Raw genomic sequence first — 144,179 nt, forward strand, 5'->3', positions numbered from 1 at the left:
ATAAACATTCTTTGGATATGAACTTGTATTTTTATGCAATGTACCCTAGCAGGAATATGGTTTTTTTAAATGAACTCCGTGCCCAATCATTCATGATTTGGAAAAATATGCAATGTTGGATCCATGAGATGCAACCCATCAATCAATGTTTCACACAAAAATAATGTATGCATTTGAAGAATTGTGCCTAGCCTATCTAGATGTGATCGTGCATCATGCAAAATGCAAACAAAATTTCTTGATTAATTTAAAATTCCTTATCCTCACCTCTCAACTCTCATAAAAAAGATATGATATACTCCGCTCCACCCATCCAAAATCTCACAATCACTCTAGAAAATTATGGTCCTCAAGATGTTGACCAGATAAGAACAACCCTTCTCACAATTGGTGGCGTCCTTCACGACCCTCGAACTCTCCCAACCACCTTACACTCTCAACCAAAGGTTTCTAGCTTTGTGATGAACATCCCAAATGGTGTGTGCAAGAATTGTGCGTGCTCAATGATAGGTGCTCTCTCATGTGCGAGTGCATCTAAAACTTACTCTATATAGCTGCAGCGGACCTCATGCCGTGGTAGTGCTCAATGATGGTGCAAAATGTGCATAATCCCAACCCATGGCATGGAAGTATTTAATAAGAACAGGAGACAACCCCCGAGTGCAGTGCATCAACAAGTGCAACGTGAAGTGCTCATTAACCCATTATCCCTGTGATGTGTAAGAGTCTCGATGAGAAAACATACCTAGCTCTACAATGTTCGGTAGCTACTACCAAACTCTAGTTCCTACCTGTCCAAAAAAATACCAAGCTTGACCAAGGCTATCAAGTTTCACACTCAACAAATCAAACAAAATGAAAAAAACAAATCCTAAGCTAGATAGACACAAGAAATCCAACTACGAAACAACAAAACAAATTGTCACGCAAACAACTAAGCTAGCAGAAATCAAACCTAACTACAATTTGACTAGGGGTTTTCTATTTTCACAAAAATGCTTGACACCGGTAGGGACATCCTCTTGGCAGCAAGCAATGGATTTGTGGAGGCTACACAAGCTGCTCAAACTCTCTTTCTTTCTCTCAATCTCTATGTGACATAAACAGAAGCACACCCCTTTCTGTTGGGGTAAAGGCGCCTCCGCCGTGTCACCCCGTGTATTACTACACTGACAGTACCCGCCACTACACACTGTAGGTGGCGGGCGCTCGTCACGTCACTTTATTCTTTACATTCATTTTAGTGACTAGTAAATAAAGGAAGGCCCGGTCACACATTGTGACTGTTGGAGTTCCCATTTCTTGTCTCTCTCTTTCTTGCTCTTGCTCTCCCGCCATAGCTCGTGTGCAAGCTTCGATCCTTCTCACCTTTCAACTGGTATCAGAGCTTGGCTTCCTCTTGCTTGATCTTTTCTTGATGCTTTCTTAGCTTTGCATTGACTCTCTTCTTGCATTGGATCTCCATCCCGGCAGCCATATCCAATCTCCCCGAGCTCCCGTCACTCCCCGGCTTCCCGAGCGAGCACCTTCCCGGCCTATTGAGGCATCTTCAAGGCATTGGTACTGAAGTATTTGATCATTCTTTCAAGGTTTTATTTCAGTCTACAGGTTGCAAATAGCAAGGGCAGCCATGGCTTCAAACCCTTGAAGCTTATTCCCCTCATATTGTGCCTTACACCTATCAAGGCTCAAAGAGGCTTGTCATAGGCCTTTGATAGGCCCTTCTTGAGCTCCCCATTACCCCCTTTCAGCCCACGTGGAGTAGCAGCAAGTTCAGCACCAATAGGATAGATTGCGCCATTTTTCCAGGTTGTTAGCACTCGTCTACTTTAGCTCCACACTTGGCCATTGCTTGTTGCTCTCTACCTTGATCAAGAGGGCTATTAGACTTCATGTTTGATGTCATTCAAGCTGTGGGCATTGGTCTTGATCATTCGGGGCTGATTTCTTCAGATTTGGGACTGTCATAAACTGTCATAATAGGCTGAAAACAGGGTAGCAATATTGGCATTAGCATTTGTTGCTTACACTCCATTCCTGTTGTGCTATTTGATGCCCGTATGCGGCCTACATGATGCCTAGTGCCTTGGGAATGTATGCACATGATTATGCCATGATTTTGGCCTGAAATATTGGCTGATTTGGGACTGCCATTTACTGTTATACAGTGCTAGAAATAGGGCAGCCACACTTGGCATTGGCATTTGATGCTTATACTCTACTCCGGTTACCTTGTTTGATGCCCATATGCAGCCTACATGATGCCTAGTGCCTTGGGAATGTATGCACATGATTATGCCATGATTTTGGCCTGAAATATTGGCCAAAATTTCTCAGTTTTGACACTCAAACTTGGCTGTAATAATAGTAGGCTGAAGGTACTTTGGATGCTTTGTCACTTATCTATTGCTACCGGATGTATGCTTTGGGATTTGCCATCATGTATCTGACATTTGGGGACGACTTTGAGCTCATGTTTGAATCTATGGAATGTATTTGAGCTATGCATAAGCTCCGTCTTGGTTGGTATTCACTGGCATTTGGACCGACTTGGCATGCTCTTGGACCGCTTATGCCTCATGTCTATGCTTGACAGTTAGGCTTCATACATTACATGCTTTGGTTCGTGATATATGCCGCTTGGTTCATCTATGCTTTACCGACATTGGGAGCTTTGCCTTGGATGTATTTGAGCATTTCCGACTCAGTTTGATCATTTACTTGGTTGCTATCGGATGTCATTGAGTTGACAGAGATCTTATTTTGGGATTATGTATTGCTCCTTGGTTGCTTCCATCAGTTGCTTCATGTATGTCATGCTCTTGGGATGTGTATGACGCATTGACTTGGTCACTTGTCATTGGTACTTTGTCTTGGGTTGCTTGAGCCCTTAACTCGTTTGTATGCCTTTTGTGCCAGTGGGAGCATCTTGCATGCTTACTTGACCTTGAGCAGGGATTACATGCTATTGGAGCAGTCTATGTCATTGAGCAGCTACAGATGTATTGAGACTTTGGGATTATACTCCGACAATTGGACGTTGCATTGAGTATATGTCTTACTTCACAGGATGCTTATGAGCTGAGTCTCAGTTTTGGATCCGCTTTCTTTTGAGCAGACACCTATTTGTGTCAGGTTTTGACAGTTGGTTCTACATTTTGCCTAGATTGTCTAGGGGTGTGCCTCTTATTGGCAGATGCTATTTGACATCTCTTGGTGTTATGCTCATGTATTTTCACTGTCATTTGGCTTTGCTTTGTCCTCTTTATGCCGGCTTTGGACCTAGCATTGTTTAGTTGACATTAGATCCAGTTTTGGGACAGTTTGCTCTCATTATTGCAATTCTGAAATTTATTACAGCAAGCATTTATTGGTGGATTGAGAAGTATTTTTTATGCTAAAATATCTTGATTTCGTATACCGCACCTAGTACTAAGTGGGCAGCATTTTTTGGCACACTTTTCTCGCCATTTGGAGCTCATTTCAGTGGATTTTGGGCACTTTTTGCAGTAAAACAGCAAGCAGTTTTAGACTGTCTATGCATTTCCAGCATGCATTGTGGTGTCCTCTTCGACTGATAATGCCATATTTAACATCACAAGGTTGGATGGTACCAACTAATCTTATTGGAAGAGTCAAATTTGGCAGGTCTTGGTGCAGAAATCTCAGATAAAGCCACTTCGGTTGAGCGGGGAGCAACCTGAAACTATGAACAATGACGAGTGGCTTGAACTTGATGAGCTATGCAAGTCCATGATTGTATTGTCTCTCACTGAACAGGTACATTATAATGCATTTGAGGAAGCACAGAGTGCATGGGATCTATGGAATAAGATCAAGAATCTTTATGATAAGAAAAGTCCAGCGAGTCAGATGTACTGGTTGAAGCAGCTTATGGATATGTGCATGAAGGATAATGCGACTATGTCTGCTCACTTGAGCCAGTTCCATGCTATACTGAAGAACCTGACTTCGCAGGATATCACCTTTGGAGAGGAAGTAACTCCTCTTTTCTTGCTTGGGACTCTAAATGAGTCATGGGATGTATTCCGCACTGTCCTATGTGTCTCTAGTGCTACTCTGAAATTGAATGATGTTGAGAGTGCTCTTCTGCAGGAAGAGGTTAATCACAAAAACTTGGATGCCTCTCGTGTTTCACATGCTTTGACAGTTAGAGGCAGGAATGACAGGAATGAACGTGGGAATGGCCGTGGCCATGACTCTTCAGAAGGGTCGGTCTAAATCTCGTGGAAAGTCGCGTGGGCGCAACGCTAATGTCACTTGTCATCATTGTGGGAAAAAGGGCCATATCAGACCACAGTGTCATGAGTTGCGTAATGAGAAGCACAAGGATAAGGGGAAAGAGAAAGTGCAGGAGAAGTCCTCTGATTGCAGCATAGTACCTGCGAAGTCCAGCGTCAAGATTGAGGAAATTAATGTCACGCAGACCGAGGATTCCGATGGTGGTGATGAGTTCATACTTGCAGCTAGTTCTTCTGATGCCTCATACTTGACTAAGACACCTAGTATGTATGCACAGTGCTGGTTATTGGATTCAGGTGCGTCCTTCCATGTGACGCCTTACCGTGAGTGGTTTCACTCTTATCGTACTGTATCTGGATCAATCAGACTTGGAGATGACAGGTCTCTTGATATTGTGGGCTGTGGAGACATTCAGTTGCAGTTTTCCACTGGCAGTTCCTTTTTGATCAGGGATGTACGTCATGCACATGCGCTTATGCGCAGTCTTATGTCTGTAGGACAGTTGAATGATGCAGGGTTTCATGTCTGTTTTGGGGATTCTGCCTAGAAGATTACCAGAGGCAGACTTGTGCTTGCTAGAGGCGCCAAGGTTGGCAGCCTCTATCCTCTTGTTGTATCTGGGTCTTCTGTAGACCATGTTTTGGCAGTGGGCTCTATACCACATGTATCACTTTGGCATGCCCGTTTGGGCATATGTCTTTGAAGGGAATGAAAATGTTATCTAGTTTGCAGTATCTTCCGCCTTTGGACTATGCACGTTTTGACTCGTGTGATCATTGTCTTTATGGTAAGCAGAATAGGTCTACACATAAGAAATCGGGTAGGCCATGAATGAGTGAGCCCTTGGCTTTGGTGCATTCAGATGTTTGTGGGCCCATGCCGTGCATATCTATGGGTGGCGCGAAGTACTTTGTACCTTCATTGATGATTTTTCTAGGAAAGTGTGGGCTTATCCCATAAAGCAAAAGTCCGATGTCTTGGCAGTCTTTCAGCGTTGGCTTGCTCTTGTTGAGAACCAGACTAGGTATAGGCTGAAATGCCTTAGGACTAACAATGGGGGAGAATATGTCTCACGTGCTTTTGAGCAGTTTTGTGATGACAGGGGTATTAAGCGTCAGTTGACCGCCCCTTACACCCCCGCCCAGAATGGTTTGGCTGAGCGCATGAACAGGACTATTCAGGAGCGTGTCCATTCTATGCTTAGCCATGCAGGCCTACCACAGAGCTTTTGGGCTGAGGCAGTTAGTACGGCAGTGCATGTCATAAACCGATCACCTTCTACTGGATTGGATTTCCAGGTTGTAGAGGAAGTTTGGGCTGGTAAGCCACCCTCTTATGCGCATCTCTGTGTCTTTGGATGTGAGGCATTCTGCCATGTGCCCAAGGACAAGAGGAGTAAGTTGGATCCAAAGAGCATTAAATGCATCTTTCTTGGTTATGGTGATTCAGGAGAGATGGGCTATTGCCTATGGGATCCGTAGGCGTGGAAAATAGTACGCAGCCATGATGTAGTCTTCCATGAAGACAAGATGCACAGACAGCCTGAGAAGGTGGTTGAGATCCACAGAGTGATCTTTTAGGAGGAGCCTAGAGCTCCTGCACAGCCAGTTGGACAGCCTACAACTGCAGCAGATGCTCATGGTCAAGGTGTTGGACAGGCAGCTGGGCAGGCAACAAAGCCTGCAGTGAGACGGTCTGCTAGAGACAAACGTCCACCTGATAGATTTCAGCCCTCTATGCATTATGTTTTGGTTACAGATGCAGGAGAGCCTTTCACTTATGATGAGGCTATGCGCAGGGGTGACAGTCACTCCTGGGAGAGGGCTATGCAGTCTGAGATCGACTCCTTGCATAAAAATGAGACTAGGATTTGGTTGCCTTGCCTAAGGGCAAGAAGGCTTTGCCATGCAAGTGGGTGTACAAGCTAAAAAGTACCCATGGATACCCCAAGCCGGCATACAAGGCTAGATTGGTAGCAAAGGGTTTTAAGCAGGAGCATGGTGTAGACTTTGATGAGATCTTTTCTCCTGTGGTTAAGATGATCACCCTGCGCTTAGTCTTGGCTTTGGTTGCTCAGCTTGACTTAGATCTATATCAGATGGATGTCAAGACGGCTTTCTTACATGGGGACTTGCATTATGAGATCTATATGGAGCAGCCTAAGGGCTTTGCAGAACCTGGCAGGGAGCACCTAGTGTGCAAGTTGAAGAAAAGTCTTTATGGCTTGAAGCAGGCACCTAGGGATTGGTATCATAAGTTTGATGCCTTTATGCAGTCACAGGGCTACAACAGGAGTGCTATGGATCCGTGTCTTTACACAAGAAAGCCCATGATGGTTCATTGCTTATTTTGGTACTCTATGTGGATGATATGCTGATAGCAGGGAAAGCTCATGATGAGCTAGATGCTCTTAAATCTCAGCTGAAGAAGAGCTTTGAGATGAAGGATTTGGGACAGGCCTCTCACATACTTGGTATGCGCATTAGACGCGACAGGCATCAGGACTCCTCTACTTGTCATAGAGGGAGTATATTCATAAAGTCCTTGAGTGCTTCCGCATGCAGGACATAAAGCCTATTGGCTGTCCATTGCCTTCTTATGTGAAGGTATCACAGGCCGATTGTCCGCAGACAGATGAGCAGAGGGCCGAGATGGCCCAGATCCCTTATGCTTCAGCCGTGGGCAGTTTGATGTATGCCATGATAGCCATTCGTCCAGATATTGCCTTTGCAGTTGGTGTTGTGGCACGCTATATGGCTACACCTGGCAGGAAACATTGTGATGCTGTGAAGGGTATCATGAGGTACCTGAAGGGCAAAACAGATATGTGTATTTGCTATGGCAGTCAGGATACAGGGGTCGTGGGATACACTGACTCCGATTATGCAGGACATGCAGATAGTAGGAAGTCCACTTCTGGCTATGTATTCACCTATGCTGGAGGTGCTGTCTCTTGGATGTCCAAGGTTCAGAAGTGTACGGCTTTGTCTACCACTAAGGCCGAGTATGTTACAGCCACTGAGGCTTGCAAGGAGGCCATATGGCTAGGCCATCTAGTTGCTAACCTTGGGATTGATGCTATACCTACACTGCATTCGGATTCTATGAGTGCCATTCAGTTGGCTAAGAATCTGGTCTTCCATGCGAAGACGAAACACATTGAGTGAGGTATCACTTCATACGTGGTGTCATGGAGGACAAGTCTGTTGACCTTGTCAAGATCTCCACTGACGAGAATCCTGCAGATCTGCTCACGAAAAGCCTCACTACTGAGTGCTTTGCCTTCCTTAGGAGATTAATGGGCGTTGGATGAGATGTTGCCTTTCCTCATCCCTTGTACCTATGTACAGTTGTACTGTCTTTTTCTTTCCTTTTCTCTCTCACTAGGGTAGATTCGCCTTTAAGTGGGAGGTTGTTGGGGTAAAGGCGCCTCCGCCGTGTCGCCCCGTGTATTACTACACTGACAGTACCCGCCATTGCACACTGCAGGTGGCGGGCGCCCGTCACGTCACTTTATTCTTTACATTCATTTAGTGACTAGTAAATAAAGGAAGGCCCGGTCACACATTGTGACTGTTGGAGTTCCCATTTCTTGTCTCTCTCTTTCTTGCTCTTGCTCTCCCGCCATAGCTCGCATGCAAGCTTCGATCCTTCTCACCTTTCACTTTCTTAGCACCTCCAATATGGGTTTGAACCAAGCTTCTTGATTGAACTAGGAATCACCACATGTAGCTTGGGAGATTGAGATGGGGAGTAGATGGTTTGATGAGTTGAGTAGAGAAGAGGATAAGAAAGGAAATAGTTGAGAGAGTATGCCCACTAGCTACCTAACTCAGCCAGCTCTCATAACATATTAAGAAATATGAATCAAGAGTTAGATTGGCTATGGTGGACGCAAGTCATAAACGTGATACATGATTGAAATTAGAGATTGTAACTCAAGTGAATTAGGTTCCAAGTTTGATTAGCTTGGACTCATAAACATAGTCTTGAGTTGACACAAAAGCAAAGTACTATATATTGCATTGAAATGAGAGCCAAGTAAATATTTTTATAGCCTTTAGATAGTTCCACTTTCCTCATTGTGCTTGTGGGATTTTGAACCTTTCTCCTAGAGCATACATCATTTGTTATATCTTGCAATATAACATTAGGCTGTAATATGATCTATTTTGCCAAACAATATCAGAATTGCTAGAGCCTTTGTTCTACCATCCACCTCTTCCTCTAGAGCTTCCCCTACCTCTAAAGTTGCCATGGCCTCCTGAAACTTACATATCACAAAACTGTTGATTTAACCTATTTTGCTGGTTGTCACCAGTATTGTATTGACTAAAAACATATTTTCAAATATTATCCAAGCTACATGTGAAGTTTTTGTATTTTTAATATGCCCCAGCATAGTATTATCAATGACTGCAAATAGCCAATATATTGTCTTCTTATCTTTTACATTCCATTCTTTGCATGCCTTTAATTCTTCTAAAATCATAGGATTACTTAGCTCGTTCCTTTTCTTCACTTGACATAAACTTGAAGAGGCTTTTTCCAATAAGGAAGCTCGTGACATGAAACTTTCATGATGGGTAGTTGTTCTTGTTCGACTTGTCAATGATGGGGTTTCCATTGTTCTTTGCCATTATTATAAAATTGATACAAAATACCAAGTGAGTCTTCTGTAGACTTTTATAACAAGTGCACAATAACACACCAAGTAGTCTTTTTCATTACTTGCTCAACAATACATGTAATCAGCAACCTATTTGCAAATAAAACTTGTGTTTGCTTCTTGGTAGAAACCTCAAAACTTATAGATGCAAAATCTATAACATGTGTATCCACTTTCGGTGGACACAATCGAAATCTTAATATACCGTGAAATTATATCGGCAACCTTGTGGGTCTAAAATGGGGCCCAAAAAAAAGTAGTGGAAAAACCCCTAAGGGTCTTACTTGCAGAACATAGTGCTTTGCTCACACAACAAATCTCATAGCAACACTAGGTGTATGAACAACCAAAATACCAAACTCCTTATCCATAAATATCAAACTCCTCATTAATACTCTAATATGAGCCATCAAACTCACCATTTACATGTGAATAGCTTGTAGAGACATCTGGCACACCAAGTGGCTCAACCACTTTTTTTGTTCTCTTCTGTGATACATTTTCTGCACTTGTAGGAGTATTATTTGCACACAACCCGCCACTCCATGGTCTCTCATCAGTAGACCTACTAAAAGAGGACTCTTTTGGCCCACTTAATGTTTATGAATGTGGATTCATATTTCTATAATCACTTTTCTTTTACATTATATGCAACGATTTATTTCTCAATAGCATACCAATTGTTTATCTAATCAAATACAACATCTCTACTCATCCATATCTTGCATGTAGCTAGATTATAACACATGCAACCCTTTTGATCAAGGGAATACCCAACAAATACACACTTTTTAGATTTTGAATCCAACTTATTTCTTAGCCCATTAAGAATATGCATGTATGCAATGCATCCAAATACTTTAGCATGTGACAATTTTTGGTTTCTTGCAAGTAAACTTCTCCTCTAGTAGCACATCATGCACTATAGTAGTGGGAGTCCTATTCATAATATACACAGTTGTAGAGATAGCTTTATCCCAATAATATAATGAGGCATGTTTTTTTTCGCCATTAAGGCTCGTGCAATTTCTACAATGAACATGTTCTTCCTTTTAATAACACCAATTTGTTGCGGAGTATACATATATGTAAACTACCTCTAAATTCTATGTTATTTTAGAAAATCACTAAATTCATTGGGGAGGTATTCTTCCCCTCCATTTGACCTCAAGTACCTACTCGACACATCTCTTTGTTTCTCAACTAGATTTTTTATAAAAAAAATCCTAAAAGTAAGAGAACACATTACTTTTCTCCTTCATGTAATACACCCATACTTTCCTTGCATGATCATTAATAAAGGTTATATAATACTTACATCCAACCATTGATGTATCATTTTGTACAATCCCACACATTTGAATATACAACATCAATGAAATACCTGCTTACATGTTTATCATAAGAAAATGCATACCTTGTCTATTTTCCATGTTGGCATGCTTCATACACTTTCTGTATATTAAGCACTTTGAACTTATGCAAGCCCCTCATAATTTCATGTGAGTGTATATTCTTCAATTGTGACATATTTACATGTGCAAAACATTTATGCCAAATGTCAATATTAGCCACAACTCTTGCACCTTGTGCAAACATAACAGTCTTCAGTTCAACATTTATATCCAAAGTAAACATCCTTCCTACAGCTTGCTTTTTGCAACTAGTTCACATCCATTCATGAAATCCTCTACAAAGCAGTCACTTTGATTGAACTTTACTTGGAATTCCTATTCAACCATTTTCCCCAACAGAAACCAAGTTCATTGTGACATTAGCCACATGCAATACATCAATCAAACACTTAACTTTTCCATCTTGCATAAACAATGGGACATCTAAGATGAGCAATAGTATGTCTGATATTGTCATTTCTTTCTATAAAACCAAGCATTTTAAGGTTTTTCATTTCTCTAAACCATTCTCCATGAGATATCATATAGTTAGAGGCACCTGAATCCACATACCATACATCATTAGTCATTATTGCTAATGCATTTGCATTCACTGCATTCATCATATACTACATAACAAATAACTTCTCATTATATCAACTTGGTTATTGGCAGATGCATAATTTTTATGATGCCTTCTCCCATTTTCCTAGTTTTTTCTCTTCTAATATCAACATAGATATTAGATTTTCATTATTAAGGATGGTGTCGCTTGTGTTGATGGAGGTTCAAAAATTGCTAAGTCTCCTCACCTAAACCATCCAAACATGCAACCATTATATCATCATCATCATTAGCCTATACTTTAATAGATCCAAGCGCTTTAACAATGCTCTTAATTTTCAATGCGTAGTCATTGATAAAGATAGATTTCCATGCTTGATATTGTTAAATTCAATCTTCAACTGCAACTTTCTAGCTTTGGTATTTATACCAAATAGCTTGAACAGATTATTCCATGTTTTTGTAGGGCTATTTGTATCCTATATATGCCCAACATGTTGTTTAAAACACTAATGGAAGGTCAATACATTACTTTTTGAGTACCCTAGTTTCATTCCTTAAATGCCTTGGCCTACTCAAACGTGGCCAAGGCATTTTCCTCTTGTAACTCTAGAGCCTAGACATTATCTCGTTCAATGTAGTCCCAATAACATTTATCAATAAGAAAATTGGTTAATCTCAACTTCCAAGCATGGAAGTTATGCATATCAAGCTTCTCCACTGTCAATCTAATTAAATCCATCAAACACTATGCAAAAAAATCCAAACATTTGCAATTATTAATAACTTGCTAATTTAAGCATATATTGAACAACTCCTGTTATGTTTGACAATCTTCATATATTGTCTAAGACACCCAACACATGCAAACTGTTTGTGTAATGCCAAGATTTGCAAAGTTCACGAACCTTATCGGATTCGCATACAAACAATCTCTAACTCTCGAACGAGGACCGAAAGGTACTTGGAATGTGAAACCAATTCCCCAAATCAGACCAAACGTAGACCCAAAGGTTTGCTACACTCCTTGAGTACTCCAATCTTACGAAGATGGCTCATTAATCGGAGATCACATGAAAGATATTTCCACATGTGCACTCCACAGCAAGGCTTTCTTGTAAACTCTTGTGCTTGCAACTCACAACTCCTTGCCTAGATGCTGCTCTAATACCATGAAAAGACGAGGGGAGAGAGAGGGAGCTTAAGCTCTTGCAAGACACATAACACACAAAGAATGCACATAAAATAGGAACTTGAAAGGTCCTAGTCTTTCTTCTTCTTCTTCTTCTTCTTCTTCACTATAACAATCTACCAAGAATAAATAGAGAGTATAGTATTCATAATACCCAAGTGGTCCATACTGTGAACATGCTAACTAGAAAGATAACTAGATAGATATATTATAACTTGAGTAGATGGACTAACTGATGTCTAGGTGTAAAGTATCACTAGAAGGATATGCTAATGCAAGTACTAACCATGTCAGTGATATGAATGCGAAAACGGTCATCTAGGTACGTGAGTGTTAGCTCATGTTGAGCTTAACATCTCAACATTTTGGAGGCAGTAGATATTGCTTCTAGGCACTTCTTTATCCTTTGAAAGGGTGAAGCTATGCTTGATAATGCTTGCTTCAATGCAATCTTTACTTGCCTTAAATACGCCTCTTTCTTTTAAGAACGAATTGTTGAGCTTGAACAATGATGGGCCATTATTTATCCCCTCCACTTGAAGTATTCAAAACATCATCTCTATTGGGACATGATCAAAGGTAGTGATCTTTGTCAACAATGATGGGCCATTATTTATCCCCTCCACCTGAAGCATTCGAAACATCATCTCTATTGGGGCATGATCAAAGGTAGTGATCTTTGTCAACAATTGCAATTTGGGCTTAGGGACAACTTTACAAGAGCCATGATTGGTGTAAGCATGATCTAGCCTTGTAGATCTCCAAGCATCTCCTTTTAGATGTTTGTGCCACATGTAGAGTTGCTTATCTAAGCTAACCGATATGTGCTGCATGTTAACAAGATCATGAGCTAGACATATAGAACCCCATGCAAACTTCTCCTCCACTAATATGATCCACGATGTGTGTGATTTGGTTTCTTGTCATATTGAAGTCCTTTATAATCAAGTAGGGAGTTGTGAGATATTGGTTTCTAGCATGCACCACTTCTTTGCTTTGAAAGATGACATGTTAGGTATATACACAGACACTATGTTCAACACCTCATGTCCAACTTGCATTACAATTGCTAACATATACCCTTGCTTGTCTTTCTACATGACTTAGGGTGTCTAGGTCTCTTTGATCAAAAGAATCATGCCACCCTTTCTCTGTAGTATATGATGAGGAGTCCTTCTCACTCACATCTCCTTGTTGCATTTTGATTTCTCATAGTGCCAATATCTTGGGTTTCTCTTCTTCAAATGCTATAACACACCATCTTTTCCTTGTCCATGCAAAGCTTGTGGATGTTCCATTAAATGCACGAATGTGTTCTATATTACTCATAAAACTAGGCTATTAGAATCATCAAAATCCTCCTCTCCATACACAGTTGCATATATGTTGTAGTCCACAAGAGGTAATTGGGCTATTCTTTTAAGATAAATTTTCTTCTTACCTCTTGACACCTCGGAGTTAGCTTTCTTACTTGGATAGTCATTTTCTTATTGTCTCAATACCATGGATGTGGGGGGCTTTGCTTCCATCTCCCTAGTATTTGTCAAGATTGTGGGAGAGAAGGAAGGAGTCTCACTTGTAGCTTTCTTGCTTGCACAATGGGGGAATACACACAAAGGTGGAGGCTAAAAACAGTTTTCCCATTCTTAGTTGTGTAAGCCAAAAAGAACTCTCATACAAAGAAATAGAAGAACCCTATATATGGGTCTCAAACCAAACTCAACTAACTAAGGTGGCATACTAAACTGAGCCACGAACTAGAGTAGATAAGGATAGCTGTCATGTAGCTATTATTCATGGGCGGTGTACCAACCGCATCTGCAACTGACACGTCGGTGATATAAATGCACAACAGTCACCCTGGCATATCACGAGTGGAGCTCGATATCTCAACAGTATTTACCTTTGGCATCCTCCTTTCTACTTGCATGCTGAGGTGCTTCTTGTTTGCCACCCTTATTAGTAGGCACTTTCATTTTCTCAAAGGGATGCATGTCTTTTTTTGGCACATTCTTTTCTACTTCTCTTGTCGCATGTTGTTGTGTTTCTTTTGCCTTTTACATTTGGTTGTTTGGGGTAGTCTTGAGTAAGTTTCTGACTTCATGGCACAAGTAGTAGGAGTTAGGGAAGAAGGAGAACTTGACATCATGATTTCAAGCTCATGTGAGTCAAAAAGTTCCAAGAACTCTTGGGGCTTCACACACACCCTCCTTTCAGACTTGTAATCGGGATGTACAATACTTTGCCTAAGGATTTAACTAGGACACTAAGCTTGCTATCCATCCAATTGGTGAACCTAGGGAAAAAGATCCACGCAAGGCACTCTTGTGCCAAGGTATCATCCAATACCTAGGTGACCAAGCTACAATATAAATGTAGCTACCTCTACATCCAACTGAAGAAGCTAGTTTCGGTCATGTTCTTGGATGAGCGCCACTAGTGTGAAGAATAGCCCTTGTCCCACAAATCTGTATTGGAGCAAAGAGGCTCTTGCATTGTAAGTTGATAGGAACCACCTTTTGAATTCATCCTTTGATGGGATCCTCCCCATGAAGTGAATGACTACCCCATTGATGAAAAAGCCAATATATGCATAGAGAATGTAACAGGAGCTTGAGAGGCCTTCTTCTTGTCCTAAATCGGGCCCTTCTTTCTCTTAGAGAATGCCTTGAGTTCTCACACTTGCTTTTCCATTTCCATCATATCCACCTCATCATGTCGAGCATGAGTGAGGAAGTCTATATGCATTGCTTCACCATGTTGGCTTACCTTGGCAGTTTGCATGCTTTAGGGTAAGGGGGACCAATAAAGTGATGGCCCCCTTTACAACAATGTGCCATGAGAGAAATCATGGAGTAATCTAATGTTGCCATGAAGCCTGTTTCTCCATTGACCCAAGGTTGCAACTATTTAACATGCTTTTTTTAAATTGCAATTTAAAAATTCCTAGGCTTCGATCTTGTTGTGTGGTGTAGTGTAGAGCATCAAATTTATTTTCTCCCCGTAAGGGCCTTGCTCTGTCCTACCTTTGTATAAAAGGATTTCTCCAAATCTTTGCTACATCAAACTCTCGACGGAGGCCAATTAGCTACCACTATACTGCCCCCTTTACCCCAGTGCGTTTCATGATGATCATCATGTTTGCTTGTCATTATGAAGGTCTGCATTTGCTGGAGATGCCATGTGTGCACACGAGCCGCCCAGATGTAACATTAATCGGCCTTTGGTGTCCTTAAGAATATCCCTTAACAGCCACTTGCCGTCTTGTTCTACTAACGTTTCAGAGGTACCGCTGGGACATGAGTGTCATACAGTTGGGAACGCGACTCGTAGTTGCTGAAGGACGATGGCACAAGATGACGAGGACGACTATTTGGGCGACCTCTCTCGCTTCCTTCAGCCGCAGGACCTCCTTCCAACGGCCTCAGGCTCCTCACCCTCCTCTGTACGTTCCGTCCTCATATTAATCTCAGGCACAGCTGCTTGCGTGATTGTTGATGCAGTAGACAAAGTCTGACATGCAGTGACAAAATTTTGCAGGCCTCCTCTGCCCCTGTCAGAGAGAAGCTCAGCCGACAACAGAGGAAGAAACTGAAGCGTGAAGAAGATCAGAAAGCAGAGGACCTTCATCGATCCGCGAGCCTCAACGTGGCCATCTCTTCTTCTAATAAAGGCTTCAAGATGTTGCAGCAAATGGGGTATAGCCCAGGAGCTGCCCTGGGCAAACATGGTCAAGGGAGCACCGAACCTATTGGGTTGGATGTCAAACGGTCAAGAACCGGGCTTGGCAGAGATGAAATGGAGATGATGCAAGAGAAGATAAAGGCCAGGCTTGCCAATTTGCAACGAGACCATAGAAGTAAAAAGGAGGAAGAACTTAAGTCAGGGTTTCAGCTCAGGGGTAAGAGCTTTTGGCAAAACAAGAAACTGGCAGAAGACTATAGGAAGGCTTGCAACACACTATACCAGTTGGGAGGGATTGATTTGAGAAAAAAGGAGGATAAGAAACCCAAAGAGGATGAAGATATGACCTCTGAAGAAATCCGTGGCCATTTGAGAGTCAAGGAGTTGAAAAGAGGAGTAGAAGAGGATGATTCTGATGATTCTGATGAGGAGATCACTGAAGAGGTTAGTAATTCACTTTTTGTTCTTTCGGTGATTGTAGAAGTAATGAGGAGATCGATTGGAGGCTAGTAATCAAGTTTTTCCCTCTTATAAGTAGTTTACATGTTTATCATAGCTGTATCTACTTGTACACGTCTTAGCTAAGAAAGCACAAATAGGTACCATGAGTGATACTTCTAGAATAGCATTATGACTTTTTGAGACGGAGAAAACAAAAAATGAAAGATGCTGTAGTGTCTAGAAAAGAATGATAGGATGAAATCAAGTGATTACGATTGTTTCATGGGACTAGAGAGGCTTATGAATGTCCTTTTGAATAGGCTAAACGCAATTGGAGATATAGTAGCCGTAGAGTCCTTCCTAAATCTGATTATTTGTATATTGAGTGTGATTCAAACTTTAGAGGTTGTTTGAGAGACTCTATTGGTATGCACGGTGAAACATCCCCCTAGGATCTAACCTGCGCATGAGACATGATACAAGCCACATTTGTGAATATAGGGGACTGGACATTAAACTCATCTTCTAGCCATAGAGCCAAACAAGCAAATAGCACTTTGGGTCATGACCACATCCCAAGGGTTGGCATTCCATACCACCAACCCACACCACCTTGGTGTACATATGGAACCAACCTTCCTTCCGTGGATGGGTGGTAATTCCCTAATTACAACTTAGTTACACTAGGAACATTTATTACGAAATTGAGAAATGCAAAGTAACTTACAAACTTGGACAATGGACATCCTGTTGGTCCCAAAACTGTCACCCCTTTCGGTATTTATTTAACTTAATTGAAGAAGAAGTTGATGTATGATGGGATTCTCCCAATTCCTTTCGGTATTACAAATCCCCCTGCCATCCAAAATGACTAGCAAGTCTTCAATCTAATTTGCTCCTTGATTTGGGCAGTCAATTATCTTCACTCGCTTTGATGGAGATGAAAAATGCCCCAAATTCATTGATTTATTGGTCCCTCCACTTGAATTTGACTAAAAATAGCTTCAGCCCTATTAAATCGAAGTCTTGGACCTTTCAAATTTTGGCTTGCTTCTCGAGGTTGTTGCTAGACTCTAAATTTTGCTGCAGATTAGGGTTTATAGTAGAGAAATCTGAGATTTCTCAGTCTTTGGTGATTTCAATACTGTAATCTTTGGAGCAAGGCTATAGAAAGGCTGGGAGATGAGAGAGAATGCTTAGGAGAGAGAAAATTCAGACAAACTGAAGAAAATCTATCATTTACTGCTACTGCCCTATCTCAACAGCTTGTAGATGCAAAGAATAGAAGAAAATCAGTCATTTATTGTTGCTGCCCTGTCTCAGCAGCCTATAGATGCTGTCACCTGCTATTGATTGGTCTTCTCCTACCCTTGATTGCCTCAGAAGTTTCTCCAATGGTTGCAAATTAGACTAGTAGTATCTTCTCTGTTACCAGGTAGTGATACTTTTTGCAGTTGCTTTCCTTATTTTTCTTTTTTAGTTGCTGTTGCTTTTTACCCCCAGAGTTCTCTTGGATTAAGCCAGGATCTTTGCATGGCCAGAAGAGGTAGCCATTGGGACAAATTGGACTAATGGTTTGTTTGAGCCTTGGGACCGGATTGAATGGGCACTAAAAAATAAAATGCCAGTGGTTTGGGACTGTGTACTTAGCCATTGGAGATGGTGTAGGACAATGAGTTTGGCCAAGACAGAAGATGCACATGTAAGAATGCTCACGGAATAAAAGTCACTGTAACTGAGCCACATTGCACTTTTTGATGTGGTTACAATGATAAAAGTTGCTTAAAATAACTTGAGGAATGCAGATGTTATCATTCCTAAAATTTAGGGAGTTACTATTTTTGGACCCCTGAATCTGTTCACATCATTGTCTCTATTTTTGCATGAGGATTAATTCTCTGGTTTGTGCCGAGGTCAAATTTTGCACCGATCATGGAGAATTTTAGACCGTAAGGTTTAAACGGGAAAATTGTTACATGTATGCCATATGCCACAATTTGGGCACAAATTCCCAAAAGAGAGAGAGAGCATTAGAAAAAACGTAATAGGCAGGAGGGGCAGATCTAAGAGTGAAGTTTTGAGAAGCTAGGGCAGATTGCTGCAAGTACATTAGCTATGGAGAGTACTTCTTCGTCTCTGACTCATGTACGGACGCAGAGCTTGCTCCCTTTGGTCAACTCTCTCTCTCTCTCTCTATTCTCTTGCATGATGGGGTGATTCCATTGAAGGTACAGTTCTGTGTTTTCTTTGCACTTCTGCTGAGGCAAGAGCCTGACTGTCCAGGTTCAGGAGCAGCTGTTGGCTTCTCCAATGCAGGAACTAAAAAAAGGATGACCATGCCACACAGGAACAGGGTTTTTCGGCTCTGATTTAGTGCTGTTTGTGGGACTGTTTTACTGTTGGAATGATGCCAGGGTAAAAGGGATGTTGTTTTGGATATGCTGGACAGTAAGAATAGTAAATACAGAGTTTTGCAGACTGCAATTCTGCACATGAATCATTGAGTTATGGTCACAGATAATGCTTTTCTAAAAAGGGAAGCTGTTCTGGATATGTTGGATAGTAAGAACAGGAAATACAGAGTTTTGCAGACTGCAATTCTGCACATGAATCGAGTTATGGTCACAGAAAATGCTTTCCTAAAATGGATGTTTTCTGGTCATACTGTACTGTCACGAGGACATGAAAATTGGATGCTTTGCTTATGTTTAATTTACATTTGATTAAAGGATTAATCAAACGTGCAATTAAAAGATACACGTGTTGCACATGTGAGGTGCAAGCTACTTTTTCACAGTTGAAGGCCGAAGGACCCTGTGAAAAAGATGGGTGTCAAAGGCAAAAGTTGTAATAAGTTACACTTGTTAGATTCTAGGTGAATTCCGGTGTCAGTTTGTCCCTAGGACCATTAATTGGCCATTAAGTGTCAGTGGTGACACTAGGGACTAGGCATTAATTAATGGATTAATGCTTGTCCAAGGGTCAATAAATGCATGGAACCACTTTGGGTTGCAAATGGCCTAGGCAATTAATTTTTGGATTTGCAAGGTCAATTTTTTGGGCATGGATTAAGGGTTGAGAAAATTAATTAAATAGCTGAAAATAGATTAAGAAAGCTGCCACTTGGCAAAACTTTCCCATGCAAGTGGGGGAAGGGCTGAAGGGAGAGGGAAATCTCGTTTTTTCATTTTGGAGCTGTTGGAAAGAGGTGTTGGATTGTTGCTGCCAGCTTTTGGGGCCATTTCCCAGCCATTGGAGACCCATTTGGTGATGGAGATTGCATATTCTTGACCTTGGGAAGCTGACAATTGCTGCTGATGCACTTTCTCCTGAAGATCACAGTCTCTGATGCTCCTATTTTTGTTGGTGCATTCGTTTGGGGCAGGTACAGCAGGGCAGCAGCTGATTTTGATCAGTTCTTCGAGACAAATCTCAGAATTTTCTCTTTCTACAGCATTCTCTCATCTCCTTCAGCCTATGCTCAGCCATTCTCAGCAATTCTTAGCCATTCGGAGGAGATCTCAGCCATTTTTGGTGGGCTGATCTGTAATTTCTGCAGTAAACCCTAATTTACAGCAGAAATTAGGGTTTAGCAGCCACCTTGGGATCCGTGCCAGAGATTGAAGGCTCAAGGGACTGAAATCAGCAGCTGATAATTGAGGATTATCAAGGGATTTTAGGGGCTAACCCATCCTGAATTGATTTGGGACAGCATTTGGCCAACCAAGGGTTAAATTGGAGAAGAAGTCTTGGGTGAATAAAGGGGCAAATGACCCAAAAGGCTTGCTAGTCATTGATGACAGCAAGAGCAATTGGTTAGCAGGAGGAGATTGAAGAATCTCAAGTTGTACTCCTTCCAATTGAATGAGGCTAAAGAAATACCGCAAGGGGCGCCAGTTTTGGGGCCAACAGGGAGTCTACTGTCCTCGAATGTTATGGTAAAGTGTGTATTTCATGTTATGTGCATTTATTTGTTACTGTAATTAAGCGCTTAATCAGGTTATCACCACCCATTCCAAGAAGGAAGGCTGGTTTCATGTACTATCCTTATGCAGCTGGAATTTGCTCAGAAAAGATGAAACCCAATTGTTCATAGGTTTTGTTCTTTGGAATATTTTATTTTTGTAACTTTCCATCTTTTAATTGATAAAGAAATAGCGAGAGGGGCACTAGTCTTCGGGCCCAATCTGGTGTTGAGGGAGGGAGTGAGGTCTCTGTTTGTTTGTGTGTGTGAAAAGACCAAGTATTAATTGAAGGAACTACCGCTTTATATGAGTCACAGACCAATTTCATCCTCCCTCTCTCTTGCAAGCTGAATATACTAAAATGCCTCTCTCAAACCTCTAAAGACGTTTTTCAATCCTCTATGTCTTACATACGGAGGAGCATGATTTTTAGTGATAACTCTAGACCTTAACTACTTTGTGACACACAGTCATCCATGCATCATCAGAAATCCATCTTTTAGCACTAAGTGTTCATGCCTTTGTCCATTGCAAAGCTGATCATAAACATTAGCAAAGTCCGAATCAGCAATATATTGCTCTTTCATGGCATCCAACTCAGTGTGATAAATCGTGTTAATGGCTGAAATTTGTGGCTTACATGACAATGCATCAGCCATAACATTCTTTTTCCCATTAATATGTACAATCTGAAAATGAAACATAGAGAGAAAATTTGCCCATCTCATATGCTTATCTAACTACTTTGTTTGTGTCAGAAAGTACCTCAAAGTTTGATAGTCTGTCTACACTGTAAAATCAGCCCCTAACAAATAAGGTTTCCACATAGACAGTGCATGAATTATAGCCAAGAGCTCTTTCTCATAGACTTGCAAATTCTTTTTTGCACCGTGGAGAATTCGGCTCTCGTAAGCCACAACTTGGCCGTCCTGTATAAGAACAGCCCCAATGCTGTTACCACATGCATCACATTGAACTATGAATGACTTCCTTAGATCAAGCAACACAAGCACAGGAACTGAAGTCATCTTTTTCTTCAACTTTTTAAATGCTGAAATTTCCATTGTTGTCCATCTAAATGGCACATCCTTTTTCTACAAGGCATGCAATGGAGATGCAATTTCAGCAAACTTGTGTACACACTTCTTGTAGTAAGAACATAAACCCAAGAAGCTGCGGATCTCATGCGCATTCCTCAAAGGTGGCCTTGATTGTATTGCCTCAACCTTTGCAGGGTCCATGTGAATACGATCAATCGATACAATATGCCCCAAAAAGTGGATTTCATGTAAGAAGAATTCACTTTTCTTTTCATTGATAACTAGCCTATGCTCACGCAGTTCATTGAACACAATGTTCAAGTGTTTTCTATGCTCTGCCTTGTTCTTTGAATAGACAATCATGTCATCAAAGAAAGTGCCCACAAATCCTCTATGTGGCCTAAAGATACAATCCTTCATTTGATTAAAAGTGACAGGAGCATTCGTAAGTCCAAAAGCCATAACAAGAAACTCATACAATCCAAAAGATGTCCTAAAAGTTGTCATAGGCACATCTTCCGGTCTAATGTGTATCTGATGATACCCACTTTTCGAATCTATACGGCTAAATGTGGCTGCTCCTTGCAATCTATCCATAACATCATCAATTTGAGGATTCGGAAAGCGATTCTTTATTGTGATCTTGTTTAGAGCATGATAATCAATGCACATACGCCATGAATCATCATTTTTCTGCACCAAAAGCATTGGAGAACAAAAAGGAGATGAGCTAGGCTGAATTAGCCCTTTTTCTAACAACTCATTTACCTAACTCATAATCTCCTCCTGTTGGGTTGTAGTGACTTTGTAGGGTGGTTTATTAGGTGGGCTACTTCTAGGGATAAGATCTACGCCATGATCTTCTGGCCTTTCAGATAGTAGCTGCCCTGGAAGTGACTGAGAGAAGGAATCAATATACATTTTCAGAAATGACATGCGATCCTTCTCTAACTTAGACATGTTTCCAACATTCTCATTATCATCTTTATTCTTAGTAAAAACCAAGTACGTTGAAAGATGATTTTTCATTACTTTAGAAATGGCAGTTCCAGATACAATAGGGACAAATTCACCTTTCAACTTTACATCAAGTGTAAGTACCTTTCCCTTATGTTGAGTAGTTATCTTTTTTGTACGAGAATCAATCACTGTATGCATACGGTGACACCATGGCATACCAAGCAATACATCACAACCCTCAAGTGGAGTAATGAAGAACTCTTTGCTGTGTGAATGGCCTTTACATGCCTTTCCAACTTCCCCCATGGGTCCATCTCATCCTCTTTGATGCCTAGACAGGTGGCCATGTCAACAGAGATGAAGTTGGCTCATGTACCATTATCAAAGAAAATCAATGTATGCTGATCTCTAATTTGCCCCATGCTCTACACAACTCAATAGCATCATCATTGGGCTGATCACTAACAACATTGGGCATCAATCCCATTGATGTTTTGGGCTTCTTTCCTTTAGAATCCCCTTGATTTTCTGATTTTCCAGCTTGCTGCCTATTGGAACGGTCCCTTGCAATGTGACCCTCCTGTTCACAAATAAAACATTTATTTGCAGCTATCAGTTGCTTATGTTGTGCCAATGTTTTTGAGCCCTTTCTTTGCTGTTTTGGCTGGTTTTCAGGCTGTTTTTCAGATCTGCCCCTTTTCTCAGCCTTAAATAACTTTTTATTCGGCTTCTCCCCTCTCTCTATTCATGATTCCTTTGGTAGGCCACAAACATATGTTTCCACTTGCTCATGAAGGGGTACGGGGCGATAATAAGTAATAGGCAACAATGCATCCCAAAACTTCTTATTATATTGCTCCGAATTTTTACATTCCTTAGCATTCGGCTTATTTCAAGTTTTCATGATGTCCACCTCAAAGGTACTTGTTAACCAATTCGATGCAAACTTTTGCTTGAATTGTAACCCACGTTGACGGTGCTCTACCTTGCATCAAAAGAGTGGACTACCACTGCAATGCATTTTCTTTCGAGAAAGTGGTTGCCTTTCAAATCTTTGAGGATCTCGTGAAGTTCCTCTCTGAATAGGCTGCATCAAACTGCTGAATGAAAGTCAAAGCTTTCAGCCTTGTACACCACTAAAGGACTCAAACTTCACTGCTTTTCCATCCTCATCATAGTCTTTTGCTACCTCTTTGGGTATCAAATTGTCATACATTGGCTGCTACAAAAAGGGTGCATTTGCTGAATTTACATCAAAATCAACACCAAACGGAGCATTTGCATGACCAGCATTTATTTCTTGACCATTGGGTAAATTGAGGATCCTTTGCCAATTCAACAAAGAGATTTGCTACTGTCCTCATCTGATTCTTGAACTGGACATCAAATTCCTCTTCACATTGCTGGTCATTAGTCTTCTTATGTCCTGAAAGCCGTGCATCTTGCCCAACATCAACATTTTCAGCTTATTGTCCATGGTTTGAGCCTTGTCCAAGGTCAGGTATTGCATTTCTTTCATTCCCATGTGTATGTTCATACTGAGAGGCATCATCACTGCTTGAGTCCATCTCACTGTATGAAACATATTGTTGTAATTTCTCTGTTGAGAGTAAAAATAAGCACTAGCACAAAGCTTTGGCTTGCAATCAGGTGCCTTGGGCCCACCAGATCAAGGGATTGAGTGGTAATCCTAGCGATGGAACCACGAAACCAGCCTTTCTTCCGTGGATGGGTGGTAATTCCCTAATTACAACTTAGTTACACCAGTAACATTTATTACAAAATTGAGAAATGCAAATTAACTTACAATCTTGGACAATGGACACCCTATTGGTTTCAAAACTGCCGCCTCTTTTGGTATTTATTTAACTTAATTGAAGAAGAATTTGATGTACAATGGGATTCTCCCAATCCCTCTCGGTATTTCAACTCCCCTTGCTATCCAAAATGACTAGCAAGTCTTCAATCTGATTTTCCCTTTGATTCGGTTAGTCGATTGGCCTTCACCTGCTTTGATGGAGATGGAAAATGCCCCAAATTCATTGATTTGCTAGTCTCTCCACTTGAATTTGACTAAAAACAGCTTCATTTTTGTTGAATCCAAGTCTTGGAGCTTCCAATTTTCGGCACGCTTCCTGAGGTTGCTGGTAAACCCTAATTTTTGTTGCAGATTAGGGTTTACAGTAGAGAAAATTGAAATTTCTCAGCCTCTGAGACTTTGTTCGCAAGGAATTGAAGAAAATCTATCATTTATTGCTGCTGCCCTGTCTCAATAGCTCGTAGATGCAAAGAACTAAAGAAAATCAATCATTTACTACTATTGCCCTGTCTCAACAGCTTGTAGATGCTGTCACTTGTTGTCGACTAGTTTTCTTTTACCCTTGGTTGTCTCAAAAGGTCCTCCAATGGCTGCAAATTAGACTAACAACATCTCCTCCCTCTCTCTTGCAAGCTGAATACACTAAAATGCCTCTCTAGCCTCTAAAGACGTTTTTCAGTCTTGCATGGGTATTTTTGACAAGTGATAGCCTTTCCAAATGGTTTTTCCAGCGTTATCCATAATTAAATATTAATTTTCAGTCTTTAAATATTGAAAATTAATTTAATAATTATTTCCGTGCCCTGAAAAATAATATGACTAGCCAATAATTAAATTGGCTAGGCAACTTCCATTCTAGAGTGTCTTTGTGCTACCTTTGACCATCAGATTGGTGTTAGGTATCATTAAACGCCACTTCTCTAGTGTTACCAACTGACACTTATGGCCGAATGAATGACATAGGCCAACAAAATTGGCACCAGAAACCACCAAGTACCTATGCGGCATAACTTATAGCAACTTTTGTCTTTGACATTCCGTGATTTCCTTGGGTCCCAGACTAGTAAATTTACTCTAACCCCAATTATACCTCACGTGTGCAACATTTACTTCACCATGTGATTAAAAATTAATCCACATGTTAAGTGAGGTTTCAAAAATACATGTCCTCATGACAGCATATGTGTTGGCCAATGGACCTAGAGTCCAAGAGTGGTGATAACACAATGATGTGCACAATAGGGCCTTGAGTCCTATAAATAGAACTTGATTGTCCTAACCCCAAAATGTCCTTAGTGTATTCGCACTAAGTCACTTCATAACCATTGTGGCCTATGCTACTAGCGCCCATACGGATGTCTAAGGATATAACAGTTCCCCCTTATGAAGGATTGCTGTCCTCAGCAATATCCTTCGGGACGAAATGGAAAAAATGATTGTACCAACTTTTGAGTAGCTTTCGTCTCTGGGCAGTTTTTCCACTTGACGAAATACTCAGGATAAACGATCCAATGAGATTGTTTAGTCCTAAGGTCAAGAATTAATGTCGGTTCGAGTGGAATATATTGAGCAGTGTCCTCAAGCCACATGACTTACCTAATCAGAACAATTAGTTCACTTTGTCCTAATCATTCATTCAAACGAGTGACGTGGAACATATGATCAACTTGGATTTTCGACAATAAATCCAACTTGTAGGATAGGCTACTTATCTTTTTATTAATATGAAAAGGACCACAATGCCTCAAATATTATTTATAGTACTTGCTAGTAGTCATCAAATCAAAGTCCTTCAGTACTTTAAGATAAATCTGCATGCTCTCTTGGAGCTTTGGAGAAGCACGATGTTGGTTAGTATAAAATGTGCTACGATTGTAGGCTGTTTAATGCTCTTTGCAAGAGCTTACATTTACCCAATAATGAGTAGGGTTGCCCACAATAGGGGTGAAGGCTGAAGCTTAATGTGAGTGGGTGTCAAATTGGGTTGACCCAAATCCATCCAAAGATTATATGGAAGGGTGTTGAAGTCAGAACCTTCATCAATGAGCGCATCAATAGTAACTTGCTTGGCAGTAGTCAATTGAATCCGAAGAAAGGTCGGAGGAATGACATGCTCATCCTCGGGGTCAAGCAAAGAGATAGAAATAGCCCATACATTAAAAAGTGGAGAGTAGTTAGAAACGTCAGTCTTCTGCTCAAGTTGCTCATGCCATGTTTGTTCGACCGCCATGACCATGCTGATAGGAATATTAGGAGGATGCATGGGGCGTTCATGTAAGTAATGGCATGGGGGGTAATACTTCTTAATACGACTGCCATTGAAGTGTCCAATGCCTTCCCTCTCCAGCGTCTCAAGCTTGACATTGCCCGTCCTACTGACTTAATGAACACAATACAGTCCTAGGCCTCGAAGTTTCAATTTTTGATTATGGTCTTTAAGAGAATATAAGAGCACTTGGTCACCTTTATCAAAGGAACGCTATTGTACATGTCTATCAAACTAGGCCCTATGTCGGGTCTTTTTTGCAAGGAGGGCATGTGTGGCCAAAAGGTGAGTTTTGGTGAGGCGTTCCAACTCCACAAGGCGATTGGTCCAGACACTAGTGGCTTCCCAATGCTCTGGTTCTGTGATGTGAAGACTAGGGATTAGGAACTCAACTGGCATAATAGAATCAGTGCCATAGGTGAGTTGAAATGGAGTCTAGTCAATTGTAGTCTTGAAAGCTGTACAATAGGCCCAAAGGGCAGACATAAGCTTGTTATCCCAATTAGAATGTGAAGCAAAAATAGTCATGGTCAAAACATTAAGCAAAATCTTGTTGGTGGACTCAGCTTGGCCATTGGCCTAAGGATAGTACGGAGATGACTTGCGGTGGATAATTGGAAAGGTAGAGAGCAGATGCTCAATGACCTCATTTAGAAAGTGAGTCCCGTGATCACTAACCAACTCAATCGGGTGGCCAAAGCGAGAACTCACTTGTTCCCACAAGAACTTAGCTATTGTACGGGCATCATTCTTGTGGGTGGCTTGTGCCTCAGCCCATTTAGTCAGATAGTCGGTGGCCACGATGATGTAGTGTGCTTGTGAATACTAGGCAACTAGAGTGATAGGTCCTACAAAGTCAATCCCCTATTTTTCAAAAGGTTGTCTAGCAATGATAGGTGATAACTCCATCTTGTCCTTGTGAATAGAAAGTTTGGTGCATTGGCACTCATCACAATGCTTAACAAAGCGTGCCGCATTCCTTGAACAAGGTGGGCCACCAGAATTGGGCCTGTAAAACCTTATGCTTTGTAGCTTGACCATCAAAATGTCCACCAACAATTCCTCCATGGGCTTCTTGGAGCACACGCTGCATGTCATGCTCACACATGCATCATTGAAGGAGACCGTTTTGCCCTAGTCGATAAAGTTGACCAGTAATCATCTGGTAAGGTTGGGTCTTAATCAACAAGTGAGTGAGATGAGCCTTCTCAATGGGATATTTAGGGATTCCATTCTCTAAAATAGCAACAATATCGTCTGTCCAATGGGGTGTGTGCTGAGAAACCACTTCTTCAGTTCACACTTTATTTTAGGGTTTCACATTGACAACCCCAAAAATGGATGGTGTCCACATTTTGGTCACTTTTTCAATGGGTGCCCACATAGTGGTCCGCCACCCTAGATAGCTTATGCCTATAAATAGACAGTCACTTTGTTCATTACTACCACTCTCTCTTCAGTCATTCTTCACCACCTTCTTCGGTCACCACTACTTCCTTTCTCTCACTAGCCCCTTCCATTGTCCTCACACCCCTTCAGGACATTAAGGTTCGTGGCTCGTGGCTGCCTTTACCTAGGTGCCCTATTCCAACATCAAGCCTTGCATTTGGAGCATCTTTCACCTGGCATCACCATCATCTGCTTGGTGTCAGCACCCTTCTCCTTCAGGCTCCACCTTCACCTGCGCTTTTCAATTTGGAGGCCTTCTCCTTACCTGGTGTCATCATCTCTAGCTTAGCATTAGCATCCTAGCCTCTGGTGATAGTCTACATCACCAAATGACAGTGATTTCATCACTCGTCTATCACAGGGGCTGTTGGGACCTGCGTTTTTGCAACCTGGCTCCGCCTCCATCACCTGGCGTTACTCGTCTATCATCATAGAGGCTGCTGGGACTTGTGTTTTTGTAGCTCGGCTCATCCTCCATCATCTAGCGTCATCATTATCCACTTGGCATCAGCATCTTGGCTGCTCTTTCTACATTTGCCAGCTCCGACACTTTGGGATTTGTGTTTTGCTGCCCAAGTCACTCCCTTGCATCAGAGGATTGCGGGTCACTCCCTTGATAGCTGGTGATCATCTTCCACATCTTAGACGGCATTCAAGGACTGCGGTTCGCTCCCTTGACAGCTGTCTTTTACGTTCTAGTGATTACTTCGATAGCCCATTGCCCAGAGGATTGCGTTTTGCTCCCTTCACTGTGCAGATTTCCCATAGTGCTACCACTGATTCAGATAGGAGAGTGTAGTTGTCTTTTGAGCTTCCGGTCTGCTATATTGGCTTTTCTTTTCATAGCATGATTCAAAGCATCATCGTTGTGTTCTTCTTGTGTTTCCGAGTTTCTCTTCTCTCTCAATGTTTGCCATACAAACTTAGTGTTACTCCCAACAAACCCTACTGCCTCTTTGCACTGTCGCTTATTTTGACATGGCATCAGAGTATACCTACTATTTTTGACAGTGTGAGGTCAGCCTTGAACGATTGGACCTCTTGTTGCAGTCAAAACAAATGAGCATCAAGTAAACTATCATCAATGCTTGTTGCTTTTTCTCAATTGGTCAATCGAGACACGTGATCAGCCATGTAATGTTACTTTCCTTTCCGCATAACCATAGAGAAGTTAAACTCAAGCAAAAGCAACAACCATTTGGCAATTCTGCCTGTAGCACATGGCTTGTTCACAAGATAAAGTAGAGCTTGATGATCAACAAAAAACGTGAAGTTAGTGGCAAGCAAATAATGTCGTAAACCATTGCTAAACTGTCCTGTTCAATGGTGGAATAATTTATCTCAGTCTCAGTGGGAATGGGATTGTCCGATTTTGGGGCTTGTAAAATGGATGCAAAGACAAGAGTCTTATTCAGGGTCTCATAGGTGTCCTGACATTTAGTAGTCTATTCCCACACAACCAAAAGCTTATAAAGTAGCTTGGCAATAGCAACATAGTATAAAACAAAGTGGCAATAATAGCCACTATACCCAAGAAATCATTGAATACCCTTCGGATTGGTGGGAGGTGGAAGCTCCATAATAACCTTGATCTTAGCTGTATTAGTGGCAATGCCATTCTTAGATACCTAGAATAATGCCATGCTTTACCCAAAATTGACATTTCAGTGGATCTAGGGAAAGCTGATACTGCCGACATATTTCAAAGACAAGGTGAAGCTTGGCTAAGTGCTCTTTCCAACTGGCATGGACATAGAGGTCGTCTACAAAGACTTCAAGCCACTTACGCAACATGTCTTTAAAGATGGTGCACATTAATTGTTGAAAGGTGGTGGGTGCATTGGTCACAGGATTGGTTAGCCCATATGGCATAACAATGTAAGCAAAGACGCCCCATTCAGGGCAAAAGCAGTCTTATGTTGGTCATCTGGGTGGACCTGAACTTGATTGTATCCAGAGAATCCATCCAAGAAGTTATAAGTCTCCTTCCCGGCCACTCTCTCAATCATGTAATTGTATAGGGCAGCGGATAATGGTCGCGTTTGGTTGCGGCATTGACCTTATAGTTGACACATACTGGAATTTTGCCATCCTTTTTGACTACCACAACAATGGGTGATATCGAGTCAGTATGCTCAATCTCATAGATGAATCCTGCTTTTGCAATTTGTCCAATTCCTTCTTCACATGTTGAGCGTAGCAAGGATTCATGGGATAGGGCCTCTGCTTGATAGGTTTAGCGTCTAGTTGTATGGGAATAGTATAAGTAAGTATGTGAGGTGGCACGCCTTTGACCGGATGAGTGTCTCCTCATCTTCCTTGCTGCTTTAGGTGTTTCCCCCTCCTTAGCAAGGCCAACTTCCTTTACTTTAGTTGGGCCTTCAATAGATTCACTAGTTACGCACTGCCGTTTGGCACCAAGCATAATGATAATCTGATCCCCCTTCTTGAATTGAGTAAAGCATTTAGGGAGATTCTAGGGCTTATGTTGAGAGCTTGCATTAGAGTCAAGGTTCTTCGGAGCTTTCTTAAGACGTTTCCTTCTCAAGTGAACCGGCAAGTTCATCTTGGAATGGGGAGCTGGGTTAGGTATTTCAAGATCCGAGTCAGTTCTAGCATTTGACTTCGAGTCAGACTCCGTGGATGCTAGTGGAGCATCAAAAGGTAGGTCTTTTGAGGGTACAATAGTGAATAAGTTAGGGTTGGAAGCAGGGCAAGAAGTATGGGATTCGAATTGGTCATAATCCATGGCTTTTAGGTACTCCAACCATTCTAAGTCAGATTTAGCATGGGCAAGGCTAGTATGAATGAGCAATGTGGGGCCATTGGAGGCTTTTTGGTCAATTGTGATTTGCTCAATCATTCTTCCGTCAGAGCCATAGCCTGCATTAGATTCTATAGCCATGGAAGATAGGGGTCACTAAGCTCATTTTGAAAGTTCCATTGCCCTTGATGCTAAAACACTAGCATCCCATTTCTTCGATGGGTTCTGTGTATAAAATCTTCTCTAAAGTCATTGCTAATTGCCTCCATAAGCACACGCTTGACCTTGTGCACCCTAATTAGTAGGGATTTATCAAGGGCAATAATATCTTGCACGACATGCTGAATGTTAAGAGAGAAATGTGCATTATGCACATGTGCAATGTTTACAAGAACAGAATGCCAATGCATGGGGTAATGTAATGAGCAATGCAAGAGGTTACGCTCATGCAAAATGCTATACAACGGTGCCACTTGGATAGTTCCCTTGCAAGGGAATTGTTCACTTCCCCAAGTATAATTTACAATCATAGTCATCCTGATGATGAGAATGATGATATTGTGAGAGTGTCAACGGAAGAGGAACCATGAAAGCGGAGAGCAAAGGGAAGAGAAAACTTGCAATGTAAGAAGAGAATGAAAAAAGAAAATCTGCATTGAACTCTAAAAGAATGCTGAATACAAGGAGGATTGATTAGTCCTTGCATGCAGCCCAAGGGGTGAGTGAGGGCACTAGATCAGGCTGATAACGGAAGGTGGCATTGGAAGACAAAGGAGAGTCCCGAACGTCGGAGTGTGTTGAAACATGCAAGATAGAATGACCAGCTAGCTGGAGGTAGGCTATATATAGCCATAAGTGCTGGAAACTGGCCAACAACGACTTGCGCAGTGCCATAAAAACTGGCTGACTTGAGAAGCATCAATAAAATAATCATAAAATACTGTCCCGATCAGAAAATGCTGGTCAGGCTTCTACCACTAAAAGAAATGCAGGTTGGAAGTAAACCTCAGCAAATGTGAACACACCTAAAATCCGATTGAAAAAGAAATGCGTGCTCTAGAAAGAGCTGCCTCCTCCATCAAAACACATGACAAAGTAAATGTCAAAACTCTTAAAGTCCTCGTCTGACTTAGATTGAGGCTTGCAGGTAGGAGATGACTGCATGTGACACACATGACTACTAACACCTACTCTTAGATCTTGGATGTGGTTGAAGGCCAAAGAAGACTGAATGGATCCAAGGGTGGCAAAAAAAGTGCCAAAGTTGAAGAGGTCCGTTGACGAAGTCCATTGATGAAGATCCTCCTCATCATAATTCTGGGAACCTCCCTTTGGAACATTGGGGGCCAAGAAATCCACAGCTACATTTGTTAGCGTCCTTATTTGTCGATCTGTCATCTCCTAGTTGTGAGTCCTAGTCAGAGTCTGACAGGGACATTTGGAGCTCTAACTATATTTTCCTTCCAGTCTTGTGTGCTTATCTGGCAATTGTGCTGCCCTAGATGGCTGCGATCAGCACTAGATGGCTGTGAACTGCCACATCAGCATTTAATGTGCAGTCACTAGCATTTATTGCTGCCACGACTGCAATCGCCAGCATTTAGTGATGCCGCATCAGCAGTTGAGCAGGTCAGCCAGCATTTTTGGATATTTTATTGTTGGTCGGTCAGTTTTCAGCATATTTGGCTATTTATAGTTGTACCCAGCTGGCTGGTCGTTCATTCACTTTGTCTCACAGGTGCTCCGTTTAGGTGGCTGCAATCTTCTCCGTCTTTGTTGTGGATAGTAGGCTGCACACACTCCATGAAACCGGTCTATGACTCACATAAAGTGATAATTCCTTCAATTAACACTTGGTCTTTTCACACACACACAAAAACAGAGACCTCATTCTCTCACTCAACACCAGATTGGCCTTGAAGACCGGCGCCCCTCTCGGTATTTCTTTATCAATTAAAAGATGGAAAGTAACAAAAATGAAATGTTCCAAAATACATAACTTGAGAACCGTTGGTTTTCATATTTTCCGAGTAAATCCCAGCTACATAAGGACAATACAGTATGACTATAACAACATTCCTTTTAGGAAAGCATTTTTTGTAACCATAACTCAATGATTTATGTGCAGAATTGCAGTCTGCAGATCTCTAAATTCACTGTTCTTATTGTCCAGTATGCCTAGAACAACATCCCTTTTAGGAAAGCATTTTTTGTGACCAAAACTCAATGATTCATGTGCAGAATTGCAGTCTGCAGATCTCTGAATTCACTGTTCTTACTATCCACCATGTCCAGCATTTTTTGTAGAGTCTGTAGATCTCTGAATTCACTGTTTTTACTATCCAACATGTCCAGCATTAAAACACTCCCACAAACGGCACTAAATCAGAGCTGAAAAACCCTACTCATGTGTGGCACGGTCATTACTTCCTTTAGTTCCTACATTGGAGAAGCCAACAACTGCTCCTGAACCTTGACAGTGAGGCTCTTGCCTCAGCAGAAGTGCAAAGAAAACCTAGAACTGTACATTCGATGGAATTAGCTCATCATGCAGAGCATTTCCTTTGAGAATAGAGAGAGAGAGTTGACGAGAGGGAGCAAGCTCTACCTCCATTCATGGGTCAGAGACGAAGAAGTACTCTCCATAGCTGATGAAACTGCAGCAATCTGCTCTCAGCTCCTCAAAACTTCATTCTCAGATTTGCCCCTTATGCCTATTATGTTTTTTTAAAATGCTCTTTGTCTCTCTTTTGGAAATTTGTGCCACATGGCATACATGTAACAATTTTCCCGTTTAAACCTTCCGGTCTAAAATTCTCCATAATCGGTGCAAAATTTGTCCTCGGCACAGACCAGAGAATTAATCCTTGTGCAAAAAACAAAGATAATGACGCGACCAGGTTCTAGGGCCCAAAAATAGTAACTCCCTAAATTTTAGGGATGGTGACCTCTGCATTCCTCAAGTTGTTCTGAGCAACTTTTATCATTGCAACCACATCAAAAAGTGTAATGTGGCTTAGTTACAGTGACTTTTATTCCATGAGCATTCTCACATGTGCATCTTCTATCTTGGCCAGGCTCATTGTCTTGCACCATCTCCAGTGGCTAAGCACACAGTCCCAAACCACTAGCATTCTATTCTTTAGTGCCCATTCAATCCGGTCCCAAGGCTTAGACAAACCATTAGTCCAATTTGTCCCAATGGCTGCTTTTTCTGGCCATGCAAAGATCCCGGCTTATTCCAAGAGAACTCTGGGGGTAAAAAGCAACAATAACTAAAAAAAATAAAAATAAAATATTTATATAAGTAAATAAGGAAAGCAACTGCAAAAAGTATCACCACTTGGTGACACTCCATCTCCGTCACCGTTACCATTGAGTTGCACCCTCTCACATGGTATCATTGCCGATGTCAAGACACGGAGTTTCTAGCCAAGAGGAGGACACACTGTTGCTGAAAACTCAAATTTCAGCCTACTATTCATTGCAATAGATGCAATTTTTTTACGTTTTATAGGTGATATACAACAAAGGCGGGACATCCACAACTCTTCATTTGCACGTGTTGTTGATTTTCCCTTTGTTGGGGCTCTTCTATAGCAAAATGCAGCATCCTTTGTGTGTTTGCAGGTTATATGAAGATGTTTGATTCCCGGCTCCAAGGCTTTGATGACTCGGATGATGAGGTTTTCCATCACTCCTTTGAATGGCAGCATGATTATTAGATGTCACCGAGCCCGTTTGTATGGTCTCATCATTTGGAGCAATCTTCTCCTCCCCCCTCTCTCCATGTTTCACATAGAGCGTATTCTACAGGTTTTAAATTGCCTAACATGGCATCACCTGTGTAGGTGCATGTTCTCCCTTCTTTACCCAAAGAAAACCAGCTAGATGGTTCCAACTATTCGCTTTGGGTGTAAGATATAATGTAGCCTTGATACCTTTGATCTTTGGGAGCTTGTTATCCTACCTATAACCCATCTCGTGGAGGATCCCTATGAGGGAATGACTATGGATTGTGTAGCCCTATGGGATTGGCTCAACTCTTGAGCCTGATCCTTCCTTTTCATGAGCTTGCAGGATTCTATCCTAGTGCATGTTCACAGGTTGTTGAAGACAACAATGGAAAAGTGGAAGAAGCTTGCCTCTTTGTACCATCAAAAGTTGTTTTGCCCATAGGATCTCTCTTGAGAAGAAACTTCAGATGCTCAATGTTGATAACTCTCTTCCTATGAAGGATCACATCTCCAAACTGGAGGACACACCAGTCTTCTTACGTCAAGGACCCGAGAGACTGCTCTTTGGGAGCAGCTAGTCCTGTTAGTCTTGGAGCATGATGAGCGGCTTAAAGAGATAGGAGCCAGTGGATTCGGCTCCACGAAATCTTTTACAATAGGCTTGAGAGTAGGGAATTAGAAGGCAAAGCCAAAGCCAAAGAAACAAGACGACACGAAAGAGGACAAGGACAATAAAAATCAGCCCAAGTGCCCACACTATGGGAAGGGTATATGTGATATTAATGTGACATTAAAGTGACATTTAATGTGACATTAAGGTAAATCAAGGGAAACATGCACGAGGATGACCGTCCGGGGTCTTGGGCGCCCGAACGGGGTTTAGGGGAGCCTAGAACCAAAGAGAGTCCAGGAATAGTAGGACTCACCAAGGTTTGACGGCTGGCAATTGGATTAGGATGGGTCTGGCCAGCAATAAACTAGGCAAGGCTGGGAGGTGAAAGGATCGCTCGTGCTCATTTCTTCTGACTGTTTTTCTCTGGCTTCATGGTCTTCTTGAGAGCTGTCTTACATTCCGTCTTACATTGGTATCAGAGCCGACGGGTCTAGTCTTGTGGATCTGTGAAGCTCTTCGACAAGAAGGCAAAGTCGACGGGTCCCGTTAAGCTATTCGTTTCCGGCACCTGGTGACACGTCATATAAAATTTGACGTGACGATTAATTGCACTATGTCACTTATCTTATGGCGGGGGAGCTATCTTCTATATCGAACGTCGTATGCTGGATCGCGCACCGAATCCTGGCTTGAGCCCGTCTTTAAGCGCATCAACGGACCACAGGCCTTGTTCCCCTTTCTGCAGGCTGGCCCTTCAATTACGTGAAACTGAAGCTATTTTTCTGGTCCTTTTGTGACCAGCCGACAACACGCCATCTTTATCTGTCCGGTATTCCTCTCGCCAACCCCGACTACACTTGCATAACAAGTATAAGCTGAGCAGAGAACAAGTTCAGGAAAGGTGCATTGATAGCCTGCGTGATCATTAAGAAGGGGGCTGAATACTAGTCGTTTCTGCAAAGAAGCTCCATTTCCTGCGTGACCGACTTTGCTCGAAAGATAAAATTTGTTCCTTACTCTTCGGGTTTATTTATAAACCAACAACAGCTGCCTGCCATTAAAACCAGGGAAGTACTTTACTTTGTATGCAAATTTCTTATTTTTGCTTTCCAATTCCAGTGTATTAATGACAGAAAAAGGGAAAGAGAGAGTAATGAAAGGTTCTAATTTTGGGGACCACCCTATGGTAGATCCCCATGAACCAGAGATGCAAGAAGAACAGTGGGAAGAATTTTTTGCTACACGAGAACAATTTGATGATCTTACTGCTCGTGTACAGGCTCAAGGGGTTCAAATGGAATTTTTAACTCAAACACTCACTGAAATAAAATCTCAATTAACTTTATTGTTAGAAAGAGATAAAAATAAGATAGAAACCTCGGATGCCCCATCTTCATCGAAAGATTTAGATGTGACTATTCGAGATCCTAAGGAGCCCCACCATAAGTTGAGGGATAATCCAGTTCTAAAGGATATGAAACCCCCTCAGTTTCATGGGGAGGAAAAAGATAGAAATAAAGATACAATCTTTAATTTTTTCTCCAAAAATGGGAAGATTTACATAAACTTAAAAATACCCCACCACATCTCCAAGCACTGGAGGCTAGTTTAACTTTGGGACCCAAAGCATATAAGTGGTGGCGAACTTTAAAGGAGGCAAATAAAATACCTGACACTTGGGCTCAATTTGAATCTGTCTTTTTGAAAGAATTCATTCTTGAAAATGAAATGGAAAGAAATTGGGAAGATTGGGATTATGTCAGACAAAAGGGAAGACCCCTGCTGACATATTTAGAGGAATATCGTGAGATAATCCTCAAATTGGAAGGAATAGATGAATTTCAAAAGACAAGAGGATTGATCAGGGGACTAGATAAAGCCTGTAAAAAGGAAGTAAAAAGGAGTTCACCTAAGACGCTGGAAGAGGCAATTAAATTTGCATTAATTAATGAAGATAATATGCGTCTAGGTACACTCACTAGTCTCACTGATACGGAGCCCAAGTCTAAGGAATTGGAAACCTCAAAATTTGTGGGCAAATTTGAAAGGAAAATGCCATTTTTTAAAGGTAAAAAACAACCTTTTGAAAAGAAACAATATGTGAGGCCAAAGTTAAGTCCTGATGACTTTGATAAGGCCAAAAAAGAAAAGTTGTGTTTCAATTGCCTATCCCCTAACCATGTTGCTTGGAATTGCCCTCAAAAGAAAAAGCGAGAAGACAAAGGAAAGGATAAGGACAAGGGCAAGGGAAAAGAAAAACAAATCCATGTAGTGCAGACCTTAGAATTAAAGGGGCATGAAAGGTATAAATCTTTAGAGGTCCTGCACATGGATGTACAATACAAGTGTTGTATGTCAACTTCTATGTGGCAGCCTACTTTTGGGCCACATGATTTAGTTAGACTACATGGATTGATAGCTGGAAAGAGAGTTAGAGTCATGATTGATGACTCTGCTACACATAATTTTATAAATTATGCACTTGTCAAAAAATTGAAACTTCCCCAACAAAAGAGTGGGCATCAATATGTTGTTCGTATGATGCAAGGCCAAGATAATAAAATATGGGATACAATGGTATCCAATTTGGAAATTGAAATTCAAGGATATAAAGATAAACTTGATTTCTGAATTATGAACATGGAAAGAGCGGATATTGCTCTAGGGAGGGAGTGGGTATGGGGATTGGAACCATCCTTAAAACGTAGTTATCACCATAATACATTGGAATTTGAAAGGGATGGTAAGACTTTTGTCATTCAAGGTGAACATGAAGTATTTGATAATCCTTTGGTGTCTTCTATTGAAGTTCAGAAGCTGATAAAGAAGGAAATTTGTGAGGTATATATATTATGGTCTCTTCCTGTACAGAACACTTTTACTTTTTGTAATATAAAGCAACAATTTTCTTATGTTTGTGAGTTGAATGTTAATAATGAATTAAGTAGTTTGTTAGATGATTTTAAAGATGTGTTTCCTTCTGATTTACCAAGTGGCCTTCCACCAAATAGGGGTGATATAAATCACCCAATTGACACAAATAAGGATACACACCCTATTTCTAAACCACCTTATAGGTTAAGTGAAACACAACATAAAGAAGTTGACAGACAAATTAAGGATTACCTTGATAAAGGGTTTATACAACCCAGTAATTCACCTTGGGCTTCACCAATTTTATTAGTAAAGAAAAAAGATGGTTCTATGCGACTTTGTGTTGACTATAGAGCACTTAATAAAATAACGGTGAAGAATAAATTTCCTATGCCCAGAATGGAAGATCTTTTTGATCAATTACAAGGGGCAAAATTCTTCACAAAGATAGATTTAAGATCAGGTTATCACCAAGTAAGAATTAAGGCACAAGATGTTCCCAAGACAGCATTTCGTACTAGATACGGGCATTATGATTTTTTGGTGATGCCTTTTGGCCTCACTAATGCACCAGCTACCTTTATGAAGTTGATGAATAGTGTTTTACGGCCCTATCTAGGACATTTTGTAGTAGTCTTCTTGGATAATATCTTGATCTTTAGTAAATCAAGAGAAGAACATTTGGAACACTTACGATTAGTATTCCAACTGTTAAGAACACATTCCCTTTATGCGAAGAAAACTAAATGTGAATTCTTTGCACAAGAGGTCAAATATTTGGGGCATATTATCTCGAAAGAGGGAAGCAACATGGATCCAGAAAAAGTAAGGGCAATTATTGAATGGCCATCTCCAAGGAACCTGGAAGAGTTGCAGATCTTCCTAGGTTTATCTGGATTTTATCGTAGATTCATTCGAGATTATACCAAAATAGCTGTTCCAATGACTGACCAACTTAAAGGGAAAGGAAAAAGTTTTAATTGGGGAACAGACCAAAATGAAAGTTTTTAAAAACTTAAGGTAGCTATTGCTACAGCTCCAGTACTATTAATTGTGGATCCCAATAAACCATTTGTGGTTGAAGCTGATGCCAATGATAAGGCGATAGGCGCGGTCTTATTACAAGAAGGTCGACCGGTTGCTTTTGAAAGCAAGAAATTAGATCGTGCAAAACAGAATTATTCTGTTTATGAGAGGGAGTTGTATGCAATAGTACATGCAATGAAGAAATGGAGGCACTATCTATACGGTGCCAAACTTTTGATTTTATCGGATCATGAAAGCATTAAGTGGCTTAATGATCAACCGGATTTACACGGGCGTAAAGCCAGATGGGCCGAACTCCTTCAAGAGTTCGACTATGAGATAGATATAGAAAAGGAAAGTATAATATAGTAGCTGATGCACTCAGCAGAATGCCCATCATTAATGAATTGAGTTTTACTCAGTTCACTTTCAACTTGCTTGAATCTTTAAAAGGGAAATGCCAGGTTTATCCGGCATATTCCAACATATGGGAAGCAATAAAAAATGGAGATCCAAATGAAAGTGCTTCTACTAAGGAAGGAATATCTGATGATGTTCAACAAGGAAATGGAGTATCAGGGGTTGCTCAAACTGGATTCAAGTGGAAGAATTTTACCATTGATAATGGTTATTTACTCTACAAGGGTAGGGTATGTGTCCCGAAAGATACAGAAATAATGCGTCAGATACTCTTTGAGTGTCATGATACCCCTAGCGCGGGACATCCAGGAGTTAATAAGACTTATAGTCTTATTAAAAGGCAGTTCTATTGGCCTTGAATGAATAAGGACGTCCTTGACTATGTGGTCAAATGTAATAAATGCCAGGTTAATAAAGCTGAAAGATTAAAAATGGGAGGACTTCTCCATCCACTAGAGATTCCTTCGGGAAAATTAGAGAGTATCTCCATGGACTTTATTGTTGCTTTACCCAGAACACAAAGGGGGCACGACTCTGTGTGGGTGATTGTGGATAGGTTAACCAAAATGGCTAGGTTCATTCCAACTTCAAGTGATGTTAAAACACCAGAATTGGCTAGATTGTTCGTAGAGAACATATACTGATTGTATGGCCTTCCGGCAAATATAGTTTCTGATCGGGATAGAAAATTTGATAGTCAATTTTGGCGTGCGGTATTTAGAAAGTTGGATACTAAACTTAGCATGAGTACGGCGGATCACCCGCAAACTGATTGGCAAACTGAAAGGGTTAACCAAATCCTTGAAGATATGCTTAGGGCATATGTAAGTAAAAGGCAAACTAATTGGGAAGAGTGTCTACCGATAGCAGAGTTTGCATATAGCAGTGCCAAGCACTCTTCCACTGGATATAGTCCATTTATGTTAATGTATGGGTTTCAGCCCAGAGCTTCTTTTGCAGTAGGACTGCATAAGGAAAAGGTTCAGGCAACTAAAGATTTTTTGGAGGATATGAATAGTATGTTAAAATTTGCTCAAGAAAATATTAAAAAGGCTCTAAATCGAGCTAGAGCATATGCAGATCCTCACCGAAGAGACATCTCCTTTAAAGAAGGAGAATTGGTCTATCTTAAGGTGCCTGAACAAACTAAAACTATAAAAAAGGGACAATGTCCAAAGCTTTCACCGAGGTATTGTGGTCCTTTCATAATACTTAAAAAGGTGGGAGAATTGGCTTACAAGCTCCAACTACCTACTGGTAGTAAAATACATCCAGTTTTTCATTTAAGTAAATTAAGGAAGAAACTGGGTGATTTGGACAATCTAATCTTAAATGATGATATTGAGGAGCTATTAAATGACCAATCTAATCCACATGAACCAGAAAGAATATTAAATGTTCGTAATAGGCGAACAAGGAATATTATTTATCAAGAATGTTTGGTTAAGTGGAAAGATTGTTCAAAAGAAAGCTCAACATGGGAGCGAGTAAGTACTTTAAAGAAAAGGTTTCCCAATTTACAGTTAGACCTTCCAAGTATCGTTTTCGAGGACGAAACCGATTCTTAAGGGGAAGGAAATGTGACATTAAAGTGACATTTAATGTGACATTAAGGTAAATCAAGGGAAACATGCACGAGGATGACCGTCCGGGGTCTTGGGCGCCCGAACGGGGTTTAGGGGAGCCTAGAACCAAAGAGAGTCCAGGAATAGTAGGACTCACCAAGGTTTGATGGCTGGCAATCGGATTAGGATGGGTCTGGCCAGCAATAAACTAGGCAAGGCTGGGAGGTGAAAGGATCGCTCGTGCTCATTTCTTCTGACTGTTTTCCTCTGGCTTCATGGTCTTCTTGAGAGCTGTCTTACATTCCGTCTTACAGTACACATTCTGAGGAGAAGTGTGTCAAAGTGCAACAAATGTGGAAGCGTATGGACAAGACTAAAAGACAATGAACACACGAGAAGAGGGAGAGATAAAAGAGAGAATAGAATGCAGAAATTTGCAGTAAATGAATGCTGAAATGAATAAGGCAAATGTACAAATGGGTTGTTGAAGTATTTCCTCGAGCTGATCTCTCTCTCCACCTGAAATAGACAAGTGAAGTGATCAATAGCAGGCAGCCTCTAAATATGCCTCAAGAAATACAATATAATAATCAGGTCGACCAGTTTTAAATTGGCTGATTGCACCAAAACTGCAATTGCTGAATAAAATAATAATAAAGATTCTGCACAGCACTGCAGCTGCTATGTGGCACTCAGTGCAAAATCCTGTGCCTGTTCAATTGCCTAGTAAAGCTTGAAAGAGCCCATCCTTCTTGGTTATACCATTAGTGGCAATTTTACCTTTTGGTTAGGAAGTGTTTTTGTTTTCTTTACTCATTATTTTTCTCGTCTCTTTTTTTTTGACATTTCTAGTATTGACCAATTCATTTAAGCAAAACATCTCATGATGCCATGCCATACCTATTTTTATGGCCATCCCTTTAATTTTTCTTGGTTTTGGAAGTATTTTCGCAGGATACTTGGCTAAGGTGCAAACTGTGAGCTTATAAGTCAATTTTGTGGCAAAGTGGCTATTGCTCATTCAACATGATTTGAGTAAAGTGAACAATTATTGAAGATTGGATGTGAGCGAAATTCTCGCGAATGGCTGAGATGTCCAATTGATTGTTTTCCCTTTGTAGGAGGTTTGGCAGTTTCTGAGTTACCGACAAACGAAAAAGGGGGAGGAGAAGAGGCCTTGGTGAACTTTCATAAGTGAACAAATGTAAGCTTTGCTGCCCAAAAGTATCTAGTATTAACCATAGTGAGGGATAGGCCCGGTGAGCAAAGAGTAGGTTAAAGGGGTACAAGCTGTGTCAATCAATTATTGGCTTTGCATCAAACATTCAATAGGCCATGGACAAAAAAATGGCCACTACATGAAAAGATGATGTCTAGATGGCCACCCCATAAAGCACATTATGCACCTATGGGCCACCAAAATTATCCAATATACTCGGAATTGGAATATCCTAATAGGGTTTGTCTTTTTTTTTTTTGCAAATAAAATGTGGCTGATTATATTACTCAAAAAAATTGATTACAACGGAGTGCTCATGCTCAACAGACTAGCTGGAGGTGATGCAAAGTCACAAATACATCATGTATACAAGCCTCTCAGGGCGGTCTGGGGGCAAGATGCCATGGAGGGGGGGTGTATCGCCAGCTGCCTACTTGCATCAAGAAAAACAGGTCCTGGCTGCCCCAAGTATGCATGAAATGACAGCGGAGCTCCTGACGAGCCCTGGACTCACCCTGCACTTGATTAATAGGGTTTGTCTATGTTAGGCTGCCAAGCTATAAGCCCTATCGAAATAGGATTTTTCAATAAGTAGAGCCATGATATAATATGCTTACCTAGGGACTTAGGATTTAGTGATTAATGAAGGGAGGCATAGAGAATAAGTAAGTTTTGCATGGAGAATATCTAAACGATATTTTAATTCTTTGGCTTATGACCAAGCAATATGATTGTAGACTTTGATTAAAAATTGACTCATGTCCCTAGCATATCCTTTAATCTAGACGATTCATATAAAATAGAAAGGTAAGATTGTATGGGAACAAGTCAGGCTTGGTGATGAAAGAAAAAATACCTTAAATCCCACATTCAAAGGGCAAAGTTGTAACATCCATTTGTTAGGTATGGATAGCAACGCAAATGAAGCAATCGTTTTTCTTGGCTTCTTCGATCTTCATTCATATTGCTAACCATTGGACAATTGATCTCTTAACTTACTTCAAAAACAAGAAAAGGCAACAATACTAAATGAAAGAGGTATTGGGGCCATGGTGAGTTCAATTGATGGGTGTTTTAGAGCAATTTAAAAAAAAGAAACAACAAAGATTGCTATGGCATATATCTGTTTGGATTGGTTAAAAGAATAGATTCTTATTAATCGCAAATATCTCAAAGATTGTTATTATACAAGAATTCTTGTATCATTCATGTAGATCTTCCATCTAGTGAAAACCAAAGGATTCATTGCTTTTCCTTTTTTGTCGAAACTTGTATAAACACAACCATATTTGCACCTATCAGTTATGAACTTGCTATTATTATGAAAGACAACCCCTAGGCTCAGTCATAGCAACGAGTACAGAACCGTCATTCCCATAGCTACAATACTAGGAGATGTGCTGCTGAGCTAGCCAGTTCAAAATATGCTTGTGTCTACTAGTAGAAACTATTAGTGGCATCCGGCCGAATAGTATTTGTATTGAATTGCGCCTTAAACTAATGGCCACTTTTCGAGTCGAAGGAAATGCCTAATAAATAGTCAAATGCTGTACCCTTTAGCTATTGTACTCTGGAAGCAATGGGAAAGCCCCGTATGTGAAGAGCTTCATTCTATGAATCACAGAGTGTTTGCTCTAGTTTTCGACTAGGCAGATTCAATGGCTTTATACGAATTAGCTATTTTTTACCCATCCAATCCCACCAAATCCAAGGAAGAAAATTTGAATGAATTGAGCGACTCTTCGAGTTTAATTAATATGAAAGACATTTGAAAAATACCAATTCATGCATGGATGGGAAGCATCCACCTTAATGGTGGGGAAAGGGCCTTCTCGAGCAGTTAATTTTGTTCAAGTTGAGGTTTCTAGATATTCTCTTTAAGCCATCTACTAGCCAGAATTACTAATTAGGTTTGTTTGTGTTAGGGCATAAGTGCTAGTGCAATTCATGAAGGTGTGACTCTTGGTTAGAGAAGGCCTTGATCTCTTCTCCATAAGCCGGGCTGCCAACATCAAGACGAGATCACATTGGTCCACCAGCCCTCTGTCAGAGTGCAGCTGTGCGGAAGCGTAGGACTGAGAGAGAGAGAACGCAGAGAGAGAAGAGAGAGAAAGAGACAGTGGAAGATGAAGATCTGCTGTATAAAGTGTGCTGTATACAAAGATATGCAGATATGTACACAGGCGCAGTGCGCTGGACTGCGTGTCTCCACCTCGACGATGCAACCTGCTGTTCACCTCGAAGTCCGCTGCAGTTTGCACTGTCTCCTGTCTGAAATCTGCGAACAGAGACGGAATCTGCGTGTGCCACCGGTCTGTAATCCGCGAGCAGAGAAGTGTTGGAGACTGCTGAAGAACTCGGCTATTTATAGCCAGAATCTGGGCGAAAATCAGGGCAGGTCGGCTGCATTAAATGCAGCCGACTGGACTGCAGGCATTCGGACTGCCACGTGGCAGTCCGACTGGACTGTGCAGTCCCGTACAGGCGATGATCTCTAACACCCTCATAGGTTTCCCATGCCTTAGTGGAAGTGGATAGCAAGGGGAGGTCATATGATTGAGCCGTGTCATTCTTAACATTGTCTAGCTTTTGCTACCACATTACGATTATATTAGAAGCAAAATGTAGTAATAAACTTATCGTTCTAAACATTGCCTAGCTTTTGCTGCCACATATAGTAGAAGCAAAATGTAATAGGTAAGTTAAGCAAGGTCAATCATCTTACATTGCGGATACCAAAGATTTTTATAATACAAGAATTCTTGTATTACTTATGTAGATCACAAAGCCTCTAGGTTCATCGCTTGTTTTAGTCCCGGTTTAGGGCAGAATATCTATGCTTGTGGCTGTTTTTAGGCACTATTATGCAAGCACATCAAGAAATGATAAGAAAACAACATCAAGAAGAACTGTGTGAAAAATAGAAGAGATGTTGCTTGAGAATGCTACTTTGATTGCAATCCATTTTTTTTCTTTTTGCCTTGCTCAACAAAGACAAAATGCCACTTGATTGAGGGGAGGAGAGGCAACACATTTTTCCATTAAAATTGGGTTCAATCCATGTTTTAGCATTGAATTTGATCTCGTCGTGATTCTTGCCAAGGTTTATAATAGGCATTGTTTCTATTATAACTAATATTGTTTTTCTTTTAGTGTGCCATTTTAAGGCATTATAGTTGGGCCAGCATCGTAAACTAATATAGTGTTTTTTCAAGAGATCACTGCGTATAATCTAGGTATTTTTACTGTAATATAGGATTGATTTCTAAATGAAATAATTGCTTTAAACCTAATAGGTGCTTAAAAGGTGGTTAAAGTATTTTGTAAAGTTAAGAAAGATTCAACTTTGTCATTTGCAACTATATTTCTTTTTCAATTATGCAAATGCAAAAAAAGTTGTGTAACCAAAAGCTCTGACCAGCTTTTGATGCTGGGCTATTTGTCGAGGATGGAAGTATGCCAAAACCATACACAACTTTGCTATGAGCAGATTGTATCCATTGTGCCAAAACGGACCCAATAAGAATCTGTTTTTTGGAGTTCCAAAGGCTAGCATTATATCGTTGTGTACATAAAGACCTAGTGTGTGGAAACCTAGAAATAAGTTAGCCCAACTTAAATGGGATATTATTGCTTTTTTGTGCTCCAATATTCTTGACAATAGATTGCTGTTGTTTTGTTCCGGATCATAATCCCTAATGAAGAGTATGGCCCCTACCATGATAAAACCATCATATATTGGTAATAGGTATAAAGTGGGTGGTAAAATCTTGTGCTATAAAAGCATAAGCAAGTAATGAAAATCCAAACAGCAAACAAAGCACAACTATGATTCGTTTATAGGATTTGAACCCTTAACCATTTGATTCGGTTCGAAACCATTCCTTTGATACCACTGTCAAATTCTATTGTTTCCAGTGCTACTTAAGCTTTGTTTAATCCATAAACATGTGTCGTTCCATCCCTGATCGTTATCACTCAGTTGGTCTTATCCACTTACAATTTAGTATAATAGTCGATAACTCTTTTTTCTAGGATGGTTATTCTATTGTTTTAGCTTTAAATAATCTCATTTTTTCTTTGATTTGTGTTTCTCTCTTATTCATTGCCATAAACGTTCAAGAGCTAATGCATATAGAACAATTCTTCCTGCATGTCCACTAACTTGTAGCCGTAACATTTCATCATAAAAGGCCTCTATTCAGGGCTTTTCTCCCAGCAAATGATGTTTGCCGTTCCATTTATGACTTGCATTGGAGTAACGAAGTCATTGTGACAAAACATGGATCTAGAGCATAGCATTGACTATGAAGGACGGAAGTGGGTAACAAGACTCATAGTGACATAGACAAGAAGACAAACTATTGCTCAAGTGAATTAGGTTCCAAGATGTAGGCTTGGACTCATAAACACAATCTTGAGCTGACCATGACAAAGACACAGAATAAAGTACAAAGTATAAATAGCATTGCATTGAAAAGTGAACCAAGTACATGTCTTTATAGCTTTTCAACTTTTCCACTCTCCTCACTATGCATATGGGATTTAGGACATCTCTTCTTGTAGCATACATCATTTGTTATTTCTCAAAAACCCCCTCAAATGATGAGTCCCTGCACTTGCTAGCTTTTGCCCCTCCCTACATGATAACATGGCCCGGGAGACTAGCTCATAGGTAGCCTAGTCAAGTTAAAGCTTGAGACTTTACATCTTCGGCAAGGGTTTTTACAAAGCAAATCCACTATGGGAACAAATTCCTTAGAACAATCTGTCAGAGTTGTTGATGGTAGTGGAAGCATCTTCTTTTTCTTCTTCATTCATGAATTGACTTTGATAGTGGTCATTTTACATCTGTTCTGTTTTTTTCTTGTGGAAACATTCACTGGCAATATGGCCAGTTTTACCACAATAATGACATGTCATCCGACTTTTGTTATCGATGTTGAATCCTTGACCTCTTCCTTTGGGTCCAGCAGCTCCTTTGGTGTATAAGAGATTTTCCCTTGAGCTGGTTTCTTTTACATCTTTGCTTTTAAATTTGCTTTGTCCATCAATTAGTGAATGCTCAATGTCTTTGAGTGAGAGACTGGGAACATTACTTAGTGTTGAAACAAGGTTCTCATACGGTTCATGATTAACACTGGCAAGTAGCATTGCTATTGTCTCATCCTCATCAATGTTCTTTTTAGGAGTTGCTAGCTGAGTTTTAAGGCTCTTGAACTTATTGATGTGTACAGTCATAGATGAACTATCTTTTACATCCAACTTATAAAACTGCATAAGTAATTTTACCTTCGAGTTCTTTGCTTGTGTGCCAAAGATCTTGTCAAGTTCTTCCCATGCCTTCTTTGCATCCTTGATACCAGAGATGTGATGTAATACATCATCCGATAGACCCCAGGCAATAATACCTAGAGCTTTGTTATTCATCTTTTTCCATGCCCTTGTTTTAGGTTGGTCTTCTGTAGTATCTTCCTTCTTATCATCTGCATCTTCTTCCTCATCTTCAAACAAGTCCCACAAGTCTTTCCGTATAAGGTGTTACATGGTCTTCTCCTTCCAAGCATGAAAGCCTTCCCTATTAAACTTTGCTATTTGCTCAAGCTCTACCATTTTAACCAGCAACAATTAGCTTCAAATAACCAACAAAGAAATTGTTTCTCAATGTGTCAAGAGATACAAGATGATTAGTGTTTAACAACTCTGCATGAGTATCAAGGAGATACTATCTTGGAGCTCAATGTTGGGCATTGATGTTTAATCTTCTTCTTGAAACTTTTTTTTCTTGTTGGCTTGGAGAGGAAATCTTGCTGGAATCTAAGTAAAGTTTGAGTGGTAGAGGCTTTAGTGAGGAGGAACAGTGAGAAAGAGCCAAGGTTGCTAAGTTTTTTTAAGTTTCTGGCTATGGCTTCCTCTAGGGTTTAACAACACTGCATGAGTATCAAGGAGATACTATCTTGGAGCTCAATGTTGGGCATTGATGCTTAATCTTCTTCTTGAAACTTTTTTTTAAAAAAATCTTGGAGGGGAAATCTTGTTGGAATCTGAGTAAAGTTTGAGTCGCAAAGGCTTTAGTGAGAAGGAAGAGTGAGAAAGAGCCAAGGTTGCCAAGTTTTTTCAAGTTTCTAGCTATGGCTTCCTCTAGGGTTTTAGATAGCCGACTATTCTTTCGATTGGTGCAGCTTGTAGCGTGGATCGTTCTGCGAAATATTTGATGGGTAGATGGCCCATATAGTAAGCTTCAATTGCCCTATGCTTGCAGGACGAATCACAGTCTCCACACGTCACACAGACAGTACGACCGTCACAGGGTGCAACAGAGATATTGATGTTGAATTTTTATAATGCCTGCTGCTGGAGCGCAATCTCGACCTCTGAGGTGTAGTGATGCGCCCTGAGTAGGGGAAGAAATGTCTAGAAGAAGATTTGTAATGGTATGGCTTAGATGAGGAGATTGAAGAGCTCCAACAGAGGTATGTGCTGTTTGGCTATGGCTGCCAAACAGTGAGTATGAAGCTCAAGTGAAGAAATGGGATCAAGCACCTGAACTAAGCTAGGGGTAGATGAGGAGAAGGCGGAAGCTAAGCCATGCTCGATTGGCTCTGATACCATGTGACAAAACATGGACCTAGAGCATAGCACTAACTATGGAGGACAGAAGTCGGTAACAAGACTCATAGTGACATAGACAAGAAGACAAACTATTGCTCAAGTGAATTAGGTTCCAAGATGTAGGCTCGGACTAATAAACACAATCTTGAGTTGACCATGACAGAGACATAGAATGAAGTACAAAGTACAAATAGCATTGCATTGAAAAGTGAACCAAGTACATGTCTTTATAGCCTTTCAGCTTCTCCACTCTCCTCACTATGCATATGGGATTCATGACATCTCTTCCTGGAGCATATATCATTTGTTATTTCTGAACAGTCATGGGGAAGTTAAAGCTTTACCAAAGATATCATAAAACTGATGTAGGTATTTGAAGTTACAAGGTGTAGCTATCATACTATCTGGCTTGTTGTCTTTTGTTGCTATTTGGCATTGGGTGTATTGGACTTAGATCTGTTTTGTGAAGGTCGCACGCTTGTGGGGCAAAGGAGAACTCCTTTCTCCACCTGTAGGTTCTTATGGCCCTTTAGACGTTAATCAAGGAACAGAGTTATAGCTTTTTGATTTACCCCTAGCCACTTAAGTTTAATTCTTGCGAATGTACTTCCCAATACTTAATGCTAATGCTATAGCACTGCATGTGTCAATATGTGTAGTGCTTAGTATCCATTGTTTACAGCTAGGACTACCGGCCCCCGGGGTATCTAATCCTATTCTTTGCCCTAGCTTTTGTCTCTCAATGTTAGGAAAATAAGAAAATGAACACTTTAAATAATTTGGTTTCCTTTCTTTTCAATTGAATCCCTTTCCTTCGTGCTTTACATTGGTAGACATCATTCACGGCAATTCTTTTCTATGCTAACTGAATGATTAAGAATGCTGCGAGCAGGGATCATATGGCTCGATTGACTACGAATTAGATAAGCTACGACAATGGAAAATTTAAATAGAAGCTTAAACAGTCATATGGACAGTTGTAGAAGGTGTCTTCTTCTCTTTGCCTTTGTTGTCCTTCTTTGGGGCATTCAAGAATCGAGTAAACTGGGGATCCTTTGCTAAGTACCATGGGCCCACCAATTCAAAGGATTTGATGGTATCCCGGCAATGGAACCATGAAACTAGCCTTCCTTGAGTGGATGGTTGGTAAATTCTTGATTACAACTGAATTATAGTAGCAAACAATAAATTCAAATCTGAAAAATATAAATTTATCTACTGATCTTGGACAATGCACACCCGATTGGCCCCAAAATTGGTGCCCCTTTCCGTATTTGTTTAGCTTTATTGAAGAAGAAGTTGGTTTACAGTGGGATTCTCGTGATCCCCTTCACAATCTAAACTCCCCTTGCTGTCCAAAGTGACCAACAAGTCTTCAATCTGTTTTGCCCCTTGATTCCGGCACTTAATTGGCCTTCACCCACTTCGTAGACGATGGAAATCCCCCAAATTCAATGGCTGGTCAGTCCTCCACCTGAATTTAACTGAAATTCACCTTCAGCCCTGAAAAATCCAAGTCTTGGAGCTTCTAGTTTTTGGCATGCTTCCCGAGGCTGCTGCTAAACCCTAATTTCTGCTGTAAATTAGGGTTTACAGCAGAGAAATTTGCAAATTTTCAGTCTCCAAGGGTCCAAATGCTGAGATCTTCGGAGCAATGCTGTAAAATGGTTGGGAGATGAGAGAGAAAGCTATAGAGAGAGAAAATTCAGAGTTTTGTCACGAAGAATGACTAAAAATCAGTCAAATGCAGCTGCTGCCCTACCACAATAGCATTAAATGCTGTTGCCTACAATTGAGACATCCAAATCAGCTGTCACCTTGTACCTCGATGCAATCGCCCAACTGTGAAGGGTCCGAATTTGCAATCGCCTCCTCAAAGCTCACTCATGGTTGGTTGCAATGACTGAAAGTAGGCTGGCCATGGCTATTGACAACTCTCCTACGTTTACTACAGCAAGAATGATCTCGTTTTTCCTCTTCTTTAGCCTTTTACGAGTCTATATGGACAAGTTTGCCAAGTGGCAGCCTTCCCAAATGGTTTTTCCAACATTATCCATCATTAAATATTAATTTTCAGTCTTTAACCACTGAAAATTAGTCCAATAATTATTTCGGTATCCAGAAAAATAATATGACTGCCAATAATTAAATTGGCTAGGCATTTTCCACTCATGAGTCTCTATATGCCATCTTTGACCATTAGATCGGCGCTAGATACCATTAAACGCCACATCTTTAGTGTCACCAATTGCCACTTATGGCCAAATGAAGGACCTAGGCCAACAATTGACAATAGGTACCACAAAGTATCCGTGCAACATAACTTACAGCAACTTTTGCCTTTGACATCTCGTGATTTTCTGGAGTCCCGGGCTCGTAAATTTACTCTAACCCCAGCTGCACCTCACATGTGCAACATTTACTTAATCATGTGATTAAAAATTAATCCACATGTTAAGCAAGGTTTCAAAAATACATGTCCTTATGACACATCGTGAGGAGCTGGAGCAGCCATCGTGAGGTTAGTTTCAACCATTACCAGCAGGTGTTTGCAAATTTGGAGCAATTGACAACCGCACGAGATCCTAGGTAGCTGGGTGACAACCCTAGACTGAAGGCATCATCAAATTTTGGGTCTATAGGTGCAAGTGATAGCATTTATTGCTGTTGGGAAAGGGCATCAGCTACATTTGACTGAGTCATTTCTCACTGCAAAGCTTTTAATTCTCTCTCTCCTTAGCCTTCTCTCTCATTCCCCAGCCATTTCACGACCTTGCTTCAAAGATCTCAACATTTGGATTCTTGAACTGAGGAATTTTAGTTTTCTCTGTTGTAAACCCTAATTTACAACAAAAATACGAGCTTAGTAGCTGCTTGGGGAAGCACACCAAACATTGAAGACTCCAAGACCTAAATTATTCAAGGTTGAAGGTGATTTTCAGCTGAAATCAGGTGGAGGACTAACCAGCCATCAAAATTGGGCATTTCCACTCTTGTCGAAGTGGGTGAAAGCCAATTGATTGCTCGAATCAAGGGGCAAATCAGATTGAAGACTTGCTGGTCACTTTGGACCACAAGGAGAGTTTGGATTGCGAAGGGGGATTGGGAGAATCCCATTGTAAATCAACTTCAAATACCGGAAGGGGTGCTAGTTTTGGGGCCAATTGGGTGTCCATTGTCCTAAGATTAGTAGGTAAATTTGTATTTTTGGTTTTGCAATAAACGCTTAGTGTTGTAATTAAGTTGTATTTAGGGAATTACCGCCCATCGACTGAAGGAAGGCTGGTCTGAAATGGGAACTAATTTGGGCAACTCAAAAGATGATATCCGTTGCCTCTACGATCCTAGTAGGTCCTTGGGCAGTCTAGAGTGACACCCTTGGCCCAATGCCTTGGTCTTTTTGGGATGGGACCTTTTGGTTTAGGGCTAAGACGTATCTTCACTCTCCTTGGTTTCACTTTTTCAGGCATCAGAGGGGGTATTGAACAACCAAAAATGTGCCTCCTTAATCCTCATATTTTACAATGCATTTTTTTGGCTAGTTGAAACAGCTTGCAAAGGGCATTTTTCCCATTTTGTATGACACTTGAGACAGACAGTATGACACTCTAGACTTCTTCTAGCTACAACTTGTTCTACATAAGAGATTAAGACCCTTGTATACTACATCAGCCATGTTCATTCTTATCAGCCCACAGTTGCTACCATCATTAGTCTACATGATCTGGAGGTGCTGCCCTTGCTGTGAGCCATCAACATCAGAGGCTGCTGCCAGCTGTTTGTGCTCCCCTCCTGCTGATTTCAGCCTGCACGCAGCAGTCCCTGTTGTGTTTCCAGCTGCCACCTCTTCGTCTACTGCGGCTGCTGCTGTTCAGTCATCAAGCTGCCATAACATCACATACAGCTGTATTTTCACTGCTGATCAGCTGGCAGCCTGTTTCTGCAGCTCCACAACCATTGAGCCTGTTGCGTTTTGGTTTTGATCTGCTTTGACTGCTGATTCCTCTCTGGCAGATCTGCGTATTGCTGCTACAGTTCTTTGTCATCAGATTCTGCATCCTCTACATCAGATTTTCAGTCATTCTCATCTCCAACTGGTTCTCAGCTGCTGTGTGACGTCATCTCCATCTACATCAGATTTAGTGGTATTGTTGCCCTCAGAATCCACCGTGGAGAACGACACACTCTACAGTTTCCCTCAGCCCACTCCCACGAGAGTCATAGGTTGTTGGCGCCCCTACTCGTTGAGCATTTACTTTTGTGTCATATTCTCTACTCATTCATTTTCAGCATTAATTCATTGTGTTCTTGCTTCAATTAATTGTGTTTTGTTCATTTTGTGTTTCTGTATGCAAACCCTAGTATATCTTCACAAAAGCTCATCCACCTCCTCTGTGGGAGTGTCCTCTACTACCATATCTCCAAGTTGAAGGCATGCAAGGAAGCACTCAGGCCTGCCCGTAAACTGATTGCCAAGCTTCCAAGTTAAAGATATCCAAGGAAGAACTTATGATGCAGCAGTTGTCTTCTCTCTCCAATCTTGACTTATATTCATGTGGGTTTCTTCAAAGTGTTGTTTCAGTGGTAAGCCTGGGTGTGACAAAAGTTGCAAGTTATTGGTGTTCTCAGCATCTTACCTAGATTCTGGTTTTTTAATGTTCAATATGTATGGTGCTAACTATTGGGGATTTTGGCTTCTTAGCAATGCATAGTGCTAATATGTGTCAAACAACTTCACAGGCACTTCAGGAAGTGTTGGAGAAGCTGAGAACTGAACATGCATACTGTTTATACTGTGGTTGTCAGGTGATTCTTTGATTTCATGTTCTGGAATTTCTGGATAATATTTGCAATCTGCATCCTTCGGGCATTGCTAACCATTTTTTCTTTCATGTTCTGAGAAAGCAAGGTACTTTAACACTCTCTTTCCCTTGTATAGTATGAGACGGTGGAATTATTGCTCGCAAATTGCCCTGGGCCAGAAGATGAGCACTGATCCAGTTTGCTGAAAGGAAGCATCAATACGGATGCTTTCATTGGATCCTTAGAGGATGCCAAGTTGACTGCATGCATAGCCAAGTGTTCCGAGTCTCGTGAGTTTTCCTATATGGCTATTTAATCAGGCTGTGACATTGATAGTCTGATGGCACATTAAGGTTCTCATACTGTAAAGTATTGCTGTAATTCCCTTCACAATTCAGGAATCAGTTTCTTATATGTCGACTTGCAAAAGTTTTTAGAAGCCCATGTAACAATAGAAAAGGGTGTCTAAATCTTTTTGTCCATGTAAAGGCCAAAGAATAATTGGATGTACAAGTGGTCATCTAGCCAGCATCCCTTCATGTTTGTCTAAATTTAAGTGCACATATGTTATTCGACATAGTGCACCAGACAACATGTCAAAATCGTATTGTTGTTTAAGTTGATTGCAATATCATCTTAATTGTAGTGAATTAAGTGCTATACACAAAGGGATTGATACTGGAATGATGTTACAGTTGGCTTTGATCTTCTTAACACTTGAAAGATAAGAGAGAAACTAATATCCAAATAATTGGTGAAATGAGATTGGCACGAGCAGATTTGCTTGCTGCTTCACGTCTACTAGTTTTTTTGTGAGCTGAGATTACAATCGAAGTTTTAACTCATGTCTTGATTTTTTAAGCACAAGAAATACTTGACTTTCTCGATTTGATAGGCTTTTCTTCAAATTAAAAATAGTTTAGCCTATGTGAAGATTTTAAAACCATCCCAGCCTCATTACATATCTTTCCTCGTTAAAGCATAGTACTTGTAATGCTGTGTGAAGTTTTAAGAAGAACATGTTTTCTGTCGAAAGTGCCATTCCTGGGAACCACATTTTGGTAGATTGGCATTTGATAAACCTGGGTAAAGATCAAGGGTATACACTGTGACAGCACTCAGATGTACAATGTCTCCTATTATCTAACAATAGCTGACAATCGTTGGATGTCACTAGAGTAGATTTTCTTGCATGGCCAGGCCACTGAACATGTTTGGGTATCATCTATGTAAGTCAAGCACTGATCTTCATTATTGACGTGGAAACCTTGGTTTGGGAAAAAAGGAGTGTATAAGCTGTAGATTCAGCCTGTTTTCTAAAAGTCATCTTCCCTTGTTGACAAGGCTGTGGCAGTATGGTCATCTCTTGCTTGTGGGCCTTGTATGGAGTTTATGGGGAGCATTAGGAGCTCTGTTCTGAACCATTCTGTGCAGCCACCTTTAGCCTTCCCCAAATTTTCTGTATTCAGGTCCATTGCACCCATTTTCTTGCTCTGTCTTCTGAACCTTGGAAGCACAATAGTATGTGCCAATTCTCTCCTTTCCCTCATCCTGCTTTGTGCACCTTGCTCAGAGGCTTGTGTTGTATCTCACCTATTGATATTTGCTTATATCGTCGCTTTGTTGCACATTTATCCCCTTCATTCCAACATGCTTCTGTTGCTATCCTAACAGATAATTACAGACTCAAGCTGCCTTGCTGCCCTCCTGCTGCTGATGTCCTTGAAAACACAAAATCTGACTGGGCATGTTTACAGAAGGATTGGCAGTAGATGTGTTTAACTGTGATGAACCATGGTGGACAGCAAGTTGTGACAGCTGTGGTGTATCCTAACTACAAGCATTTCAGGGAGCTGCACCCTACTGCATTTAAGCTCATAGAAGCTGTTAGGTGCTGCATTCTTGGATAGAAAGGGAGTCCCAGCAACTAAGCAACCGATAAATTGCATTGCTGCAATACAGTCCACAAAGGCTGCCAGGCATCTCTACTTTGCTCTAGGATATGCAAGTATATATTGTCTCCACTATGCTCATCCTCTTGTGGAGGTGGTTGAATTTTAAAAGAGAAAAGTGACTATTTAAAGTCCATCTAATGAATAGATTCTCTTTTTTTTTTTTGCAAGTAAAATGTGGCTAATTATATTACTCAAATGATTGATTACAACGGAGTGCTCATGCTCAACAGACTAGCTGGAGTTGGTGCAAATCACAAATACATAATGTATACGAGCCTCTCAAGGCGGTTTGGGGGGGAGCCTCCAAGCCGACCATCCTGTACACCTTCCACCACGCCCTAATAGTATGAGCAGGGCCAGTCTCCCATCCAGCCCACTGGATGTGGGGGCACTCGCCAATCTATATCCCGTCCCGATCTTTGACGTGGGGATTCCAGACCACCGACTAGTAGTCTATCTCCTCTTGGCATCCTGGGGACCTCTGAATTAGGGCTTGGTGGAGGCCCTGCCACACATGAAGTAGGCTGCAGAGGAAGGAGGATCTGGGTAGCGTGATCTGGACAATCGTGAAGATCCATCTCAAGGATGGCCTCCAATCACCACCAAGCCTCAGTTTGCACTCTTGGAGACCCTCCTACAAAAGGACCTTCCAAGTCTGCCCTCCTGGTGTGAGCCCACGCACTACTAGCTTGCCCAAAAGGGCCACGCTCTAGAAATCTGGGTCTATGATTCCAAGCCCTCCCTCAGACCGATGCCGAATGATGGTCACCCATGCCACCTTGGCTTGAGAGTCCTTGGAACCATCTGAGCCGGCCCAGAGGAAGTTTCGCACTAGGCGGCGAAGCTGAACAACACAAGATGAGGAGAAGCACTAGCACGAGGCAATGTACCAAGTCGTCGCTAGGAGGACCTGGTTGATCATCAAGGCTCGGCCTGCTAAGGAGAGGCGGACAATACTTTAGTAGGTCAGCTTCTGTCTGATAGAGTCGAGAATTGGAAGAAACTACTGGGCAGGAGTGATATCGAGTCCCACCTGGAACCCTAGGTATTAGACAGTCTTTCCTCTGCACACCCATCTGAACCCCAATTGGACGCCCCACTCAGTACTAGCTTCCGGGTTTGTAAGAAAACCAACCGACTTTCGCCAGTTGATTTTCGCTTCTACTGCAGTACAAAACACCTCCATAGCTAGTCTCACTCTCTCCAGCATCAGCACATATAAAGAGCAATATCATCTGCATACTCTGAATCAAGCAACTCTGTCTCCTCCCCCACCGAAAGTTGAAGGCCACGTAACCCACTCACACGTGAACGGAGGAAGTAGGACATTGCCTTTGCAAAGAGTAAGAACAAATACAAGGCAAGACTGCCGAGCCTTGTCGGACAAATCTCTCCAATTGAAACTCCTTCCCTCTCCTGCCACCTATGAGAACCCTGCTAGTGGTTGGTCTATAGAGTGCAGAGACCCCGCAAATCCATGCCTGGGGGAAACCCAACCTTGCCATGGTGCCCTCTAAGAAGTCCCAGTCAACCTTGTCATAGGCCTTCTCAAAGTCTAGGAGTAGTACAACCAACCCTTAGCCACGGTGCTGGGCCCACTCAGTTGCCTTGAAGAAGGTGAAAACATTGTCTAGGATGCTCCTATCTTGGACAAAACTTGTTTGTGTGTCATGAATAATGTCTAGAAGCACGAGGCGAAGTCGCCTACCGATCATCTTGGCCAGTGCCTTATAGGCCACTGACAACAAGGTGATCGGTCTCCACTAGGATAGCTCCAACCGGTCTCCCCCTTTGGGGAGGAGGCTGAAAAGACTTGCCGAGAGATCCCAGGTATCGGTCCTGATCTGAAAATTTGTTGAAAGGCCAGTAGGAGGGGGTCCTTCAGCGCCTCTTTGTAGGTAGTGAAGAAGGCCTTCGAAAGACCATCCTCTCTTGGGTATTTCTGCCCATCCTGCACATGGAAAGCCTTTGCTAATTCCTTCTCTATGAAGGGGTCTAGGAGGGAGCAACCCATCTCCTTTGTGATGAGGGATAGAATGTAGTCCCAGACCTGTTGTCTACAATGTTGTACCCTAGCCGAGCTTGCCTCCTGCTGAAAAAGGTGTCTATATTAGTCAATGGCAATCTCCATCACCTCATCTGGGCTAGAGCGAATCCTCCCATATAATCCTCCCATACTGATTACAGAGGCTACGAATCTAATCTCGTGAGGTGCAAGGCTGGTGCACCTAAAAAAACTCCCTACACATCGTGTCCCCCTTCCATACCCAAAAGGCTGTTGAGGTACGGAAGGAGAACTCTAAGCGCCTCAAAAATCGATGAGGGCTGCATGTGCGCACACCTCTTGCATGTGGAGAGTGGGATCCCCTGGTGCCTTGAAGCTGCGAGTGGTAGCTAGGTCTCACTGGAGTGCTCTCTCCTCCTCCCAGCTTTGTTGCCTGGCCTATAAGGCTACCTCCTGGTAGATCCTGCTTTCGACTCGACTAAGACCTTTGCAACCTCCTCTATGATCTAGTCCCTCCTATCCTACTCCCTAGACAAAGTCAAAATCTCAAACTGAGAGAGAAGAGAAGGCGAGATGTCATGACTTGTGGAAAGATCTTCAAGGAAGACGAGGAGCATCAAGCTCAATTTGCAGTGGTGGACGCGCAACGTCATGACAACGTATTCTTCTTATTCTCCCCATAATCTACTCTTCTACTCTTATCCAAACCATCTTTTTGAAACAAAATGCAGAATCACACACATGTATCATGGTTGCCTAAGATAGAAATTTGGCAATAGCAAAAAGCAATCACATCTTTAGTACGCTTGAATCCCTTTGCTATTGAAATAATCACGAAGTATGTTCTTTCCATTCTAGTCAAATGTACTAGAGCACAAAGTAAAAAATATGGAATAACCTTTGAGGGACCAATCACATTAAACAGATGACAATAGGCCAAAAAACACTAAGAAGAGGTAAAAGCCTATAGAACTCGAGTTGAAAAGCAAAGGCTTAAACACACCAACACATCAATACCACTAGGAATTTTGATGAAAGGAATCCGTGCCATATGGAAAGCATTCAAATGTTGGATGGATGGCATAGACTCCGCTCCATTAAACCATGAGCAACAATTCAGTTGTCTAGCTGCACCTACACCTAGGAGCCTTGGCAGTTAACACCTTCTAGAAAAAGGCAGAGTAACAAGTAGTACTTCCAATAAAAGACCTCAAGTCTCTACCAGGAAAGGAATCATTGGCATTTGGACCAAAGTTAGCATAGTTAACAAGAACTACTCCATGCTTAGAAGAACCCTCTAACCAAACCTATTCACTTCAATCTACAATGGATTTAAGGTCCACCCACAAGGCGTATTGAAGAATTTACCAATAAAGATAGGTGAAGTACAGTTTTCAATTAACTTTGTTATCGTGAAAGGGGTCAAATATGATCAATCTATAGCTCTGACATCCTCAGACGCATAACGCACAACTCATAGAGGACTAGGAAAATGGTCTATTATTTCTTGAGAATAAGAAGAATGCAGTACAAATAGAAATGGAGAATTGGAAAACATCCCCAATTGACCTAGATTAAATCTCGAGCATGCTTTTGAGGAGATATTAGTTGCTCTCTTTTTCAATAACCTCTCACAAACTACATTTGTTCAATAACCTCTCACAAACTACATTCTGTCCCTCGAAGACAAGCAAGACTAGATGTAGATACTTGCTCCCCTAGAATTACCGTTCACACGGAGGAACCTGAATATTGAGAAGCTCACAAATGCTTGAGTTGGCGAGAAGCATGAGACCCTACAGTCCAAATAATCAACCTTCAATTAGAGTGTATCTCAGTGCCTCTCTTTATGATGGCTGCTACCTCAATGCCAAAAGTTCTTATTAAGGGTTGTCCTATTCCAATGAACTGTGAGAGTCAGCAACAAAAGTGAAAAAGTGAACACAAAGAGGAGACAAAGAGAGAACATAGGAGAGAGAAGGAGCAATGTGACTATAATGGCTCAAGGTACAAGGCTACAACTATTAGCTGCACCACATAGCTCTACGCATCAATGTGATGGAGATCCTACAAAAAATCACCTCAGGGAGTCATAGGACTCGATGTACCACTATTAAAGAGCCAAGGCCTCTTAGAAGACAAGAAAAGCGAAGAAGGCTCCTCAATCTAATAAATGTGTAGAAACATAGACTCAATGGTTATAGCATGCAACAAAGTAGAGGTAGAGGAAGGCTCTTAGGTAGATCCACCCTTTGCTCTCCCAAATGAAGGTGAGGGTATATCCTCCAACACTTCTCCTTGGGGTGCAAGTTCTTTCCACAGTGAGGAATCATGGGATCAAGGGCCATGAGTGCCCTAGAAAGAAAGTCCTTATAGTAAATGCGAATCTACCCTAATGTTGGCCTGCAATAATGGAGGCCACCCAAAAAAAATATAATGTCACCTAGGTCAAAAGAACTTGTCTAGTATGAAACATAGCAAAACTATCCACTTGTCTAGCCAAGAAGTTGCCGCTCAGGCCTGAAATAGGCCGCCCAAGTCTAGAGACTACCCTACAAGATCAAAACACAGATGTGGCAATAGTGTGCACATGCTTGAAAACAAGTCACCCATGCTGTGTTGATATCGCCCATGTATGAAGAGTGGATGCCTTGCTAAAAACACAAGTCTAGCTGCCTGTAAATAGACCACCCAAGCTGTTGTGATATTGTCTAGCACTAAACAATGGCCACCCACCCTAGGAAGAAGCGCCCTCATACAAAATGAAAAATTATGATGCCAAGCGTAGCCTGTCAATATGGGCTAGAAATAGGCTGTTGCCTTGCATTGTTGGATATCAAACGCAAGGACTACAACATATGTGGATGGTGCTAAGCTAGTTTTGGCATGGTTAGCACACTCCTCTTCAAGATCTCCTACTCCCACATGTGGCTTTGATACCATGTGAAATTGGGCAACAAAAAGAGGAAAGTGAGCATGAAGAGAAGAAGGAGACAAAGAGGGAACGTAGGATAAAGAAGAAACAATGTGACTGCAATGGCTGAAGGTACAAGGCTACAAGAGTCAACCCCAACACACAACTCTACACATCAATGTGGGCACCAAATAGAAGTAGGGAGATGAGAGAATGAGGATGGTTGGCTAAACACTAAGAATCAATTATGGATAATGAAAGTGGGAAGGTAAGCTGCCTATATATAGGCAAAAAAGAGGAAAATCCCTAAATGTGGTCAAACCCCTTAAAAATAGTCAAAAGTGCATGAAAAAAAGACATTAATGTGCCCTCCATCGAAAACACATAAAGATATATAAATACAATGATAGAGGTCCTAATGTCCTCATTTGACTCAAATTGAGACTCATAGCCATGAGATGATCACACAAGACACACATGACTGCTAACATGAATACCCTTGAACTATGCAAGTTGTTAAGCCAATGGAGGCCTTTTTTTTGTGAAAAACTAGAAGCAAGTCTCCTAATCTTTGAAGAGTTTCTCAATTGCCCTATTTGGCAATGGATGAACCTCAATCAAGTCTTATTTGACTATCACAACAACCTCTTCGTCTCCCTAATGCGCAAGTATGGGGTTGACATTGAGAACAAAAACAACAAATCCATGGATGACGAAGATGACCTTTATATAGACAATAACTTAATCAACTACAATATTGATGGCCAAATGATAAAGCAAATCTTGAATAACCCAAAGCCTTCACAAACAAAAGGTTTACTCATTAATCTAGGCATATTCAAACGTAAATCTAAAATTTAATGGTTGGAGCATCTAGAGGTGTTAGACTACAAACACATGGGATCCCATCACACTCATTTCCACTTCTAAATCTAGTAAGGAAAAAAGACCTAGAACGACTCAAAATTGATGGGAGCAATGATTCAGACTCTAAAATACCACCACCATCCAAGTCTCACAAGGCCAAAATAAAACTTTAAATTCATCTCAAACGTAGACGGTTTAAAAACATCACACATGAGAATGAGTCAAAAACTAAGAGCTAGAAGAAGCCACGTGATCTCTCTAAATGATTTATGCAATACAAATGGGTAATAAACTCATGACTTCACTTTGGGCTTCACATAGCATATAAGAATGGCAACATGCCAAACACCTTTCAAGATGACTTACGGAACCAATGCTATTATGCCAATTGAGTTCCTTATTTTGAGTCTCTATATTGCAAATCAAGAATGCTAGGAAGATACAAAATCTTAGACCAAACACGTCACTCAACTATAATGATTAATTGAAACTTTGCTACTTGCAACTCATGCCCTACTATTAAGAAATCCTAACGAAAGGCTTGGTTTGATAAACACATTAAGAAGTGATTCTTTGAAAAAGGTAATATCATGCTACTATACTCAATTAAAGGCCACAAGAAAAAACTTAAGCTTTAGGGCCTCAAACCCTATCATGTATTTGTTATCAATCAGTAGGACATGCAATGTAGATCTAAACACCTTGGATGGGCAAAACATTGATCACTTCAATAGAAGTTGTATTAAATGCCACTACTCTCCAAGGTATTAGTTGCATGAGTCTCCCATAAAGGATCCTAATATTCAAGTGTGAATCATCATGGCAACCAAGCAAAAACAGTATGAATAAATGGAGCAACACATGCAAATCACACATCAACCCTCAATTAGTCTTCTTTCCAAGAACTTCAATGTTTGAGCAACCATCATCAACAACCTAGGAATGGAGGACAACATTATTATTCCACCCGCTTACCTCCAAATCTGATTGACTAGCACCAAAAATATCACCACCAATAAATTATTGGTAAAGATGTTGATTACACCCTTCGATACTGCTATTAGCAAGAATTAGGCCAATCAACGTTGTATCCCATTGATGTAAAGTCACAACCCCATGGAGGCCAATCTTATTCATTGTTGGCAAGTGCAAAGTAAAGTTTACAATAAGTAGAGATCATTCCATTCTTCTTTATCCTAACAAGCAAGGAAGGGGCCAAAACCAAAGTTCTATTAGGATGCTCATTTAGATTCATCATAGACTACCATATCAACTACATTGACAAGCGCATTCACTTAAAATTTCCAAGCACAAGGGTCATCTCATCCTTTACCCCTTGGGGACTAACTTTACAGCCCATCCCAACCAAGGCTTCTATAGCATAGCCTAAGCAAAATACCCACATAACTAAAAAGGCTCTCCTATCAAAGCTACAAATTATGCAAGCACAAAACCAATGGCCTGTGTAAGCACCAATCCTCGGCCACCACTTAATTATACCAAGAACCCCAACCAACATTTCATGCAAGATTTCAACCTTGAAAGGCGATTGTTCGTTCTAGAGAATATATAATAAGTGTAGTAACTGTCATATACCACGAACAATACTGCATTGGGTTCTCAAGGCCCTCCTACATGCTCAAGGATAGTATCAAGGATGCACATACATTTGGCTTTCTAAGTAAACTAAGAAAAACTATTTATATTATTTAAGAGTCATTGCCTTATCCTAAGCCACCCCACACACATACCCACACTTAAGAACAATGATAGCAGCCTTGCATGGATGCTTTGACTTTGGAAAAGTTACAAGTTGACCATACTAAACCCACCTCATCATCAAGGCCGCAAATCCCATTGCAACAACAAACCACACCTAAACCAATCATCATTGCTACTATCAAAAAAGACATTAGATCCACCATGGTAAACCCAAACAGACTATGGAGACCTCTCATTCTGCCGAAAGAAACCATGAGCTTACTCAACAATCAACCACTCGTGAGGAACCCCTAGCTGAATTGTATTTACATGTTAACATATTTGCAAAGAAGCCACAAGAAGTGGGAAATAGCAAGCTATTGGAGTACACTGAGGGAAGCCAAATATTAGAAAAGCAAGAGGCGCAAAAGCCAAGGAGCATTCAAGAGTGATAGCCTAAAGGAATAATGATTGTATCTAATTGACAAAAATTTAAAGCCTATAAGAAGAGCACTCATCAAGTTAGAAAAAAAAAAGACAAAAATAACATAAAAGCATCAAGTGCTCTAGAAAAGATAGGAATTAAGAAATATCAAAGAAATTGTGTAAAGCTCTCCCATTTTTCCACTCTCTCTCTTGGATAGTGCCTATGGAGGCACCGGAAGCAGAGTCAAGCAAAAATCTCATATTGCTATGAGATTTGGTGTGTGAACAGAGTATTGTATATTCTGCAAAAAGGCCCTTTAGGATAGTTTGTAGTTATTTTGGGCATCTGAGGCTGTTTTAGGCCCTGTTTTAGAGCCACAAGGTTGCGGACATCAGTTTCGAGAGGGTACACTGTGATTTCGGCTGTATTGACCAAAAGTGGATGCACAGGTTACAGATTGCAAATCTGTAATTTTTGAGGTGTTTGCAAGAAGCAAATATAAGGTTTATCTGCAAACAGGTTGCAGATTACATGTACTATTGAGCAATCAGTGAAAAATGTTGCTTGGTGTATTGCTATGAATGTGTTGTAAAAGATTGCAGAAGACTAGCTTGCTGTGTTGTATCCTTGTTTGTGATAATGGCAGAGAACAGTGGAAATCCCATTATTGAGAAGCTCAACAAGAACAACTACCCTTCATGGAAGTTTCGTGTGATGAACTTCCTCATTGGAAAGGGCCTTTATGAGTTTGTTTCAGGTGAAGAAAAGGAACCAGAGTTGGGTATCCCTCCGACACTGCAGATGAGTTAAAAGCATGGAAAGAGTGGAATGTGAAAGACAAAAAGGTGATGTACTGGCTATCTACAGTCTCATTGATAATACTATGCTGGGACATATCAAGAATGCAGAAACTTCACATGCAGCTTAGACAATTTTTGAGCGTATGTTTTTAGTAAATACAAAGGCACGAAAGATTCAACTCAAGCAAGAGTTGAATGCCTTGAAGAAAGGGAAAATGTCTGTCAATGAGTATGTATTGAAGGTGAGGAGCATTGCAGATGCTTTAGTAGCGATTGATGCAATGTCGGATGATGATGATTTGGTTTCATCCACTCTGAGTGGCCTTAACAATGAGAAGGCGTGGAAATCATTTGTTACTTCAGTATATGTATAGAAGCCATTTCCAGATTTTCATGAGCTGATCTCTCTCATGATTACTGAAGAGATCAATATGCAGGGTGATTCGTCTGAAAGAAAAGGTGAACATGTCCAAGAATTTTACTCGAGTTCAGGAAGGGGACGTGGTAGATCCTCTCCAAGAGGCCATGGTATGGGACGTGCTGGCAATAACCAGCAAAACAAGTTCAATCAATAGTTTGGTGAAATCCAGGTTTCTGGAGGTAGAGGAAACTTTAGAGGCAGGGGGAGCCCTAGAGGAAGAGGTGGATGGCAGATAAGAGGCTCTGGAAATTCTGCTATTGTTTGCCATTATTGTAGCAAAACAGGCCATATTGCAACCCATTGCTATGCAAAGAAGGATGATTTTTGCAGTGGTAAATTGCAGCAAGGAAACTATGCATCATCTTCATGACAGAATGAAGACAAAAATGAGCATCTATTTGTTATGCAGCATATGATGAATGCAGTTAAGAGGAAAGGGGACACACGATGATCTATGGTATGTCGATTTAGGTGCATCTAATCATATGACCAGTCATGTTGAATGGTTTGAGAGATGCAAGACTTACAAAACCCAGGTTATGTGCAAACGGGTGATGATTCATGCCACCCAATTTCACACATTGGAAAGGTTCCCTTATCCTTGTATGATGGCCAGACAAAGAGTCTAACAGATGTATTACATGTGCCATCAATTACAAAGAATCTAGTGTCTGTTGGCCAAATGGTAGAGCAGGGGTTGCAGGTCCGATTCAATGCAAAAGGTTGTTTTGTAGAAGACTTTAATGATAAGTGTAGGTTGGTCGCAAAAGAAAGTAGAGTTGGCCGAATGTTCACTTTAGATGCTAGAATTCTTGCAATAGATACTGCTATGTATGCTAAAGGAAAGGAGCAGTTGCAGATATTGAAATATGGTATAAACGTATTGGACATGCAAATGTGCAAAGGCTGAAATTAATGCAGTCCAGATGATTGGTTACAGGGTTGCCTTCTTTTAGAGTTGCAGAATTACATAAAGTCTGTGAAGCATGCCAGTTTGGTAAGCAAGCAAGATAACCCTTCTCGATTACAGAGAAGTTAGCAGAAATATACTTGATGTTGTACATACAGATGTTTGGGGGCCTACACAGAATGTATCTCTTCGTGGCAACAAACACTTTGTCACATTTATTGATGACTATTCAAGGAAGCTATGGGTATACTTCATGAAGGAAAAGAGTGATGTGTTTGAGCACTTCAAATCTTTTAAGGCAGCTGTTGAAATAGAAACAGGCTTAAAATTGAAGTGCTTGATATTAGATGGAGGGGGAGAGTACCTCTCTAATGAGCTCAATGGCTTCTTGAGGACTCATGGGATAAAGAGGCAATATACTTGCAGGTATACCCCACAACAAAAAGGTGTTGTAGAAAGAAAAAACAGGGATATTGCAGAAGTTGCATGGGCATTAATGGCTAAAAAGAATATGTCCAAACATTTTTTGTCAGAGGCTATCCATACTGTTGTCTACATTATGAACAGAACTCCCACAACTGCAGTTCATGGAATGACTCCTGAAGAATGCTTTACTGGCAAGAAGCCTGATGTATTGCACTTGAAGGTATTTGGCTGTGTTGCATACGTTCATGTGCCAGATGAGCTACGGAAGAAGCTTGATCCAAATGCAGAAAAATGTGTTTTTATTGGATACTCTTTAGAGCAGAAAGGGTATCGCTATTATAACCCTATCACAGGTGAGTTCAGAGTGAGCAGGGATGTTATCTTTGATGAGACGGAAAGTTGGTAACTAGTAATGTTTTGGATGATGATAATGATCAGGACAGCTATGTGTAGAAAGATAAACAAGAATCACAAAGTCTTAGTGGACCAGAAACATCATTTGGTACTACACCTACACTGAGCCCTTGGTCTAGGAGACTAAGGAGTAGCCCCACATCGTCACGTGGATCTCTAAGTGTTACAGGGAAGGACAAAGGAAAGAAGAAAGTGCTGGATGATGGTAATGATGCATCTACAGTCATTTGGGATTTGATGGAGATTCTAGTGGTTCAGAGAGTTTGGATGATGAGCTTGGCATTCCTTCAGTCAGGATGACATGTGTATAGAGAGCTCATAGTAATGTAAAGGCTCCATTGAGTGATCCGATGGTACATAGATCTAGCAGGGTCAGATACCCTGTTAAAAGATTTGGTTTTGAACGTTATGCAGCTCACCATTATGCTTATATGGTGAAACCAGTTGAGGATGTTGAGCCCACTTGTTTTGAGGATGCTGTTGGTCATGCTCATCAAGATGCAGCAATGGATGAGGAGATGGTTGCATTAGAAGCCAATAAGACTTGGGATTTGGTAACCTTACCTAAGGGTAAGAAAGATATTGGCTGTAAGTGGTTTTACAAAGTCAAGCATAATGCAGACGGTTTGGTTAGTAGGTATAAGGCTAGGCTGGTTGCAAAAGGCTATGCTCAAACATATGGTATAGATTATGAAGAGACATTCAGTCCAGTTGCTAAGATGGCAACTGTTAGGTGTGTGATTGCCTTGGCAGTAGCCAAAGGTTGGAGTTTGCAGAAAATGGATATTAAGAATGCCTTCTTGCATGGTGAATTGCAAGAAGAAGTGTATATGGAGTAGCCAATAGGTTATGAGGATTTAGAGCATCCCACATATGTGTGCAGGTTAAAGAAGGCACTCTATGGGCTCAAGCAAGCACCTAGAGCATGGTCTGACAAGATTGGAGAGTATCTTGGCAATATTGGATTTTGTATTTCTGATGCTGATCACTCACTTTATGTGAGAAAGGGAGATGCAGGTTTGGTCTTCATAGTCGTCTATGTGGATGACTTGATTATTACAGGTGACAGTGACAATGGGATTGCTGAAGTGAAGGACTTCTTGAAGAAGAAGAAGTTTGAGATGAAATATTTGGGTGAGCTAAGATACTTTCTTGGTATTGAGGTGATGAGATGTGATGATGGTATATGGCTATCCCAAAGGCAGTATGGCTTGGATATGTTATCCAAGTATGGTATGACAGTATGCAAGCCTCTTTCAGTACCATTGGAGCAAAACGTGAAGTTGAGTGTGCAGACATTGGGGATGAGATAGAAGACCCTACTATGTTCAGGAGGATAGTAGGGAGTTTGATTTACATGACTATCACAAGGCCAGACTTGAGCTATGTTCTTGGCCTTGTCAGTCAGTTTATGCAAATGCCTAGAAAGCCTCATTTGGATGCAGTTAGACGTATATTGAGGTATGTGAAGTGCACTTTACATTATGGACTTTTTTATGAGGCAAGTAAGGACATACACGTCTTTGGATACACATATGCAGATTGGGCTAGTAGCATGTCAAACAGAAGATCTACAAGTGGATTCATGTTTTCCCTTGGTAGTGCAGCAGTTACTACATGAAGTAGCAAAAAGCAACCTACAATTGCTTTATCGAGTACAGAGGCTGAGTATAGAGGTGCTGTTATGGCAGCATGTGAGGTGGTATGGCTGCAAAAGTTATTAGTTGATTTGGACGTGCAGGGAGATGGTCCATTTGTCATTCATTCTGACAACATGAGCAGCATACAGCTAGCTAGGAATCCACTATTCCATGCTAGGACAAAACACATTGAGGTGCACTACCACTTTGTGAGAGAGAAGATAGTACTTGCAGGAGAGATTGACTTGGTATATGTAAGTACACAGGTTCAGATAGCTGACACTTTCACAAAGGCATTGGGTGCAGAGAAGCTTCGAAAGTTCCGAAGCTTACTTGGAGTTGCAGAGATAGAATTGAGCTTGAGGGGGAGTGTTGAGATGGCAAGCTCAACATGTGCAGACATTGATGATGGACCGCCTGTCTAGATGGGTCCGCACGTCTACACTTAGCATGTTGGTGGTCATTATGATACTCACATGGCCACTGACTTATCACTTATTATATTTAGTTTGTTACACGTACCTACATCTAGCAAAGATATAGCGCCAGTCTATTAGTGTAGTCGATTATGTACTATTTGACTTAGAAGGCCACTTTCCTTTGTGTTGTATCTTATCTATACTTTCTGTACATTGTATTGTGTGTGGAAGAAGAAGAAGAAACCAACAAGAAGACATTTTGGCCTCCATCTCTCTTCTTGTATTCTTGAGTGAGCTTCCTCTTGTGTATACAGTGTGTGTTTGGTGCAGCACCTCAAGCAAGTCCCCCCACCACGCAATTCTTGACAATTTAATGGCATGTGAGTGAATGAGTTTGGACAATTAGACAAGACACTAGACTCAAAGAGTGGCCATCAAGAGATTGCGAGCAATGGGCACCTTCAGATAAGAGTTCTAGCCCAAGTTTAAATTCAAAGGCCACATATATTTGGTGGGAAACCTTATTGTAAATCATTCCTACAACTAATGCAAAGCAATTTGCTATGTAGCCATCTCATGCTTACAGAAGTTCTGAGAGACAAGAGAGTGAGATGAGATGGTAGAAAACCTCATGAGGTGAGAGACCATGAGCGAACTTGACTTGAGAGAGTGTATAATTGATATGCATCATTTTGTCTAGATCTAGCATGTAGAGACGGTGGTCTTACATTTTGTTTTCGTTTGGACCAAATGGAATCTCTCTTGACAAGTTTTCGACCATAGACAACAAGTGAAATACGTTGGTGATGGGCTGATAAGCCATGAAAATTTGCACCAAAAAAATCTAAGATTTTATTGCTTTTTATGAGTTTTCATTATAAGATGCATTAGCATATCATGTGCTAGAAGTTTGATGGTAACTAACTAGTTGTTGTAGTCAACACCCAACTTTCCAAAAAATCCCTTGACTACGTGTCAATGCTAGTGATGAATGAGTTTGAAAGACACATCCCAAGAGCATGAAAATATGGATGATTTACTACAGCTAAGTTGAATTTTTTGAATTGAGAGCTTGGTGGAGGAAACTCATAGAAGCGGTCATGCTTTGTTACAATTAGATGCAACGCTTGTTGTGAATGAAATTTTGACATGAATGGGAAATATTGAAAGACATGATTTATGCTGAAAATTTACTGTTTTTTTTAAATCACCACTAAAATTCATTTGGGTTAAGGGTGAGAAAGATTTCATGACAGAGGGTAGTACAACACCACAAAACAATCTAGTTACAGGTGCTACATATAGCTTGAGGAGACTATGACATGCATATATAACAAAAAAACGATGGGGATGAATGTTGACTTTAGTTAATTCAGTAAAAATTTTAGTTTTGGAATGTAGGATCGTCATGAACAATCAAAAATATGTGATTTCTTGCTTGGTGTTTACCGAACACTTGTGAGTGTCTAATTGTTGTGGAAATAGTGTGATCATCAAGCTTGTGATTGAAAGTGTTTTGTCCAAGCAACTAGATGATTTGATTATTGAAATTTATTTTTTGAACTCCTAGAAATCATTGAAGTTTTTTGAAAATTCATTGGTTATATGAAGTATAAGTGCAGGAGCTAGATAGGGTTTGACTAGCTAGTTTAGGAGGCCTATAGGGAACCTATTATTGGTCATGTTTTTTATTGAATGATCATACAGGGAATTTTTGTAATTTAATATGTGATAGAAGCAAAAAAAGTACTAAATTTTGATTGGAAGTTGAGGCCTAGGTTGGGCAAATCACTTGACCCAATAGAGGAGCAAACTAGCTACGGTGGTGTCACTAGTTATCTAGTGAAAGTCTAAACCAAACTATGCAAACTATCAAAACTCTCATGGTATTCAGCCAAATCAGGCCACAAGCATGAAATTTCTTTGATAATCATCAAGCATTGACCATGGGTATCATAGGCACTACCTATTGCAGTGAGTTAGTCCTCCGTGGTGTCAACTAGCTGCTCTTAATAGGGCCCGAGGGAGTGCATAGTTTAGAGAGGTACGAACTGAAGAAAGAAAGGATTTTATACCCATATTTAGTTCAAAGAATCATTTTTATTACCAATCCAAGAGGTGCATTGAGTTGGCTGTAGCAGAAAAGGCTATTGCTAGAGCTTAGTGCAGGCTTTTCAAGGGCCAAAAAAGCTAGTTTATGGACTCTCATAAACATAATTTCATCTAAATTGTAATCATGGGCTCTTGTACCATTCTCCATCATGGAATTTCAAGTCCATGGGCTGAATTTCAGATTTTGCACCAGCAAGAACCTTATGCGCTCAGTCATTCATTGTGGATAGGTTGGTTGATGGGAAGCGGTCAATTAGTCATTGCCTAGCAATGAGCTTGCCTTTTCTCAGGATTAAGGAAATGACTTACTCATAGTTTGGTGGTCTACCTTCTTACATTGAAGATCACCAAGTCATTGGCAAGGAATCCACTCTAAATTTGAAGGGGGTAGCTTACGACCTTGCAGAATCCCAGGCAAACCATAACCTCTAACAACAATACATCGTGGACCACTATGAGTGATTGGGAGACCTCCTTGAGGACCCAACCTCATGAAATAGGTTAAGCATCTTGTAAGCAAGACTCAAGTGCTTTCAACATCCACTTATCCCATCCGCTTGAGTCACATATGAGTTGTGACCTTTTGATCAAGATTGAAGTTGGCAGAGGCTATCAGTCACCTCACAACTTCCAACACCTTGAGACTTAGGATTTGAAGCTCCTATCATCCAAGAGATACCAACTTGAGGTGTGTGGGGGAGTCCGGGGTTAAGCCTTAAGTGCTTCCATATAGAAAACCTTGACAACCCAATACAAACCAAGCTGGACTTAGTGGCACAAAGTGTTGCTTGAGAGCCTCAGTCCCTTGTCTCAAGAGATGAGCATCCAACTTCTTTTAGAGAACACCTTGGACTCTAGATTCTAACCCCATAGATGGTCCCATCACCACCTTGCATTGAGAGCCTTGTTATTCAATGAAAACACCTAGAATTTGACCAAAAGAGAGACGCATCTAGAAATCTTGAACCACAAATGGTCCCATCGCCACCTTGCATTGAGAGCCTTGTTATTCAATGAAAACACCTAGAATTCGACCAGAAGAGGGACACGTCTAGAAATCTTGAACCAATTACCATTGATACTATTGATACTCCCATCCTTAGTGAAAGTGCACTTTCAACTTGTGTAGGGACACCATAGGTATTGGCAACGGCCTAAAGCCACTACCAATACCATCATCATTGTGAAATCATATTTGAGACCCCATTAACTCAAGAGCTTCATAACCATATGCTTAGCCAAGACAAGGAGTACATATGACACAAGCATCTTGGTGGGACCCTTAGGATCCATCAAGGTCTAAGTGAGGGAAGAGTGTGTGTAGTGAATACTCTTAGTGACCCAAGAAATCATTATTACACCAACTCAAGCTACCAAGCCACCACAAGTTCCAAATGAGCACAATGATTTGAATTGGAGCACAAGGAATTGCTCCAAGCATGAATAAGAGTTGACTCAAGTGCAATGGATGGTATATCATTGCAACGCTTCTTCCAAGAAGATTAATGCATGTCATCTAGAATCAAAATCCCATAGAGCCAACTTTGACCCTAAACACTTGTAGAGCAAGCCCACCCCACCTCGAGATCCTTGCAATCTCATACCTACACTAAGAAGCCCATTGTAATCCAAGAACAACTGGAACTCTTGAAGCACATATCATACCCTCTAGTGGAGATGAACTGTCACCCCTAGTAGAGGCACCTCAAACACTAGCTCTAACCTTGAGGTTAACCCTAGCCACAAGTCATGCATTGTCCCAAGTTCCAACATCATGATGCCCCAACAAGAATCCTAGTCATTGGTCCAAGCACAAGAAAAAAGCAACTCTTCAAGTGCATGAACATCATGGCCACTTTGGCATGATGAGCCGAGAGCACTATCATTAAAATCAACCCAAAGGATAGCTCCTTCATAGGTATGAGTGTGGGTAAAGACATTGATTTGTTGTCCAAGTGCAAGAAAAAACATCATCTTGAGAGCACTATGAACACAATCATTAATTCTTCAAGAGCATCAAAGGCATGATCATTAACCTTGAGCTGAGTGTCACATAGCACATCAATGGGTTGATCTAAGCGCATCGCGATGACTAGTGATCTTAACTTGCATCAGCTTGTGATCTGAGTGTAATACCACTATTATTCTAAGTCTGCAAGATCAATTTGTTGGTTTGACTGCCGATATCTCACATAATCAAATTATATTTCTTCGTGCATGGGGTGAACACGTCAACTCAATGATCCGAGCTTGGAGATCAACCCATTGGTCTAAGTTGATGCTAGTTAATTACCCCAAAGAGCAAGATTAGCATCTCTCCATACATATGATTGTTATGATCTTGGCATGATCATTAACCTCAACAGATTAGTAATATACACCACTTCAAACGTTGTCAAATGATATTGCCTCAACACGTCAAAGAAATAAGCTGAAAGATTCATCATCCATCGATCCGAGTAAGTGGTAATGTGATAAGCCAATGCTCCAAGTAATAACATGATAAGCTGACTATAAGTAGCCAATGCTCCAATTGATAGTGCTCAATGTTTCAATTCATAGTTCTAATGCCTCGAGTAATCATCCAATGATCCAAACGTAGTGTCAACTCAATGGTCTGAGAGTGAGCCTATACGTTAACCCATTGGTTTGAGAAGTGTAACACAAAATCGCTTCTTTATAAGAAAGTTTCTAGAAGGTTGTGGCCAAAGGCAAGTTCACGTGCTTTTAGAGCCAAAAGTAAAGGCTTGTGCTTTGTAAAAGCACACTAAGGGAACCTAAGTGTTTACCCCAAAGGTATTGGAATGCAAAAGTAGAATTTGGGAACAGCACCTTATAAGGCTAAGGGCTTGACTCAAATTGCAGTGCCGGGAAGAAAATTGTGAGCGCTCGCGAGAAGCAACCGCAACCACAAAACCACTAAGGCGAATCAAGAGTTGCAACTCGATGCTAAGGTAATCACACTTACATTTCCAATATATCTCCCTCTCTGCATAGTTAGTGAGAGATTTTCTTTTTTGCAAAATAAGTTAACCGTGTTGGGGAGTAAACATTAAAACATCTCATTGTGAGTCTCTTAGGCATGGAAAGTGACTAAAGTTGTAATTTAGGCCTTGGCCGCTTTCCTTAAACACCCCTTGTACTGCCTCATAAGTGTGACTTCTAAGAAGTTCTAGGAAGGCAAGACATCGACACCACATTGATCACCACCAAACTTAGTAGGGAAACATCAGTGTGCGTAGCAGCCACCCAAACCATTTCACTGACATTGCCAATACCTCAGGAGTTGCAAACCGCACTACTAGAACATTAAAACCACTTAAGTGCCAAGCTAGTAATTGAGTCAAACGTGATTGAAGTTTGATAGGAATTTGCACACCACCAAGGACTTAGTCCATGATAAGTGGGGTCCATTACTAACTCGGAGGGGGGGGCAAGGGGGCATGCAACAACAAGTGACTTTTAGAGCAAAGAGAAGTTGTGTTTAGAAGGGCTTGACAATTAAAAATAAGTATCACAACACCCTAGAGACTATTTCACACCCTCAGGGGTATTAGAAGCAACACCTACAGAGAAGACTAGTTCACACCCTCAAGGGTATTAGAAGCAACTTGAAGAACCATAAGAGTAGAGCCTCACTCATTGTGCTTCGGCAGTGTAACGGCGACTTGAGGATACTTCTATTTCTTGAAAGGGAGAGATTGAGCACATTGCACTAGAGCCCAATATCGACATTGCGAGAAGGATATCAGTATCACTATCATAACCATCTCTAGGTAACTTTGATTGAAAGATCCACATTGATTGCAACCACAAGAATCTTGCCAAGGACACCATAGGGGGAGGTTTGAGTGTTAGACAAACTCAAGTGAGTAGTAAGGAAGCTGTAAGCTAAACAAAACTCCATCGAATTGGTAATACCACACACACATTGGAGTAAACAATGGTGAAAGTCTACAATCTTGTGATCTTGAGGGAAGAAAGCAAGTACAGTCACACGCAAGAAGAAAATATTGATTAGAGAAAGAGACTAAAGAATCTGCAACTTGAGAAGTGAGAAGGAGATAGGAAAATGTATCTTCACATGAAAAAACACCACAAGAGGCACCAAGGACTTCTTAGGGATTAAAATACTATAAATCCATTGAGAGGGTGCATGTCCTTGACTTGGATGACATGGGTAACTAAAACAAGGAACTTTGAGTGTGATGGGAGTGTTGAAAGAGAGAAGGTCAGTGTACACATCCAAACCTTGAAGAGAACTACCATACCAAAAAAAAAAGAGACTCAAAGTGCCATCCTAGCCATGGGGGGCTCCAATGCAACAAGGTGAAAGAACTTGCAAGCGCTCACACTACACCTCATTCACTAAAAGAAGAGAGTCTTCCGAGCTTGGAAAGAATCCCCATAGGAACCCCTAGCACTTTATCTGGGCTCATTAGCCTCATTGAAACACTTGTCACACAAGAACACCCAGAAACTATGGCAGGAACAAGCTCAAACAATGACTTCTTGGAGTTTGATGCAACGGAGTTTCCAATTGATATTCAACAATTAGTGTCACTCTATGACCATCATACCCGTATCAAACATAGATGAAGAGAGGAAAAATAAATCATAGAAAACATAGAAGTGGAAAGAAAAATCAAAAGGGACATCACTAGGCAAGTTGCAAGATTCACACACAACCAATGGGTAGTCAAGCAAAGGAAAGAGACTAAACTAGGACCAATCTAGTGCATCTTGGATCTGGCTGTAGAAATCACCATAGAAGAAGAGGCAAGAGAAGTAGAAACACTTGATGTAGACCTTAGTCTATCTAAGCTCTTGCACAAGAGGTTGCTAGACCACATGTCAATAGAAAAGGGTAGCGATGCACTAGCTATGACACTTCTGACTAGCTTGGGGGCAGCACCCAAGAATAGGAGCCAGACAAAAATATTGATAGTCACAAAACAAGCGGATAAATATAGGGAAAGAGATTATCCTTATAGCTTTGTTGAGAAGTTTGAATAAGTTTGTGATGCAAACAACCTCATGGATGCAGATAAGAAAGCACAAGATTTTGGGTTATGTCTTGGGGGAAAAGGTTGGACTTGGTTCAAAAGCCTCAATGACATTGAGAAAAACAACTTTGATACACTCAAGAACTTGTTCATCAAGCACTTCTCAGAGGCAAGGTACTCTAATAACTTGATTGTCAAGCTCATAAATCTAAGCTACAAAGACAAGGAGTAGATTTGAGACTATGTCACCCATGTGAGAAGTCTCTATAAAAGAATCCCTGAACGTGAGAGACCTATGGCCAGGGCAGTGTCAATAGTGTTTATCAACAGGGTAAAGAACGAAGAATTGTATAAGGCCTTGGCAAGCAATTCAAGTCTACAATGAGATGTCTTGGCTAACACGTTCAATGAGGCCATAAGGATGGCCGATCTACTGAAGAAAATAAGCAGTAAAACCTACAATTGACAGGAATCATTACTATCCATAGTGAAAGATCCACCATTCGTAGCAAGCAGACGACCTTTGAAGCTCAAGATAGATGCAACAAGAGTGTAGATTTCTCCCAAGAGATATCTAATCTCATGCTTGAAGTGATGAAGCTTCAAGATGCTCTAGAAAAACCTAAAAGAACAAACATTCAATGTGTGCACTGCAATGGTAATCGTCTACCAACAGAATGTCCACAGTTGAGACCTAGGACTTGTGCCAATTGTGGCAAGGGAGTGAAGCTATGCACTATAGATTGCCTTGATAATTTCCATACCAGCAACCCTATCAACTAAAATATCCAATGAATCACACCTTCTAGTTTGGTCAAGGAGCTCCATTAGCTCTACCAACTCCCAATGAGCAAAGGCTAGTTGCACCAAGGATAGACATCAATCCAATAGGAACACCTAGACCCCCAACACCAATCATCACCTTGCCTCAAAGCAATGCTCTCATGTATTATGTAGAGGAACCCCTTGATGAAGAGCCGTATATCAACCCCTATATCTCATATGATGAAGAGGGAAACCCATTCATTATGGACTATAGACCCATCCCAGTGATGACATTGGGTAGAGGAAGAGGATGTGGATCTAAAGGAATGCAATCTTACAAGAACTAATGACATGCTGGAATTGCAATCACCCTAGACATATCTCCTCCCGTTTCCCAAAAAAGGAACAAATGAACAAAGACGCAACTGAGTTGTGATCTCCTAAGTGTGGCATAACCCATTTATACAACGTTAATTTCCCAAGAAAGAAGGCATCAACAAGTGGCTCTAACATTCCATCAACTCCCTTGGGAGGACTGTTTGGGATAGAGACTCTCGATGATGATGTGATGCCTATACCACTTAATGTGATGACCCATTCACAAGCAAAGAAAGCCAAAGTGACAGTGCCTTGACCTCATAACATAGATGTATCTTCCATCAACCAAAAGAAGAAGAAGAAGAAGAAGAAGAAGAAAGCGGAAGGAAAAATCAATCTAAAAAGTGAGCGTAATGACATTAACATTAGGAAGGCAAGTGCCCAATGTAAAACCCAAGACATTTGCACCAAAGACTAAGAAGAAGGGAAGTGGTAAAGTACGAGAATACCCCGACCCTAGGCATCAGATGGAAATTATAGTGCAAATGAGAGGATCAATAGAAAAGGCTCACGCACACATGGGAGAATCCTTACTAGATCATGATAAGCACATGATATTTAGCATAAAGCCACCCTCCTTGCCAACCTACTTGAGAAAAGTGACTAGCCATGGGCAAGAACCTCACCCTCAATAGGAGAAAACCACCTTACAGCAACCCAACCTAGGGATGGGAACTCCTAGACAATGAACAACCAATGAGATTGATGAAGGACTACTTTCAGCCCTTGTGTCAACACAAGTATTGTTTCCCTTTGGGAAAATAATGAGGCAAAATTAGGGGTTATGGAACAACTTAAAGGCGTGGGTTGAGAGACAAGAGAAAACTATGCCACCATATGGAGTCGATAGCGACACCCACATACCTAGTGTGACACCATCTCCAGTGGCAAGATCACTACAAATAAATGCCTTCTGCAAGGGGACCGAGATGCATGCCGTGCTACCCATGATGGCATTGGGGGATACAATACAAAAAATCATAGTAGACATAGAGGAGGAGTGAGTGTCCTTAGCCACACTATACTATAAGCTTGGAGAAGTCCACCGATGGAAACTACTAGATTCAATAATGTGACCTTGGCTAACTATATGAAAGTTTGCCCATTTGGAGTGCTTAGGGATTGGCCAATCAAGATAGCTAAAGTGTATTTTTCCATGAATTTCATTGTGATGACAAGCATGGATTATGATATCTTGCCGGGAAGACCTTGGATGAGACATGCCCGTCTAATAGAGGATTGGGGTAACATACTAATATTCTTTGGAAATAGAAAGGAAGCAATGTGAGTGGAGATTGACACTTGGAAGACATCACCCATTGACCTTGATGGCATCTCAGCCATGCTCAAAGGAGGATTGCAAAGTAGCCCCAACTATGGTCCATTAACCAAGTATGTACCCTGTCCAGAGAGTATGACCGGGATTGGATGCACGTGGTCACAACCATCGACTTGCCATCATTATTTGAAAGTGAGAATGGCTACAAAAAGGCTATGGAAAAGGCAAGCACCTTCACTTCCAAGATAAATCTCATCTACCAAAGGATGACTCCTTGCCCATGGTACCTCTATACATGTTGGCATGAAGCTCAAATATGAAACCATCATCCATGACCTATCATATTCTCTTAAACAAACTAGAGCTCCATGAAATCATTGAGTATCTAACGAGAGAACTAGCTTGCAACTCTGCATCTAACCTAAAGCCTCTCATCACAGATCTCCTAAAAGAAACAAGACAGAAATGGACCTGAGTTCATGATTTGAACCTACTATACAATTGGGCAAAAATGTACAAAATGATGAATCAAAGGAGGATGAGCCTTCAAAACGAGAGGAATCTAATGACAAGTATGTTGATTGTGACTCTAGAAATGAGGAAAGTGAGGAAGAAGCAAAAACCATGGACTATGACACTGACAAGCGAACCATTGAGTACATAATTATTGAATCTAAGCCCAAAGATACCAATTCCTTCAAGATACAGAAAGGGGTAATGAGGGGACCTAGCTAGAACATTTATATGTAGTCAAGTACAAGCATGCAGGGTGAACCCAATATGATGTCACAACTTTTTATGAAGTAGAATCGGCATTTGAGCTCTGACCACCTCGCGAGACTCCTTCTAGTGAAGATTGAGATTTCAATTCTAATTCTGAAATAAGCTATGATGGTGATCCTAAAATTCAAAAACCCCCTAGAATACTATATTAGAGAATTTTGGGATCTCCCAAATTCCAGTTTCAAATAAGGAGTAAAGACTTGACCATAAGTGGCTAAATCTTAATCCTATATTTGAGAGTGGGACTTGGGGGGATTGCTTATATAGTATCTAGGAAAAATTTCACCAAGTAAGGGGATAATATTTGACCATGTGTCCAAATATTAATCACATTAGGAATTTCCAAACTTTAGAAAAATTCCCAAATTCTTGAATATGTGGTTCTAGGACTCAACGCACCAAAGGAAACCTCCCAGTCCACCTGAGGCATAAATGACTAAAGGAGGAGTCTAATGTTGAAAGGCAAAAGAAACCTCAAGATCTACCCAAATAATTCACAAAGTTTAAGAAGGGTGATAGGATAGTGGTGTTGCTAGGAGTGAAGAGACAAGGTCGAACCAGCGAGCCCATCAAAGGACCTACTAAGGTTAAGGAGGTCAACTTGGCTGGCAAAGGTGAAAAACCCTAACCAATGTTCGTAGCAAATGACCTGACCACCACGGATGATGAGGTTAACCTCATTAGTCTCCTCAAAGAGTTCTATGATGTTTTTCATAGTCCATTGAGACTAAAGGGTATCAATCCAAGCATAGTAACCCATAACATCCCTATGGTTCCTAATGCAACACCTATAAAGCAAAGACCATACACCATGAATCCTAAGCACATGTTCATATGGTGAAAGAAAAAATTAATAAAGTTTGGAGTGTAGGATTTGTCTATGAAATTGAGCACACAGACTAGGTGTCACCTATTATGATTGTACTCAAAAATAATGAAAAATTAGAGTGTGTGTATAAACTACAAAAAAGTCAATGTAGCGACCAAGAGAGATAACTATCCATTGTTGTACATCGAGCACAAACTCGAGAGAGTGGAAAGGAAGGAGGCATATAACTTCTTAGATGGGTTTTTAGGCTATAATCAAGTGCAAGTCCACCCTGATGATAGGCATAAAACAGCATTGGCCACTAAATGGAGGGTGTTTGCTTACATAGTCATGCCATATGGGTTGACTAATACCCTAGCCACCTTCTGATGCCTCATGTGTACAATCTTCAAAGACATGCTCAAGAAGTGATTAAAGATATTTTTCAATGACCTATGTGTTCACACCAATTGGAAAAAACACCTTTAAAGACTCGGCATAGGGGAGTTCAATGCTTCCTAGTCCATACTGGATACTATCGTCAATTTGTGTTGAACTATGCCCTAATTGCTAGACCATTACACAAACTATTGATTGTATTTGAATGGACAGAGGAGTGCTAACAAGCAGATGAATGAATTAAGAAGGCTCTAACATTAGCACTTATCCTAAAAACCCCAAATTGGACCATTACCTTCCATGTGCATATTAACACATCAAAATTTGCAATGGGAACGATGTTGTGCAACTTGGCAAACATAACATGGATTTCCTAGTGAGTTTTGCATGCAGGCAACTCACTAATGCATAGATGAATTACTTGACAATGAAGCAGGAAGGGTTGGCAATGCTGTTTGCTGTTAAAAATTTTAGATATTATCTTTTGGCTGCACCATTCACCTTCTTCGTTGATCATCAGGAATTGCTTTATCTAGTTAACTAGCCTTGTGCAATTGGACGTATTGTCAAATGGCTACTGCTCTTGTTAGAGTTTGACTTTTCGATGGTTGTGCAAAAGGGAAAATAGCATTACATGGCACATCACATGCCATGCATAACCATAGGAGAGCATGCTAGAAAAGGCATCATGGATTATTTGCCTAATGCTCACATTTCCAAAGTATCCAGTGAAAAAGAGCTTTACAAAGTAGATCTCACACCATACTAGGCAAATGATATAGTGCAAATTTTGGAGCCCAGGATCCCTAATCACCCCATTGAAAAAGCTACATTGACTTAAAGATGATATAGTGCAAATTTTGGAATAGTGCAATCATCTTAAAGATTTAGCCATACAGATGATATAGTGCAAATTTTGGAGCCCAGGATCCGTGATCATCCATTAAAGATTTAGCCATACAGATGATTGCAGGAGAGCTTTATTAGTTAGGGCAAGACAAGTTGTTAGGAAGGTGTGTTTGTGAGAATGAAATGCACGATGTGCTCACTAAAGCACATGGCGGAATCGTAGGAGGACAATTCAACAAGGACACCACTACATGAAAGGTCTTGCATTCCCAATTGTTGTGGTAGCCCACACAATTCCATGATGCTACTAATTTTGTTAAACACTACGATGAGTGCTTGTGCACCAAAGTTTCCAAACGTATGAACAAGATGGATTTGATGCTAGTGATAGAATGCCAACCATTTGAAAAGTGGAGCCTCGACTTCATTGGGCCTCTCAATCCTGCTACTCAGTACTCACAAGAAAAATACATCATAGTAACCACAGGCTACCTCAAAAGTGAACAAAGGCTAGGGCAACAAGGAAAAACAATGTAAGAACCATTACCAAGTTTCTTTGGGAGCAAGTCATCCCCAAGTTTGGCTATCCCATTGAGCTAGATAGCGACCAAGGCACTCATTTCATCAATGAAGTAATCAAGCACCTCTTATCCACCTTCTTGGTCATCCATAGAAAGCCATCATTGTACTATCCCCAAGCCAATGGTCAAGAGGAAGCTACAAACAAAATATTGGTCAATGTGCTGATGAAAAGTGTCTCTACTTCGTGAAGCGATTGGGACAATAAGCTAATGGCGGGTATATCGCATGGTCAACAAAATGGCGACTAAAAAAATGACATTTAAGCTAGCTCATGAAATGGAAGTGATCTTTCCAATTGAGTTCTTTGTTCCAAGCTTACGGATAGCTATTCAAAGAGATGGGAAGGCTAGGAGGCATGGACTGAACATTTAAACAAAATGGTCTATCTGATCAATAGAACTAGCAATGTGCAGCTCAAAACACTAGATGGGGGGGATTAGCTTCTACTATGGAAGTTGCATCAAGAAATACTATCCGCTTGCATACCCACTATACAAGCCCCCTATGCTGGTACCACCTATCAAAATACGAGTTGTCTTAATCACTAAAATTGACTTATTACACTAGGTTATCTGTAGTGCATGTTACAATTGCAAGAGACCATGTCTTGATGCACTAATTGACAAGGGAGTTGACAAAAACATACTCACATATGAGGGTTTGGACTAAGGCCTTGGACTAAGGCCAGCCACAATTGAGATCCCGACCAATGCCAGAATCAATCTCTATGGGGGAAAGCCATACTCCTTACTAGGAAAGTGCAAGATCATGATTACCATCGAGACTAAAAGCCTTCCTATTATCTTTTATGTGCTTCCAAACACTTAGGGAGTGGGACAAGAAACATTCTTGGGATGAACCTTCAAGAAACAAACTCAATGAAATGTTGATGATGAGACCCAATATATTCATCTCCCTCTCACCAATGTTGGGATAATAATGGCTTTTAGCAAGGGCACCCAGGCCTCAATCAAACATGTACCGCCATCAAGGTTTTCATTTGTCACCAATTCTAATGAGAGGGATAAACAAATAGTACATAAATTAAAACAAGCTCAAACAACCAAATGAAGGCCTATAAGTGATCTAACCACTAGTCAATTCATCCACACACAATTTAGCACTAACACCACAAGCTATGGAACTCTAATCTCTGGACCACCTAAGCCTTGCACACACTCTTGGAAAAAACAACGTAGAGGGTGGTGCTATGGTCAAAGGACACCTCTAAAGCTATGCTAGGTTCCTAAGACCTTGTTGCATGCCCAAGGATACTACAAGGGTAACGAATGGCTATGGCTATCTACCAAAGGGCCACATCATGAACAGGACCACAACTTCCGCTCTTCCATCCACCAAAAAACTACTAGTGACCCAGATGTTATTGAACTGAACTCTATGCTTCCCTGTATAGCAGCCAACAAGGCACCAAGACCCCAGAACCAAATCCAGAGAACCGAATACAGAATGGAATGTCTCCATGACACGGTAAGAAAGAGCCAAAAACTCCCCATGCCGCCCACCATTGCTATCTCCTCATAAGTGGAGGCCTAAGTATCTAAAAGGCTACAACCCTCCCACACACATCCACGTAAGCCATACCACTAGACTCCAACTAGCAAACTCTAGAGACAACTACGTCATCACCCCTAGAAAAGTGCACCAAACACCACATTCCCAATTCACTTACTACAATAACCACAACACCTCTAAACGTACCAACACTGGATGATAAACAAGAAAATCCTCCAATGAGGTCAAGTAAAGGTACATCATTGGGTAAGTAATGTGAAACCCAAACTACACGTTGAGTTATTGCCCTCTTACCTTAGACCTTACATTGTAGATCTTGTTGCACACATAGCTACTAATACTAGTGAGATCGACAACATCCGCCATCTTAACAATACTTTCACCTCATTTGCTCCTAACTATGACCACTTGGACCTAGGCTTATTAGATGGACATTGTAATGGTAGTAAGAGGCTTGTCCTACTCTTGGGAAGAATACAAATTCATCTTCACCAAGAATGCCTCTGCAACAACACACCATCAAGACCACTGAGTATGATCCCACTTACACTATACCCACTTCTTTCTGTGTGCTAGCCATCACCCACTGTAACACTCCTTAGGAAGATCATGTGCTACTACATCCATAGTTAGATAGAGTCTTATGTGAGGAGGAACTACACATTGCCAGCCACCTGAACACGGGTGCTTTCCTCACAAATGTACTCACTTATATCACACATGTGGAAATTAGACCAAGTGACATACCACTATGCTTCCATGGAATACAATCCAAATTTCTATGATTGGCTTCTGTAGAAAGGTCTAACAAAATCTCCTTAGTGTATATACCGTGTACCTCTCACCCATTCGCTTCTACAAATTTCATTTCCTTCTATTTTTTCTTTTTTTTGTTTATTTTTTTCAATTTATAATAACTTGCTATATTCAATGTTCCACTTCCCTACCATCGTTGAGCCTTGCTGCAAGCTAGGTAGCATTGCTAATTTTCTTAGGAGGACAGGGAGTGTTCAAATGCAAATGCAGTCATTTCAAATTCAATCATTCCATAGCTCTATTGAAAATTCTTAATTTTTGACAAGCAAAAGATGTAGGGTTATGTATAATAGTTCAAATCTCTATTAACCACGATTTTTTCCATTTCTTATAGGCATACCAAAAATGGCCAGAGTCGACGAAAAGGTGGTTTACCAGAGACATGGAAAGCCCCAAATCCCTTTCACAGATGCAAAACAAGAAAAGTACAATATGAATGCAGACATTGTGTGAAACAGAGACCTGAGGTACATGCGGATACAAAATCTCAAAGAGGTGGTGGACGATGAACAAAAGGCAAAAGAATTGGTGGAACTGTGCTCCCTAACAAATTATGTGAAATTTTTCAAAGGCAAGGTCAACCACTCAAAATGCACTGAGTTCCTTACAAATTATGATGGACAAAAGAAAATAGGGACCATCACAATGCAAATTGTTGAAGGGTTGCAAAAGGTGAAGATTCCACTTTCATCAAGTTTGGTGCATAGGGCCCTAGGATTGCACAACACCCTTTCAAACCAAAGAAAAATAAAGATGTGGTGGTCCAGTTCAATTTCACAAAGCAGTAGATGGGCAACAATGGAATCAAGTTCGAGAAGCTATACCAAACCCTGACTTGCAATTACAATCCAAGTTCATCCATACGTTGCTCTTATTTGATCATGGCACAATGCTGCCATGAATGGGATCCTCTAACTATGTTCGAGGATTTGATGTTAGGAGACCTAAAGGATGTAGAGATGAATGCTTATACAAGAAGCACCATCCATGCAATAGCTACAATCCTCAATGATTCCATGGGCTCTAAAGAAGTCACAATGGGAAACCGTAAATCCGCCAAGGGAAAGGCCACCAAGAGAGCAACTATGGTTGCCTTTGGAGGAATACTAACAGCCATTACTAAAGAAGCACAGAATGATCCCAACTCCCCCAGAGAACTAGTGATAGGTGCCCGAGAGGATACGGTCATGTCCAAAGCACATGACACCATGTTGTAGTCACGATTAATTTAGCAGGGATGACAAGAGAAAACACAAGAAGAGGAAGGATCCCATGCCACTCTCAGCAAGAAAAAGTAGAGAATACAAACCCAAAGAGAAAGGAAGATAGAGGAAGAGAGGAGAAAAAGAGAAAAAGAGGCCCAACAAGCAGAATTAAAAGCCATAAAAAAGTAGAAAGAAGAGAAAGCCAAAACCGAAGAGGAGCCACAAAAGAATGATCAAGAGAAGAGCAAGGAAAGGGCTCTGGAAAAGGGGGAAAGAAGAAGGGCACTGATAAGATGTAGGATGAACAAGAGAAGACCGTATCAAAAGAACAAGACGCACTAGAGACTACCATGGAGGAGTCTAGAAAGGCTGAGGTAGAACAGCAAGCCAAAGAGAAGAAAGCTGAAGAGGAATATCACCTGGCCATGTGAAATGCAGTAGAAGAGATACACAAAAGATAAGAGCACTAAGGGAAGCTTCGCCCAAAATCATCCAACCAGGCATTAGTTCAAGTAGGGCTGAAAGTATAGCAAGTGGAGAAGAGTACAAGTCAATAGAACGTAAGGGGAAGGAACATATCCATCCTTTGCCACCGCCACCACATCCTACTCAAGTAATAGAGAGAACACAACTACCAATTGCGCCGCTACCATTTCCATTGCTTTCTAGATCAAAGGGGGCAACCATATCTCAAATAAAGGCTGACAATGGGTGGAAGCACTCTACTCAATCTTGTCAGGTAGTCCATTGGTATCTTCCCTCACATGATCAAAAAGGCCTGCAACAAAAGAATTAGAACATGAAAGAAAAACAGAGAAGGTGGCATTCCTAGAGGAAACATCATCCCAGATTCCCCCCATCACTCAAGGAATGGGACAAGACTTTGACGCGACCTCCTTAAGACATTGGAAGAGCAAAGGGACATAAAGGAGGAAGAAAGGAATCAAGCAGTACTCGCCTTGGAGAGGAGAAGGAGGCGTATGCAACATTATAGCGGCAATACACTAGGGACATCTACAACCTCAGAATAGAGCTAGCCAACTTGGCTAAGAGAGATATGAATGATGACAAGTATGAGGAACTGATAGCATAGGATAAACAGGAGAAGGAAAGTAGGGAGAAGGATGAGGCACAACAAGAGAAAACCACTAAAAGCCTAGTTGAACTTGAATGAATGGTTGAAAGAGCAAAATTAGCAAAATGTCCAACTACAACAAGACGAGAAAGAAGTAAAGTAGCTAAAAAAGAGGACACTTGAACTAGTAGAATATTGGGAGGAAGCCACCAAAGGGTAGGAGGACCTTAAGAATATCATACCCACACTCACCCATGAGAAGGAACAACTTCAACGAAGCAAGGAAGAGCATGTTTCCATTACAGAAGATCTAACAAAGTTGCAAGAGTGAGGGTAGAGCAAGCTAGGAAAAAGATTGATCATTGGGAGGCAAAAATCTCAGGACCCATGCAGGACCTTGCTCACAAATTGGTGAAGGCAAAGCATGACATAAAAATGGTAGAGGATACATCCCAGCTAGCTAAGAAATGATGAAAAACCAACACAAGAGCTTTATGAAGACCCTCATTGAGGTCACCAACCCAGGAGAGGAGGACTCGATGGAGGAACTAAAGAGAAAGCTCTAGTTGGCCAAGGATGGCCTACAAAACACCTTGGTGCCACTTCCACAGCTACCAAAATACAAGCCCACTCACGACGAAGTGGTTCAACAACTTGAACAGGAGGGCCTCACAAGGGAGCAACTAGTAAGATTGGGCTTTGTGATTCCTAGAGGAGCATGCTCCCCCATTGCCACCAATGGATTGGGATGTGGAGGATGTTCCTGAACCATCCCAAACATAGCAACAAATCAAGCACTCACCCAAGGAATCATCCTCTTCATGTGCTCACAAAGACCCAAAGCAACGAAGGCAAGAGCAATTGAGTGAGGTAGAACTAAAGCTGAGGATTGAACCACAACAAGTGTCTCATGTGACCTTTATAAGGGAGCCCAAGTCTTCAATAGGAAAACTAAGCTCAAGAAGGTAATGTTGGAGAATGCCATGAGGCAAGTGATTGAGATTGGGGTCATGCAATGCTAGAGGGACCAAAAGTTGCAAGACCCAAACTATCTTAGAGGAGAAGAAGCAAGATGTTGGCAAAACAAGGTATTTGGAAAACCTAGACTAGTGCTTGCTTTTGATTCACTACCAACTTGGAGATAGGCTATATTGGAGAAGAGTGATGAGGCTTGGATGGCCTTCTATGGAGCATTGCCTGAAGAACGAGGAGATCCTATGTGCCTATCCTATCCATGAAGGCATGGAGTTGGCTACAACCCTAAACTACATGGGAAATATCACTTTCCCTTGATATTCAATGTAAAAGCGAGAAACCCTAAGGATAGCCTCAAGTTCCAAGAGCAGGATATGGCTCTTCATTCAAAAAGTTTGTAGACACATTCCAAAATTTCCCAAACCTAGATTTTATGGCAACTTGTAATTGTTATGAAGCTCATGATGTTGTTGTTGATTCAAAAGAGAGCAACAGAGAAAGAGGGTCTACATCCCTTATTTTTTATGTAAATGTGGGCATAGGCAGGTATGCCATGGCTAGGCTCATACTCAAAGCTACTATGCTACCTACCTTCTGCTTGAATCTTCTGGAGGATATGAAGGATAGCTAGTTCACCACTTGAAACCCTTCTTGCCTTCAACAACGATGAATACCTGTGGATCAGTTAAGGGATACATGATGATTAAAGCTTTCTTGGAAAAATCTATGAGACCCTTACCCCCGTTAGCCCAAGATCAAAGGAGGGGTAAGGAATAGTTATGTATTATTACCCAAAAAAGAAAGTGAACCTTCATTTCCCCCACTTTTCCTCATGTTCATTCAAGGTCCTCAAGGGCAAGCCATCCCAAGAAATTGGTAGTCCTATCTCCATGAATATCATCTCATTGCACCAAAACTTCTCACCAATTGGGTCCTCAAGTGTGGGACCGCAACCTAGGGAATCTCGGTTCTCCTAGTGCAGACCCATCTCCCAATTGACATCCACCAAATCTACATGTATCTTGAAGACCTAGAAGCAGAATCAATAACCCCCCTTTCCTTCAGCATAGCAAGCAACCTCTTACCTCCCCATGTAGGTCCCACAAGCACCTTCACCAGTGTCAAGGGATTGGAACTTGTTTAGGAGGGGGTAATGTTAACCTTTTTGCAAAGAAGCCACAAGAAGTGGGAAACAGCAAGCTACTGGAGTACACCAAGGGAAGCCAAAGATTATAAAAGCGAGGCACAAAAGTTAAGGAGCATTCAAGAGTGACAGCCTAAAGGAATAATGATTGCATCCAGTTGGCAAAAATTCAAAGCCTGGAAAAATAGAGCTCGTCAAGCTGAAAAAATAAAAGACAAAAATAACATAAAAGCACCAATCACTCTAGAAAAAATAGGAATTAAGAAAGAGGACCAAATAAATTTTATAAAACCATTTTTGAGCACTAAGCTCATTGCCGTGCAAATCATAATTAATATGCATTTAATGGCGCGCGAGTGAGTCTAGACAATTAGATGGGGCATTGGGCTCAAAGAGCAAGCATCAAGAGATTACAAGCGATGGGCACCTTGAGATGAGAGGTCTAGCCCAAGTTTAAATTCAAAGGCCACATATATATGGTGGGAAACCTTATTGTAAATCATTCCTATGACTAATGCAAAGCAAGCTTATCTCTTTCTTCCTCACTATCTTTGCTTCCATCTCTGTCTAGCCATCTCATGCTTGCTGAAGTTTTGAGAGATAGGAAAGCTTGTGAGCTTGTTCTCAGTCTTTGCTATGTTATTGTATTGCTTCCCCTCACCTTCTTAGAATCTTCCCAGTTTTTGCAAGGTGGAAAGGCATAGACTGTGTTGCGGAGACAAAGAGCTAGAGGGGGTTTGGGAGAGGGAGACACACACACACACACACACGTAGAGAGAGAGAGAGAGAGAGAAAGAAAGAGGAGGTGAACTTGTGGGAGCTTGGAGGAACAAGCAATGGAGGCCGTATCCTTGCGCGCAAAGGACAAAGGGTGAGAAATGCAAAGTTTGTCACATCGTGCATCGATGGAGTCATTGGAGCTTGGGATCTTGCACAGATTTCTAGACTACATGATGTGAGTTCTCTTGCACCAACTTATATTATCGAGCTATCTTCTTTCTTGACGAGCTATGAATCTATATTCGTTAGCAAGTCGAGAGAGTGAGATGAGATGGTAGGAAACCTTGTGGGGTGAGAGACCGTGAGAGCGAACTTGAATTGAGAGAGCGCATGATTGATATGCATCATTCTGTCTAGATCAAGCACGTAGCCAAACTGGTCTTACATTGCCTTTCTATTCTCCACCCATGAACTGAGTATACCTCATTTTAGAGTCAATGAGATCACAAGTCACTTCCTCCTAGCCATCTAAAGAAGAGTCAACACTGCTTCTCCATCTATGAGATGGTAGATGAATTGGCTCAATAAAACCAGCACACATTGATCAAATAGTTCTTACAACCAAAAGCTACCTTTGATATATTTGCAAAGCTTTTTGCTATGATAGAACTAGATTTAGTTGGCATTGAATAATAATGCTTGCATCCCAACGGCCCCCCATACAAGAAGAGTACAAGTACATCTTCCATAAGAGCATTCCTATCCAAGAGAAACACTCTTGTGAACTACCCAAACATCAACTACAAAAATGATGCATTCTTCCCATTCACATAGCTACTAATTTCAAGGCAAAGTACAAGAACTTAAATGATAGTGTACCTCCTCTAGTCGCTTAACAGAGAGTTGTCAGTACCAACAATACCTCAAAATGACTACTAAAGGTAGCCACCTCTTCACCTTAGCAAAGCAACATTATGTAATCATTTTGCTAGGTAGTGACCTAGAACCTACTATAATTCAGCATTCTTATTATCCATCCATAAGGCCTGCAAACTCCACACACCCAAAGAGTTGTTTCATAACCTACTACTAATCCTAACCAAAGAAGAGCTTCACATTTCTAGTCGGCTTAATAGACTCTCATTACTCAGCAATCTAATATCTTACCTATGCATCCTTATAGTTCAACCGACCGACTTGGATACACTCGTTGAGCTCACCTATAACTCAAATTTTTACAACTAGTGGATCCTTAAAGCTCATATTGTAAATAAATATAACCATTATTTGTTGAGATTTAGGCAATCACACCTAGTATAGCCTCTTTGAGAAGCAGTCTAGGTAAAGGATGTGCAGGCTATCCAGCATCCCATATGCACAAAGCAAGAAAATACCACCTATCCTCAAGCTATAAAGCATTGTACTTGCCTCTCATTTTCAATGCAATATGATGGTACTTTTGTCCTTTCAGTTAAGTGCCTGAGTCATTGTCCAACCACACAAGACTATGTTTATGAGTCCAAGTCCCAATCTTGGAACCTAATTCACTTGTGTGACATTCTACCTTCAACTCTATGTCTTCCATGAGTTCACTCTATATCTTCAAGCCACCATAGCCATGCTCAGATCCATGCATTTCAACATTATTGATGTACATACTAATAAGACTGTGAGACCGTTGATTGAAAAACATTTTATAAAAACTTGGCAAACAATGAAATGAGTCCACAACTCAAAAGCTTGCTTTTTTTTTTGGCAAAGGAGAGAGCTTTAAGCTATTCTCCTATGACCAACTCCTCCTAACATGGAACCGACCACAAGCAACCAACATATGGCCAATTTTTGTGGTAACAATGTTTAATCAACTAAAAAATCAATAAGTGAGATTTACTTTGTTCTTTCCCAATAATTCTAACGAGCATTAGTTATTTTTTATTGATGGCAACCCAGAACATCCCCATCCCTCCTATGCTACCCATTGCATGCCCAATACTAATCAAAGACCCCCTCAATGAAGACAAATTAGTGTTCATTATACAACAAAGGTTGGATTTTGACCTACAAGTAAGCGTGTGGGGAGTAGGAACAATATAATTTCTCCCCAATCTAGGAAGATTGATCAGCACATACTAAACCATGAGGAAGTTGATAGCCAAGTGTGACCTAGCCGGCTATGTCCAACCCATGGATACCAATGTTCACTTTATGCCATGATCAACCCTCCTCAAAAATTACCATCCAAACACCAAATTCAGCAAGTTCTCCTATGTTGTAAAACAAGGTAAGAGGTATGTGGAGAGGATAATAAACTTTGAGCTCAATCAACAATCGATAGAAGCTAAATTGAACAAATACAATAGGACACCAAAAACTCCACAAGTTGCCCAAAGGTAGGACGGCAATATCATAAATAATGGAGTGCTATTAAAAGCCATTGTAGATAAAGAGCTTTGAGTCACATCACATGTATTTTATCACCTCTTCACTTATAATAAGGCCATTAGCATCCCAGCCAAGGTTCCAAAGTGATTATTAGAAAATATCATAAGAAGGAAAATTGTATTCAAGATTTAAATGTCCTCTCATTGGAATGTGTAATTGAGTCCTTAGCCAAGGAACATAAAGTTCTCATAAAAGATCCCAATCTAGAGCTAAATCACACAAAGGTACATAAAAACATTATCTACTATAGAAGTGGACTAATGTGAGTCATTGCAATCAGTATGGATATGCCCTTATAGGACATTATGCCATCAATGTTTAAAGCCCAATAATAGAAACCACCATAGGAGACCATAGGAGAACATAGCACCCAAGGAAAGGAGAAGACAAAGGGAGGAAGTTGAAAAACATGAACCTTGTTGATGAGCCAAAAAAACAAAAGAAGAAACAAAGAGAAGAGATTAAGCTTGCCTCATCATCTTCACCAGGAGAATTGGATGAAGGAGAAACACAAGACCAATGAATGATCATAAGAGCTACGAAGAAGAAATCAAGAGTGGAAAAAGCTAGAAGCCAAAATGAAGCAGAATTAAGAAGAACATGAGAGGGCAGTGAAGGTTTTCTTTAAGGAGGTGTTGCATAAAAATGATCAATCAATCTCTCAACAAGTAGCATAGATCTTAGCAAAGAAAGGAGAGTAATACAAAGGGAAAGAGAAAGTCTTAGAAGATTCACTATCATTTGAGTCAACAACTCATCATGAGTCAATGACTTAGTTGGAGAGACTATATGAAACAACGATCTAAGTGCACCATTATTTAGTGAAAACTAATACAAAGTGTAGTTGGAGGCTTATAAGTTTGCCATGGCCAAGTAACAAGAGCTCTTTAAAAAACTAACATTAATGGCCCGTACCCCACACACAGATGACCTAGAGGAACTCAAAGCTCAATTAAGGTTAATCTCAAATACCCAAGAAGGCATGGAGAGAATCAAAGACATTTCTCTAGTGAATGAGGGGTAGACCAAGAAAGATCTACTTCGCCACCTAAGGAAGAAGGGATATGACAAGCATGAGCTAAAAGTTACAAGTTTAATATCACCTGACACACCCATGTTAACCTCCTCCATCGCTTTAGAGCCACACACCCTCATGACAGCCCCTATTGGCATACTCGAACTACCAAAATTTGACACAACGAAGTCAAAAGAATGCTCTATAGAAGAAGAGGAAGACCTAGAGCCAAACGAGGTCAACACAGCCATGATGCAAACATTGAGAGCTCAATTGTAGAAGGTCCCCTTGAGCTTCTACTATGGGAAGAGGAACAGAATCCAAAAGGGACTGTATAGAGATACAAGGAGACCAGTCATTCAATGGTATTTGATTTTAGGGTTAATAAAGAGAGCATGTTCAAAAGGCTACTTTCCTTGCACATAGTACCACTACTCATATGAATAGCTAAAAATATTGCAATGAAGTAGTTAGATCCCACAGATATCACAACTTATCAAAAATCCTGCTGAGCTTAAGGAAGCAAGGAAAGATGCCCAAAGAAGTATGGCCAAGCTTACCAAAATGGCACTATCCCATTCTAAAAAGTCACGAAAAGAAAAATGAGCAAATCCACTCTACTGCCCCTATTCATGAAAACATAGTGAGGAGTATTAGGAGAACAAACATAATATGTATAACTTTCCAAAGATTCCTAACATTAGAGTGATCCATGCTGTCAAAACCTACCTATTCTAACCCGCTAACATAATTTCTTTCGCCATTTTGTAAAAGAATTTACCAACTGCCTTAATCCCTCCTTTATCACCACATGTAATTATCTTAGGCTCCTCATCCAACTTTTACATAAAGACCGGCTATCGCTACTAGTTTTTTATATAAACATAGGAATCAATCGAGCAGCGATGGTTCACCTTCATCACCGAGCCCTACTATTGCCAACATTCTATACTCAATTACTAGAGGACATGGTGGATAAGAAGTTTGCCATGTCTATGCATCCCTTCTGTCCAGAGTCATCACTACAACTAAAGAATCTGTCAAATAATATCTTCTTAACAAGGGATATCTTCAGCATACAAGCCACTCAAGTGATTTGTCTATTCTCATTCAATCACTTATAGTTACTTTATTTATTATATCAAAAAATAGAACAACGATAAGAAAAAAAATAGAAAAGCATATTATTACACCCTCACTACATCTAGGGTAATACCCTAGTCGATCCTCCTACGTCACAACCTTAAGGTAAATCAAGGATAGGATACCCCAAGCTTGCTCAAACAACTTGCCACCCTGAGAATAGTGCAACACCATGTCTTGTTACCAATGGGGTCCTCCAGTGTGGGACAACATTCCAAGCTTACTTGAAATTCAATTCAACTCCCACTTGCACACACACAAAGCACTACATAAGTAAGGTAGACACACCCTGCAAGTAGAGCACAAGTAACTTAATAGATACACTGAAACTCCTTAAGACCCATCAACATCAATAGTGTGAACCACCATGATCCCCTGAAGCATCGGCCTCTCACTACTTCCCTCTTCAAGATAAACTACCCAACATCAAGTTCTTGCATATCTTGCGCCAACAAGAGCATCATATCTTTGTATAAAAGGGATGAGAACTAATGAAAAAGTTTATTCACGTATGTACAAACTTTGCTTTCTTAGTTTCTTGCAACTCTTACCTTGAGCACGATAGTGAAGGAGAGTAAATTGAGAGCTTATGAGAAAGTGAGGAACATTGAGTATAAAGCTCTTTGCATATTATCTTTTCTTCTCCATCCCATCATGGCGAGTACCTTCATGAGCAAGAACATGTGAGTTCAAAGTGTAAGAGAATGAGGAATGTGAGACAAGAAACCATCTTCTTTTCTTCTCCTTGAGCTCATTACAAGTATCTCCTCTTCATCACACTAATAAGGAAACAAGATCAAAGGCAAAAGAGTGTATACTCAGATCAGAAACTAAGCAAACCAATACGTGAACTACAACAAAGAGGATAGGTATAAGTGTATTCTCCCATCTCATATGGATCCATCATTTGTGTAGACTAGGTGAGAGCTAGTCGTAGGTTACGTATATCTAACTCTTGAAATAATAGGTCAAGCTCATAGAGAGACAATATGGTTTTGTAGCTACAATCAATAAGAACCTCAAAATGTATGCAAGCTAAAATTAGCGAATGTTTTGAAAAGGGCTACACAAAGCATGCCATTTTTGGAGTGCATAGAGCCTCCTGATGATAATTTATAATATTTTCTTTTGTTTCAACATAGTGCAAAAGATTTTTAAGAAAACAAATTTGCATATTTAATTGTTACTGTCTACGAACAGACCAAAATTCATCAACTCAATCTTTGGAGCTTCAATCCACTCTAATCGCAAATCCAATCATAGATCCACAAACTACCTCTTAAAATTAGCTACACCATTAAGGCCAATTGTAAGTAACTAAAGTCCATATTTTGACCATTGTTCTTTAATTGTAATGGATTATAAACCTATAAAACATTCTTTGAGGGTCATTCCATGAACTGCTATTATGAAAGTTCTATTCATAATATAGATAGCAATATGAACAACTTCAAACCAATATTGCTATCTATATTATGAAAGTTCTATTCATAATATAGATAGCAATATGAACATTCTTTGAGGGTCATTCCATGAACTGCTATTATGAAAGTTCTATTCATAATATAGATAGCAAATTCATCAACTCAATCTTTGGAGCTTCAATCCACTCTAATCGCAAATCCAATCATAGATCCACAAACTACCTCTTAGAATTAGCTACACCATTAAGGCCAATTGTAAGTAACTAAAGTCCATATTTTGACCATTGTTCTTTAATTGTAATGGATTATAAACCTATAAAACATTCTTTGAGGGTCATTCCATGAACTGCTATTATGAAAGTTCTATTCTTCAAACCAAACTTCAAACCAAACTTGTTTTAGCAAATTCTTTTCAACCATCAATGCCTATGCAACTTCTGCAATATGCCTATTTTTCCTTTCTACAAGACAAAAAAACATACCAAAGCTTGTTTTTGTCATAAAAAATAAAACCAAATCCATTCATATACTTTTTATCCATGTATATGAGCACTAGGCCTTTATCTTAACTAAGAGCACAATTAAGCTTTTCTAAAGGTCCATGTAAATGAGCATTGGAGCTTTATCTATATTGAGTGTCCTGCACAAATTGCCAAAGCCTTCATGACTACCAATCAACTGATATTAACAGTGTAACAGATGATTAATCCCGAGTACCAACACTTCTATGCAAAATTGAAAAAAGTGTACCGCCTGCCTAGAACAAGCTTTTGCATAGTGATCACCCATATTTTTTATTGTACAAATTTATAACTCAGAAATTTTCCCTTTGCCATTAAAAATGCAACATGTTTCAGTTCTTACAGGCAACTACATGGATGTCAGCACATCTGTCCAAAGAATTTGTACAAACTCCAAAGTTTCCCATGTCTGGGCATATCTTTGCAAAACTATTAGCTATGTTCTATAACAAAGAACTGCTGTTACGGAAAACTTTGCAGGACAATTTGCTATTTGTTTACCACTTTAACAAGCTAGACTTCGCAGTTTCCATCTTGTTTTCCTATAAGCTTCAGAGAATTCCTGTAGCTCCTTCAAATGAATCATGACAACATGGGCATATAAGGGCGAGCATTGAGCAATCAAAGATTTTCCTTTACAAGGCAAGTCCAGAGAACATCATTGCTCCAGCACATGCATGAATACAGCCATAACTCTCAGTGGCTCAAACAGCCATAACTCTCAGTGGCTCAAAATCCCCAAATTGAATGAGAAACCCGTTGCATGGGAAGGGCAAACTAATGCAAGTGTTTGCCCTGTCACTGAATATTGCATAAACCTTAACATGAATCGAGCACTTCACATGCAACTTGCCTTTTGCTTGTATTACAACACATACATCATCTCTCAAGCCACAAGAGTGCATATATAAAGCTTATGTTTACAACAGTATAATTAAAATGGTGTATGTTGCATCAGATTATATGGGGTCATGTAAGGAGTGAATGCTTTAGAAGATAGTTGTTCCCTTATCCTTAACCCCCATGAAGAATGGGCCATAATGACACGAATTTCTAGGATTGTAACAAAATTGCATTGACATATATTACCTAAAGAAAACACAGTGCGCACTCTTGATAAGACAATGACTCTTCTACTATGTTTAAAACTGGCTTAATTCAACAAATGTTATACACCTTGATCAGAAATCAAGTTTTGCCAAACAGCATCTCAAATTTCGCATTTGATGATTTTACAACTTTGGTTACTGCACAAACTAGTGAAGGAGAACTTGCCCATACATGCTTTTGTTAGATAATGTATGTACAAAGCCTCCAAAATGTGGAGTGGGGTGGAGTGGATTTAGGGCATGGGATTTTTTTTATTTGTATGGGGGGGGAAGTGAGAAAGACCAAGTTGAGGACTCTATGCCTTCACAAAGGTTCTCCCTTCTTGGGGACTTTGTCAGAATCATTAAGCCGCAGATGCCGACTTGTTTTTTATCTTGTTAGCGACTGATTTAAGCTCCTCAAGAACCTGCATAAACCCACAGAAGTGTATTCATATGTTGAAGTATTAGCAGCCCTTGACACTACATCTCTTTTGTAGAGCTGACCCACAAACCTTGATGCTATGCTTCTCTTAAAGAAAATATATAGTTTTAGCTGAGAGTTGCAAGCCAGAAAAGTAACTGATAGAACCACGTGCATAATTACTCTTCACACCATCTAAAGATACACTAGAAAAAAGGAAAGCATAAAGGTCATAAAAACACTGCAACAAGCAGCAGAAATTACACAAGCTATTGAGTGTGCTGGAGCCTGGGATGGTTAGCAAAGTTTTGCTCCCTTGCTTCTCGTGAACAGCCTTTTCCCAGAACATTGTGAACAAGTTTACTTCGAGCAAAGAGTGGCCATGTCTATGATGGTTCAATATGTTCTGCTGTGGAGCACGAGATGGAAATTGATGCTTGATCCCATCTCTTTCAGGATGTATTAGTTCCTTCCCTGAGATGGAACAGACTTCAGTTCCTTTAACCCTCAGACATCTCAAGACACCTAGAGCTTGTTGAGTGCTAGAAATGCAGCTTGAATTTCCACTCAAATTATGGAGAAAGCTATTAAAATTTACAGCTTCATCATAAGATTGGGCTGACATGGATCCACAAATTAGAATGTATTAGCTCCGGTGTCTTCTTCAACATCCTCCTACCCAAATTGCACACCCTTCACACTCCTTCCACAGGTGCTACCACTCTTCATCACAGCTAGGATAGCGCAAGTCACACCTTGAGCCACTCCAGCATCACCCCACCCCTTGGCTCTCCTCATCCCTGATCCTAGAGATGCGGAGGCCTATTAGCTCCAGTGTCTTCTTCAACATCCTCCTACCCAAATTGCACACCCTTCACACTCCTTCCACAGGTGCTACCACCAGTCATCACAGCTAGGATAGCGCAAGTCACACCTTGAGCCACTCCGGCATCACCCCACCCCTTGGCTCTCCTCATCCCTAGTCCTAGAGATGCAGAGGCCTGAGGTTGTGGTATTCTCATTGAATTTTATTCACCATTCATTCATTCTCTAAAGACTCAGTTTCTGAGTTCTTTCACTGCTAGTGTTTGTAGAACACTCTGTTGTCTCCACAGAAAGACCTAACCTTTCTTTACATGTGCAAACACCCACGTGAACACCACATTTGGACTCTAGACTCTAGGCACTCCCAAATGCATACCGAGATGGTATAGATGGTATAGGATGGTATAGGATGCTACTAGTGAGATAGGTGGGCATGGATGATGGGAGGCACGTGCAAGTTGTTGGTGGGTATGGTGAGAGAAATCCTTTGTTGACTGAAACTGACTACAAAAGTATAATGCACTGAAATGCGCACTCAAGAAAGGGCAGAAAACAGTCAGAGCTCCAATGTCAAAACTCTCAATCAAGAGATGAGGAACTGAAATAAGACGGGCCAACACCCCCTCTCAGATTCTGGGGAGTGTCTAAAGACCCAAAAATCTCATATGATGAAGCATGGAAGCCTGAGACAAATGCTTCATGAAGAGATCTCTTGCATTGTCCTCCATGGGACAATAAACCCCCGCTAACTCAAAACCCACAATCTGCTCCCGAACATGATGGTACTAACCACAATGTGCTTTGTGTGAGGATGAAATACAATGTTTCTTTGCAAGAGCCAAGGCACACTAATCCACACATAACCCTATGGGTCCTATCTATGGAAAGCCAATCTCCATGGACCCAAATTGCCTGCTGTGCACTAGAACAAAGGGCATGATACTTAACCTCCGTAGAAGATAACGCCACAATAGGCTCCTTATTATTCGATGGCTCTCGATCCAAGGGAGAATACAAAACCTTTGGTGGAGTGTCAAGAGTCAACATCTCCAGCCCAATCCAAGTCACTCCATCTAGCGAGAGTGGCTCCTGCTTCTTACAAGATCCCATAGGATCTCGTCCCTTGTAGACAGCGCTACACGTGCAAGACGACTCTCCAATGAGCCTGCATAGAAGTCTTCATGAAAGAAGACAATAGTGCCACAAAAAAAGAAATGTATGGTCTCTTATGAATAGCCAAATCAAGGAGCTAACAAGGCACCTATATATGGTGGCATCTCGAAGGGAATCTTAACTCTGGGTCCATAGGGCATGATATGGACTTGCATTGATCCATACCAAACTCCAAAAGTAACTCAGAGATGTACCCATGCTCCGATATTAAAATGCAATGTGCTATCTGATAAATCTCAAGACTAAGGAAAAAGCGAAGAATCCTGAGATCTGTCATCTCAAACTCCTATCCAAGTATCTCTGATCCACCTCCTGTAAATCACTCCCTGTAATGATCAAGACATCCACATACAAGATGACTAAAACACGTCTCTAACCCTTAACCTTATACTAAAGGTTGGAATCATGGTCTAATTGATGAAAACCACTCTTTAGAAAGAACTGATCAATCCCCACTAGTACGAAGCCCTAGGAGCTCGCTTCAAGCCATAGGGGCTTTCCGTAGATAGTAGACATGGTCCTCCTTTCCCTACACACGAAAACTCAGAGGCTAATTAACATAATTCTCCTCCTCATGTATACAAAACTTGTTGTCCTAGTCAGTTCAAACACCTTGAACTTCAAAATCAATTTGCTTTTCAAGAAACACCTTCCAGTTGTAGAATTTTGAATATACCTCACTTTTGTATTCCAAAAAATAGAGCCACGGATCCCAAGGGAGGCCAGTTGTAGAATTTTGAATATATCTCACTTTTGTATTCCAAAAAATAGAGCCACGGATCCCAAGGGAGGCCAAGCAGATAGAACCGCACTAGTCAATGTCAGCAAACTCAAGCAGAATAGATGCCCTACTAGAGCCTTTGAGGCAACCTTTGGATAAGACTATCAGTGCTACTTGTCAAAAGTGGATGCAATGATAGAAGCGTGGAAAACTATTGTAATAGACAGCTGAACATAAGAGCAAAGGAAAAGAGAAACACTCCAAAAGAAAAGAACATTGCACAAAGAACTCAAAAGCAAAGAGATATTCGGGAAATGGAATCCATATACCAAGATCTGAGATTGTATAGATCCAACGTGAGTCACTGGCTATGAAGGCACCACCATCGCCTCCCTCTCTCCACCAAAACCAAAAGGAGGTGAATGGAAAATGATACAAGGTAGAAGAGGAAGTGGCCTAAACATTTGAAAAACAACAAATATAAAATGCCTAAAATATCTAGAGTGTGCCTAGCCCTCTCTGGCATGCACAAACTCACACACGAATTGACATATCCACTAACACCCTCTCTCAAATCATGGGTGATCTGGTACAATATACTGATACAATGATAAGAAGCATCAAAGTTCATATAACAATAACCACCAAAAAAGAACCATGGATATCTAGGTAGGGAGTGGCCAACCCACCACCAAGATGTCTCAGAGAGAGTCTAATATCAATGTCAATCGTACCAACTCATAAAGATAGGGAAGATTCATAGCAGCTCTCAATATTTGTCAACAAGGTCTTGCAATAGCATACAAGTCCATCCTTTCAAAAATGCTCTAAACATATATGAACATAGACTCGCCTTTAGCCACACCGCCAAAACCTCCCCTCATGCGAGCACAAGACTAGGAGCCAATCCCGCTCTCTGTCAAATAACTAGCTCATCATGAACCTAGATGTCAATCCCAACTGCAAGATTTAAAAACCTACCAAATGTCGATCAATGCATCAAGGAAACCCCTCTTTAGATCCTGTGTATCTATATACTTGTATAAATAAGGCACGACAACCCACCTCACCACCCTCTCACACTCCCTCTCTAGCACTGGAGAGTCATGAGGGATGGCCACATCACCTGTACTAGCAACCAAGAAGGGAGGCCCTTCCAACCATTGTCGGGGCAACATAGTTGGAGCCTAAACCTGGACCTAGAGATGAGACAAACTCACCAAGAAATTCATCATCCTTTGTCGTCATCCATTCTTGATCTTGCCATAAAGCTACTAATGTCCTGCAGCCCTTCTAGAGGTATCCCTTCTTGCCACAATAATAGCATTATCACTTCTTCTTCTTCTTCTTCTTTCAAAGGGCATCCCTCTCTGAAACTCAAACATCTTAAGCACCAAGAAATAGCATCCTCATAGAAACTTGAAGTTGAACATAGCAAGTCTCCAGCATAACACTTGTAGATGAGTAAAGAATATTTGCATACTAACCATCAAGAGAAGATGTCGAAGGAGCAATGATGAGGGAGATACAGAGAAGATGAAGAAATTCAAGGTATCTTCAAGGAGAAAAGTGTGCCAAAAATACAGACTCACAAGTGGCCCGAGTTCAAAGCAATAACAAAAGCGCATAGAGAAAAGAGCAACAAAAGCTAGAGTGTAGTGATGAGAACACAACCATCGAAAGCACATAAACCCTCTCTAAAGTTGAGCAGTGTATCACAAAGTAAAAAGATGAACCAAACACAATCAAAAAATAGCCCGAAACATGTCGTCAAGCCCTGCACAAAAGCAAAAAAATAAAACGTAGATGTGGAAGGGTTGATAACAAGACCCCAGCCTTGAAATAGCCTCAAAAAACTGTAAATGTAAATGGCAGATTGCAAAACATTGAGAAAAAAGTTTAAAAACACATCAAAAAATAAGCAAAGGATGAAACAATGGAAAATAGTAGTAGGTACAATGGTTCTGCAATCTAATACCATGACAGAAGTGAATGCAGTGATGGAAGCGTGGAAAACTGCAGTAATAGACTTCTGAACACGAGAGACAAAGGAAAAGTGAAACACTACAAAAGAAAATAATATTGCACAAAGAACTCAAAAGCAAAGAGATGCTCGGGAAATGAAATCCATATACCAAGATATGAGACGGTACAAATCCAACGTGAGTCACTAGCTGTAAAGGCACCAGCGTCAACTCTCTCTCTCAACCAAAACCTAAAGGAGGTGAATGAGAGATGATATCATGTGGAGGAGGGAGTAAGCAGAATATATAAGCCAAATCTAAGCCAAAAATGATGTCAGGTCGGCCAGCAATAAATGCCCTAAACACCATGAAAATGACAAATATAAAATGTCTACAATGTTTGGAATGTGCCCAACCCTCTCTGGCATGCACTGAATCACACATAAACTGACATATCCGCTAACACTACTTTCCTTAAATGTAGCTAGGATACAAGGTAGTGAGCTAAGACCTCTTAGATCCTAGGGAGTGTTAGAAGACCCAACAACCTCATATGATGAGGCATGGAAACACAAGACAAACACTTCATGAGGATATCTACTACATTGTCCTCTGAGGAACGATAAACCACCACTAACTTATTACTCAAAATCCAAAAAATCCGCTCCCGAGAATAATGGTACTGCACCTCAATGTGCTTTGTGCGAGAACAAAACCCAAGGTTCTTTGCCAAAGCCAAGGCACTCTAGTTATCCACAAGTAGCAAAGTGGATCCTACTTTTGGAAAGTCAATCTTCACCAACATCCAAACCAAACTGCCTTCTATGCAATAGAACAATGGGTGCAATACTCAACATCCATAGAAGACAACACCACAATAGACTACTTCTTCTTGCTCCATGAGATGGCTCCCAACCCAAGAGAGAAGGCAAAACCTGTAGTGGAGCATCAAGAGTCGACATCTCTAGCGCAATCCAAGCCATTCCGTCCAACAAGAGTGGCTTCCTCTCCATACAGGATCCTCTAGGATCTCATCCCCTGTAGATAGCACAGCACACACAAGGCAGCTCTCCAATGTGCCTACATAGGAGTCTTCATGAATGAAGACAACAAAGCCACAAGAAAAGATATGGTTGGCTTCATATGAATGAGCCTAATTAAGGGGCCAACAAAGCACCTATACCTAGTGGCATTTGGAAGGGGATCTCCTATAGAAACAAGTTTTGACTCCAAGTCCATAGGGCATGATCCATACCAAACTTTAAAAGTAACTTGGAGATGTACCTATGTTGCGACATGAAAATGCCCTACATCATTTGACAAATCTCAAGGCCAAGGAGAAAGTGAATACTCCCAAGCTCAATCATGTCAAACTCCTATCCAAGTATCTCTTGCATCCAATCCATTTCCTATGAATCACTCCCAATAATGATCAAGTCATCCACATAAAGAATGACTAAAACACGCCTCTGAACCTCAACCTTACAATGAAGGTTGGGATCATGGTCTAATCGATGCAAGCCACTCTCAAGAAAGAACCAATCGATCTGTGGGTACCAAGCCCTAGGAGTTTACTTTAGGCCATAGGAAACCTTGCACAATCAGTAAACATGGTTCTCCTTTCTCTACATGTGGAAATCGAGAATATGTTCAATATATTACTCCTCCCCAAGTACACCATTCAAGAAGGTAGACTTCACATTAACATTCATCTGAGAAATAAGCCAATGGTGATGAGCTACAAGAGCCAAGATAGCTTGAATAGTAGATATATGGGCTATCAATGCAAATGTCTCAAAGTAACCTAAGCTTACCCTTTGTGCAAATCACTTGGCAACAAGCCTCAATTTGAAGTTTGTGCTTGTCAAAGGTGCCATCAACTAGGTATTTAATCTTACAAACCCACTTCACACTAATCACCTTCCACTTTCTTGAACACAAAACCAACTTCCAAGTCTAATTTCTCATAAGCTATTTAAACCACCAAGGAATAATGACATGTTGATCCTCCTACAATGGAGACATAGAGATCTTCAAAACATGTGAAGCACGCATCCAAGTAAGAGAATCTCCCTCACTCAATAAAGATGGATCCCCCTCATCAAGAAACAAAAGCTTCCCATTTAACAACCCAACACCCCCTAAAGAAATTTGAGAGGATAGGAAAGTAGAAATACTCTGAGAAGGAGCCAACAAGGATAGATAAGGAGGAGCAGTAGCTCGAGACGAATGAATATTATCAAGAGGTATCCTAGAAGGAAAAGAAGGGGCTAATGGTAGAGAACTGCATTTTATTCTCCAATTTGAAGTTGACTACCCAACAAACATCTTTACAACAGCAATCATCACACAAAGATTCAAGTATATCCTTCATCTCTGACAATTCCTCAAGACTACATTTTGCTCCATCTACTATTGTCCATCTTCAAATGCCTACTCCAACATTTCACTACCCAAAGAACTACATTTTACTCCCTTCCATAAAGGAGCTCTTTTTCTTGTCACGAACACCTTTGCCCAAAGGATTGCGTTTTGCTCCCTCACAGTGCAAACCTCGTCCAGGTATTGCCTCCCTGATGAGCCATCCTAATGAGCTAGGATGGCGTAGTCATATTTGAGCTCAGCTCCATTGTATCAACATGATTGAATGTTCATCATTCTTCATTATTCTTCTGTGTTTTGAGTTTTCTTTGTCATAGTGTCTGCCATACACTTCATGTTCTCCCTGCAAACCCTACTATTTCTCAAAAATCTTGCCTAGTACCCATGCTCTAAATAGTTCACACTTGCTATACATTAACGATGGTTAAGAGGACAACTCACAATCTTCCCATTAATGTGTTGATGAAAGGGGACCCAAGGGTGTTAAGAGTGGTCGTTCCATAGGCTCGTAACCGCCCAAACCCTGATGCATAGGCAATTCTTCTTGAGTGTCATGAGGACGTGAAATTTTAATGCTTTGCTTCACATTTTATTAAAGAGTACTTACACAATGAGGTGCAAGATAGTTATTTCATAATATGGGACCTAGAACCCAAAGATAACGGTTGGTGTCAAAGGCAAAAGTTGTAACAAGTTACACCTGACAAGTACTAGGTGGCACCTAGTGTCAAAACTTTGACCTAGAATATTTAATTAGCCATAAGTGTCAATGGTGACATTAGAGAATTGGTATTAATTAATTAATTAATGACAGTTCTAAGGCTAATATGTACTCAAGATCAATTGGGTGATAAGTCTACCTAGCCAATTTAATTGTTGGCCATTCATTTAAAGTTTTTTAGCGATAAATTTGTTACTAAATAAACTATTGTTAGATTAATTTTTAAAATTAATATTCTAAAAATTAACTTGATAAAGCTGAATGATACTGGAAATTGGATTTGAAAGGTTGCCAATTGGCAAAACTTGCCCATGCATTTGAGAAAAGACTAGTGGAGGTTGAAAGAGACAAAGGAGTCATTTTGGAGGTGGAACAGGGAGAGAGGAAGAGATTGCAGCCATTGCCAAATCATAGAGGTTTCCAGCCAAGGGGATCAACTCCAAGACTAGGCAGCAGCAATGGGAGGCTCCCAAAGACCAAGGGACAATAGATTATGGGCTCCTAGCTATAGGCTATTGTTGTGCAGGCTATTTTAGCAAGATAGCAAAACTGATTTCTACCATTCTCTTGGAAGAAGCTCAGAATTGTCTCTCTTCCCAACATTCTCTCTCATCCTCTAACCTATGCTCATACTTCCTCAACAATTTTCAGCAAGTTCAACTATTGGAGGTGAAGATTTTGGTAAATCTGTATTGTAAACCCTAATTTACAGCAAAAATCAAGATTTAATAGCCACCTTGGAAAGCATGCAAAAAATTTAAAGACCTAGAGACTTGAATTTTAATCCTTGCAAATGGGGGCAATTTCAAGATATTCAAGTGGCCATGCATCCAAAATATATTTTTGGGGTTGAATTTGTCACCCAAGGAACACAATTAAAGGCCAATCCCCGAGCAAGGGTCACTACTTATCATGCAATCCTTCACACACCGTGGCGAAAAGCCTTTACATTCTTCATTTTTCCTTGCATGGGGTGGTCAACATTCAGCTACCATCTCACCTATTGATACCCAAGATCTACAACTTCTACCTAGGTCAGGGCCTTCGATGTTTTAGCCATGACTTGGTGGCTATGCCTTCGCATTCTCACCAATTTGTTGATGTGATCCTTCATGGAAGGAAAGTCATCAATTCTAAGCATTCAAAGTTTTTTCTCCAAGGTGACCCTATCGACAAAGGCACTGACTATTTTTTACCCATTCTAAAATTTGCATTTCAATGCATTACACTTTCAATCAATTTTTAAGTGTGTTTACACTGGTTGTTCCGATTATCCAACTAAGTGTGTTTCTTTTTCAATGGTTGGAGGATACTTTCACACTACTAATTTGGGGCAATTGATGTCCGAACAGCTTAGCAATCGACATTTTCACTAATGATACATCATCCAAATCATATTAGTGGGCATTCATCAATACACAATCAACCAATTTTTCAGCTTTTAACTATATATATCTACCTCCTTTTAGTGGATGATTACATTGTCTTGTAGATTTCAGTACATCTCAACTTCCAATGACACTTTCTCCATCATCCAATGCTTTTTTTCATAATCAACATGATCCAATGCCCTCAGTAACACTTGGCTTGCATGAGGACTGAATTATATTCAAAATTCTCTTGGAGTTCAGTGCAAATTTTCTTCTTTTATACTCTTCTTTCATTGCAATCTTTCTCTTCCCTTTCTCCTCATATTTGTGTTTTACTTTCATTGCATACCCTCACATATTGACTTCAATTATGACATTGGAAATGCAAACTTAGTCCCACACTAGTACACATTGCAAACAATTTTTAGTGCATGAAAACTTCAATTCAAAAACTAATCTAATCTGTTGTATAAAGCCTCAACCATGTTCATGCATCAATCCTAGTACTTTGCACCAACCTTTGCTCATCTAATTCGTTGTCAAAGTGAGTCAATCCAAACTACACTATTACTACAACATATCAATATCTAATCCAAACTACACTATTACCACAACAAATCAAGATCTAATCCATATGCGAAACAAACCAAAGGGCCATTGTTATATCCTTAATAATTAGTTACAAATTATTATATTTTCAATATTTTTAAGGAACACTACTTTACAAGTGCTAAATGACCTTGTCATCTTCAATATCAATCTCCAATCAACTCTTAAAGTATTCAAAAATGCTCTTAATACTCCCTAAACTTACGCTACTCAAATGAGAGATAAAATCCTAAATAGCCATCCTCAATATTCTAAATAAGTAATCAATGACTCCTAAATCTAATGGCTGATTAATCATAACTGAGCTACTCGCTTGACTAAACTTAGCATTATGCCTGCTTTACAAACTGCATGAGCTATTTCTTTGATAAAACTTTCAGATGTTCAATAAACCTTCGAAAATTTGCAAACTTTCTAGGATCCCTTGGATAGTTGCACATTTTTGCCCTGCCTTTGTAACACATAGCCTTCACACTTGCCCATTCCATGTTCAATGTCAAATCCTTCACTATTGGTGCAATGGTCACCATGCCAAGAGCAACAAATACTAGAATCGGAGTTCACTTTTAATTAAATCATTTAGATCATTTCCCATTTTTGCAACAAGTAAACAATTAGAATCTAAACCCTACACGTTTTATTGGCAAGTATTCTATTACATAAAGATCTGTGGCTCATCAAGAAGTGCGAAAATAAAACCTTCAACCCAAGCCACCTCATACAATCCAAAACAAAAACCTTAGCACATGGCATGTACTCAGAGCTTTCTGCACGAGCTTTATACTCAACCCTAAACCAAGAGTTTCAAAAAGTACAAATTCGAACCCTGCTATGCTACTATGATTTGCTAGTGCAAAGCCATTATCCTTGGACAAGACACAAGCAATAGCAAAAAAAAGGCTGAACATAGATACACACAATCCATGAACCATACAGTTATATCAACAAAGAAAGAGTCAAGCTTGCAGTTATATGAAACCAGAAGAAGCACTCAAAAGTCAAACTTCCAACAGCAAAAACCACAATAACTTAAACACAATCACCGCTGTGATACCTGGATAGCAATCATCGTCGGTGTAAGTTCTCGAACGTTACCATGGCCCAAGCGCAATGCAAGATCTGAGAACAGCAACATAACCAAAGATGCATGAGACCCATGTACTGTTTACTGAAAGCTTAAGTGCACAAACATCACAATCCACTGTCATACTTTCAAGGGAAACGATGGCATCAGCTCCTTGATAAAAAGGAGCCCTCAATTCAAATATCCTGGAGAGCTTCGCCAAAGCCTGCAAAACAAGGCGTAATACAGAAGATAGTTTTGAGGCCTTTGTATACTATAGGGGAAGAAAATTTCAAAAGCCTTTTGTTACTTGAAAATTGAAAATTTTATTGATCCCATTACTCTGCCAGCTAACCTGAGTATGGGAACTCTCTTCCTCTGATTCTCCTAATAAAGGTCGAGATCCTGTCCCAACAGCTACTACCCTTTCTGCCAATGCCTCCAATGGCACATCAAGAAAGACAGTTAAACCATGCCTGAGATAATTCCTGCATCATGTTTTTCAAGTCCATATCAATATCAAAAGCCTCAAGCTTGTTTAAGTTATAGTCCAATGGTAATGTTACAAGGCAGGCAAAGTAATCACCAGTTATCAGGTCGCACAACAATGCCCCCACCAGTTGCAACCACCAAATGGTCCCTATATGACAGATTCCTCAAGACCTCCGTCTGGAACAGAGGGGAGAAGAAAAGTCTCAAACGCTCAAAAAAGAATGGGGGAAATACATTTCAGCGATCAAGTCAGGTACTGATTTGCAATCCACTGACCTCAGCATCCCGAAAGCTTTCCTCATTTTTTTCTTTGAAAAACTCGGCCACAGTCATTCCACCTGCAGCTTCTTCTATAAGCTTGTCACTGCAAAAATCAGAGTCGTATCAGAGAAGTAAACAGGGTGCAACCCAGAGTACCACATAATTGTGACAATTTGCTACACAAATTTTACCTGTCTAAGAATTGGTAGTCCAAAGCCTGTGCTACTATTTTCCCCACTGTTGTCTTCCCACTGCCCATCATGCCAATGAGATAAATGCAAGTTCCATTCAAGTTTGACTTCACTTCATAAGCATTGTTCTGCAAGGAGGAGAACCCCATCAGGAGCAACACCAGAAACAACAGGCAGGCTAACAAATTTGTGATCGTATATTGTCCTCAGGATGTCCAATCCGATCCTCAAGCAGAGAAGCATAGCAGGTCTAATCAGCTGGCATATTCATAAAGTGGAAAGCATAGCATGCATGATACATTTTTTGTTTTCCGAGAACGGACAGCATAGTACGGACCGGAAATGGGTCCAACAAAATGGGTAACGCAGGCGCTGGTGGAGCAGTGGCACGATGTCATATCAAGTGCTTACCCTGAGGAGGAAGGAGTGCTCATCTTGGGACTGGAGGGCCTTGGACAAGGCTTTGTCCAAGGAACCTGTTGATAGCTGCGGTGTGAAGTGGGTGGCAGCACAGGCGCGAGGGGACTGGAACCTCATGGACAGAAGGTAAATCCGCTTCTGGCCAAATGCGCCCTGGTAGGATCCGTCGCGGACGAATGCGCCGTTGATATGGTGCCTACCCCACGGAGGGGATTTGAGGTCCGAAGGGGGATGTTGGAACGAAGAGGAAGCGGCCTGTAAGGCTTGATCCATTGCCAATCAGAACCAAAGGGGCTTTGAAAGGGGGGAGAAGGACAGACAGAGAGAGACAGAGAGAGGGAGAGAATCCACAAGGTAGAATAAGGGAGCAAGAATGCAGGAATGGAGACAGAGTGTACAGGAATGCGGTAAGAGAGAGAGCGTGTGTAGAGTACAGTGGTAATAAATTTGAGGCCCGAGCGGGGAGGGAGGACTGGTCGTCCAGAGAACTGGTCTACGCTATACCTGCCTAATAGCCTATGCCAAAAAAAAAAAACAAAAGCGAGAGGGACCTTGGCACTTGCTACCGTCTAGAAGTCTACGAAAAGGCTGCTGGAAAGACAATGGACAGCGCAACAGTACCCCGTGTCACGTGTGTCCGAATTTCCGAAATTTGGCCCTGTTATTTATTTAGGAATATTACCGGATCTAAATTTCCAGCCTATCAAAATTCGGGAATGAGGGAGGCTGGAGAGGCGGGGAAAAAATTTGGCGAGCGGGGTGTGCGTACGCCGTACGGCAAATAAAAAGGAAGAATAAATTTTCACCAGGCAAAGGCCCTGGCGGCTGGCCCCTTCAGCCCCCGGCCCCCTCTCTCTCTCTCTCTCTCTCTCACAAGGCCTTTTGGGCGCTTCCGTCAGCCGTTCAACATACCCCTCCCCCTCTCTATCCTCCCTCCCACTCCTCAGTGCTCACAATAAACCATATCTCTTGCCCCCTCCCCTCCCCTCCCCCCCCCAAAAAAACAACATTAACTGGCAACCTGCATGCGATCTATGCCTTTCCTTTCCTCCCTCCCCACGAGCTTTACACCTCTCTCCTTGCATGACTTCTTTGAAGCCTAGTACACGCTCTCCTTGCATGGCCTTTTGGACAATGGAAGCCTAGTACAAAACTTTGGTCGTATAATGTATTCGAGAACCTCCTTGCATTCCAATTTTCCAGCATAGCACATTGTGACATGTGTTTTTCCACCATTGTACCAATAAAGTAATGTCTACATCTACCCATAGCTCAAGGGGATGTCACATATAGCTCGAGGACCTAGCTCTATACTTCTTCGAAAACTTTTGATGGTGCCATGGAAGGCTATGATGAACAAGCTCTGAATGCAAGAGAGCTTGCACAAGTGCGAATCAATGTCTCGAAAGAGAGGGAATGCAGGGATGTCACAAATCTTTACATGCACCACAAATAAAATCCACAGGTTAGCTTCAAAGATTTGCAATGTAGTTAGAGCTATTAGGTTGCCAAAGGCCTTGAGAAGAATGACTCTTTTTTTGTTGTTGAGGGCAATCTCTAAGTCTCTGAAAAAAGTTAAATTGATGTTAACAAAAAACATTTTTCATAGCTAATACAAAAATATTTAACTCAAAATTTTGGAGGGATTTTGGAATTGGATCACACATATTTATTGTTTTTAATAATAAAATTTGTGTTCAAGTTCAAGTATTTAAACCTTCCTCTTAAACTTTAAACATTTTTTGAAATGGCATGTTAGTTTATGCATCTAGTAGAGTAGACATGTTGTTTTTCAAATTTAGTAGACAAGTTCAAAGCATAAAGCATGGAAATAGTTATAAGAACCACCAATTAAATGAGGATGACAACATCTATATCTGTACTATTTAATATTTTGGTTGTCGGTTCAAAACCTCCATAATGATCCCGAAGCTGACGTCATTCCCAAACCAAAATTTGAATTTCAAATCTATTTCTCTCTCTTGTTGCACAGCTTACAACTATACAATTGACACACATCTTTCTCTCTCTTTCAATGCGAGAAATGGTGGGCAAAGACTCATACCTCACAGACATGACTTACACATCATGTGCATGAGGTCAAACTCGTGATGCAGCAAAGGGTGGATGGGTCAATACACACACACATGACTAATGATTGCAATGCAAAAAAGCAACTTCCCACCTAGTTTTCAATACCAAATACTAGTGTCGCCTACTTCTTGGTTTTGTAGGAGCTTCCCACCTCCAGTCTCCTCTAAAGATGTCGTTCCTCCTCCTCCACTAAACAACGACTTGGACATCTTCAGCAACTCCTATCACGATTATCCTTCTCCTCGTCTTGCAAGCAAAAGTGCAGCTCTTCCCCTCCATCTAATAGCAGCTCCTTTCCTCTTACTCCTACCACTAGCCTATTAAGGGCACTTATTCTTCAACTATGGACCCTTTGATAGATTTATTCTTGTTGAATTTGATGATGGAGGACCCCTAATTGCAATCATTTATTCTAGGTTGCAACATGGTGGTGGTTATGCTACTGCAAATATTCCCTTCCCTTCTTTAAAGTCTCATTGAGTTGTGCAAATCTCGTGAATGGTGGATCTTCCCACATCAACATTTGTTTTGGATTGGAGTGCAACGATCTATCTAGCTACGAGAGATCAATGAGCAAGACGATTTGTATCTTCAAAGATGTAAGATGAGCTTCCATAGCTTCTAGCAACTCCTTCAAGAGCTCAAACATTTTTTGCCATCTTTGGATTTGCTTCAATTTTTCGTGTGGTCTCCAATCGAACTAGAGAAGGCATTGAGTGTCACATTGCTTCGACTTGCTCCTAATCACTCCATTCACCATATAGCTGACCTTACGGCGTTGGGGAATCTACGGTTAGAGAATATTGTCATTTTATTGTGCAAATCCTTACATTGAAACTCAAACCTAAGAACATGTCTTCCACATAGCCAACAACTAGCACGCTTAATTGCAGATTTCAAACCTCTTACTCAATTTCCAAATGTTTGTGGAGCTATCGATGGCATGCACATCAAGTTGTATAGAAAAGCTACATATGCAACACATTCCCGCATAATACTAGTGCAGGCATTACTTCCATTCAATTCTTCTCCAAGGAATTTGTGATGCATGAAAGCATTTATGGAATGCATGTGTTGTGCCTCCTAGAGGCACAAATGATACCGCACATTGGAAGGCCTCTAACATATGTAAACAAATGAGGGACAAAACGATGTTGCAGAAGCCTGTCATACAACTAGGTAACTTGCATGTTACTCCTTATCTCTTGGTCAATGCAAGCTATGCAACTTGTGCCCATCTTATCAATCCCTTTAAGGAGACATGCACCCCTACCAATGGAGATTTGAAGCTTTTTAATTGACATCTATCAAAGAGAAGAGTGTGCATTGAGCATGTGTTTGGCATGTTGAAGAATAGATGGTGCATTTTACATGACATGAATGTTGAGTTGCATCGCATCCCTATGTCCATAGTGGTGTGTTGTGTCTTGCATAACTCTCTTGTGGATACTTTGGAGGAAGAAGTGAGAGAGGATGATATTGAACCTCATCCAAATGATAATGCACTAGCTCATCCCACAAGGTCAAAATGCCTTGAGGGTCAAGCTATTTGGCAAGCAGTCTTTAATGGGTGGACCTTGCTATATGCAAGTGGGTTGAGTTTTTTGTATGACTCTTTCTTAGCAAAGTCAAGATTATGAATTTGTGTTTCTCCATTGTGCATAGCATTCAACCTTCAAGTGAAGTTTTTCTATGCCTTTAACTCCAAGCACTCTACACATCAATGCACATCAATAAGCTCAATCGATGTGTGAGGTTCAATAAGTCCATTTGATGTTTAATAAGTTCAATCAATGTGTGAGGATTCTATACTTGGATACTTAGTTTCTTACTTCAAATACGTAGACACTTTAGTTTCTATCCCTACTTTGATACTTAGTTACCTTAGGTGCTCACGCACCTAGGTTCTTATTGTAGATACCTAAATACTTTAGGTGCTTATGTACTTTGAAACTTTAGCTACTTAGGTATTTAGGTTATTACTCTAGATACATAGGGTAGGTACTTAGGTATCACTTAGTGTACATACTTAGTTGCTTGGATGCATACTTAGTTAGATGCTTAGTACATACTTAGATACTTACTCTACATACTTAGTTATTTAGTGTATATGTTTAGCTAGATGCTTACTTAGATACTTAGTTAGATATACTTAGTTAGTTATTTAATGTACATAGTTAGACATTTATTGACCATACTTAGTTAGATGCTTTACAGGTGGCCAAGTACAACCGAATAATAGTACTGATAGCCAAGTTTTAAAGTTGTAGAGTTGAAAATGGTTAGAAATCATACATATGCAATATCTCAAGATAGGATTTAGGAAGTCATGTTCTTCAAACAACCCTTGATTTAGCCTTGACTATTTTTCTAAGTTTGAACGAGGTGAGCTTTGACTAGACTTCAGGATCTTCCCAATAATGTGGCCTATTAGAGGAGTTCTTGGTGGAGCACAGCTTGTCGATCAAATCTATGCTTTTGGATGAATCAAAGGAGAGTACAATAACACTCATATCTCTGATGTACTAGTTGGGATATGGTCTATGTGTTTATAGTTGTACACATAGCCTTACAACCAAGCAGGAAGGGATAAATGTTATAAGGCACTTTGATGGATTGAATTTTCTAATAAAAAACCAAATTGAGTCAACATCCAGCTAGCAACATGATTGTAAAATCCAACATTAGTGCTTACAAGCACTCATCTCAAGGTTTATGGCCACTTGAGATGTAAGATGTGGATTGTTTGTTGAATTAAAGAGATCCACCGAGTGTAAGAACTTTGAAATGGAACTTCCAAACCTTCAACTAACTTTGAAGAAGATTAATCAGTGATTAGAATCATTGTTAGTGCTCAGATATTGAAATTTTTGAAGAATGAAAAAGCTTAAAGCTTCCTGGCTATGGCTGCCAGGAAATAGATAGTTAGGATTTGGTTGATTGCAGCCACCACAGGAAGAAATTCACCAAACCCTCTTAGAGGGAGATAGCTCACTAGGGGGGCTTTGAAAGCCCTATGATGGCTAGGAAGATTGCGTCGCTCTACAGACCACGTCATGCCCTGTGTAACGTTCTAATTTTTTTTTTCCGCGTGAACTACCTCTTATAGGAAATGAGGATAATGATATAGCATATTTTAAGGATAATGGAAATTTTTAATTATTATTTCCCTTATCCCCCCCCAACCGACAATCGTGCTGGAGGGGGAGGGGAATAGAAAGGATGCGAAAGCTCCTCGGTGGAGCTCACAGGTATGATATGACCATGCCTCTCGACACGTAGGAGAGGAAGCATCTCCCTTCCCTCCCCTATTTAAACAGAGGAGGGCTGCTTTCGTGAGGGGACGAAGGAGGAAGAGAGAGAGGGCTGCCGTGATGCAAGACGAAAGGAGGAAGTGAGTTGCCGCCGTTCAGCCACCGTCCGCCTGCTAGACCTCTTGACGCCACTGCCTGCAGCCGCAGGCCTCGCTGCCCGTCGCTAGGGAAATCATTTTTCACCCCCCCCCCCCCCCCCCCCCCCAACCACCACGTGGATAAGCTTTTGGAAGCTCAGAAGCTTCCAAGGGGGGGGGGGGGGGCGGAGAGGGGGGGGGCTTCTTAAGCCCCCTTCCTGTGCCTCTTGAAACCCCCTCCCCCGGGTTTTAAAATCCTCTTAAGCCTCCCTTTCCTTTGGGCTTGAAAACCCCTCCCCCGTGTGTTTAAATTCCTTTAGGCCCCTTTCCCTTAGCTTTGGAATCACCCCCTTCCCCTTGGCATTGGAACCACTCCCCCCCCCCCCCCCCCCCCCCGCCTGTGATAAACCTGCACTCGTTACGCACTCAACACGGCACAGAAAGGTAACACGATATGAGCTCAAGGTATACTCTTGTATTATTCAATCCAAAAGCGGGACAACATAGACACATCCCAGGACTACACCCTCGTGACGCCGCACATAAGAGGGTTCACCACTGGGTATAGGGAATCACACGTAGAGTGGAAACAAGGCAGAGCTTTGAGTCACTACTACTCCCTATATAGGTGCAATCGGTAGCAACGGCATGGTATAGCTACAAAGCCCTTACACTCACCCCCGCTTACTGGATTGCTGACCTCAGCAATCTAAGGGTAGCGTTTGTTATTTGACTCATCCGGGGTCTTAACGCAGCTTTTCCTAGCAAGCTGGTCAGTGTCTGCCGGTCTAAAGGGACCGCGGGGTCTTAACACAGTCTATACTATCAGACTGGCCAGTGTCTGCCGCCTAAGACCTTGGGGCTTTTTCGTTTTTGATGGAGTTATTTGTGACGATTGCTACCATGTGAGTCCACCCTCGACTCGATTACATTTGAGGAGTGGAGGCACATTTGAGGTCTATGATTGAGAGCCGCATTATTTGTTGGAGTGTTGAGGCGGCTCAAGGGTCGGTAGAAGGAACAGGGGGGTTCTCCTCGAGCCAAAGGGCAAAGGCATCTTTTCCGCGTTCACGGGCCTCCGCTTCTGAGATCCAAGTGGCCTCCTTGAGTGGACGCCCGTGCCACTTAGTGAGGTATTCGGGGAAGCCTCTCTGTTCCCGGCGTCGGAGGAATGCTTCGACTTCGAAGGGACCATTGGAATGGAGCATTGGTACGCGCCGTCCCCATTGGTTGTCGGGATAGAACCTGCGCAGAAGACGAGCATGAAATGCATTATGAACACAAACACTGTCTGGCAGGTCCAGTTTGTAAGTGACTTCGTTCAGCACTTGAGTGATTCGGTAGGGTCCATAGTAGCGGTGATTGAACTTTGGGGTCATGTTTTTGGGAAGGGACATATTCTTAGAGCTCACTAGGACCATGTCTCCTTTGGCGAATAGTACAGCCTTTCTCTTCTTGTTTGCTTGCTCTGTCATTGTTATCTTGCTCTGCTCGAGACTTTGCTTAGCTGCTGCATTGCGATCTCTCCATTTCTTCAGGAATTCTTCTGCATCTTGATCCTCCGCTTTGGCCGCTCCGGATGCTAAGGCCAATGGTGTGATGACTTCTTTTCCTGTAGCTAACTCAAAAGGGGTGTACCCTGTAGCCGAGTGGATGGAGCTATTATAGTGAAATTCCAAGACATCCAGGTACAAGGCCCAATCTTTCTGATCCACTCTAGCATAGCTGCGGAGGTAATCTTCGATGCCTTGGTTGACTCGTTCTGTCTGTCCATCTGTCTCCGGGTGGAAGGATGATGAGAATCTCAGTTGGGTTTCCAGAGTCTTGAAGAGTTCTTTCCACATGTCGCTCATAAATCTTCCATCTCTGTCTGATACAATGGCCAGTGGTAATCCGCACAATTTGAATACATGTGTGAAGAAGAGGCATGCTACCTCCTTGGCATTCAGTGGTGGTTTGGCCGGGATGAAGTGGGCCTGTTTGGAAAAATAGTCCACCACTACAAAGATGATTGTGTACCCATGGGATTCCGGTAGTTCCACAATGAAGTCCATGCTGATGACATCCCATGGGCGGTTAGGTACTGGTAATGGTTGTAGTAGTCCGGCTGGTCTTGATCTGGGTGCTTTGACCAATTGGCAAGTGGGGCAAGTTTTGATGTAGTCTATCACTTCTTCCTTCATGTTCGGCCAAAAGAACTGCTTCCTAAGGGCCTCCAAGGTTTTGCTTTGCCCTTTGTGGCCTCCAATCTTGCCGTCATGTATCTCATGTAGGATGAGTTTCTTTAATTCCACATTGTTGGGGATATATAATCTTTTGCCTAAAAATAGAATACCCTCTTCTAAAGTGTACATTCCATGGGGGGTCTTCTCTGCTTCCACATCTTTGATTATCTTGTGCATGTCTTGATCTTGTTCTAGTGCCTCTTTGACAAGTTCTATGAAGTTGCTGCTGACCACACTGACAGCTTTCAGGTCAGCTTTCCGGCTCAAGGCATCGGCTATTTTGTTAGTAGAGCCGGGTTTGTGCTTAATTTCCAGGTCAAATTCGGCTAGGAAGTCTAGCCAACGGGCTTGCTTTGCTGATAATTTGGGTTGGGATTGGAAGTATTTGAGGGAGATGTTGTCGGTGAAGACTATTGTATGCTTGTCTTGAACATAGTGCTTCCATTTTCTAAGGCAGTGGATGACTCCCAACATTTCCTTCTCATGTGTGCTCCACCTTGTTTCAGCATCCGTAAATTTCTTTGACTCATATGCAATGGGGTGCCCCTCTTGGACCAGTACACCCCCTATGCCATAGTCAGATGCATCTGTAGAGATTTCAAAGGGTTTGGTGAAGTTTGGTACCCTTAGGACGGGAGTTTGGCTCATGCACTTCTTCATCTGCTCAAAGGCTTCCTGTTGCGTATTTCCCCATGTAAATGAGTGGTCGTCTTTGGTGAGGTGGGAGAGGGGGGCAGTGATGAGGCTGTAATCTTTGATGAATCTTCGACAAAATACTGTGAAGCCTAGGAATTCCCGCACTTCTCTTACAGTCTTCAGTACAGGCCATTTTTGGACAGCTTCCACTTTCTTAGGGTCCACTTTGATTCCATCTGCTCCTACAATAAAGCCTAGGAACTCCAATTCTTTCACTGCAAATTCACATTTTTTCGGCTTGGCGTATAACTGATGTTGCCTCAGCTTCTCAAAGACTTGGCGTAAGTGTTGCTTGTGCTCTTCTAAGGTCTTGCTGTAGACTAGGAGGTCATCTATGTAGATAATGACAAAGATATCTATCTCCGGTCTAAAAATTCCATCCATGAGGCCACAAAATGTGCCTGGCCCATTGCTTAGGCCGAACCCTAATACTAGCCACTCAAAACTACCATATCGGGTGCGGAAGGCTGTTTTTGGGATATCTTCTTCGGCTATGCGGATTTGGTGGTATCCTGATCTAAGGTCAATCCGACTAAAGTGTTTGGCCCCATGTAGTCTATCTAAGAGATCTTCCACTAGGGGCATAGGGTATTTGTTCTTTATGGTGATTTTGTTAAGAGCCCTATAATCCACACAGAGTCTAAGTCCCCCATCCTTCTTCTTTACAAACAACACTGGAGCACCAAAGGGGGATTTGCTAGGGCGGATGAATCCTTGTTCTTCTAGTTCATGTAGTTTCTTCTTCAATTCCATGAGCTCAGTGTGGTTCATGCGATAGGGAGCTCGGGCCGGTGGAGAAGACCCTGGAATCAACTCGATCTTGTGATCCACATCTCGACTGGGTGGCAGACCCTTGGGTAATTTGGCTGGCATTACATCTTTGAATTCTTCAAGTATTTCTGCCACTTCTGTGTTCCTCTTCTGTTGTTTCAGTTTCTTGCCATCTTCTTCTTCTTCTATTGGTCGGATCATACACAGGTAGACCATATCTCCTTGTTTGACTGATTTCTCGACTTGCTTTGCACTGCATGTCATGATACGTGGCCTGATGACGGTCCCTTGGACCGGTGCTTTTTGGGTCTGGCCCTTTGGTTGGTTTGCAGCTGGTTTTACTGTTTGGCATGATACTCTTGGCTTGTTCTCCTTCATTTGCACCTTGATTGGGGTCCTACCAGGTAGCTGCATTCTTTCGCAGGGTACTCTGACGCCTTCTCCTTGCATATCTAGCATCATTTCATTCACACCCTTACCGAACATTGCAATGACATACTTGTCATAGAATTCTAAGCCTAGTATCACTTCAAAATCATCCATGGGGATTACTAAGAAGTTGAGTTTCGCTTTCCACTTGTCGGCTTCCACTTGGACTGCAAAGACTTGTTTTACCTCCTTGGCTTCTCCTTGTGCAAATGTTACTGTTAATCCTTCTGGGGCTTTGGATAGTTTCAATCCATGCTTTGCTGCACACTGTGGTGTCATGAAGTTGTGGGTTGCTCCTGTGTCCACCATGATAGGTTGGTTTCCTTCGCCCATTCGACCTTTGATGTATAGATGGTGGACTGCCGCTACTCTGGCTGCCATGCATTGGGGTCGGGCACTAACTGACCCTACCCTTGGGTGGTCCATGCTCTCTTCACTCCCATTTGGAATTTCCTGGATACGTGGTGGTTGTGGGTCTTCTCCTCCATATGCACAAGCTGCATTCACCCTTGATCCACTCGATGAAGCTGTGTCTTCTATTGGGCATCTGTTTTGGTAGTGTGGACCCCCGCATTTGAAGCATCTGATGCTAGTGGAAGGGCCTGGGGGTCTCCACCATGATGTGTTTGATCCTGCGGGTCCATATGATGTGCTGGGGGTTGGCCTGTAGTGATTGTTTCCCCATCTCCCTGCTGCTCCTCTTGGTACTAATGCTGTTTGGGATACGGCCGTGGTGTTAGTGGTGTTTTGACTCCTCGTATCTGTGAATGCCCCTCTAGGAGCATTGGGCCTTTGGTTCCAGGAGTTGCTGTTGTTGAAGGTGTTGTTAAAGTTGTTGTTGAACCTGTTTTGATTTCCTTGTGCTGTTCTTCTGCCTTCCAGGTCCACCAGTCGTTCGGCCATTCTCATGGCTTCTGCTAAGCTTGTTGGCTCCTGCCTCTCCACATCTCTTCTAGCCCATTCTTGCATTCCAAACAAAAATCCATGTAGCTTAGTGTCGGTATCCATGTTTGGTAGCTGCAGCATGATTTGCCTATATTTGCTGACATACTCTTTCATCTTCCCCTGTGCTTGCTTGAGGTTCCTCCATTCATCTCTTACTTTGAATTTCTCCAGCTTTGGAATAAAGTAGTCCCTCAGTTCTTCCTGGAGTTCTTCCCATGAACAGATTGTGTGGCCCTGCTCCTGTTCCAACAGGTACCAACTGGCAGCGTCCTCCTCCAAGTAAATGGCTGCCACTTCCGCCTTCTTGTCTTCGGTGATTCTTGAATACTTTAAGTACCTATCCACTTCTGCGATCCATTTCTTCAGAACCAACCCATCTCTCTCTCCCTTGTACTTGGCGGGTTGGGGCATCTTGAATTTTCCATAGTCATCTTCTGAACTACTGCTATCTTCCTCTTCTTTGCGATGGTGCTTCTTCTCCTTCTTCTTGTCTTTCTTTTTGCTTCCTAATTCTACTACTTTCTCCTTCTCCTTCCTTGTATCTTGCGCCCTCCTAGATGACTCCTCTCTACCTGTTCTATCCATCTCCTCTTGCATTCGGTGTCTCCTCTCCTCTTCTTGTTGTTGACTCACCCATTCTCTATAGCCCTGCTCTACTTCTAGTTTCTTTCTCCTTTCTTCCTCTTCCTCTTTCATCTGCATGTTCCTCCATATTGATTCTAGCATGCCTGACATACCATCTATTTGTCTTTCTAGTCCGGCCACCTTCTCCTCTTGGGCCACTCTCCATTCTTGTCCCCTACTCTTCTTCCTCTCCTCTAATGTCGGGAGGGTGACGTTCTCCCTTTCTTCCTCCATGTGGTTGGTGGTGGTGTCGACGCGGGGAAGTCGCGTTTCGCTGGTGGTGGTGTGGGTCGTGCCGCGGGGAAGCCGCGTCACGTCTTCAGACGGTGGGACGTTGAGGTTGGGGCATCACGCCGGGGCGACGCGTTGGGGGGCGTCGCGACGTGGGACGACGCGACGTGGGGCGTTACGACACGGGGCGTTGCGACGTGGGGCGACACGACGTGGGGCGTCGCGCTGTGGGTCGTTACGACTTCGATCTCTTCGGGGCACTGGATCTTTCCTCCTGCTTCCGTGAGCACTTCTTCACTCCGAGCAAGAGTTGCTCTGATACCAAGTGTGATAAACCTGCACTCGTTACGCACTCAACACGGCACAGAAAGGTAACACGATATGAGCTCAAGGTATACTCTTGTATTATTCAATCCAAAAGCGGGACAACATAGACACATCCCAGGACTACACCCTCGTGACGCCGCACATAAGAGGGTTCACCACTGGGTATAGGGAATCACACGTAGAGTGGAAACAAGGCAGGGCTTTGAGTCACTACTACTCCCTATATAGGTGCAATCGGTAGCAACGGCATGGTATAGCTACAAAGCCCTTACACCGCCCCCCCCCCCCCCCCCCCCCCCCCCCCCGTGTTTAATTTCCCTTAGCCCCCCTTACTATGGGTTTTAGGATTACCCCCTCCTCCCTCCGATTTTGTCTTTAAAGACCCTTAGGCTTTTTCCCTCATTCCGAAAGGTATAGCCTTTAAAGGCTACTTTTTACCCTTTATTTTAAAAAAATCTCTCTCTAAGGCTCCCTTAGGGCTTCCCCCCCCCCCCCCCCATAAAAGGTCACTCCAAATGACCTTTCCTTTCTTCCCTGTGTTTTCTAAAAAAACCCCCTTAGGCCCATAGCCTTTAAGGCTACTTCTCCCCTTGGAAGTTCTCTCTTAAGATTCTATCATCATCAATACTTTTAAATAAAACATGCAAATTAAAGAAAGCATAAACACATTTCTAGCAAATAGCTTTATGCATTGAAATGAATTATAAACTAGATTATTGTCCATAAAAATAGTATACTTCGTTTAAGCCTAGATGTATAAACTACATATCGCACTATTAACCCATATCCTCTTCGCAATGAATCATCATGGAAAGTGCAAAGCATGAAATGATTCTTACAATGCATAAATCTAGGAAATTATCGTTTGTCAATTGCATAAATTATCAAGGAAAAGGTTGCTTGTTTAGCATGAATTTTATTCGCAAGTTATAGGAAGATTAGTTGGAATTAACCTAATCTATATGTGACCTTAAATCGACAAGTTAGGGTTGAAGGAGCAATTTACTCGTAGACAACGAGTCATGTGTTTATGAAATGATAAAGTAGCTATCTTCTAGAGTTAAACAAATTGGCATAAACCTAAAAACTGCAGAGTACTCATTTAGAATGGGTTAAATTCCAATAAATTCACTAGGAATTAATATGTAACCTAATCGCTACATATTGCTAAATTTGAAACTCCTATACCTTAAATACTTGGCCACTTTCGCCGAAATGAGGGGATAGTGCAACATATTTGGAAGGTGAACTAGGGTTTGTCCCTAAGATTCTTACAAGAAGGAACTTGGAAACCCTAGGTCTAACGACGTCAGTCTAATGTAAACAGGAACAGATTGTTTCGTGACTCCGTTCAATGCGTAGAATAAGTCTCATAGTTCGATGCGACACTTGCGCAGCAAGTGTGGAGTCATGTGATCTTGTGATTGGATCACAAGAGGAATGGCCAAATTCTCGCAAACGAGGTTGGCAGGTCCTTACGCAAGTTATATTGCAAGAGGATGAATAATCATCCTAGTTTAGTATCTTTCTTGAGTAGAGAAGATTGATTGGAAACTAAAGACCAACCTATAAACTGAAGTAACCAATGAACTTAAGGTTTGACCAAGTTGGGTTAATAGGGTACGCCATAACCCAGGATATAGGGGATCTTGCCAAGTTGCAAGTCATCCCGGATCGAGTGTTGGATGCATTCGAAAAGAAGGATTCATTCCTTAGCAGTTTGCCAACAAAAAAACGATTAATGGAAATGTTTATGCTTGCTACAGATTTTAGAGCACTATTTGGCTTTGCTTGATCAATGAATTAAAAGATAAATGGATATCTATACTTCAGGTTGATGGCCTGAAGGGAGAGGCAGCTTCAGTTACCCCCGACTGCTTGCATGACCCTTACCAAGGGGGTTGTTGACTGCACCGGGAAAGTGGACCGAACCCGCCACGAGAGGTATCTCCGTTGAGCGCTACTTGGAGCAGGAGGATGCTTGGGTGTTAAAGGGGGCTCTGGTTGTAAATCCCTCGCCTTCCGAGCCTTGCACAAGAGGCTAACGTGACTCGGGATTGGATCTCGAGGCCCGTATACTAGTCTACGGGCGGAAACTTGGATTAGTGATCCTTGTGGATTGCTAGATAGCCTTCGGGTGGATTGTGGATAAGCCTACGGGCTGGACTCTTTGTATTTCAAAGATAAAATTGATAACCTGTTAATAAGGAACTTGTCTGATATTGTTTTTCTATGTCAAGTGATAAGATTACGTGAAAGAACAAGTGACTAAAGGGTTAATTAAAGAAGTTGATTTGTTACATGTCCAACTAATGTGTTAGGTAATTAAATAACTAAAACAACCCAAGGAAAGTGCGGAGAATGGGCCATAGGTCCGTCCTACGGATGGGTGGTCCCGGTTGGCCAGGAACTTTTCTCAAATCACGATGGACAGCAAGAAGATCGTCAAAGAACACGAACAACAAAAGCGTTGACCTAGAGTTATGATTGAACCCGATTTATGCTGTTTTAGGGGAACGGAATGGGGCTATGCCTTATGGCAGAGAGGTTGAGCTTTGCATCCCTCTCATTTCCCATTCTCCTTGAACCAAGTGCAGCGTGAATCCGCTTCGGACCTGGCATTTTTGCGTAAAGCAGTTCACTTGGGTCAGACACTAGTTGCCATTAGGAAATGACCAATAAGGAAAACCCTAATTCAGGTCGATCCTAAGTGGGAACGGACGGAATACTTTCACTACGTGGTAGATGCCAAAAGCCCCAAATCGCAAACCTCGTAACATTCCATGGGAGTGCCGGGTGGTACGTCCTAAAAAGAGTTCCCTATCTTTAGGAGATTGCAAGAAGCTAAGTCCAAGATATTGTGGACCGTACAAGATCTTCAAGTACCTAGGACCTAATGCTTATAAACTGCAACTCCATGAGAACCTAAAGGTTCATAATGTATTCCATATTAGCCTATTAAAGAAATATGTACCTAATCCTAACCATGTACTCGATGGCCAACAAGTTGTAATGCCTAGTCAAGCAGTCCTTGAACTAAGCCCTGACAGGATCTTAGTGTTAGGGAGAGACAATTAAGATCCAAAACCCTGAGAGAATGCCTTGTCCAGTGGAAAGATTATCCCGAAGAGAATGCCACTTGGGTAGATGAAGGCACTCTCAACCATCAATATTCCCAGTTTATCTCGAGATGAGGACATCTCGATTCCTCTAAGGGGGAGAGAATGTAACGTTCTAATTTTTTTTTTCCTCGTGAACTACCTCTTATAGGAAATGAGGATAATGATATAGCATTTTTTTAGGATAATGGAAAATTTTTAATTATTATTTCCCTTATCCCCCCCAGCCGACAGTCGTGTTGGAGGGGGAGGGGAATAGAAAGGATGTGGAAGCTCCTCAGTGGAGCTCACAGGTATGATATGGCCATGCCTCTCGACACGTAGGAGAGGAAGCATCTCCCTTCCCTCCCCTATTTAAACAGAGGAGGGCTGCTTTCGTGAGGGGATGAAGGAGGAAGAGAGAGAGCGCTACCGTGATGCTAGACGAAAGGAGGAAGTGAGCTGCCGCCCGCCAAACCTCTTGGCGGCGCCGCCTGCAGCCACAGGCCTCGCTGCCCGTTGCTAGGGAAATCATTTTTCACCACCCCCCCCACGCCCCCCCCCTCCCCACGTGGATAAGCTTCTAGAAGCTCAGAAGCTTCCAAGGGGGGGGGGCCTTCTTAAGCCCCCTTCCTGTGCCTCTTGAAAACCCCACCTCGGGTTTTAAAATCCTCTTAAGCCTCCCTTTCCTTTGGGCCTGAAACCCCCTCCCCCGTGTGTTTAAATTCCTTTAGGCCCCTTCCCCTTGGCTTTGGAATCACCCCCTTCCCCTTGGCATTGGAACCACTCCCCCTCCCCCCCCCCCCCCCCCCCCGGAGTTTAATTTCCCTTAGCCCCCCTTACTATGGGTTTTAGGATTACCCCCTCCTCCCTCCGATTTTGTCTTTAAAGGACCTTAGGCTTTTTCCCTCATTCCGAAAGGTATAGCCTTTAAAGGCTACTTTTTACCCTTTATTTAAAAAAAATCTCTCTCTAAGGCTCCCTTAGGGCTTCCCCCCCCCCCCTCCCCATAAAAGGTTACTCCAAATGACCTTTCCTTTCTTCCCCGTGTTTTCTAAAAAAAACCCCTTAGGTCCATAGCCTTTAAGGCTACTTCTCCCCTTGGAAGTTCTCTCTTAAGATTCTATAGGGCCCATTTTCCCCCAAGAAAAATTTTACCTTAGCCCTTTCCTTGCCCCATGCAAAAATACCCCTTGGAGCTCTCCCGCACCTTGTTTCTTTTCCACACCTTCCTATTCCCCGTTCGTGCGAGTTTACAAAGGCCATTAAGCCTTCCCCATGGTTTCAATGGGTCTTAGTCGTGAGAAATTTTGAAGCACCCCCTTCCGAATTCCCTACTTCAAGGAGGAAGCCTCCTTAAACTGCTTTCGACGGACGGTGCAAGTTATTGCAAAAGGGAGCCACGGTGGAATTTCAAAAAGGAGTTGCAAAGCTGCTTCCATGGCGGAAATGCCTCCTAAGAAAGTCCAAGGCGCAGCCGTGGGAGGGTCATCTCCGAGCATCCACGTGGACATCTCACCCCAAGCCCAGGTTTTCCTTCCTAATTTTTTAAATTTGATATTGTTGTAATTCAATCATGCAAGGTTAATTGTTAGAAATAGGATATATTTTTGTCCTAGATGCTCACAATGGAGGAACTTAGTCATCAATACTTTTAAATAAAACATGCAAATTAAAGAAAGCATAAACACATTTCTAGCAAATAGCTTTATGCATTGAATGAATTATAAACTAGATTATTATCCATAAAAATAGTATACTTCGTTTAAGCCTAGATGTATAAACTGCATATCAGATTAACCCATATCCTCTTTGCAATGAATCATCATGGAAAGCGCAAAGCATGAAATGATTCTTACAATGCATAAATCTAGGAAATTATTGTTTGTCAACTGCATAAATTATCAAGGAAAAGGTTGCTTGTTTAGCATGAATTTTATTCGCAAGTTATAGGAAGATTAGTTGGAATTAACCTAATCTATGTGTGACCTTAAATCGACAAGTTAGGGTTGAAGGAGCAATTTACTCGTAGACAACGAGTCATGTGTTTATGAAATGATAAAGTAGCTATCTTCAAGAGTTAAACAAATTGGCATAAACCTAAAAACCGCGGAGTACTCATTTAGAATGGGTTAAATTCCAATAAATTCACTAGGAATTAATATGTAACCTAATCGCTACGTATTGCTAAATTTGAAACTCCTATACCTTAAATACTTGGCCACTTTCTCCGAAATGAGGGGATAGTGCAACATATTTGGAAGGTGAACTAGGGTTTATCCCTAAGATTCTTACAAGAAGGAACTTGGAAACCCTAGGTCTAACGACGTCAGTCTAATGTAAACAGGAACAGATTGTTTCGTGACTCCGTTCAATGCGTAGAATAAGTCTCATAGTTCGATGCGACACTTGTGCAGCAAGTGTGGAGTCATGTGATATTGTGATTGGATCACAAGAGGAATGGCAATAGAAAAACGATCAATGGAAATGTTTGTGCTTGCTACAGATTTTAGAGCACTGTTTGGCTTTGTTTGATCAATGAATTAAAAGATAAATGGATATCTATACTTCAGGTTGATGGCCTGAAGGGAGAGGCAGCTTCAGTTACCCCCGACTGCTTGCCTGACCCTTACCAAGGGGGTTGTTGACCGCACTAGGAAAGTGGACCGAACTCGCCGCGAGAGGTCTCTCCGTTGAGTGCTACTTGGAGCAGGAGGACGCTTGGGTGCCAAGGGGGCTCTAGCCGTAAATCCCTTGACTTCCGGGCCCTGCACAAGAGGCTAACGTGACTCGGGATTGGATCTCGAGGCCCGCATACTAGTCTACGGGCGGAAACTTGGATTAGTGATCCCTATGGATTGCTGGATAGCCTTCGGGCGGATTGTGGATAAGCCTACGGGTTGGACTCTTTGTATTTCAAAGATAAATATGATAACCTGTTAATAAGGAACTTGTCTGATATTGTTTTTCTATGTCAAGTGATAAGATTACGTGAAAGAACAAGTGACTAACGGGTTAATTAAAGAAGTTGATTTGTTACATGTCCAACTAATGTGTTAGGTAATTAAATAACTAAAACAACCCGAGGAAAGTGCAGAGAATGGGCCATAGGTCCGTCCTACGGATGGGTGGTCCCGGTTGGCCAGAAACTTTTCTCAAATCACGATGGACAGCAGGAAGATCATCAAAGAACACGAACAACAAAAGCGTTGACCTAGAGTTATGATTGAACCCGATTTATGTTGTTTTAGGGGAACGGAATAGGACTATGCCTTATGGCAGAGAGGTTGAGCTTTGCATCCCTCTCATTTCCCATTCTCCTTGAACCAAGTGCAACGTGAATCCGCTTCAGACCTAACGTTTCTACATAAAGTAGTTCGCTTGGGTCCGACGCTAGTTGCCGTTAGGAAATGACTAATAAGCAAAACCCTAATTCAGGTCGATCCTAAGTGGGAACGGCCAGAATACTTCCGCTACGTGGCAGACGCGGAAATCCCTAGATCGCAAACCCCGTAACATTCCATGGAAGTGCCGGGCGGAGCTTTCTAGACACCCTTTCCGATGGACTATCAAGACGTGTCCTCAAGATACAAGTGGACACGTTACACCCTGGAACATCATGCTGCCCAAAACTGTGCCCTTTTTAGGAACTGAGCAATGCTACCCTCCACGTCAACTAATCCATGTGTTTAACGTGCCATGATGAAGTGCATTGTATTGGGGAAGATGTTCTTAGTGGAAGCCAAGAGTTGAAATGCTCTCCTTTGGCTTCCCTAGGTTCTCCAAGGTCAAGGGGTCAAGCTGGCTATGAAGGCTGAAGATCCAAGATGAGAGAATGAAGCTTTTCTTGTGCACGTAGTGAGGCTTAGGTTAGAGAAAGCTGAAAGGATCAGAGGAGGCTCTGATACCATGTGGAAAATCAGAGCTGCAGCAAGAAGAATGTGCACAAGAGGGAGATGAGAGCTCAAAGTACAAGAACAAAATCTTGCTTACTAAGTTGCTCAAAGTACAACTTGGGTACACTCTATCTGACACTTGATAGTGACCCATAGGCTGTTTATATAGCCTCTGCCAAGCTAGGGTTAGGGTTTCCTCTGCCCCTTAAGGCCATTTACATCATCTGCCCTCATAAACCCTTGCTTAGGGTGACTTCCTATGTCTATATTGTAACCAGGTGGGATGGCAAGTGGAGGGCAAGCTTACGGGGGCAAAGAGTAGTGATAGGACAAGTAGAGGGTGGCGATACCAACATAGTAGTTGGAAGGCATTCTCTCTCTCTCTCTCTCTCTCTCTCTCTCTCAAGCAAGGAATTGGTGGGCAAAGTCTCTCTCTCTCTCTCTCTCTCTCTCTCTATGCACCATGTAGTGGCACTACCTCTCTCTCTACGTCTCTCTATGTGCTAGGTAGTGACAGGATGAACGGAGGGCAAGTTGATGAGTGGTAGGACAAGTGGAGGGCGACAATACCAACATAGTAGTAGGAAGGCATTCTCTCTCTATCTCTCTCTCTCTGTGCACCGAAGGGCAATAGAGCAAGACAAGTGGAGGGTGGTAGCAACTAGCAAAATAAGCAGGCAAATGGGCAAAGAATAGTGATAGAGTCTCTTTATTTGTATGTCTGTCTATCTCTCTCTGTGTACATCAAAAGAGTAGAGGGCGATGGTAGCCAACAAAATAGGCAGGCGAACTAGTGGAGAGCAACGGTGTGGTGGGTAGAGGCTAGAGAGTAGAGAGTAGTGGCACACACACACACACACACACACACACACTCTCTCTCTCTCTCTCTCTCTGTGGAAAGGATCACAGAGAGTCTCTCTCTCTTTTCTTTTCTTTTGTAAGTAGAGTCTCTCTCTTTCTCTCTCTAATGCCATGCCCAACAAGCAAGTGGCAAAAGGAAACAAGTTGTTGAGAAATAGACAAATGATGTATGCTCCAAGAGGAGCTGTCGTGAATCCCATATGCACAGTGAGGAGAGTGGAACAACTCAAAGCCTATAAAGCATTGTACTTGACTATGAAATGAACACAATATCATGATGCTTTGTACTTTCAGTTAAGTGTATGTCATTGTCGATTCTACACAAGATTGTGTTTATGAGTCCAAGCTAATCTATCTTGGAACCTAATTCACTTGTGTAATAGTTTGTCTCTACTTGTCCATGTCATTATGAACTTGGGTTTACATCTTTGATCCACCATAGCTTATGTCATGTCCTAGATCCACATCATTTAACATGGTATCAGAGCCTAGTTGGGCATGGCACAGCTCATATTCTGAATCTCTAGTCTCTCTTCATCTCTGGTGATTTCTAACCAGCCCACATTCAGCTCATATCTTCAGTTTCACCCTTAAATCTCAGTTGGACCTTGTGGCAGCCATAGCCAGCAGCACCCTGTCATCTTGAAGCTCCTGTATCTCACTCTACATACCAAATCTCTCTAAGCTTCCTTCTGGAAAGTTGTTCTCCACCTCACAAAGCTTCCCTGTATCACATCAATCCATGACATTTGGCTATCTGGACCTCAGCATTGTCACTATTGTCAGTTGCTGCCATAGCCCTAGTTTGTGGCCTGCAGGACATACCTCATTTTGAGCTCTCATATCTCTCAAACCAGGCAATATTTCAGTGTGCTTTCTTCAGGAGTATTGTTCTTCTACTCAAGGAGCTTCTGCCTATCACATCTAAGCCTGACATTGGATACCTACAAGCCTGGCATTGCTGAAATTCGACGTTGCTGCCATATCTGCGCCTGGTTACGTTTCGTTGATCTGCATGTGGACTGCAGTACCCGATCTTGATGATTATCATGGGGCTCTTGTAGAGCATGGAGTAAGCTACATTTCCATAAAAAAAGTTTCCAAAATGATCAACTCTAGCTCTAGATATCTGAAAAAAACTAGGCCTGGGTCAAAACCCTAATCTAGGAAGCCATAGCCATCAAGGTGCAAGCTCATTTTTCCTTCAATTTCTCATTCCTTTCAATTGAGGGCACACACTGCCACTCTTATCTGAGTTTGAACTCAGTTCCCAGCAAGATTAACACTTCAAATCAACAAGCAAGAAGAAGATCAAGCACCGACATTCAATACTAAGCTCAAGAATAGTATCTATTGATACTCAACTAGTGTCAGTTGACACTAACCTCCTTGTGACACTTCACAAATCCCCCTTGTTGCTGGTCTTTTCTCAGTTAATTGGAGCTGCTCAATATGGCAGAACTTGAGCAAATAGCAAAGTTCAATGGAGAAGGCTTCCATGCCTGGAAGGAAAAGACCATGTACCACCTGATGCAAAAGGACTTATGGGACCTTTTTGAAGATGATGCAAATAACAAGAAGGAAGATGATGAAGACAGGTTTGTTGAAGAAGACCAGTTCAAATCCAAAGAATGGAAGAAGATGAATAATAAGGCACTAGGCATCATTGCCTGGGGATTAAGTGATGATGTATTACATCATATATCTGGCATTAGAAATGCTAGAACCGCCTGGGAGGAACTTGATAAAATGTTTGGTACTCAAGCAAAGAATTCAAAGGTAAAACTTCTCATGCAGTTTTATAAACTGGATATCAAAGACAGTGCTTCTATGACCATACACATTAATAAGTTTAAGAGTTTAAAAACTCAGCTTGCATCTCTTAAAAAGAATACTGAGGAAGATGAAGCAATAGCCGTACTACTTGCAAGTGTAAACAAGGATCCATATAAAAACCTTGTGTCCACTTTGAGTAATGTTCCAAGTCTCACACTTATAGATATTGAGCACTCACTACTCGATGAAGAAGGCAAAGTAAAAACCAAGAATGCAAAAGACAATGTCTCATTATCTAGGGAAAATCTTTTGTACACCAAAGGAGCTGCTGGACCTAAAGGAAGAGGTCGAGGATTCATCAACAACAACAACAAGGATCGGATTACATGTCACTATTGTGGTAAGACTGGCCATGTAGCCAGTGAATGTTTCCACAAGAAGAGAGCCCAACAATTGCAAAGTGATCATCACCAAAACCAATACATGGAAGAAAGAGAAGAAGAAGAATATGCTTCCGCTACCATCAACAACTCTGACAGATTGTTTTGAAGAACCTTCATTGTATCTTTCATATGTTTTTTTCCCTTAGTGGATTTGATGTGTAAAACCCTTGCCAAGATGTAAATTCTCAAGCTTTAACTTGACTAGGCTGCCTATGAGCTAGTCTTCCGGGCCATGTTATCATGTAGGGGGGGGGGGGGGGGGCAAAAGCCAGCAAGGGACTCATCATTTGAGGGGGGGTGTTGAGAAATAGGCAAATGATGTATGCTCCAAGAGGAGCTGTCCTGAATCCCATATGCACAGTGAGGAGAGTGGAACAACTCAAAGCCTATAAAGCATTGTACTTGACTATGAAATGAACACAATATCATGATGCTTTGTACTTTCAGTTAAGTGTCTGTCATTGTCGATTCTACACAAGATTGTGTTTATGAGTCCAAGCTAATCTATCTTGGAACCTAATTCACTTGTGTAATAGTTTGTCTCTACTTGTCCATGTCATTATGAACTTGGGTTTACATCTTTGATCCACCATAGCTTATGTCATGTCCTAGATCCACATCATTTAACACAAGTGACAGCTCCCACTAGGGCGGAGGGTGGTAGCAATAGGTCGAATAGGTAGAAGCGACGAGCTAGCAAATGGTAGAGAGAGAAATAGAGAATTATTTTATGTAAATTATTTTTAATGAAAAAAAGAATGATAAAAGATATATATGTGTGTGTCTATGTTTTTTTAAATGAAAAAAAGGGTGGAGAGAGAGAGGAAAAAAGAGGGGAGAGAGTGTGTGTGTGTATTTGTGGGGGAAGAGAGTAGGAAGAGAGAGAAGAAGAAGAAGAAGAATAATAATAATAAAGAGAAATAAAATAGGAGAGAGGGAGAGAGGAGGGAGAAGAAGAAGAAGCAAAGCCTAGAGGTAAATAAAAAGGGAGAGAAAGAGAGAAGAAAATAAAAAAAAGGTTGAGGAGAGAGAGAGAGAGAGAGAGAGAGAGAGAGAGAGAGAGAGAGAGAGAGAGAGAGAGAGAGAGAGAGAGAGAGAGAGAGAGAGAGAGAAGGGGGGAGGGGAAGGAAATAAAGAGTTTGGGAAGAGAGAGAGAAAGGGAGGGTTGGGCAAAAAGAGAAGAGCGCAAAGAAAAGGAAGGAGAGAGAAAGAGAGGGGAAGAAGAATATATAAATAAAAAGGGGGGGGAGAGAGAGAGAGAGAGAGAGAGAGAGAGAGAGAGAGAGAGAGAGAGAGAGAGAGAGAGAGGGGGGAGGGGAAGGAAATAAAGAGTTTGGGAAGAGAGAGAGAAAGGGAGGGTTGGGCAAAAAGAGAAGAGCGCAAAGAAAAGGAAGGAGAGAGAAAGAGAGGGGAAGAAGAATATATAAATAAAAAAGGGGGGGAGAGAGAGAGAGAGAGAGAGAGAGAGAGAGAGAGAGAGAGAGAGAGAGAGAGAGAGAGAGAGAGAGAGAGAGAGGTGCACAAATTGGATGTTGTATGCGTATGTAGCGAGCACCGGAAGGTCCCCAAGAACAAAGAACTCTGCTTTAAGCTCAAATTTCAAGAGAATAGACTTGCACGACATGAGGCAAAAAGACCAACTGGATACAATTTCCCCTCATGCCTTGTGTGAGCGCTCCACAAAGCATGTATTTAATAATTTATTCATCTCCAAGCTCAAAAATAGCCCAATTTTACAATTAGCATGCTTTAGCTTTTGTGTTTGCTTTTGTCCAAATAAAGAATAAAGTGGTTGGGCGGCCCAAGAGTCAGACAGTGCCCAAACACAATGTTCAATAATGAATATTTCAACTGTGCGCCCATGCGCATATAAAATAATAAATATATGTCAAGCACACCAAAATAAATATTAGCGCCACGCCTAAGACTTGTGTCCATCAAAAATGATAATTTCATATAAATAACTTGAATACATGCTATCACCCCCAGTGCTTCCTAGCGCCACCACCGCCTTCTCTACACATCAACTGAAGCATTCACAATTGTTAGAAAATAATAAAATTAAACTGACAAAAGTGAATACCTAACAGTTTTCAACTACAAAATAAATAAATAGGTTGAAACTCTATCATAACCTTAATTTAATACGAGTGCGCACTCTAAACTCATAAACGTCCATTAATTTAAATATGTATTTTGCAGAGTCACCCGCTATGGAATCACCCACTTGTACATTAAATTAACATGACGCCTGAAAAGAATAGGCGTCCTCATCAACTTTTCACACAAGGAATCCACCTTGTGTACGAGCCCCGGCAAATAAATATAGTTTTACAGAATCCATTGCAAAAACCTCACGGAATCCACCATGGAATATGCCTCCTGGCATTAGAGAGAGAAGAAAAAGAAGAGGTTAGAGAGAGAGAGAGAGAGAGAGAGAGAGAGAGAGAGAGAGAGAGAGAGAGAGAGAGAGAGAGAGAGAGAGAGAGGCAAAAAAGAGGTGAGAAAAGGCAAAAGACACAAAGAGAAATATAGAGAGGGAGGGGGAGGGTAAAATTATTGTGTGAAAGGGTATCACACAACAACTTTGCTTCCTTCGCACAACGTTGCTTCATACACATGAAGTGAAATAGGAATGCTAGTACTACTTATGATACTGAATAAGAGAACAATTGATTTCATGTACATAAAGTTGATAAGCACACAAGGAATGCTAGCACTAGTTATGACATTGAATAAGAGAACCATTGATTTCATGTAAAAAAAGTTAATATTCTACACCTTTTGAGGGACCTTTGGGCACTATTGTAATTTATATGAGAAGAGCTTGAGACAATTCAATTCATATTTGGTGCAAATATTAGAGCCTTGAGAGCACCTTTTTGTAATATGACCAATTATTATACCTACAATAAGTAATATGACCAATTATTGCACCTGCAATAACTGCATAAGCATGTCCAAACATATTAAGTTCATGGCCAAACGTAAGAATACATCCAAACCATCAAGTGTACAATATTAAAGGCAAGTTTTAAGTTGATAATTTCATCAAATTAGAGAGATAAAATATATATACACGAAGATCATGACAAATTATTGATATTTGAGTTGCATTTTGAAAATTTTATCCAAAGAAGGCGAGGTATTTATATATGCATATGTTGATGTTATAAATATAGGAAATGTTAGTGGGTTTGAGGATGCCAACCTAGATGTTGAAGTTGGTAATGCCTCCAGTATCATAAACATTAAGAATGTGAGGGTCATGGCTTTCATAGAAATAATTATAAGGTAAAATAACTTGTAAAAATAGCAAAAGTCATATGACTCTCAAATCTAGTTCTTAAGGAGAGTCCTAGCAACAAATGTTCTAACGAAGTGTTGGGTATAATATCCACAAAAGTGGCTAGACTTTAAGAACAAATGCCAATGAAGATCAATGGCTTGTGCCTTCTACAACTTCCAAAAATGTTTCTAAGATCTACTTGCCAAAGCCTTTGAAGATGGATTTTATGTGTAGCTAAAGGCTAGAAGTAAAATCACATGAAAATCATGAACGTGTTGAAAGAGGGGTTTGCATAGTATAAGCAAATAACTTTTCTTTTGTCTCATATCAAGGAATCATTACCATTCAAATTATATCCTAATTCAAGATATTGTGACACCTTAGGCAAGACCTTTTGTCAATGTTAGTAAAACGATTTTAGCTATATGAGAAGATAAGGATGTAAATTGTAAAATAGATGTCACTCATTGATTTGTTGAAAGTGTCCCATCACTTATGCTTGTGGACATATAATTTTATAGGCAATATTCTAAATCTAAATCAAGTTTGCTACAAACCTTTGTTGAAGTGTCATGCAATTGGCCCTCTAAATCCTTGTTTGATTGGTTTGTTTTCTATTCTCTTTGGTGAAACATCTAATTTATGACCCTTAGCCCACCATCATAGAAAGCTTGTGACTTGTACTAACTCTAAGCCACCTTTGATCTTAGTAGATCTCAACCCTCATATGCTCTATGTCAACCCATGGCTAGAACTTTGTCTAAGATAGGATTTAGTTTAATTTTTCACTGCTTGTGGTGAACAAGTTTAGTTAAATATTTAGCATCCAAATCTCACAAAAAAATTCATCCAATGGCAACTATAGATCTTTACTTTTTAAGAGCTAAGTCCTTTTCTTGATGGATTTATTGTAGATTTTGTTGTTGTGTTACTTGAGACACAAAGCTAGTATGCACTTAGAATCATAAGAGCTACATCAACTCAACCAAAGTTGCATGCTTATACCAATATATAAGAAGATAATGATGCATTCCCCACATCCTTAATAAGTACGATGTAAATTGTACTTATATGAAAGGTTTAAAATACAATCTCAACATTTTAAGCATCCAAAATCACTCTTGAAAGTAGGATCACACACACACACATATCCAAACTTGTGCTGCCTAGAAGTCCTAAATTGTAATGACTCCATTCTTGTACATGTAAGGTGTATCCACACCGCTTTTGAAGTTTGGACCTAGTTATCATCATTATCCTAGATCAAGGCATTCACACATCCAATGAACTCAATATGAGTATACGATAGCCACTTGTCAATAGATTCCTTGCCATGCAAAATCACTTTGATATGATGGAGGAGATGTGGGATCAGTTTTCATCCCTTCGTAAGTTCAAGGACATGGTAGTCACACTCTTATCACCTCTTTTATCAAATGATGTAATATTCTTTAGTGTTCTCTTTAGTGAAATAACCTCACATGGTAGAGGTTAGTCCTGATAATCTTGGACTAGGATGCACATCATAAGGACATACGTTGGGTGGCACAAGTATCGCCAATTGTGCTTTTTGAGCAATGCTCAATTTGGTGATATGGAAGGTTATGATGAACCAACTCTTAATATGAGAGAGGCTACACAAGTGCAAACCATTGTCACAAAAGAGAGGGAATGAAGGGAAGTCACAAATCTCTAGAAGCACCACGAATAAAATTCACTGGTTAGCTTTGAAGATTTGCAATGTAGTTAAAGTTATTATGTTACCAAAGGCCTTGAGAAGAAAGACTCTTTTTTTAAAAAAAAGGCAATTTGTAAGTTTTTGAAAAAAGTTGAACGATGTTAATATCAAATACAAAAATATTTAACTCAAAATTTTGGAGGGATTTTGGAATTGGATTGCACATATTTATTGGTTTTTATAATAAAATTTGTGTTTAGGTTCAAGTATTTAAACCTTCCTCTTAAACTTTAAACATTTTTTGAAATGACATGTTAGTTTTTGCATCTCATACAGTAGACATGTCTTTTTTTTGCATTTACTAGACAAGTGCAAAGCATAAAGCATGGAAATAGTTATAAGAACCACCGATTTCATGAGGATATCAACATACTAGTTATGACATTAAATAAGAGAACAATTGATTTCATGTATATGAAGTTGATATTAGGGATCTAAGTATCTACACCTTTTGAAGAAACATTGGTCTCTATTGTAATTGATGTGAGAATAGCATGAGTGAATTCAATATACATTTGGTGTGAGCATTAGACCATTGAGAGTGGCTTTACCTAATATGACCAATTATTGTGCCTACAATAAGTGAAGAAAAATGTCCAAACATTATAAAAAGACATCCAAACCATTGAGTATACAATATTAAAGGCATTTCTTAATTTAACAATTTCATCAAATCAGAGAGATAATATATACATGAAGATAATGTCAAATTGTTAATATTTGAGTTGAATTCTAGAGAGTTGATTTAAAGAAGATTGATGTATTTGTATAAGTATATGTCGATGTTACAAACATAGGAAATATCAATAGATTCAAGGATGCCAACCAAGATGTTGAAGTTGGTAATAACTTATAAAGTAAAAGAACCTACAAAAATAGCTAAAGTTGTATGACTCTCAAGTCTAGTTCTTAAGGAAAGTCCTAGCCACAAATATTCTAATGAAGTGTTGGGTATAATATCCATAAAAGTGCCTAGACTCTATGAACAAATGCCAACGAAGATCCTTGGCTTGTGCCTTTTACAACTTTCAAAAATGTTTCTAACATCTATTTGCTAAAACATTTGAAGATGGATTTTCTCTGTAGATAGAGGCTAGAAGCAAAGTCACATGAAAAACATGAACGTATTGAGAAGATAGCTTTGTATACTATAAGCAAATAACTTTTCTTTTGTCCATATGACGGAGTTCTTTAATTAGACCATTCAAAGTATATCCTAATTCAAGACATTGTGGCACCTTAGGCAAGACCTTTTGTTAATGTAACAAAGTCAAGTGTCATTAGCAAAATGATTTTAGCCTTAGTTATATGAAATGATAAGGATGAAAATCATAAAATAAATTATCACTCATTGATTTGTTGAAAGTGTCCCATTAGTTATGCTTATGGATATAAAATTTTATAAGCAATATTTTAAATCCCAATTAAGTTTGCTACAAACTTTTGTTGAAGTGTCATACAATTGGCCCTCTAAATCCTTGTTTAATTGGTTTGTTTTCTATTCTCTTTGGTGAAACATCTTAATGCATGTCCCTTAGCCCACCATCATAGAAAGCTTGTGAATGGTACTTACTCTAAGCCACCTTTGATCTTAGTATATCTCAACCCTCATATGCTCTAGGTTAACCCATGGCTAGAACTTTGTTTGAGATAAGATTTAGGTTAATTTTTCACCATCTATGGTGAACAACTTTAGTTAAATATTTAGCATCCAAATCTCATAAAAAAATCAATCCAATAGGAGCTATCTATCTTTACTTTTTAAGAGCTAAGTCCTTCTCTTAATGGATTTATTGTAAATTTTGTTGTTGTGTTATTTGAGACACAAAGCTAGTATGCAATCTATGGTGAACAACTTTAGTTAAATATTTAGCATCCAAATCTCATCAAAAAAATCAATCCAATAGGAGCTATCTATCTTTACTTTTTAAGAGCTAAGTCCTTCTCTTAATGGATTTATTGTAAATTTTGTTGTTGTGTTATTTGAGACACAAAGCTAGTATGCAATTGTTAGAATCATAAGAGCTACATCAACTCAACCAAAGTTGCATGCTTATGCCAATATATAAGAAGATAATGATGCACACCCCACATCCTTAATAAGTACGATATGTAAATTGTACTTATACACAGGGTTTAAAATACAATCTCAACATTGTAAGCATCCAAAATCACACTTGAAAGTAGGAATTGTCTCTCTCTCTTTTACACACACACACACACACACACACACACACACACACACACACACACACACACACACACACACACACACACACACACACACACACACACACACACACACACACACACACACACACACACACACACACACACACACACACACACACACACACACACACACACACACACACACACACACACACACACACACACACACACACACACACACACACACACACACACACACACACACACACACACACACACACACACACACACACACACACACACACACACACACACACACACACACATGCACGCACGCATGCGCGCGCACGCGCGCACACACACACACACACACACACACACACACACACACACACACACACACACACACACACACACACACACACACACACACACACATGCACGCACGCACGCATGCGCGCGCACGCACGCACGCACGCACGCACGCACGCACACACACACACACACACACACACACACACACACACACACACACACACACACACACACACACACACACACACACACACACACACACACACACACACACACACACACACACACACACAAACAAACTTGTGCTTAAAAGTCCTAAATTGTAATGACTCCATTCTTGTGCATGTAAGATGTATCCATACTTCTTTTGAACTTTGGACCTAGTTATCGACATTATACTAGATCAAGGCATTCACACATCCAATGAACTCAAGATGAGTATATGAGAGCCATCTATTGATAGATTCCCCGCCATGTATGATCACTTCAATATGATGGAAATTCAAGACATGGTAGTTACACTCTTATCACCTCTTTTATCAAATGATATAATCTTCTTTGGTCTTCTAATCTCATGAGTGGGGAATAACCTCACATTGAGGTTAGTCATAACGAACTTGCACTAGGATATACATCATAAGGACATAAGTTCATGTGGCACAAGTACCAAATTTGTGCTTTTTCAGTAGCATTATCTAAACAAAAGAGGAAGAAGAAGAAATGAAACAATTCAAATGGGAGTCATCTTTCAACTTTGATTATGTTTGACTCTCTGCACAACAATGGGACTTTGGATTAAACTCTTATTTATTCAAGAGCTTCAACCACCTTGGATCTAACTATCTCTTACCTGGTTAGCTCATACTCCAATTCTAAATCAACCATGCATCATCTCTCCCTATTGAAGAAAGTAATGAACACAATACTAGCTTCGAGGTGCAATGAACTCATCTACATACCTTGCCACATTGTACTCGAAGCTTGATGGCTTGTAATTGGCTCCACAATCCATGCAATGCATGCCATGAATTGATGTCTCAAACACCTTTGTATCCATCTCAAGCACACCCACCATTGAGAGAGGAAGATGGAGAAGAATAAGGAGAAGTAGTAGTAGCAATAGAGCTTCACCTCATCGGGTCCCTCATTGTCACTTATACACTACTCCAAACTAAACCTCTTACCAAATGGGAAGAAGAGAATAGAAGTAAGACATAGATATGAGCTTCTCTATCCCAAGTCCCTCACTTATGCACTCACTCTCACACTCTCTCTTGCCTCCACTCTCAATAATTGTTGCATAAGATAGAAGATAATAACAAAGAAGTGTAATCTTCACAGACATGAATGAGGTCTCTATTCACTTTTTTGAGTTTTATACATTTGGATTAGGTTTAGGGTTTCCACCAAAAGTTGGATACCCTACCCACCTTTATGGCTTATGGCCATTCCTTCTCTTGATTAATGCATCCACCTTAGGTCAATTGGACCTAGTCTAGGCTAAACTAGTGAATGGAGTTATCTAATCCATCATCGAAAAATATTGCAATTTGCACTACAGTAAGTCTAGCTCTCACAAAATATTACAAAATAATTTTGTCTTCTCATTACAAATGCCTAAAATAATATGATGAAGCTTGAAAAATAATACTTATTTTGAAAATAATTGTGAAATCGTAGTCTTTGATGATGAATTTGAAGCCTACTTTTAGCATATGTTGGATGATGGCTCAAGTCATAGATCATGTCCTTTCTTGTGAGGGATAGTCTTGACATAAAAGAAGTGAAGAGATGAAGGAGTGAGGGAGATATAGGTCATTAATGTTGATGGGTATTCTTGGTTTGGCCTTGAGTGATACCTATAATTAATGTGTGCTCCCTAGGGGTATGACTACCTTACCGTATAATAGCGAAGGATGTGCTCATGCAAGTGCAACTATGAGATAAGTCAAATTCCAAGAAAGCCTCTATAGATACACTTGAGGACTTGATTGGTGCAAGGTTAGTCATGTAATATTAAGCTTAGGGTAACAAGTTGGTCAAGCAAGCCATGGGATTGTGCTCTTGAGGTGCTTTGAAACTATATTCTAGGGAAAAAGGGCTACGATAGAGATGGAGGCAATTGGGCAAGCCACTAAGCATCCCTGACTCAAGAACCCCTAGGTGCAGTGAGTATGTGTGCATCAAATCTAGGATGTCTCTTTTAAAATAAAAATAAATAAATGCATGAGGCTCATGATTGAGGGAGTGGTTGCAACGTTTGTGCATCCCCTAATGAGCAAGTATTTCTTCATTGATTCCTCCGATTGATAAAGGGCTTCAAATAGAAAGGGTGTGCATATCACATGAACTGATTATCAACCATGTTTTATAGTAGAGCAACACAATATGACAAAAGGAGTAATGCCACCAGAAGAAGTCATACCATTGCAACATGATTGATCTCAATATTCACATCAAAGAATAGCCATGGTAGATCATCTTTATATAAAGTAGGCATTTATTGTAACTATTTACTAGTAATCAAAGTTAGTTGCAAGATTTAATAAGTGACGGGTCTCGAAAGTTATTAAATTTCTTGACGAAGCTATTAAAAGAAATTTTATCTCTTGGTTGGAAAAAATAGATATTTTTGAGTTTTGCATCTTGCACATTAAGAATATTTGGGAAATTCTCTCTCTCGTTAAGCTAGGAGTCATAGTCTTAGTTGTGCCTTCTAGGACATGGGCATTAAAGCAATCAACTTGCTCATATGAAACCGAGCAACAAAAAAAAAAAAAGGTAAGCTTTTCTAGCTCTAGGACACCATATTGTCACTATTGCTACTTTGTTTACACTTTGTTTACTCTTCTATTCCCTTGGATTTTGCAAGCTTCATTGAAGAATTCTATATTCTATTGATCAAACCATTTTCTTGGTATGTTTTCCCTTGCCTTGCTAAGTGTCTACACTACATTCATGGGTAGCCCTTTGCCTCTCTTGATACTAATGCAATATCATGGATCCTCCTCCTCTTCTTTTGATATTGAAAACTCTAAGGGGAGATTAATGACTTTCTAGATTTGACCCTGCAAAATCTTGATCATCCTATCATAACATTCTTGAATGGCAAGGACTAATCTTGAGCTTGTGGTTGCTCTTCAGTTCCTTCCTTCCATAGGTGCATCAAAATCCATTGTATCTATGTATTCTATTATGGGCACCATGATCTCGATTGTTTGACAATCACAACTACACCCTATACTAATGGCAATTGCCAAAGTTTTATTTCTATTTGGTTTACATCACTATAACTTGTGAGGTAGAGGTGATCCAACAACCTTTCTTTTGTGGACTCATATGTTATGTTATGGTTTTGAATTCTCTGCCAAAATCAAGCTTCTTTAAAGTGGTGGTGACAAGGCTGAGTTGAGCCCTTAATTTCTCCACATTGTCACTTCTAGTAATCAAAGCTAGCATAATGGCATCATGATACATTTTCTACAAGGAGATCATGTGCTTGTAGATTGCCACTTGCACTTTGAAGCAAATCTCTATATACAATGAACTAACTAAGTCAATGGCCATCTTTTTAAGAATATCCTCATATGCCCTATTAGCCTCTTCTTCTACTTTTGTGACTACTCCTATCAAGCTTGTTTCAATCATGGTTTGCAATTTTGTGAAGGATGCCTTTAATTATGGTTGAGTCTAATGAGTTTCCTCAAATTCCCTTGTTAGAGCAATCGATTTTGCTCTTTCTTGCCTTTCTTGAACTATGATTCTTGCCATTTTCTCTAGTTTTCTCACTTCATTTTTGAATTGCCTTCATGTCTTGAATTTTGGATCCCATTTTCTCAAATTCCTTGTCTATCCCTTCTAATTGAGCTTGGATTCCTAGAAGATGTGAGCATTTTCTTGCCAAAACTCCTACTCTCTTCACCTAATCTATGCCATAATTCTGCTCTCTCCTTAACTACTTGCATCTTATTCTTCTTGATTTCTTTGCATAAATGCTCTAATATGGATTGGCTTCCTAGTGTATAACTCATTTTATTGATTTATTTTTTAGAGTTAGCAATGGACGAATTACCAAATCATTGTCATTTTCCTTGTGAGGTGACTGTGACTTCTTCTATATACTTCCCTTTCTTTAGTTCTATTATTTTAGTATGCATTCTTTGCACCATTGCATAAGCTATTTTGAGCTATGCTTGGAGGTGGTTCTTGAATCATCTTATCCTTCCCTTTGCTTGTGCTTTTTTCTTGTTGAGCTCATTCAACTTCTACCCTTTGTGATATGGTCTCACCTCTTCTACACATGCCATCCTCATAGGACATATGGGTGGTGACAAGGATAGCTTTTTGTTCTTTGGTGAGTGTAGCCTCTAAGATTTGCACTCCCCTTTTTGATCCCTTTGTTGCAATTTGGAATGCAACTTTATCTTGCTTGTTAGGCCTTTTTACTTTTCTTTTTTTAGTCATCTTCTTACTCTTCTTTCCCTCCTTCTATTTTGTTTCTTTTGAAGAAGACTCTCTCTCATCATCCTCTTCTTGTGCCTCTTGTCCTTTCTTTGCTACTGTGTTTCCCTTCCCCTTCTATCTAGGTCAATTATGTTCTGTGCTACTTGGAGGTGAAGTTTCCCTTTGTGGGTTGGAATCCCTTGGTAGTGTAGTGGTAGCTAGACTTAGTTGTGCCTTTAGGTCCTCCACTTAGTCACAAGTAACTTTATAGTAGTAGTTATAGCTAGATGACACATCTCTTGTTGCAATTCGATGACATGATCATGTTAGCCTCATGAAGTAGCTTTTTATAGCTTCCTTCTTGAAAGAGGGCATTAGAAAGGTTGGAGGCCATATGATGGATCATGTCAATGTTGGCTCATTCTACCACTTCCTCTATTCTAGCTATAACCTCTTTGAGAGGTTGGGCAACTTGCAAGCCGATGGATGCCATGTTGAGTTGAGCTTTGGCCTACTAGCTATTTGTGAGCTATTGTACGAGGGATGTTACTTGTCTTGCTCTTGCTCTACTTTTATTTTTAGTACAACCAACTAGATTATGGTTTCTTACTCTTGCTAATTGTGTTGTTTTAAGGTTGCACAAGCACTTCTTTACCTCTTCCAACTCCTTGCTTTTCTCTTCTATCTCCTTATATCTTTCCTCCAATTCCCTAAGTTTGTATTCCAATCCTTTTCTTCTATTTGGGCTTACAATCCTCAAAGATGTTGATTGAACTCTATCACAAATCCTTTGTTGGCTTCCTAGGTTCTTCTCCAACTATTTTTGCAATTCCTACTTGTTCTTGATCACATAGTTTCTCCAATGTGCTTATCTTACTACACTCCTTACCAAATGATAGTTGAATTTTAGAGCCAAATTTAAAGTGCAAAAGTTACCCGAGAGCTATAAAAGGGGCATTTTTGCAACAAATGGAATGATCATGGATCAAGGAGCTAGAGTTTTATTAGATGCATTTCGACGTCAAGAACCCAATGCAAGTGTATGTTCATCAATTGGAGTACACTATTTGTGTATTAAAGTGGTCGTTTAGAGGGTTTTTTAATGGAAAAAATATTGTGAAAGATTGAAAAGGCCCTACATAATAAATGAACACATAAAGAAGTTGAAATATCAAGAATTTTACAAAGAAATACAAGCGTTTGTGTATTGAAATAAAGAATATAGGGTTTGTTTAATATTTTTAAAGGGACAATTGCATGGATTGTGTCCGATGTTGTTTCTAAGCAATGAAGCAATACGTTGGAAAGGAAATCATTGAAATAATATTTTTCACATGACACATTGATTGATTTGTGGTTAATTTGTTTGAGCGCTATATGGCATTACACCTTGCATTTGTATTCTTATACATGGTATCAAGAAAGAGAAAGTCTCTTCGATGCATGGCACTTGATTGCTGAAACTATTGACCAATGATGAGAGTGTGGGGATCCTTGAG

General features: G+C 40.9%; 2 protein-coding genes across 3 annotated transcripts; one reads left to right on the forward strand and one right to left on the reverse strand.

Moving 5' to 3' along the window:
* The first annotated feature begins 15,170 nt into the window (after positions 1-15,170).
* LOC148028692 (D111/G-patch domain-containing protein) lies at positions 15,171-54,013 on the forward strand. Of its 2 annotated transcripts, XR_015692316.1 has the most exons (6): positions 15,171-15,527; positions 15,623-16,210; positions 52,551-52,760; positions 52,899-53,120; positions 53,277-53,342; positions 53,476-53,529. XR_015692316.1 is itself a non-coding variant. In XM_087687484.1 (4 exons), exons 1-4 carry the CDS (start codon positions 15,429-15,431, stop codon positions 53,530-53,532), a joined length of 810 nt encoding a protein of 269 aa, XP_087543610.1. In that variant the 5' UTR covers positions 15,178-15,428; the 3' UTR covers positions 53,533-54,013. The 2 variants fall into 2 exon arrangements, 1 of the variants encoding a protein (XP_087543610.1); XM_087687484.1 differs by lacking the exons at positions 52,551-52,760; positions 52,899-53,120 and having other exon boundaries at positions 15,178-15,527; positions 53,476-54,013.
* A 42,323-nt stretch (positions 54,014-96,336) lies between these two features.
* On the reverse strand, positions 96,337-109,436 carry LOC148028693 (shikimate kinase 3, chloroplastic-like). The gene is made up of 8 exons (XM_087687485.1): positions 108,908-109,436; positions 108,497-108,624; positions 108,321-108,408; positions 108,139-108,221; positions 107,908-108,040; positions 107,700-107,778; positions 107,544-107,608; positions 96,337-96,728 (listed from the first exon to the last, which is right to left on the reverse strand). Exons 1-8 carry the CDS (start codon positions 109,187-109,189, stop codon positions 96,666-96,668), a joined length of 921 nt encoding a protein of 306 aa, XP_087543611.1. The 5' UTR covers positions 109,190-109,436; the 3' UTR covers positions 96,337-96,665.
* Between the last annotated feature and the right edge of the window lie 34,743 nt (positions 109,437-144,179).

This window comes from Lygodium microphyllum, chromosome 11, assembly GCF_053477565.2.
Source record: "Lygodium microphyllum isolate KBCC chromosome 11, Lygodium_microphyllum_v1.1.10, whole genome shotgun sequence".
NCBI lineage: Eukaryota > Viridiplantae > Streptophyta > Polypodiopsida > Schizaeales > Lygodiaceae > Lygodium > Lygodium microphyllum.

Coding starts and splice junctions, on each gene's coding strand:
- LOC148028692 (XM_087687484.1), top strand. CDS start 15,429: ATGGCACAAGATGACGAGGACGACTATTTGGGCGACCTCTCTCGCTTC. Junction 16,211..53,276: donor ATGAGGAGATCACTGAAGAG/GTTAGTAATTCA, acceptor ACAACTTCACAG/GCACTTCAGGAAGTGTTGGA. Junction 53,343..53,475: donor GTTTATACTGTGGTTGTCAG/GTGATTCTTTGA, acceptor TCCCTTGTATAG/TATGAGACGGTGGAATTATT.
- LOC148028693 (XM_087687485.1), bottom strand. CDS start 109,189: ATGGATCAAGCCTTACAGGCCGCTTCCTCTTCGTTCCAACATCCCCCT. Junction 108,409..108,496: donor GACTACCAATTCTTAGACAG/GTAAAATTTGTG, acceptor TGATTTTTGCAG/TGACAAGCTTATAGAAGAAG. Junction 108,041..108,138: donor GTTGTGCGACCTGATAACTG/GTGATTACTTTG, acceptor AACATGATGCAG/GAATTATCTCAGGCATGGTT.